General features: G+C 44.6%; 1 protein-coding gene across 2 annotated transcripts; it reads left to right on the top strand.

Moving 5' to 3' along the window:
- Positions 1-27,063: 27,063 nt before the first annotated feature.
- Positions 27,064-126,741, top strand: LOC146817831 (nephrocan-like). 2 transcript variants are annotated; one of them, XM_085609249.1, is made up of 3 exons: positions 27,064-27,278; positions 73,504-74,345; positions 125,481-126,741. In XM_085609249.1, exons 1-3 carry the CDS (start codon positions 27,093-27,095, stop codon positions 125,929-125,931), a joined length of 1,479 nt encoding a protein of 492 aa, XP_085465375.1. In that variant the 5' UTR covers positions 27,064-27,092; the 3' UTR covers positions 125,932-126,741. The 2 variants fall into 2 exon arrangements, with proteins under 2 accessions (XP_085465375.1, XP_085465374.1); XM_085609248.1 differs by having other exon boundaries at positions 73,504-74,405.
- The last annotated feature ends 17,438 nt before the right edge of the window (positions 126,742-144,179 follow it).

Genomic DNA, 144,179 nt, shown 5'->3' with positions numbered 1-144,179 from the left:
AGTCCATACTGCCCGAAGACCTCGCAAAGCTCTGCCAATATTACCCTCCACCAGGTCTTTACGGTCATGGTAAATACGTGTCCCCAAGTATGTTATACAGGTGTATTCCCACTGTACCTCCTCCATATATCGAGGACCCTCAGCTATCTTGGAGGTGGGGAAAAGACATGACTTCGACCAATTCACTTTCAGCCCCGCCAATTCTTCAATGCATTGAAGCAGTCGCTTAGCTCCTGTCAACTCCCCTTGGGTTTCGGCCAAAAACAGAAGGAGATCATCCGCGTAAAGGGCTATTTAGTGGGTATCGTCGTACACCTGGAGCCCCCTAAACCATCTTCCCATTCGGGCTTGGGCCGCCAGCGGCTCTATGGCCAACACAAACAACAGCGGGGATAAGGGGCACCCCTGGCGCGTCCCCCTACCCACCACACAGGGGGTGATATCAGACCTCCTGACTTAGTTCTAGCCGTGGAGTCTCTGTTCAGCAGAGCCGTCCAAGCCACAAAACGGTCCCCCAGCTCAAAGATACGCAAGACCTGGAACAAATAAGGCCACTCCAAACTGTCAAAGGCCTTTTCTATGTCAACCGAGAACACAGCAGCGGTGCTCGATGCATATGTATCGGCTTCCAACACCCGGAGCAGGCGCCGAACATTACCAGATGTATTGCGTTTGGGTACAACCCTGCCTGATCTACATGGACCAGTCGAGTCATATATGGCAGGAGGCGCGAGGCCAGTATCTGACTCAGGATCTTATAGTCGGTAGTGAGCATGGACAGCGGACGGTAGGAGGTCATGTCAGTGGGAGGCTTCCCTGACTTCAATAACGGAATTATAAGCGCCTCACGCATCGTGGCCGGAAGCCGGCCCACCCTCCGCGAGTCGTTGTAGAGGGTCACCAGCCTAGGAGCCAACAACTCCACGTATGATGCATAAAATTCAATCTGTAGCCCATCCACCCCGGGAGTCTTCTTTCGCGCCATATGTTTGATTGCACCCCGTACTTCCCCCAGAGTGATGTCTTGACCCAGCTCATCTGCTGCTGCTTTGGGAAGGGCCGGCAAGTCTCCCCAAGCCAAGAATCCCCCCAGTCGATCCTCATCCAAGTCCACCCTACTAGCATATAGCCCCTCGTAGTAGCTGGCAAAAAGACGATTAATACCCTCCTGGGTGCGACACGTATGCCCCTCTGGGTCGCTTATCGCCAATATGGGGGCCGCCTGTTTCAGTGGACTCGCAAGCCACGCCAATAATGCCCCCGCCTTATCGCGCTCCGCATGGGCCCTTATCAAATACTGCTTGTAATCGTAACACCGTAGCTTCCCAACCCCCACCGCGACTGTCTCCCGGGCCGCCAACTCCTCTCCCTGCCCCTCCGGACGCTCTGGGCGAGCACGCTCTAACACACGCAATCGCTGGTCTGCCGTATCTATGTCCTGAAGGAGAACTCTACGCACACCAATCTTATGAGCAATACATAGGCCCCTCACCACCACTTTAAAAGCGTCCCACTCCACAGCCAACGAGGAGGCTGAGCCTGTGTTCTCTTGAAAGTATTGGGTCACCCCCTCACTTATCACCTCCCGGAATACCGAGTCCTCCAGCAGTTCCGGGTTTAAACGCCAGAGCGGAATCTCTGAGCGCTGGGGGACCCAGCAAAGCCTCAGCAGCAGGGGGTTATGATCCGAGATTGTTCTGGTCAAATATTCGCTATGCTGAACCACCGTGTGTATATCAGGGGAGCAGAGGATGGTGTCTAATCTAACTTATAACTCATGAAGTGAAGAGAAAAAGGAATAGTCCCTCTCCCCTGGGTGCTGCTCCCTCCAGGTATCCAACAACCCCCAATTCAATTGCCATGCCCCTCGGGCCCTGGCAGCCACAGTAGATGGCGCCGTCAGGAGTGGCGGATGGGACCTGTCAAGAGTGGTGTCCGTCACTGAATTAAAGTCACCCCCAAGCATGATTTGGCCAGATAGGTAGGATGACAACTTACGGGACAGTAAAGTAAAAAAGGCCTGCTGCTCAGTATTCGGGGCATAAAAACTGCCCAGTGTGACATCTCTCCCATTCAATCTACCTTGCACTAGTACATACTGCCCTTCTGGATCCACAATCTGATGCACCAGTTGAAAGGGGACCCCCGCTCTAATCCACACCAATACTCCCCACGCAAATGCGGAGTACGAAGTATGGTAAACCTGACCCCTCCACCTACGCCGCAGCGCCAGACCCTCTGACCCCGTAATGTGAGTCTCCTGGAGGAACGCTACTTGTATCCCCCTCCGCACAAGGTAGGCGTGGACCTTATGTCGGCGGCTCATGGTGTGCAGTCCCCTGACATTCCACGTTATACACCTCAAGTCACTCAGTGCCCCCATGGTGCATGATACTTCCATCGCCTCATCAATAAATCACAATTGTCATGCCAGAGACCCCAGTGAACGTTCCCCAACTCCCAATCCCCCCTCCCAAGGACAGTTACCTTAAAACTAGTACCCATCCAAACACAGTACCAACTTAACAATAAAGCAAAGTCCTCTGACTACTTCAGAGGCAAGGGTGAACACAGCTGACCCGGGGCCGGCTCCGCAACCCAATCATGTATCACCAACCACAGATAAACAGACTACCTTCCCATTGCGTTCACATCGTGCACCCAGTCAGCTCCCTGCAGCGAAGCCCCCAATAGATTCCAACCTCCCCACCATAGGGTCAGATTACCTCATCCACACTTTGGGGTGTAACCACCGGAAGCTTCGTGCTGCTATCCGTAGAATTGTCCGTTCCACTCTCCGCAGAGTCCTCAGCAGACCCCCCCTCTCCACCCAACAGCGGTGGACTAGCAGAGCCCGACACAGACTCCACCGCCCGTAGGGCAGCCGCCCTCTCTAGCCCTGTCTGCACAGTGGAGGGCCTCGTCCGGGACCCCCGCCGCAGCCGCCGTGGTCCAATCCCACCGGTCAATCGACTCCGGGGCGCCGACCTCTCACGTCTGTCCGTGGCCGCCCGCCCGCCTGCATACCTTTCCAGCCACTCCCAGGCCTCCGCAGGAGAATCAAAGAAATGGAATGTACCCTCAAAAGTAACTCGTAGCCGCGCTGGGAACAAGAGGGAATACTGCAAGTTCACCTTCCTCAGCGCCTTTTTAACCTCCAAGTAAGAAGCCCTCCGTCGCTGGACCTCCAGGGTATAGTCCGGGAACAGCGTGACTCTACTGTTATCCACGATAAAGGGGCCCATCGTTCTCGCCCTCTGCAATAGTAGATCCCGGCCCCGGTAATGTAGGAGGCGAGCAATCACCGGTCTCGGCGGCCTGCCCGGCTCAAGCGGCCTAGCCCAGATCCTATGGGCCCGCTCCAGCGTATAGAAAACGGAGAGACCCTCCGGAGCTACCACAGTTTTAAGCCATGTCTCTAAATACGCCACCGTGTCAGCTCCCTCCACTCCTTCCGGGAGCCCCACTACTCGGACGTTGTTCCTCCAATTTCTACCTTCCGCATCGTCCGCTCTGCGTTCCAAGGTGTTTACTCTCGCCGTGAGTGCGGTCAGCTGGTGGGCCATATCCTTGCTAGCCGGGAGCAATTCCGCTATGCTGGTTTCAGCTTCTTTGACTCTCCCCGCCAACTTCTTATGTTCGTTCCGCAGTAGGCCCAGCCCAACCGCCACCGTGGTAATGTCCTGGTGGAGGGTAGCTTTAGTGTCTGTAATGGCTGCCAGGATTTCTCGGAGCTGTCCCTGTATAGGGTCTCCCGCATCCACCTGCGACAAGTCCGTCGCCGCCTCCTCGGATTCTCTGCCCGTGTCAGTGTTCCTGGGCCTAGGCTCACCCATAGCGGTGGACCAGCATTCCAAACTCTACTCTAGCAGCCACTTGTCTGCAGGCCAGGAATCCTCAGGCCGGGAAGGCTCCGCCACACCTCTCTTCGCTCACCTCTCACCGTCGACAAGGAGGTCCCAGCGGCAAGAGTTCACAGGTTCCCTCACGACCTCCCAGTCCACACTCCTCGCTTTCCGATTTCAGAGGGGGGGCCCCCGTCTCATCCGCAGACCACAGCCAGGCCGCAGCAATGTTCGACCCACAGCTAGGGCCAACTAGCGTGTGGCCACAAGGAGCTCCGGTTTAGGGTAACCGCAGTGCCAGCACCTTCATATCCCCCAGTTCCGTCGATCCAGCAAACCGCTCATCGAACCACTGAGCGCCGTCACCAAACGCAGGCCCCAGCATCAACCAGTCAGAGGCCAGGGAGGGCCACCCTGGCAGTATCCCTCGTGGACCCCTCAGTGCCACAGAGAATTGTGCTCCCTCTCTGCTCAGCGGCGGCGGGCCGCTCCAGGCCAACGATGGACTCCCCGCAGGGGCCCGCGGTGCACCCCAGCCAGCGAACCGTCCACAGCAACTAACTCCAACGATGCCAGGGGGATGCAGTAAGTGGCCAGATCACTTCGTGGGCCAGCAGGGCGAACGCCCGAGTCCGCGGCTTCAGTGCCCGGCGTGCAAAGGCACCACTCTCTTCAACTGCAGGTAAGCCTGTCCGGCAGCGCCCGCAGCGCAGCCACCATCTAGGCGCCGCACACACCACAGCCTTCCGCTCTCCACGTGTAGCTCACGATCCACCACTGTGAACTGGCGCCGCACCCCAGTGCGATAGCCCCAATCTCCGTCCTCCAAGTGCGTGCTCCCTTTGTGTCACTCACTGCCTGAGCGAACTTTACGCGCACCCCCCCGGGGGCCGGGGCCGCTACATCCGCTATCTCCGCGATGCCTCCAGAGCCGCAGTCAGATCGCCACAGCGCAGTGCCAGGCTGGCGGCCCCCCAAGCCACCGGGCACCGGCAGAAGCCCCCACACAGCAATCGAGGGCAGCCACTCGCCACGTCAGGGGGCAGTTGCGGGCAGCGCTTCCGGATGCAGCTCCCAGCAGGGGCCCGATCTCCGCAGCCTCACCTCCTCGCCAAGGATACGTCTTCCGGCACCGCCCCCCAGACATGGGCCTGCACGCCTCGTGGGCACACCAACCTCTCCCAGCGGCACACGCCCAGTCGCAGCTCCAGGGGAAATAACCGGCACCGCGGCGGCAACTCGCCAAAGGCAGAACTCTGGCGCCGCTCGCCTCACGCAGCCCAGAATCACAGCGAGGGTGGTAAAGGTTGTTAACTCCTTGTAGCGGGAGTTTGGCAGGATCAATATCGGTCAGTCAGGAGAAATTAGCGGATGGCTGAGCCGAGCTGAAGGAGCCTCACCACAACGCGGCCATCTTGTTTGTGCGCCACCTAGCGCCAACATCATGACATTCATGAGAATCAAAACACTACAACAGTCAAAACAGACAAAGATTTAAACTGAAGTTCAGTAAAAAGATAAAAGTTTAAGAAGAAATTACCATCATTATAGTAGCATAATTATACATAATTATAGCAACACATATTGCCAAACCTGCTGATTATGGCATAGGGAATTGATTTTTTAAAGAAATACTGTAGCCTGTATATTTACTGAAGTGATCCTACTGTTTTTGGGGAACCTATAGATAATTGAACATATTAACAAATTACAGCTAGCTTTCTGCACAGGAAGAGACCTACCAGACATTCTCTAGAAAAAAATAGCACCTTCAAATGCATACCGCCCACACCAGCTATTTGAGTTACTGACTGACAACACTGCACTTCTGTTATGTTTACTGGTTAAGATATGTAGTGAGGCTAAGAATGATCACAGTACTCAACGATCTCTAATTTATGTAATCCCATTCACTTCTCATGCTATCCCGTGGGTCTAAAGCCATACTACTCTTTCCTCTGATCAGGTCCCATGTCACATTAGGTGATTTCCTGTGATGTCCTTATGGGACCTAAAGTTATGAAATGTAAACGCTGGTGATCTCCTCAGTATGCTAATTGGTGTTTTTGGAACCTGAAAAATACTCCTGTTTTTGGTCACAGAATGCTGGCAAGTATGGAGTAAATCAGAGTTAACATAAAGGTCATCGTTTAAGTTCTGTACGATGGCTTGGTATGGATTGTTTTGGCAAAATGCTCTGGGGAGACCCAACTGGAGCTCTTTTGTCAAAACTAAAATTCAGGCCGCTCTCCATGTCCTGGCAGATAGTTGTTATTTTTATTTATATTTCAGAAACAAATAGCCCTGATGCACAGCACAGTGGTCTGCGGAACGAAGAACATATGTTGAAGGCTTTCCAAAGCGTAGACCCAGTTGTCCTATGGTAGATCCAAGTCTTCTATCTTTCAGAAAGGCTGTAAATACCTGGTTGTTTAAATCAGGGTAACTCTTCCGGGACTCTTTTATCTACATTCGCTGAAACAAACAGCGCTTAAATGCCTCAGGGCATTAATGCACTATATAAATAAAATTAACATAAAATAACATAGATAGGTCACCTGATCATAGGTTTCTGATGGCAAAGCAAGATGGGGGTCTGATGCCTGGAACCTAGTGCTTCTTCCACCTTTAGATTAGATGAGGGAACTCTAGGTTTAAAGGGTGCCTTGACGATTTATAGCAGTGCTTCAACTCTGCTAAATTCTAAGGGCCAGATGTACGAAAGGATTCCTTTGCCCTTGCAACACGCACGATGACGTAAGGGCAATGCAAGCCTAAGTGGCTGTGCGTGACATACTAAATTTTGAGTAATGCAACGCAGTACAAGTTGCTGCCTTGTGCTACTCTGCCCCAGTAAGACATTCCATGGAAGAAATGTGGGTGTTCCCACACATTCACCCACGGATTTTGGAGTATCCACCAGTAGTAAACCTGCAAAAGTGTCAAAAAGGTACGCAACCCCATAGAAGGCACAACGAGGAAACGGGCATTCTGCAGCACACATAGAAAGAGGAAAAAGCCTCTAAGAATTGTTTTTGTGCTGGAAGGTGTACCTTCCTAGCACAAAAACAATCCTGCCTGCAACACAGGCCACCTTGCACACCTGTGCACGGTGTGTAGTTATGGCATATTCTTGCTCTCTCCATATGAAGCTACACTACAAGTTGTTTTGCTGCATTGTACTGAGTCACATCTTCGTTAGTCTGGACCTAAATGGGGTTCTCCTAATGTCTGAAAACTGCAATCAAAAGAGTCTGTCTTCAAAATGACCACTAGATGGCAACAGTGCACCAAGAATATCTACTTAATAGTATGAGTCAATCACACAACCCGTTGGAGAGGGGTGAATCTGCCTAGGTTGAAGATTATGTTGCTCTAGTGAAGTTGCCATTTTTCAGCCCTTTCTCTCAATTTCCCAGTACATTCATGGAGCTGTTTACTTCTGGACTAATCATAGAAAACCTATTACCTTTCAGCTGCAAAGCGTTCCACACAGCTTCCATAGTTCTACACTGTCTTGCCAGCAGCTGGATGTCTCCAGCTGTTCTTGTACAGGATCTTGTCAGCTTTCAAAAGTAGAAGGCAGGCAAGCATCCTGTACTCAGCACACCTAGACCATCTGTCCGATGTGATCAATCAAGAAACCCATTTGCCCAGTTCTTGGAGCATGTCTGTGAAGTAAGGATTTAGACTACATGCTGCAACAACTCTATCTGTTTTGTTTTTACTCAGTAAAGTAAGGGTTTTCTCAGCAGCAGGTATGGATGTCATCCTTTTCTCCTTTTACAGGTCTTTATGAAAAACTACTCAGCATGGGTTTGTAAAGGATTAACATACCAATAATGTATTAAGTGCCCGCTCTAACCCAACCTTAAACTCAGTGGCGGCTCGCAGAGGGAGTGCTGCGGGGTGGCGGGTGGGGGAGGGGCAGGGTGGGGGGTTAGTGAATTCGGACATATGACGGCCAGGAGTAAAGTAAGTAAATAAATAAATACAACTATTTACCTTGTGCTCGCTGCGTCGTCAAGTTGGCGATGCAGTGAGCGCAAGGTAAATAGTTGTATTTATTTATTTACTTACTTAACTCCTGGCCGTCGTATGTATGACTCCACTACCACCCCACCCTGCCCCTCCCCCGCCCCGCAGCACTTCCTCTGCGAGCTGCCACTGCTTAAACTACTTCCTAAAGTACCTGATTGTAATTTCTAAACAGTGCACTGTATTACGTGCTCTTGGAAAGCGTCTTATTGTATGGCGATTTTTCTCAATCAAAGTTTCACCTGCCTCTTTAGATTAACCATTGCAAACGATTTGAGCCTAGTCCATTGCAAAGGCATTGTTGATCCACCAGTTGATCAGACTTAGGCCCATATGTACAAAAAAATATGAACTGCAATTGCTCAATTGCGATTTTTATCAAATCGCAATTAGGAAATTGCAATTCCTAATGTAAGAAAACTTACAACCATGAGATAGCGATTCCTAAAGTAGTGCAAGTAGGCCTACCTCAGGAATATTAATGAGGTAGGTCGCAGTAGTGGCTGCTACGAGGCAGTAGAAGTGGGGCGGTAGAGGAGGGTTAAAAAAGGAAATCAAATGAAACTTTCCTGCCGGCCGCCGCCTCTTCACCTCCGTCCTCTTCTACTTCCGTTGACGCAGGAAGCAGGAACAGGAAGCACCCAGGCTTCTTGACTCCCATAGCCAATCACGACGCTGTGGTAGCAGCGTCGTGATTGGTCTGAGTGCCATGGTTCGGCTCTCAGATGGGGACTGGTCGACTGGGAATTTTCTCCACCCAGGCTGTGCAACACATCCCGGGGGAGAACATCCCAAGTGCGCATGCCAGTTTGGCCGGCCCAAATGGCCGGCGAAACCATCATGCGCACTCAGAGAGTGCCCACCAGTCTTCTCCCTGCTCTGTGGGCAGTCCAGAGTGCCCCACCCCTACAGAAGGGTACTGAGAAATAAAATGATAATAACATGCTGTTATTATCATTTTATTTTTCCTGTGGGGCGACACTCCTCCGCCTTAACTGAGGAGCCGCCTCTGGTGACTAGGTCACAATTTGTGAACCGTTAGGAATTGCAGCCATCACAGTGATGGTGGCCTGCTTTGGTGAGCAGACCAGCATTGCGTGATTGCTTTTTAATAAAGTAATCTTTTTTTTTTTTAAATGCAGCCTGTTTTTCTTAAAGGAAAGTGGGCTGCATTTCAAAAAATAAAATGAAACGTTTAAGTTTCATTTTTTAAGAGTAGTCCGTCACTACCTGCTCTTAAAAAAATATTTGTTTCAACATTCACAAAGGTGAAGGGGTCCTGAGAGGACCTCTTTCCATTTACGAATGTTTACCACCATCCTTGACGTGTTAATTAAAAAATTACAGTTTTGCAATTGTAATTCGGTTGCAAAACATTTATGCATACCGAATGGCTAAACACAAATTGTGATTCAGTAACATGTTACCGAATCTCAATTTGTGATTTGTATGTATGAAAAAGTATTTTTGCAGTTGAAAATGACCCAGTTCTGGGAAAAATGCTTTTGTGCAGAAAGCCCCTAGAGTCATGGTGCAAACCCTCTTTTCTGAAAAGCAGGACTTAAGTCAGGTAATCTCTCCTCCTCTGTACCATACCTATTGTATCAGAATCATTTGTACCGGAGACTATGGCCAATGGTCATTCATTGATATTTAAATGTGGTAACTGGTTATCATTCCAGAGCGGGTGTAGATTTCATTAATCACCTCAAATGTAAAAGGCAAAACATATTCCTAAAAAAAATGATAAGTGAAAGACATCTGGTGGTTCTGCCAATGTCTTTTGTTTAAGCTGAGGCTGAACAGCATGTAGAAAAGGTAAAGAAAGGTTGTGATCATTGTGTAGCCCCGTACATTCCACATGACATATGCACGTGAAATAAGCACTTTTTTTTATTTACTGATTCAATATGGATCGGAAAATAGAGGAAATATGAAAATTAAGTAATGTCAAAGCCTTTTTTGGAAATTCCAGAAAGGCCAGCATTAAATTGCTACATGGCTCACTCAAAAAAAGCGAAACTTGAAAACTAAATGGTACTGGAGGGGTCAAACAGATGGATAACAGAGGAGCGGGTTTTGGTAGTGGGTGTGGGTGGGTGGGAGGGGAAAAGAAGCACAGGAGGGAGGGAGCACACACGGGAGAAAACACAGGGGTGAATGGAGACGCACATGGCCAAAAGCAACACATAGCGTGTGAGGAGAAAGAAAACACACAGGAGAGAGAGAGAGCAACTCAGTGTGCAGGGAGAGAAGCACACATAAGAACACGCAACACAGAGCACAGGGAGAGAATCACATGAGGGTGAATGCTAGGAAATACATGTACTTTCATGGAAAGCTAAAAAAGTAGTTCTCTTACAGTGAGCAGTGGAAAAACACAAGGAAAGAGGCTATGCTGCAGAACAGATACAAGTACATGATGGACAAGACAAGCCTTTGCGTAATAAGCAAACAAATGTGAGCGACAATAAAGCCAACCAATAGCAAGCTATGGATGCACTTTAAGCCCACTGTAAGTCTTGGTAAGCCGCCAATAAGTTTTATGATAGGAGACAGCTGGCGCTATCTAGGAAACATCCATTACAATGCAGTCATTACAACACACTGCCTTTACAAAGCGGTTGTTACAACGCAACTGCCTTTACATCGCATGTCATTACAACGCAGCCATTACAATGCATGTCACTACAACGCATGCCATTACAACACATGTCACTACAACGCATGCCATTACAACGCATTATAAGGTAAGTAATGGGGAATAGTAATTTTTACCCCTACACTATCCAACACTTACCCTACTGTTGCACTCACTGGAATGGGAATAGTAATTTTTACCCCTACACTATCCAACACTTACCCGACTGTTACCCTAAAACTATTATGCGCTGTAATGGCATGCATTGTAATGGAATGCGTTGTAAATGTAGTTTCTAAAAATGCATTGTGATGGCATGCGTTGTAAAATCATGCGCTGTAATGGATGTGATGTAAAAACCACGTTGTAAAAGCATGCGTTGTAAATGTTTGCGTTGTAACGTGTCCTATTCGCGCTATCTAGTAGGCTCAACCTAAAAATTGGTCTTTGGAAGGATAACTCTAAATTTAAACTAATGTCATCTTCAACTTCAAATAAAAGGCTCCATAGAAGAAGAATTCACATTCAAGTTGTCTGCAGAAAGTTAGCAGGGAGACTCTTTGAATACAAACCCAGAGTATCAACAAATTCTTCACTCTAAGAATTGTGTCAGACACTGCTTAACGAAAATAGAATTAGTTCCCAGCAATTTAGCAGGTTAAATCATCAGGTGAAGTGAAGCAATAATAAGTGCATGGAATAAATGCTTTTTTTCCCAAAAGGCTTACAATTATCCAGCTGTAGAGGGTTCTCAATAATACACACAACCCCTATCAGTGGCAGAGACATGTAGGTGTGCCATAGTCCCTACAGACAAGATCCAACCCAACTTGATTTAGAACAGATCAGACGAACACAACTATTACTTAAATCTCAAAGAGTGTAAAGTATGTGGTCTAGGGGGTGTCCAGGTCACCCCAAATGTATCCTTTTAGCTGGAGGAAGGGTTGAACTGGGTGTAAAGATCTAAAACGTAAAACATTTATGTCATGAAACATCACTGTTCTAAATAACAAAAGGGAAATAAAGATTGGACAGATTTCTATAAACATCATTATATTATAGGTTAACAGGAACATTTGATGGGTCAGGTTTGATATAAGGAATATTCAACATTTACAATAAAGGCTCGTCGAGATAAAAAAGGAAGTTTAAAATGTGGGTTGTTGAAGCAAAACTACCTTTTTCTGCATGGTCCTCCCAGATTTGTTGCCTTTTTCTAGACACAATTTTTGCTGGTTTTGTAACTCTGCGCACTTTACTCCTGCTAAATAGGAGTAAAGTTTATGCCCCCGGTTTAAAAATGGTTAAATGAGCTTAACCCTGATTGACATATTTAATTTGCCTATAAGTCCCTAGTATGTGATGTAGAAAATACACCCAGAATCTCGGTGTTAAATTATCCCTGTGGAACATGGCTTCAGGCCTGGCATTCCTTGGCATGGTTTCCCCCCACCTTTTTGTCTTCAGCCCTCCTGCTGTTGCTGACTTTGTTTCCGCTGGCATTAGGACTCTGCACACTTTACCACTGCTAACCAGTGCTAAAGGGCATGTTCTCACCCATTCAAACATGGTAATATTGGCTGATACACAATTGGCATATTTAACTTACGTGTAAATTCCTAGTAAAGTGGCACTACAAGTGCCAAGGGCCAGTAAATTAAATGCTACTAGTGGGCATGCAGCACTGCTTGTTCCACCCACTTAAGTAGCACTTTAAATATGTCTCAGGCCTGCCTTTGCAAAGCCTGTGTGTGCAGTTTTAAACTGCCATTTCGATCGGAAAAATAAACCTTTCACCAGGCCCAAACCTTCTTTTTTAATACATATAATTCACCCGTAAGGCAGGTCCTGGACAGGCCCAAAGGCAGGGTGCAGTGTATTTAAATAGTTGGACATGTACTTTTAAGTTTTGCATGTCCTGGTAGTGAAAAACGATTACATTAGTTTTTCACTACTGCAAGGCCTAGCTCTCATACGATAACAATGAAATTACATATTATAAGTGTAATTTCCAACTGAGAAGGGATGAACAAATCATGTTTGATGTCTCTGGAATCACAATTTAATATCTTAACTTATGATAAAGTCGAATTTCAAATTACAATTCTGAAAATGGCACTTTGAGAAAGTTGCCCCATTTTCCTGCCTTAGCATTTGGTGCCTGCAACCTGTCTCTAGGTCACATGACTGGGTGTGGGTGGCAGTTGGGCTTTGTTTATTTCTCCTAGGCAGCCACACACAATGGGCACTTAGGTGTTAATGAATGGGCCATCACTGGTAGGATGGGAGGGAGGAGCTGGGCACAGCCCCACTTACACTAGAAAAGGTTTTGCCCTGTGTCCACTGCCTACCCCCTGTATTTAGTATGAATCCAGGGCTAGAAAGGCAGGGCATCTGTGCACTGCAAAGTCAAGCATCTAGAAGTTTCTCCCCACTTCAAAGGCACAACTGTGTATAAAAAAGGACCTCAGACACTAGCTCTTTAGTACACTTCTGGACCTCTGGATACTTTGCCAGGAAGAAGGACTGTTGTGCTGCTGAAAGGACTGCCACTTTGCTGGACTTCTGCTTTGAAGGAACTGCTGCCCATCTGTACTGACCTGCTGCCTGCCGCCCTCTTGCCTGAGTGAGAACGACTGGACCTGCATCTCTTGACCCCAGAACACAGAGTAACTCCAAGGGCTAGTTGGCTGGCCTGCTGATCTGAAACCTCATGGACATAACAGGCTTCCAACCACCCTACAACTGCATCAGGACTCTGCTGTCTGTGAGTCTACCCTACCAAGTGGTGCCACCCTCGGAAGTGAGCTTAATGAACTTTGCCAGCCTCTGTGGATCCAATGGAACTGAAGCATTTCCTCTGCTGTGTGGTGCAACCCAGAGCAGAACCGATGCATCGCCAATACTACGTGGATCAGAATTGTCGCTTAGACCCGCATCGCAGTCCGTCAGAGCTGCCAATGTGCGATGCATCCCCGGCACAGGGCCTTGCATCGCTCGTCTACGGCAGCCTCGATGATGATGCCGAACTCCACATCGCAGCCTCACAACTTCTCAGAACTGATGCATCGACCCAGCTGCGTGACCCATCCCAGAGTCCGGACTTCGCATAGCAAGACCTTGTTGATGGGATCTTTAGCAAGCGCTACAGGACTTCACACAGCAGCCATGCTGTATTTCGGTACTGACGCATCGTTTTGGCTGCACGACTCTCCTTCACTGCCAAAACATGCAATGCTCTGCAAACCAGTATTTAAGGTACTTTGTTCAACGGGCCTAGCTAGGTCCCTGCAGCCAGCCCATGCTACATCGCGGTGGGCCTGAACTTGTGACTTTGTACCAGTCCGGCCAACCAGATATCCACAAGTTGGTGCTTTGTGCTTTTTGGTGCTATTTTGACCTAAATCTTTAACACTGAATATCTCTGGTTCTACTAGTTGGATTTTTGTTGTTTTGTTTTTGTTTTATTTATTAAAGAATGTTCTATTTTTGTAACTTGGCGCTGAATTCTTTGCATGGTGTTTTCTCTGTCTTACTGTTTGAAGTACTGCACAAATACTTTTTTACATTGCCTCTAAATTAAGCCTGACAGCTCTGTGCCAAGCTACCATAGGTTTGAGCACAGGATAATTTGATGTTTGCTTAGGCCTTACTCTGACTGGGACTGTGCTTGCTTTGTAACCCGGGCTCACGCCCCAGTCAACCAGTAACTCAATTTCGAACTCCTACCACGCAGCCTGACTGCAAGAGCCTCATTACCCTTTTTGACAAATGGAAACCCTGCTTTTAATTATTAGTAAGGTACTACTATGTTCACCTTGTTGCCCACAAGTTAGGGTGCCTGGTTTTTAAAAGTGGACCATGTGCAAAATTAAAGTTGGCATGTTCCTCCAGTAACTGTACCCAAAAAGGTATTTTCACTGGCAGGGCAGTAACAGGATCCTAGAAAATGTCAAAGCAAACTTTATAATCTTTAATCTGTAACCTTTCACAGGAAACAGCTAAAATAGTCATGCAAAGGCACTTTTTCATTTTTATCAAAAGTCTAGTTCATTGATGGTTAGATTTTTAAAAATATTTAGGAAAAGTAGCTTACAGAAAGTTATCTTATACCTGTCTGAAGCTCCCAGAGGCTAATGTACACTAGCCTGCCAGCAGCTGCCCAGCAAGTGCTTGACCTTAATAAGGTATACAAACTCCTCCCCGAGCAGACCAATGGCTTAGGCCATGTAACAGGATGGAATGGGTGTGGGACATTTGATCACTGTCAGCCCAGGACGGACTGCTGAGGTGGACCCAGGGACTTCATTTACTTGAAATGTACAAAGATGAAGCCTGCCCATTCATAGGTTAGTGTAAGGAGAGACCTGAAGAAGGGAAAGCCTTTGTCCTGAAGTCCTACACTAGCCAGTCTGGTCCAACCCAGTGGGAGGGAAGCTGCCCCCAGAACCTGTTTGGAGTGGACGCAGGGGAAATACTGCTAATTTCCCTGGCCACACCTCTGGGTGGACACAAGAGTTCTGCACAAGAGAGGAAGGGTTCCCCCATCTTGGATTCTAGATGCAAGGTGCACTGTGTGACTGTTCGCAATGAGGTAAAAAAGATGTGATGCAAAAGTGGGGAGAATTACCACCAGGAACTCTTTCCCCATTGATAAGGGAGTGTCCAGGAGTCTTAACAACAAAAAACACTAATGGAGGGTCTAAGGGGAATAATTTTTACCGACCAGGCAAACTCCAAACCCCCAACAACTACATAAACAACAAAAGAGGAGAGAGCCGGTCAAAATGAAAAGAAACTGGGAGCCAAAGAGAAGAAGATAGATTCAACCCACTATGTTGAGACAAATCCCATCAGCCCACCGTTTTGGCAGAACATATTCATCTGGGAGTAAGGTGGATCAACTCATTGCAGTGCACCCTATTTCAGGGGAACCATCACTGTGTATATGCAATGAGTTTGCAGTCTTCCAGAGAAAAAGTCTCAAAACATAGTGGTACTGAGAAAGATGTGAGATGCAGTGCAAAACACAAGAGAAGTGTATTAAAAATGGCTACCTGATAACACCACCCAACTTTATTCGGTGTCAACAAAAGTGCCAAGATTAAAAAAGCAAGTGAAAAACTGATAGTTTGAAAAAATAACTATCTTATAACAATAGAGGTCTACATGTGTCAGCCAAAAGGTTACAGTTACCTGGCTTTCGTCAGGACCATGTATGGTAAAATGCTACTGCAGAAATATGTGTTTACAAAGATACTTTGATAAGAACATCACCGTGACAATACCCTACCAAAATCAAACAGTCATTGATTTGTCCAGTAGTTTAAGGGATGTCAGGGTGTTCCCAGCATTATGTGGGAGTACGCCTCACCTCACCCGGCAACTGCTCGGTGTACTGAGGCCCCGCTCTATCCGTCGGTACCCCTCTCCTTGTCCAAGCCAGGTAACTGTAACCTTTTGGCTATAAGACAAGTTGAGTATGATCTTGTCTGTGGGGGCTGTAGCTCACCTACGTGCTTCTGCCACTGATTGAGGTTGTGTGCATTGTTCAGAACCATCTACAGCGGGATCATTTTAGGCCACTTTTAAAAACCAAAGGACCAGATGTATCAAAGGGGTTTACCCCTTCTGTGTCTATGGGAGAATGTGTTCATGCATATGGCCCCTAATAGTTTATTCCATGCACTCAATATTGCTGCACTTCACCTGATGATTTAACCATGCTCTTGGCAGTACAGCTAGTGCCCTTAAATAAAAATAAGAGCACAGGCCAAATGACTACTAACATTGTTTAACAAAATGCTATGGGCTACAGTAAATGGTTACGACAATCTACTAAATGAACTTAGGAAAACCACATACCACTGACAATTACTCTCAGTTTACGTCTGGCTTCAGCATCATAAACCACAGCCTGCCAAGATAACGCGCTATTGATAAGTGTGAGTCTAACAGGAGTGGGTGTTTCTTTGTGCGCTTTCTTGAACTGGACGAGGTCTTTGCCGCCACAGACTATGGCGAATTATGGGTGAAACTTGGGCACACTGACATTCCTGATGGCCTGCTATGACTTTTTGGATTTCGCGTAAGGGTTATGGGTCCTTCCTATTTATAAGGGATGTCAGGTTGAATGCTTTTATGCCTCTCTTGTCTTTATACTAATTTTTCTATTTAATTTACATTCTTTATGCATTGCAGCTGCTCCTAATGGCATAAGACCACTTTACAATGGCAACAACAATGCAAGGAATATATATTATCACATTTCAACAGGAGCAACATCAAGGAGATTGAGTTTGGGAGAAATGACTAGCGGTATTGCTTGTTAACATAAATGAAAGAGGATAAGCAGGGTGGTAGCGAGGTTTGAATACAAGAGAGAGACATATGCTACGTTTCTCTGGAGCATTCGGTTTAAATATCGAATGAATGGGGGGGAGTGAGTTAAACCTCCTCTGAATGATACAAAATCAAGTAATTTTCTCTTTTGGGTTGGGAAATAGTTCTACAAGCTTGTTCCTTCTCCTGTGGCGTATCCATTTTGTGCATGTTTCTTTAGGTCTCGCGTAGCGTTCCAGCGCATGTGCTGGCACCGCTTTGCGAGGCATGGTGTATATACGTTAGCGGGGAAGCTTCGAGTAAGCTCTGCCCACTCTCCGTCCATTTTTTAATTTGGCTTACAGCCTAAATGCATCTTCTTGATTGGTTTCCGTCTTCTACGTCCCTCCTCCTGACGACCATGGCGTAATTTGTACGCTTCCGAGGCTATTAGCCCCTTTACTAAACAGTATTTTTTCCTCTGTGTCCCCACTCCCTACCCCCTCACGCAGTCCGTGATTCTTCGCCAATCCTTTACCCCCCCCCTCTCTCGTTTGTGCCTTTTTTAACGGCGGCACTCCCATTTACGTCTCGCATAAATGCGAGTCGTATTGCATTGCAAATGCTTGTCTAAAATAGTGCGCATAAACATGCGCGCGCTGCCTTAAATTCTACACATGTGCCAAAAGTCCTGGCTCACCCGGAAGCTGCCTGCAGCTCTGTTGCTCGTTTTGCTTACCTGCCCCCGGGCACCGCACTAAACATTGAGAAGTGTTGGAGACGCTTGTTTTTGTTTCTGCCGCTCCTCGCCACTCGCGGGTGCACAGGGCTTGTCCCTCCTCCTCTCCCCTTCTTGGGTGCGTGATAGGAGCAGCGCGCTGTTCTCATTAGAAAACTCACAACGTCTTCGGGAAATTTGGCCCATCTACCCTCGTATACCGGCTTCCTTCCCTCCGCTCTAGTTACTGGCAGTGTCGCCTTACACAGCTGCAGATAAAAGCAGCTCTATACAGGTGATTGGTAATTTAAGTGCGCGTGAGGCAGCTCATGCGCTTGCCAAGTTTATTTTAATATATGCTGTTTCTGAGTTTTGGTTTTGTATTGCCTGGGCAACAGACATGGGAGGCGTGTGCCGTTTGCAGCCCAGACTGTCCCAAGGCAGCCCCGAAAAGGCCAACAACTGGCAGTGCAGGACGGATGCACCCCTGCTGGGTTGGCAAACTGCCAGGAGTCTCTGCGTGGCCGTAACCGCCCTCCGCACTGCCACTTCTTTTTTGGAGCCAGCCGAAGATGCGAAGTGAGCTCCTGGAGACTGCAAGCTAAGGGCTGCACGCTTCCGGCCTACAGCCGTGATCCCTTGTTTCACCGCTTTGTGGTACGGACACTGCTTGTGAGACACTGCAGCGCGGGCTGCCTCTTCCCTCTTCTGCCTGCTGCAACGTGTCACGTTAAAAGATAAGTTTAAAAAAACACGCCAGCAAAACACAGCATCCCCTGCAAACCAGCAGGCGGTGACGTGTATAATGATCAGCTGTGAAACATGCCCATAATTAAAGAGGAATCAGAAGCAGGGGTTATTTATTTGCACACAAAGGCGTAGCGCCTCCAAAACTTCTCAATATAGAGAATGGACTGTCTAACTCTGACATTGAAGCAAGTTGGGTAGCTGTGCCTCGCATGTTGATTTTCAATATTTCAGGTGCTGTTAACAAACGGGTACAATTCTGCGCGCGCTCTTCGACAGTTGGCATTTGGCTTTCCTCAGCATCAGTTTTTCATGTCTCCAGGAGTGGGGGAAAGGCAGAGCCCGAGACTGGCTTCAGACCTTTCCACATTCAGATAGAAATCCATGATTTAGGGTCATACTGCAGCCGTTAGTACTCGTCTGAAGAGCTGTTTTTATAGAACATATGAATATGGTTTTCACCGAATTATTCAAAGCCAGTGCGTATTATTTGTTGTCTGCGTGAGATTTGGGTGATTAAAACAGCAGTCATTTAGTGGATTCAGAAATGAGCAGATTTAAGGATCACTGAATCTAAGTTCATGAGACATAGCCTGCCTTTTAAAGTAAGACAATTGTATAATTTAAAAACAATGTTTAATGTCAAGTAGAAGTTCATAATATAGCCCAGGTCCTGCAAAATCTGAAAGATGTGCTGTGTTGTTTCATACAGGTGTCCTTGCTAACTGCACTTGGTAAAGTGCCACTCAAAATGTCACTCAGGTGCAGGCAAAACATAAAAATGTCACTCATACCCATGCTGATAAGTTGGCAGCTATGGGAATGAACATACCACACGGACTATGAGTAAACAATTAGCATACTACAGATCATCAAAAGCAGGTGATATTTCCACAGTATGAAACGAAGGTACCACCATTGACACAACCGTCACATCTAGTAAACATATCTTTGCCCTATGCCACGCAACCAATAAAGCAACTCAGGCTTCCACTCCCATACTTCACTGCACCTTTAAGAGATTAACATAAAGTCACAGATTCCTTTCCACTTTCTTGGATGGATTTCGTAAACTGGTCAGTAGACAGTAAACAATTGTAAAATGCCAAAGGGTTGTGTTCTACACCCAATATGTAAACGTGAATACATTAAATGAATACAAAAACAGATAGTAGGCAGAATTGTTTTATAAATAGCTCATACATTATAATTTTTTGCAGTTTTTTTAAAATATAGCACAAACTCACCCAAAGGTTTTTGGAGCGCTATATATGCGCACCAGTTGCATTACACAAGGTCACCTTTATTTTGTTTTTGTAGGCACGGGGAGCTTAAGTGATTTATCCAGAATCACAGGATGGGAGCCTGTAGTCCTGCACCCATTCCCTGCTTTCTGCACATTAGAACAGTAAATGTTGCTGTACCCACAATAATGTGCTGCATATGTAACTACATATAAGGTTCCAAAGGCGAGACCGATTGCATTGCAAATGCTTGTTTTAAATTTGGGTGGTTCCAGTAACAGTGTGTTTTTGCTTCTGGAGTTTCTACCAGAGTTTTGGAAGAGGCTGTTCAGGTAGTTACGTCTTCTCTAATTTATTACTATGTGAGACACGCATCCAATTGTAAGTTATATTCTGGCCTCCAGTTGAAGCCAATAAAGTTTGTGTAGAGTGTGGTTGAATTTTGTTTTAGTCTGTGACTAATCTTGCTGTTACTTTAGTACTGCTTTGATGGAGGCAAGGTGGCTCCTAGGGGTCCCTATATTACCAACTGAGAAAGGGCATAATACAACCCTACTAACAGCATTGACATAAGGGCATATTACAAAAACGAAAACAAGAAAATTAAGCCTGGGAAGAGTAGGGAAAAGGCAAGTGGTCCTCTTCAGTAGTTAGCGGCTTGTTTGGTTGCCAGCCTCATTATTTCAGTAGCCAGCCCTTTTAGGGGTTTTCTTTGTACAGATTAGCATTTAGGATTGGGAGTGTTTCATTATGTTTGGGAATGTCTGGATCCTGGTTAGGCATTTTGGATAGCTGGTGAACACCCCCATTTTTAGCTGGGTGTATTTCCAGAACTAAGTTGTCCGGCTTGTGCTCGAACCAGCCAAGCCATCTGTTGTCACCAACTTTGTTTGGGGACTAGGCCATACCATGCCAAAGTTCCAAATAAAATCATTTGGATTACTACCACACCTTTCCTGGTTTTTGCAAGTATTCACATTCTTGATGATGCTGCCCAATGTGATCACGGGTACTTTTCTCAATTTACTTTTTAGAGAGGCAGAAATGGAGCCATAAAATGTGACAAAAAAACAGTCCTTGGCTGGTAGTAATTTTATTTCTGCCCTGTCAAAATTCTTACTGCCAGTTTTGTAAACTAAAAGACCAAATTGATCTTCGTGGCAAAGAAGTTGGGTAGCATCTGACACAAACAACAAGAGCTCTGTTATAACTAGAATTAACAAATCACGTCATAGATCACCATACACTTTTCTCTAAGAGACTTTGAGGATCAAGTTGTAGGTAAAAACATCTGTTTGTGAGGCTGAGTCCACTTGAATGCTGCCCAGGGAGAAGCTATTGGAGATCTCCTAGGGACTTGCAGGTTTTAGTGTTTGCATTTGTACTTTAATTCTTTTCAATACCACTGTGTTTCAAACTATGGAGCATGGCAGTCAGGTGCAGTTATCAGCGGTCATGTGTTTATTGCCAAAAATGGAATTTACTGGTAGCCTTCCACTGGGGCACATTTATGGCAAATTGACCTCTTTTTGTGGCTTTGCCTTCCTATTGTTTCCTGAGTATGATGTTTCTGCTTTCAACATGATCACAACTGTCTTACTTTGATATGCTTGTTGTGTTAAATGTCCCTCATTAACAAACCCAAATATGGCTGGTGTGCAACCTTAGCACTTGACAAGGTCTTGACAGTATTATTAGAGTGGAGCTACAGCTATGCTCATGGACACTCCTAGCCAAGGGCTGGGCTCTAAATGTCTTTGTAAATTTGCAAAATTCTGAATTTAACACGTCCTCTAAGCTATGTCTTTGGAAATTCAAAGTGGTAAGAAGGTACAAATGTTAAACAAGTGGATTCCACTTCCTCTGGGCACTGCCAAGGCAAGTAGTAAAAATATCAGCTCGGAGAGCTTCAGAAGTGATATACCATATTGGATCTCATTTGATTTTATTACACAAACTTATTTCCAAACCCAATCACGAGAGAAGCCCTATCGAGCATGAGATAAGGTATTAATATTGGTTACCAGATTAGAGTCTTTTTTTTTTTACTGTTTTTGTTGCTTTGTAAGTTATACAGTAATATAGACATTGTAAAGATAAAGAGAGCGTGAGATAAAATAGAACTGTTGTACATCTAATGGGACTGAAGTAACCAGAAAACACTGCCTGCACAGGACTGCTTGATGGACTAGTGTTAGGGCTACAGTCTAACTGGTTTTCCAATTCAATGTTGGTGTGTTGAACTTAGTCCTTGCATCAGAACGCTTCAAATCCAATGCCTCTGAGGACCCCCTAGATTTTGTATCAACAGCCTACGTTTTGTCACTCCATGGGAGGGTACTGTTATAAGCCCCAATGTACCCCAATATAAGCTAAGGTAGCTACACAACCTTTTACCTACATTCGTCCTACCCTGCTCTACATAATGGTTCTGGCACTGACCTTTTACCTAGTTATGTGCTGAATAAATGTCGATCAGTTTTCTCCAAAACTATCCTCATTTATTTTGCATGAGTATTCCTAGTATCATATCTTAATCCCCTTCTTAGGACGGAAACAGCAGGATTACCATCTTCTGTATAATAACTCTGTACAAAAGTCACTGCTAATGTCATTCTTGAACGACAGGTCCACTATACATAATGGCAAGCCATTTCATATCTAGGTATAACCCCTGAGGGCATTGTGTGGGTATAAAAGAACCACATCTTCACTGGGGAACCAGAAGAGAAGTTTTCACACTGACACTAGACGCTGAGGTCCCAGCCTGCAGAAGCTCCAACACTGGTCTGACATTCCTTGCGGGGTGTCTAACTTGAGACCAAGAAAGGATCCTTCATTCTCTCCCATCAGGTAATGGGGTTGGCTCTTTCTTTGGGGATTTTTGGCTTTACACCCTCATACATGCTAGGTACACTTAGGTATATTTAGGTAGGGCTTGTATGTTAGGAGCAGTGCCAAACTGGCCTTAGCGGGCACCGGGCGTTTCCCCGGTGGGCCGCTAGGGTGGGGGCCGGTTTTGGCCCTCTGGGTGGCCGTTTTTGTTACAGGGGGCCTGCAATATCGGCCCCCTCTAACAAAATCAGCGAAACCGTCTTGAGCACACAGCTCGGCCACACCCCCCCCTCCACCCCTAGGGGGCCCGGCCGAGTAGTTTGCTAGGGCCGGTTTCGGTGCCCAGCCCGGCCCTGGTTAGGCGTATGCTTGATTACTGCCATGTATCGATATGCCTGCATATATTTACTGTTATAGCACCAAGGTAGAATTCTACCTTTTATTTACTCTGTCGGTGCTTTTAATCTTATATATCTGTTTCTGTCTAATGATTGTCGCAGCAAACATGTTTTATACCAGAAGGATGCTGGTTCCATAAATGCTTAGTGAAAACGTCCCCATCGTTTATTCTGTGTATCTCTCTGAGACTAAGTGAGCACAATTTACTGAGCGAAAGATACTGCACTGTTTCCACGATTCCTGAAGGATCAAGGGTTGTCATGTTCTATAGTTGCCAGAAACTATTCGCTCCTTGATAAGTTTAGGGGGCTTATGGTTGCAGAGTGAACAAGCTGGTATAAAGACTAACATATCCTTTGGGGGTGTCTGGAATCAGTCTGGACACCAATCCCTTTGTTTATGTTCCAGTGCAGACCCTATTTATTATTAGGATCTACACATCAGTACTGTTGCAACCTCTGCAAATGTGGGTACTAATATCTGTGCAATGTGTGATCAGCCATTTTCTAGTATCCTGAAAGGAACCACCTATACATATGTACACATATAATCAGTCACCGGTGTGTGATGAGTCTCTTATCCACTATTAGAGTTGCTGTATTTCCTTAACTGCCCTTCCCTTTCTGGTTGTGTCTGCTGCAGTCTTGTATTCCATGATATATGAACAAATGTTCTATCATGTGCTGAGAGCGGGGGTGGATCTGGAGAAAGCTGGGTGGGCGGGGCTAAAGGAGGTTTACGCTCAAATATCTTGGTGAATTACCTGTTTACGTAGGGCAATATCTTCATATGTGCCTATTGCTATTTTACTCAAGAAAGTATTCTCTGTGCCAACATGTGCAGTTTAGCAACGCACACCAGCCCACCAGTGTTTGCTACATGGTGCATGAATAGCCTTCCAGCCCATCATGATCCGGAGTTTAGCTAATAACAATGTTATGTCTGTAAACCTTACCGATGTGTGAAAATTTCCCCAGCAGACCTGCCTTGGGGGAACTGGAATGTTGGCCTCCTGTGACATCATTAATGTCAACTATTACTTTTGGCCAGCAGTCTTGTATTATTGAGCAGTTCTATAGCACATGGATGTAGTCAACGTAATCTATGGATTTAGTGGACGACGTCTATGTGGCATTTGGCACCACGTCGTAAGTTAATGCAAAAGATCTGAAGGCGTTTGGCTTGTGTATGATGGCTAGTGTAAGAGAGGTTATGTGAAGATAATTAAATTGTATTTGCTTAAAGGCTAAAGCTACAGTTACTGGAGACCTTGTAGCCAAACATCTTATCCCAGTGGCCATCATTAGTTTACGCCCCAAACTCTCCCTTCCAGCGCATTTGCAATGTAGCCAGGGGCTTGCCAGTGGTGTCCAACATGGTCCTGTACAAGTACAATACTGCGTATGTCAGCATTGTATGAATTACTGAATTGGTCTCAGTTTTCACCAGTTTGTTGTGTATTTAATGCTCCTACACCACCACCTCATTAATGTGTGTAGGGTCTCTGACTCATTCAGTGGAGAAGTGTGGCTCAATGATTAGAGCGGCAGACCCTGATGCAGAGGTCTAGCCCAGGACCAGGGTTCAATTCCCTGCCTCAGCGGGTCTTGGGCTCAAAAATTCCACGGACCTGATAATTCTCGCCTCGGTGCCATTCCAATCATGGAGTCCCACTCTGCAACTCTGGGCAATAGCTTGCTTAATCTCCACAACGGCCCCCACAACGCTAAGGATGCCTGGCCTCCACCTTGGGGGTGCCCAGGAGTGGACGCCTCACAGGGAAAGCCAGGATGGGTTCCACAGCGGTATTCGTACAAGCGCCTTGAGACCCTTGCGGGTGAGTAGTGCGCTATACAAGTATCAATTTACAATTTTACAATTTCCGCATTTGGAAAAGGAGTGTATCTCCTATGTCAATTTGCGATTTGTCAGCATCTCCTCTGCCTTCTGCAGGCATCAGAAAGGCATCTCAGGAGATTAGATCCCGCTGCTTTGTCTTGTCTCAGATATCGATTCCAACAGTAACGTGCTGTTTTATTAAGCTTGGGGATGTATTGTCTAGCAACCGTCTGTCTGAACAGTAGTGTCATAATGTTCGTCCAGTATCTTGTTGGCAAGTTAGAGTTCTTAAACCCTAAGGAAAGGCCAATATTTGGGAAAAAAAAAAAAAATATATATATATATATATATATATATATATATATATATATATATATATATATATATATTGCACAGTGTCTTGGACCTGCGCGATACTTGATCGTCAAAATTGAAAAAAAGAGTTTTCATATAAAGTGTTTAAGTGTTTTTTATGTTTTTATGTCTGCATTTTTAGAAACTCTACTTAATGAAATATAAATAAATAAAATAGCATACTATATATATATGCAGATGTGTACAGTTAATAGGCTATTTATTAGCATTAAGGGAGAGGCCTGGGCTTCTGAGAGGCGAAACCTGGAGTTGGATAATAACGCTACCCCCCTCCCCCTCACACCTCCTTCAAGAGGGGTAAAAACAGCAAATTACTCTCTACTGATCTGCATGAATTGTTTAGGCCCTGCGGTTGTTTCATGGGAAGCAATTGTAAACAAGATACTTAACTAGAACCTGGGTACAAGAGGTTAAATCCAGCACTGAGTAACAATCGCATTTCCTGGGCCTTGTAATGATTATTTGTCATTGTAACATAAATCTGTGAGGCTGTAAGGAGTGATTTTCGCGTATTGGGGTTTAGTATGGTAAAGAAAAATATAGAATTTGATATATGTAACCGTCGTGGAATATATACCATTCAAATATTTTATGTCATTTAATTGAATTCTATATTGATCGGTATACTATCTCCCAATTAAGAGAGAGATAGCTGCTGACTACAGCTTGCAAAAGTAAACAGTGCCTGGTAGGGCGGTCAGTTTCACTGGCCAGGCGTGTCACACCTAGACAATATCCGGGGTGTTTGCTGTTCACTGAAGGTGTTAATCATCAGTGTAACACACGGGCGAGGTCATGGGAGATTCACAACCTCGTAAATGAACACAAATATCTTACCCGGTATTTGAGGGCACATCTGTCATGCGCTGTAATTCTCAGCAAGGGTTGTTTCTTTGAAGCTTTTGAAATATAATAAATCAAGCATTTTAACTCAACCGAGGAAATACACTTAAATGGTGAGATTACATGTATTTAAAAATTCTTGCAAACACACAGTAAATGCTGCTTCGCACTGCTTTTACTGTCTGTGTAAGAGTGAGTGGTGCAGAGGTGACTCCAATCCATATTATATAATCAGTTTGCACCAAGAAAAAAAAGGAGAAAAAGGAATGTGAAGAAACTGCGAAAAACATAACTTTTTTAAACAAAAATGTTTGAATGCAAAAACAGGATAATATTGGTAAAAGATTTTGCACTATGCATGTTATTTTGATGGTAAGAAAGGGATGCAAAAGATTTTGCCTGAAACTTAGTTAAATCTTTCACATTTTAAAAACAGAGAAAATGCATTTATTTAATTCCATATTATGCAAATACACAAAAGAGGAGCAAGTTTAAATTAGCTCAATTTTTATCCAGGCACATAAAAATATGTAATAGGAACTCGAGTCAACCATGCATGCTCAATTTCCTACTGTGCAAATAGCTAAAATAGTGCAAAACTGCATTTCCTTCATTTTGCAGAAGTATATGCAATCTTGCCCAAAACATGAAAAACATGGAAGATTTTTGTATTTGATACTCATAAAGTCTTACTGCCTCCACTAACTTTAAAATATACCCAAAAATGTGATCAATAAAAGTAATACAATTTAAAAAGTATAATGTTTCTATGTTACATTTGGTCAAAAAAACACTTTGATATGGAATTGACAAAATGTTTTAATACAGGGTCACGGGACATGAAGAGCTTTTATTGCCCCTATAAAACCGCTCTTTTATCTGGTTTTGTTGTCCCACTGGCCCTCTGGTGTCACATTTAAGAAAGCCAGGAAGGTGCAGATAGTATAGGCCTTTGCAGATTAGATGTCAGGCAATAAATAACCCTGGTTTCTATATCTCCGAATACAAAGGCCATTACTCATTGGTCGGGACCTCTGCTCTTTGTAATAGTTCCCAACATTTAACCAGGCCAAAGCTGTGTATTGTATTTGTCACCTTCTTGTGTGGACAAAGGCTCCCCGTCATGGTAACCCTAGATCGGAGGTCGTGCTATAAAAGGGCTGACACCTTAAAATCTGTAGCATTGTGGGTGAGGGTTGCTTTTCCCGACGGGTGGAATCGTTGTGAAGCTGCAGTCCTGGAAGATGCGCTTGTTTTGTTTTCTGTACATTTTTTCCCACCTGCCTGCTGTCTTCGGAGGCTGCCCACGGAGGTGCAGCTGCGAGGCCACGCGAGCAGTGCAATGCTACAGGATCACTGAGGTGCCAAAAAGCATTCCCGCCAGCACCACCAGGCTTTACATCAGCCACAGCAAAGTCAAACACCTGCAGGTGAGGCCAGCCCCTTCTTGGGTCCTTCCTGTCGCGCAGTCTCTGCACTGTAGGGAGAAAGGAGCTGTGCGTTACGTTGCGTCTGCTGTCTCTGAAGTGAATGCGGTGTGGCTTTCTGTAGTTTTTGGATAAAAGCTAACTGGTCCTATGTCATGCATAGCAGCTATTGCCAGTTATTCAGCATGGCATTGTATTCTGGGACTTGTAGTTTTACTTTTCCCTTTGTAAGTATGAACCAACACATCTCTCTCTACACGCGAAGTGCTGTTGTCTAAAACAGAAGTGGTTTGCTGAAGATATTACACATGACATGACACAGCTCGGCATCTGTGTTGTCACATTCCGCACTGCAGAGTGGCCTCTAACATGGCTGCCAACTTTCCCAATATCAGATCAATTCTTTAGCTAAATTATAGATCCATAATGATGATGGGAAAAGCGAAACCGTTGCTCACTGAATCCTGGGTGTAGCCTAAGGAGCCATCTGGCTTGGTACCCAGTTGTTCGACAACCCAAATGCCCTCTCCATAGTGTCCATTGTCAGATTGTGGGTCATGTAGCATATGCCGAGGATGTGTAGGCTTGTGTACAGATGTTTAAAACTTTGTTTAATGGTTCTCGAGTAGCTGGGCACAGAGGCATGGACTGATAGAAAGAGGCAGCATGGTGACTGAACCTCTGTTTTAGGGGTTGTCATTCATTCTGTGCATGTGAAAACCTATACTTATTATACCCTTGTGCATATGCAGCAATGTAATTTTGTACCCTAGAAGCGGGGACACTAAGAAGTGGTTGTTGCATATCAGACTGCAGTGTTGTATTTATTTATTTTTGGTTGTCTATAAAGCGAACTTTGCGCAAGCGCATTAGCACACTTTACAAGAGAGAAAGCCGTGTTCTGGATAACAAACGTCATAAATCAACCGATTAGCAACTGGAAAAACAAACAGAATAGGTAGTTCATACTCGCATCTGAACAGTACTAGAAAAGAAGTACTTAGAAAACAATCATATTGAAAGAGCAATAAAGCATCAAGAAAATAGAGGTGGTCACCAGGTTGGATCGGTCTAGGCTGGTCAGCCAAGGTGATGTGAATACTACTGGGCAAATGCATCCTATATGACTGTGTCATGCATGTGGTGGATGGCTATTCTGGGCTTGGGCATGTGCTTATTGCATGGCGATGGTAAGGAAAGCAACAGGTTTCGGTGTTCTTAGCAGAGTATTTGAAGGCTTACGGAAGGAGCCATTTGGATCAAGGATTTTGTCTTGTCGCAAAATATGGAACTGGCTTTAGAACAGAATCCTGGCATCATCTGCAGACCCAGAAAAACAAGCAGTGTGTGCCAGTCATTTTTGTGTCATTTGGGAAACCAACTTTGGCATAATCTTTGACCGTCACAACGAGGGTGGTTGGCAGTACCTTTGACAAAGTGACATATTTACTTGCATGAATCAGTATTGCATTGTGACCTGTTGCAAGATATGTGAAATTGCTGACAGGGATATATCTCGTGAGCCATGGCAACTTTAAAATACATTGAGATAGTTGTACTTAAATGCAACTCTTCTAGCACTTCTCCATTGAGTGTAAAGCAGTATGTATGTTGCTATTTGGTTCAAGTCGCCTTGTATGTTCCTAAGGAGTTCAGTAATAGGTACACTCAAGCAATTCATGGTGACCGCCTACTGCTGGGTCGTGTCAAGTGCTCTGAATTTAGCTCTGGTCACGCTCAAAGCCCTCCTCTTCAGTGGAGGCTGCCATGTATTTAGGGCGGTGGGGGCGGGGGGGGGGGGGGGGGCAAAATATGGGCGGCATTAAAATAATTTTAAAAAAGGCCCTTATCTTGCTGACTTTCCACATGATGGCCTCCTCGCTCGGGTTTCTTCGCTTCTCGAAGCTCCAGACCCAGGAAACTGCATTAGTCAATTCTGGCACTGCTCTCATGATGTGAGAGAAGAGTCAGGATTGGAGGTAGGGGCCTCTCTCAGCGCTCTAAAGGGCACTGAAGTCCTGGGCTTGGTCTAACCCAGCTGTCTATGACAACTAGGTCAGAGAAGTTTAAAATGCACATGTCTGACTGGCAATTGCAAGACGGCTGGCCAAAGAGACATGCGCACTTTAAACATAAGTGCACAGCTTCCTGCTGCCACTCAGCAGCAATTGACTGTCCTGACACTCCGTTCAGGATGGGTTGCTAAAAAATAAAATGGTTATTTTCATGACATCTCACCACCACTCCCTGTTCTCTGTCATGTACATACTGTCAGGAATGTTCCAGCAGTGGTGGTTTTTGGGTTAGGGCCGGACAGCATGTAGTCTATTTTGACAGGACTGCATGGGAGATGCTTTATGTTGGCTGTGTACAGCTCAGGGTATGACCTTCAGGTGCATTAAGACTTTGTGCTCCTTGTGGGGGTTTACGAATGCTAGCACCTGCTCTCAATCTACCTTTGTCTGTTCGCTGCACAATTCGCACATTAGTCAGATTTCCTGCCTCCTTTCATGGCATGGCCTGTTTTGTGGTTGTTTTTTTGCACATATGGCACATCACTATTTATGCACTAATCCCCCTTTATAAAATGCCCTTTTCACTTTTGCTATTTCAGAATGACCCAGGTTTCAGATCTTCCATGATGATGTTTATCTCATTAAGAAAGGACGAAAACGTTTTATCTCGACTTAGAATTGATTGCTGATAGAAAATCTTCCATGTTGTTGAGAATGTACTAAACCTGCAGGAGGTTTCAACGTCAGAAATCTTACTTTTCCATTAGCTAGGAAATTCGTCTAGTGGATTCTCCTTCCAATTAAGAACTTCACCACAAATCAGATGAGCTCTTGCTACCACCTCCCCCAAAGCATTGACATTGTAAAATAAAGGCTGCATTGCATAGAATGGCATCTAATAAAAACTAAGGGCTATATTTATCAAGGGGTTGCGTTCATTTTGCACCACGCAACATGGTGCAAAGCACCGCAATCCCTAAAATGCAATTTTCAATCCACACAAGGCCCCCTTGCATGACCCCGAGTGGCTTCATAAAACTGGAGTAACACTGCGCAAATCGCTGCGTTGCGTTACTCTGCTCCAGGGAGGCATTCCAAGGGCATTGCGTGGGTGTTACCACGCATCACTAATGGATTTTCACACATTCCCAGATATATCATTACTGGTAGGCCTGGGAATGTGCCAAAAAGTTACGCCTTCCCAGAGCAGGCGTAACAAGGAGAAATATCATTATTTCTCCTAATTACTTCCTCTTTCTATATGTGCTGCATCCTGCAGCAAACATAGAAAGAGGAAAATGCCTCAGGGGATTGGATTTGTGCAGGAAGGTGTTGCTTCCTGCACAAAAACAATCCTGCTTGCAACGCACCAAGGTGCAAGGGTGCCCGCGTTGGCGCTAGGCAGCACATTGTGAGCCAGTGCTGGGAAAAGGCAGGAATGCAAGGTATTGTGATAAATACGGCGCAGTCCTGCGCTTTTCCTGTGACACAGCACAGCAAGGTGATTTGCTGCGCTGCACTACTTTTAGACAAATATGGCCGAAAGCCTTTTGCATTTCTTCCTCCTCAGTGATGAGATCTAGACTTGGTTTACAATGACTCTGCCCTTTCCCTGAAATGCATAATTTGTAGTAACCATCTTCTACATAGCATGTATCACCATGAAAGTATCCTATTTAGAAAAGGCTCTGATTTAGAATTTTGCGGGCAGGATATTCTGCTGCAAACGTGACGGAGTACCCTGCTCGCCAATCCCTCCATCAGCAAAACTAATTTAGAAATGGATGGGCCTCAAGTATTCTGCCAACGAAGACCACGTTGGCTCCTTTGACAGAATACTTCATATAATGGCCCAACAGAGTAGAGGCCATCAGGAGAAAGGACATCACACTGCCCGCCCAATTCAGGGTGGACGGTGTAATGTTAATATTTTCCTTATTCATCGCCACCAGGATAAACCTGACAATGCGGGACAGGAAAAAACACTATAATGACCCCCACTTCCTGGGAGAAAATCCCCAGCATATGGAGTTCATTAGTTTTTTAGTTTTTCAAAAACAATCTCCGTTTTTGAAAAACATAAAAAGTTAAAAGTTTGGTGGACGGCCATCAAAACCAACGGCGCTCATCCACCAAACCTTTAGTTCAATGTGCAGTGATTACTGCTAGGCTGGCAGCCATTTCTAAATTTGGCAGAGGGAAGTCTGTCAGGGTGATGGAGGTAATGTCCTCCGCCACCCTGACGGACTGTGCTCCACCCTCCAAACTGAATCAGGTCCAGAGTTTCCCTCTCCATGAAAGCATTTCTTCTTTTTCAATTGGACTGCACAATAAAGGCACAGGCGCTGCTTTTTTGTAAGTTTAGTAGAGTTGTATGTTAATTTGATCAAGACTTAAATTGCGGCTAAAATTGCAGTTCTACATTTTACCATGCCTCCATTCCCTGTCATGAATTCCAACATCCGCTGGTAGTTCATCTAGCTGTGCATTGCAGCCTATGCCTATTATCCAATTCAAAACTCACTTTTATGATTAGAACATCATTAAATAAAAGCTTGGGTGATGAAAATCTCAACAAAAATATAAGTTTTGAACAGTACTGCATTATGGTGCTCTTCCCTGGTATAATGCTGCCTCCAGCATAATGATAAAAAGAACAGATGATGGACGGAATGCTAAACAAATCAAACATTCGCCCCCAGTCACAGATCTGGGTTGAATCCATTGTTTTTCTGCATGTCATGCCATTCCAGTTTACACCCAGCCATATGCAAATCAGTCTTTACCCTGCTCCCCATGGGAACAATCCAGCCTGAACTGCTAGGCCAGGTCCTCCCTGGACCCAAAACAAGCATCCTGGGCCCATATTGGTTGGTAATGCAGGACAGACTGTGGAATTTTAACATGATGGTGCCCACCTGACATAATTGTGCCCAAACTAGTTGTAATGCAGGACCTGAGACAGAATGTTTAATTCTCACCATGTTGTAGACCTCCAATGCAAGAAGATTCCCATCTTGGGTATAATTCTGGCCATAGCATAGCACAGGTTAATTCCTGGCATACTGTGCAAATCTATGGAATGATGGTGTCTGCCTTCGGTGTAATTCTGGCCATTACATAACATGGTAATTTTTAGACTATTGTGGGCTTTCATGTCATGGCGATGCCAATCCTTTTGTGTAATGCTAGTCCTAACATAACAGTGCTACTTCCCTGCCTCTTATGGACCTCCATTGCATGATGACATTCATTCTTGGTATAATTCTGAATCTAGCATAATGGTGCTAACTCACAGTACATTGTGGGTATCTCTGCAAAGAGATGGTGATACTAATGAAGGCAAAGAAGAATGAAAAATGTCCTAGCTAACGTAACGGAAAGTTTCAATTCTATTAAGGACTCAGAGGCGAGGATTATGCCTTCTTTCTTCACTTTATTGGCATAGCAGCGTTAAGGTTAACAAAGGACTGCATTTCCCATGAACCAGAGGGAAAGGTAGTCAACAAAACACATGGTAACAACCAATCTTAATCCAGGAAACCATTGTCCAATCGGGGGCCAGCTAGCCCAACATAGTCCATTGTCAGTGTCCTCTCGTCCTCTTACGGAGCGCGAAGACAGCCCATTCAGTCTCTTCAGGAGTCTTGCTTGTGCGTATCAGAACCTGAAAACGATATGAATATATTACCGGAGGAACAAACTGTGAAAGCCTACAAAGAAAATATCGCAGTGTAAACTGAAAACAGTAATCATAATGCAGACATTTAAAGTCAAGTAAATTTCATACTGCAGTATGGGGAGGGGTCTCCTCCAGGAGCATAGGGTGGGATAATCCTCACCTCCGAGTCCTTAATAGAATTGAAACTTTCCGTTACGTTAACTAGGAAATTTTTCATTCTATTTCAGGACTGGATTATGCTTGTTCAAAGCTTGCCCACAATCAAATGAGCCATAATCAGAATCGGTTTAAAGTAAACGACCAATCAGCTGCGTTGAGGATATCCTCTAAGCGAGCACCTAAGCTAAAGGCTTTAGAAGCCATAGCCCCTCTTGCGGAATGCGCCCACAAATGATGAAGGCTTATGCCAGCTTCCTGCATCACCCAACGAACCCATCTGGCGATGGTGGGTGAGGAAACCGCTTTAAATGGTTTCTGGAGCGAAATGAGGAATTGTCGCTCTCCTGGGGGGGCGAAACTCCTCCGTCATTTCTTCATACGCTTTGAGGCAGCGAACCACGCAGAGTTTTGAGGAATCCGGGAACTGCGGATAGGAGGTTAACCTGGTATGGCACTTCGTGTGCCTTAGCAACGTGAAACTCACGCCGTCTGGGGTAAACACTCTGCCGGAAATATCAAGAGCTTGCACGTCTGACACTCGTCTGCAAGATACCAGACACAGGAGCATGGCCAATTTCGCCGAAAGCTCCTTCCTGGAGAGGAACCTGTTAGGCTGCCAAGGTAGGAATAGGTTAAGAACCTGATTAACATTCCAGACCCAGAGTGCGGAATAACGCGGTTCCGGAGGTAGGGAAGGGTGGATGCCCTGTAGCAAGCGACAAACCAAGGGATGTTCACCCAAAGGTGACCCGTCCACTGGGATATGACCAGAGGAGATGGCCGACCTGAAAGTGGTAATAGACCGGTAAGCCAACCCATCGGAAGCAAGTTGAACCAGGAAGTTTACTACGTGGACCACATCCGTGACCAAGGGATCGAAACCCCGTCGCAGACACCAACGAACCCATCTGCTCCACTCGGACTTGTACATTTTGACAGTACTGTCCGTCCATGCTTTTGAGATAGATGTCTCAGCCTCTCGCGAACGTCCTGGGGCTTCTCATCCACCCCGGAAACTGCCACGCCATGAGCCACAGTGAGTTCGTGGACACTAGAGGATGTGGAATCCCATCTGGACTCGTGAGGCGAGTCGGAAACTGGGGGAGTAGGATTGGAAAATCCCAAGAAAGTTCCAGAAGAATCGGACACCAGATTTGAGATTTCCACAGCGGGGTGATCATGACCAGATCCGCCGCTTGCCTGCAAACCTGTGCCGTTGACCTCGTGATCATCGCGAAGGGCGGGAACGCATAACCCTGCTCCCCACTCCAGTCCTGGAGGAATGCATCTGTGGCTTCTGCCAAGGGGTCTGGTCTACAACTGAAAAATCGCTGAGTCTGACGATCCAGCCTGGATGCAGAAAGGTCCACCGAGAAGGGGCCCCAGAGTCTCGCAAAAACCGACTGATCCAGTCGCCAGAGACTGGAATCCCGGAAGTAGCACGACTGGAAGTCCGCTTCCTAATTGTCGCGACCCGGAAGATACTTCGCTGTGACAGAGATCTGACTGTCCAAACAGTACTGCCAAAATCTCGCCGCTAGGTCCGAGAGAGCTTTCGACCTGGTACCCCCCAGGTGATTCACGTAGCGCACTGCTAAAACATTGTCCATCTTTAGGAGCACGCATGACTGCACTGAATCTCTCGTCCAGTAGCGTACTGCGAAAGACCCCGCCAGAAGTTCCAAGCAATTTATATGCAACTTCTATGCAACCCCGCCAGAAGTTCCAAGCAATTTATATGCAACTTCTGTTCGTCGGGTGACCACAACCCTCCTGTGGAGAGATATTCTCACCTGGCTCCCCAACCGAGCCTGCTGGCATCCGATTCTATATCTAGGTCAGGGGCAGAGCCGAAGATTGCTCTGCCATTCCACGCTTCCATATGGTCTAACCACCAGTGGATTTCGGACCTCGCCTCGGTGGACAAGGCAACCGTGTGAGAATACGGATACCCTTTGCGTAGAAAGAACGCCTTGAGACGTTGCAGGGCCCTGTAGTGGAGGGGACCCGGGAAGATGGCTTGTATTGACGCTGACAAAAGACCCACCACCCGGTCCAACAGGCGGAGGGACACCCGTTGTTTGACAAGGACGCGTCGCAACTCGTAACGAATCTTGGAGACCTTCCTGGCCGGAAGGCTGAGAGTGGATGCCATGGAGTCTATGACGAACCCCAAGAAAGTAACGGTTTGAGCCGGCTGTAACAGTGATTTCTTCTCGTTTATCACAAAGCCGAGATCTTGAAGCAGAGTCACTGCCATCTGAAGATGCTGCGTCAGACGACGCGGACAAGAGGCCATCAGGACAAGATCGCCGAGGTACACCATCATCCTGACTCCCCTGGCCCACAGGTATTCCACCACCGGTTTGAGAACCTTGGTGAAACACCAGGGGGCCGACGAGAGCCCGAAAGGCAGGGACGTGAACTCGTAAGTGAGGTGGCGCCAGGTAAACTGCAGAAACCGTCGGTGTGGCGGGAATATCGGAACCACCAAATAGGCGTCCTTGATGTCCAGGCAGACCATCCAATCGAGGGGCGGAGCACATCCCGAAGGAGATGGATCCCCTACATTTTGAAATGGCGGTAAACCAACCATTCGTTGAACTCGCTCATATTTATTACTGGCCTTTTGCCACCATCGGTCTTGTCGACCAGAAAAATATTGCTTAAAAATCCCCTGGGATGAGGGGTAGTAAGGCTGATAGCGCCCTTTCTGAGAAGGGAAGCGACCTCTTCATCTACCAGGAGTGCATCCTGCGTGGAAAACTGGATAGGGTGGGGGGTGGCTCTTTGCACTGGGTTCCATCGGAACGATATGTGAAAACCCTGCACAGTTTGCAGTACCCAAGCATCGTGTGTGCTGGTCAACCAAGCCTGGAAACACCCTGCCAACCGCCCCCCTATGTTTTGTGGGGAAGAAGGGAGAACTCTCACCTGGACTGGAGGCTGCAGCTCTTCCTCGGAAGCCTGTCCCCTTACCGCGACGTCCTCGTGTGGGGTAAAAATTCCCGAACTAGGACTGATCCTGGTACTGTCCGAAGCCTCTCTGATTGGTCTGGCGGTGCTGAGGACCGGCCGAGCGGCCCCTGCCTCGGCCGGTCCGCGAAAAATACTGGGGAATACTTTCTTAATCGTAGACTGGGCTTTATCCAACGATGTGAAGGTATTCACAAACTTGCCGAGCTCCTTCACGAAGGGCTCGCCGAACAGACCACCTTGAGCAATGGCGCCCGCCTCCGAGTCCGCCAGGTCCCCTAACTTTAGGTCGATTTTAATGAGGAGGGACCGGCGACATTCGGTGGAAAGGGCACAATTGGCATTGCCCAAAAATATCACTGCTCTCTGCGCCCATCGAGACAAGGTCTCAGCGGAAATGATGGAGCCAGATTCCTTTGTCTCTTCCGCCATATCTAGTATTTTGGTGATAGGGCCAAGGAGTTTATCCAGGCAGGCCCTCTAGGATCTGTCTATCCCTTTCTTGGGATCCCTGATAAACGTTTGAAGAAAAGTGGACATCCGGGAGTCAATTTCAGGGGTAAGGGCTACCTTACCCTCTAGAGTGGGGTGGGGGCACTCCGCCCGGAGGCAATTGCAAGCTTCTTTCTCAAGAGGGCACCGAATATGTCCAGCCACATAAGAGGCTACCTTATCTGCTGGAGCCCAGTCAGAGGAAGATGGGTGCACAATATTGTTGTGATCAAGCATGGCGGAGGTGCTCGGGGGGGGCTTGGGAGGTGCTAGGGGGGGTCTGTGAGGCATGGGAGGGAACTTGACCAGCAGGGGGGAGGGCCGGCGCGGGAGGGGGGAACCCCTGCAGGAACTGCCGGTTGGCTGTCAATAAAAGCCTGTCTAAGATGCTCAAAAGCATCCACATCCATCCCCAGTTCGCGGGAGTGCTTTGGCGGTGAAGGGCCTAGGGAATCTTGGAAAGGAGTAGCTTGGTCCTGGAGGGGTGGAGTAATCAGTTGCAAAAGCCGGGCAAATGCATGTTGAATCTGGCGGGAGAGCCTGTCCTCCAAAGGGGACATGGCCTGATCCACCGCCCGATAAATCGAGGTATCCACAGCCTCATAAAAGGTGTACCCCCAAGGCATTTCAGCGAGGGGGTCCTCCTCCTCTTGATAGTCATCATAGTACTCCATAGCGATGAGTACACAAGATATAATGTATGGAAACAAGAGTGGTAACCCACTAGGCCAGCAATGAGGGCCTTAATTAGGGCTGGGTGTCAGCCTATTAGTTTTGGCGCGGCAAGACTGCAATTAACTGGGTTCTAGCCCAGGGGACCAACTGCTGGGGACAGAAGGTACAGGAAAATTCACCCTGTAATCAGGGAAAAACTGATCTGGGCCGTGTCCCCTTTGCGAGTGCCGAATGGCAGTACAGGACATCATCAAGGCGTTTTTCAGAAAGACAGGGTGGTACAGAATCTGACCCTTAATGGTATTGTGCTGGGAACAGAGCGTGGAATCATGTAAACGAGCAGCGTGATGGAAAAAGTTTACCGCTGCTGCTACAACCTTCGCGGGTGTTCACCGCAGATCAGAGGCTTCGATTAGTGAGTGCGTGCGGAGTTTGAAATCTCCTGAAGAGAGATCAAACCCCGCGAAGCGCCCGTCACGACCTCCTGCGCCTCCCGGCGGCAGGAGGTCCAAGGAGCACAGGCTAGCAGGACGCCGTGTAGAGACGAAAAACCGTACCCGCGGCTCGCTCGCAACAGCGTAGCCCACACGCTGAGGGAGAGCAAAGTAAAATGAACGCGGCGCAAGCGCGCCTAATTAACCAATTGTAAAAACTGCACAGCGCAACGCACACAAAGCTATCGCATAAATACCACAAAGCAGTGGAACACAAAGCGTTCTAAACAGAATCTAAAGAATTAACAATCAACAGACACAGCGCGAACGCGCATAAGCATAAAGTAGAAAAAAAAACACAATTATTGAGCACAAAGCTCTAAACAGTTAGGAGAAAACTGAAGAGCACTTATCTTGCTGCTTAGCAGCAAATAAAGAGGAAGAGAGGACACTGACAATGGACTATGGTGGGCTAGCTGGCCCCCGAATGGACAAATGGTTTCCTGGATCAGGATTGGTTGGTAACATGTGTTTTGTTTTTTTGACTACCTTTCCCTATGGTTCATGGGAGATGCAGTCCTTTGTTAACCTTAACGCTGCTATGCCAATAAAGTGAAGAAAGAAGGCATAATCCTCCCCTCCAGTACTGACATAGAATCTATTCATGTGTAGCACTAATATATGTGAGTACTTGATGAAAATGACAATCTGCTCTTTGGCCACTAAAATGAAAAAACAGGTATTTCAAGACAAGCTGCAATGTTTTAGTTAATTAACATAGTTTTGATGAAGACAATACGGTTATTTTTCCAAAAACAAAGTTTTGTATTTGATATCAAATTGTTTGAATTTTCCTAAACTGACAAGATCATGTATGTGAGACAATGTTGAAGTTTCCAAATATTTTTAAACCTAGCAGTTAAGTGATTATAGTTACTCCTGTCTGAGAACACTGTTGTAATCCATATGCTGTCCTCTTTTGTAAGATCTCCATAACTTGAAAGTTAGCACAGGAATACAGGCTTTTAAAGCCTGTCTAGACCTCCTGTGTACTACAAGAGATTGAGAGATACATGTATGTTTACGTTTTGCAGCTTTATATAAGTGTAGATGGATGCTACAAAAATGAAAGTTTTTCTGAATTGCCTGTATTACTATGACTTTTCAGATTATTTTAGGGAAATTGAGAAAGAAAAGTTCCCTTTTTGCCACTTTTTCTAATACACCGAGAAGTGGCAATCTTCATTGGCATGTCATGTAAATACTGGAGTATTTCATCACTTCCTTTTCAGAATCTATGGCTTTTTAGCAAATGTACGTGAAGATTGTGTTGTGAAATGCTCTATGTGGCTCCTTACAAAATCATGGGAGGAGAACCACACAGAATGCACTAAAAAGATTCCATGCTTGTTGGCTTCATGTGCTGAAATACCCAGTGTGTGTTTACACCTCACTGCTTTCGAAGATCACCAGCCTCGGCCATGAGGCAATTCGGGGTAATGCCCTTGTCAAAGTGAGTGGGCCCGAAGCGGATGTACCTCAAGAGGAGGTGTCCCGTCGCTCAAAAGTCCTGCTTCGCACATAAAGGATGGAAGACCTCTAAGATGTTTTAAACATTGAGATTGAACTGGTAGGTTTTGAGATCTTTCCTAAACTGCACCGGAACAACATTGGGAGCTTAGGTGGAAAGGCATACTTTTCTATTCTTTGGGAATTATTCCAGACACCATCCTTCCGCCTGCTCTAGTTTTCTTGAATCTGGGGATGGCCAACTGAAACTGGTAGGAGGATCTCAGAGCATGGGCTGGAAGATGCCTAAGAAATTGAGAAAGAAAAGTTCCCTTTTTGCCACTTTTTCTAATACACCGAGAAGTGGCAATCTTCATTGGCATGTCATGTAAATACTGGAGTATTTCATCACTTCCTTTTCAGAATCTATGGCTTTTTAGTAAATGTACGTGAAGATTGTGTTGTGAAATGCTCTATGTGGCTCCTTACAAAATCATGGGAGGAGAACCACACAGAATGCACTAAAAAGATTTCATGCTTGTTGGCTTCATGTGCTGAAATACCCAGTGTGTGTTTACACCTCAATGCTTTCGAAGATCACCAGCCTCGGCCATGAGGCAATTCGGGGTAATGCCCTTGTCAAAGTGAGTGGGCCCAAAACGGATGTACCTCAAGAGGAGGTGTCCCGACGCTCAAAAGACCTGCTTCGCACATAAAGGATGGAAAGACCTCTAAGCTGTTTTAAACATTGAGATTGAACTGGTGGGTTTTGAGATCTTTCCTAAACTGCACCGGAAAAACATTGGGAGCTAAGGTGGAAAGGCATACTTTTCTATTCTTTGGGAATGATTCCAGACACCATCCTTCCTCCTGCTCTAGTTTTCTTGAATCTGGGGATGGCCAACTGAAACTGGTAGGAGGATCTCAGAGCATGGGCTGGAAGATGCCTAAGAAATAAGCATTTCATATAGTTATCTCTCTTTTGGCAATAGAGTGCTGTGTGACTGAGGCAGTGGCCCTAAATAAGCATATCCTTCCCATCGGCAACCAGTCAGGTTTACGTAGCGGACTAGAGACCAGGGTATTACGCCCAAGTCCCAATACAAGTCTGGCTGCTGAGTTTAATACAAATTAAAGCTTCCTGATGGCATACTTAGGGATGCATAAGAGCAGAGAGTTACCATAATCAAGCTTTGAAAAAATCAGAGCATGAATCATGGTCATTTTTGAAGCCGTGAATGACTTTCAGCAAAAGCGTGCAACTTGTTTATATGTGGAAGACATGAGTCAAAAAACAATTCACAGGTTCTTGTCTGACTCAACTGGAATGAGGGGAGGGCTCACATTTGGGGGACGCCAGTTATGAGACCACACTGACTGATTGATTGCCAAGACAATCATTTTAATTTTATCATCATTCAAGGTGAACAGATTATCCGCATCCATGTAGGTCATGCAAGGAATATATGACGTTACATCACAAGTCATTAGTACGCATGTCATTACTACGATGTTTTTACTTTGCAATGACCATTACTTCGCAAGATTAAACTGCAAATTAATTTACATTGCAACTGCATGGAAATGTACTTTAAATGCATTTTCTCCGCATTAAATTAATACGCATACCATTACAACTCTTTTATTGCACGTAGTATGTAAAAAATATTTCTAATACTATCCTATCCCCTGTGACAGAATGACAGGGAAATAGGGTTTTTGGGTAGGGGAGTATCGCAAATATAATTAAACACCCTTTAATTTTTTTTAAATGTCATGTAATCATTAATCATTTTTTTTTTTTTTTTTTTTTTTGAAACCGTTTATTACATGTTAAAAAGGGGTTACAAGTATGGGCCTACAACCATCCGGCCGGCCGCTAGAGTGGCAGAAGCATATGACATACCTACAGTAAGAGTCTCTTGGCGGTGCAGATCGGTAAATCAGGAGATATCAATAGCGCAGGCCCCATAACTCCAAGCCCACAATACGGTTTCCTTTTTTTCAAAACAGAACAACACAAAAAACCACACCCGCAAGGCAACCCGCCATCCAAAGTGACGGCACGTGCTCCTTAAGTGGGGGATCCCAACCAGCAGCCAAACTCTGAAGAGGGGAATGGGAATAGATCAGGGACAGGGGAACCACATGCCCACGGCTGGGGGAGGGGGTCGGCTAAGGGGACGGAGCTGGCGAGGCGGCCGGTAGCAGTGGCGGCTCACAAATACCCCCGCGATAGGCGTTCCAGGGGCCCCAGATTTTCACCCACGCCCCAGGCTTACCCCTCGCAACATACACCACCTTTTCACGAAACATACACCAATCCATGTGTTCTTTCCAGGCCGACACCGCCGGGGGCCTCTGGGATCCCCACAATTGAGCAATGTCACGCTTAGCTATCATGTATCCCAGAGTCACCCACCGCGTCTGCGGGACCGAATAGTCATTTGGTTCCCACACATTCAGCAAGCATCTCCTCGCTTCAGGCGACAGCGCAACACGCGTTACCACCCGCAGGACCTCATGCACACCACGCCAGAATCGCTCCACCTGTGGGCATTCCCACAGAATATGCATAAAAGTTGCCAAGGCACCACAGCCACGCTTACACAATCCGTCACCAACAAAGCCCATACGTAGAAGCCTTGGCCCCGTCACGTAGACCCGGTGGAGGATCTTAAGCTGGACGAAGCGAAGGCGAGCCGGGATGGCCACCTCCTTCGGAGAGGCCACCGCGGAAATCCAGTCCTCGTCGTCCAGTTCCAGCCCGTCGGCAACCCAGGCCTCGCGGAGACTAGTCAGCAGGCACGATCTGTCGTTGATCAGTTTTTTATATATAAGGGAGATCGTGCTGTCTGGGACATGGCCATCCAGCACTCTGTCCTCCAGGGGGGAAGACTCCGGAATGGACGCGACATCAGGGAAGACGGAGCCCAGCGCGTGGCGGACTTGTAAGTACCGAAAGTACTCACTGCCTTGCAGCTGAAATTCCGTCCGCAGCGTCTCAAAAGTTTTGAATCCACCCCTTGTCCAGAGGTCTCCCACTGTGCTGATTCCGATCGTATCCCACTTCTCGAAGCCCTTCGATGTCCACAGGGAGCCCAACCTCTCAGACGCATATAGCGGCGTCGCCCGGGTCAAACGGTCCTTCCACCCCATCGCTGCATTAGCCGCGTGCCAGACACGCACCATGACACGCGTCGGTCCCGTCAGACGGGAGTCGGGCGCGCCAGAGTAGAGCGCTCGATTGTAGTCGCCACCGGGCAGGAGCATCTTGTCCATTTCAAAGGCCGGGTTCAGGGCGGGCCCGTAAAGGCCATGATTAATCGCAGCTAGCTGGGAGGCCCAGTAATACCGTTTAATGTCCGGGAGGGCAACCCCCCCATCGTACCACGGGAGCGTCAATTTAGCCAAAGCAATACGCGGCCTCCCGTCCCAGAACAGGCGCCGCTGCAGGCTCTCCACCTCACGGAAGTAGCGCGCCGGAACCAAGTCCATAGTGTTCTGAAGCGCATACAGAAAGCGCGGCAAGGACATCATCTTAAACAAGGCCGCTCGGCCAAGCGGCGAAAGCGGAAGACGCCGCCAACGCGCAACGTCCTCCCGCAAGCGCTGGAGGGGGGGCAGCAAGTTCCGCTCGTAGCGGGCCTCCGGGTCTAGAGTAATATATATACCCAGGTACCGGAACCCCTGGGAGGCAATCTGGATCGGGCAGTCCCGTGGTAGGGCCGGAGCCTCCCCGGAGAGCACATACACGCAGGATTTCGCCCAGTTGATGACAAGGCCTGAGTTACGACCGAAGGAGCGCAAAACATCAACCAGGACAATCAGCGAGTTACGCGGGGAGGCGAGATACAAAAGGATATCATCGGCGTAGAGGGACACGCGGTCCTCATGCTCGGGGGTCCAGCGGAGACCACGGATGGAGGGGTGCCACCGCAGCCACTCCGCCAAGGGCTCCAAGGCCAATGCAAACAGGAGCGGTGAGAAGGGGCAACCCTGACGCGTGCCCCGCCCCAGCGCAAAGGGGGCCGAGACTCGCCCATTCACCACCACCTGCGCCAATGGGCCCGAATACAACAATTTGACCCAGCTGATGAATCCCGGTCCAAATCCAAATTTCGCCAGCATCGCCCAGATGTATGGCCATTCAAGCGTGTCAAACGCCATGGTGGCGTCCAAGGACGCCAAGATGGCCGGCTCCCGCACAAACGGGACACGCGCGAGCACCCCATGCAAGCGTCGCAGATTAAGAGCCGTGTTGCGATGGGGTATAAAGCCAGATTGGTCTTGGTGGACCAAATCGCCCACCACGCCAACCAGCCGGTTGGCCAGTACCTTGGCGAGGATTTTGGGTTCCGCGTTCAAGAGCGAGATTGGCCTATAGGATGTAACCCGCTCACGGGGTCTCCCCTCCTTGTGGATCACCACGATTGTGGCCAGACGCTGGTCCGGCGGGAGGGAACCCTGCGAGTGGGCCGCCAGGAACATGGCGCGCAGGTGGGGCGCCAGTACATCCGGTCGCAGCTTGTAAAGCTCGATGGGGATACCATTGGGGCCCATGGCCTTTCCGGATGCGACCGAGCGAATAGCCAGGGCAATTTCGTCCGAGGTGGGAGGAGCGTCCAACAAATCCCTGTCCTCCACCGTAAGGGAGGGCAGCGCGATGTCCCGAAGCAGGGCATGGGAATCTTCCTCCGAGCAGGGAGAAACCGGGGAGTACACCTCGCGAAAGTAATCCGCGAAGCAGGAGACAATGGCTTCCGGCTCGGTGACAGGCACACCATCCATCCCCTCAATCAAAGGAACCACACGACTCGCTCTCTCCCTCTTGTCCAACCACGCAATCAATTTACCAGCCTTATCACCCACATCATACAGTCGCCCCTGTTGCTCTCTACTGAGGCCCCTGGCCGCCTCCGTGACGAGGGCCCTATAGGCCGCCTGCTTGAGGTGCAGAACATGCAACTTGGCGTCTGTTACCCCGCTCCCCAGGTCACCCTCCAGTTCCGCAATTTCGGCCTCCACCCGGGTTACCTCCTCCCGCTCGCGCCTCCGGGCATGGGAGATAGAGGAGAGGGCCTCCCCTCTGAGAACTACCTTAAAAGCCTCCCACAGGGAGATGGCCGAAGGGACAGACCCCACATTCTCATCAAAGTATCGCTGTAAGGATTTGATCAAGTCGGCACGAATAGTGGGGTCACGCAAGTACCAAGCATTGATTGGAGCCACCCTGCCCTCCCCCCTAGGGAAGACATCGAGATGTAACAGGACTGGGGAGTGATCTGAAATGCCCCGCGCCAGGTGGCACACCTCTCCCACCCTCCCAGCATAGGCCGCCGGGACAAGGATGTAATCAAGCCGCGAGAGGCTACCATGGGCACCCGAGTGGAAGGTGTATTGCCGCTGTGCGGGATGCTTTAGTCGCCAGCAATCCACCAGGCCCAGAGTATCTAGAAGGCCGGACAGCCAGGCCTGTGCCCGGGGGAGGTCCCTAGGGGGATGGCGATCCGTAGACCCAGAAACTACCGCATTAAAGTCCCCCCCAACCACCAGCAGGCCACCCGGGAGGTCCAGGAGGAGGCGCCCCAAATCCGCAAATGTAGTAGATTGTAACCCAGGCGGGACGTACACTGATATAAAAACAAACACTCTACCCTCCATTCTACCCACCAGAACAGTGTAGCGTCCCCTCTCATCATGGCGCACCTCATCAATCTCCAACGGGAGCGAGTTCTTAATCATGATACCCACCCCCCGCGAGCCCGAGGTGAAGCCCGAGTGGGCCACCAAACGATAGCCTCGCCGATTCATGGCATGAAAGGAGTTACCTATAAGGTGTGTCTCCTGCAGGAAGATAACATCTGGTGAGATACGTTTCAGGTACTGCAGGACCACACCACGCTTAATCCTGTCCCCCAGGCCGTTAACATTCCATGACAACACAGTCAAATCCCTACCCCCCATCATACGTAGAAGCAATCAGTCGTCCCCCACAGAGCATCTCGAGAGCAACAATACAGTAAAGGGCTTGCCTTGCGGTGCAAACAAACAACAAACCCCCCCCACCCTCCCATCCCAACAGAACTCCCCCCTCCCTGCACCCCTGCATGAGCCCAGACAGCCCCCCCAAAGTGCAGTGTGCCTGTCGCCCCATAGATGAAAACTAACTAGTCCCCCAGAGGAGGAGGGAAGCCCCCAACAGACCCCACACGACCTCCATCGGAGGGGAACCTAAACGATCAGTAAATGGTAAAGGAATGTTGTCCAGAGCAAGGCCTATTCTTCACCCCTCAGTTCTGATCCGGCGGGCCCTCCCCGCCAACCGCACCCCCCCCACCCCCTCGGCCCCGATCTCCAGGCAGAGTGTCCAGCCAGTCCCCAGCCGCCTCGGGTCGGTCAAAAAAGTGCGTGCGTCCATCCACCTCCACCCTTAGCTTAGCTGGAAAAAGCATTGAGTACTTAAGGTTCAGGTCCCGTAGGCGACGTTTAACTCCGAGAAAACTCAATCTCAGTTTTTGGACCGCCGGAGTAAAGTCTGGGTAGAAATGCACATCCATGTTATCAAGCTTGACCGGTCCCTGTTGCCTGGAGGTCTGCAGGATAGCGTCTCTGTCCCGAAAATTAAAAATCCGGGCAATGAGAGGCCGCGGCGGGGCACCGGCCTTAGGTCTGCCCCCAGGGACACGGTGAGCACGTTCCACCGCAAAAAGCTTACTCAGCCCCCGGGGCTGGAGATGGGTAAGGATCAATTCTTCCACAAAAAGATCTGCCGCCTCCGCCTCTCGTCCCTCCGGCACTCCCACAATGCGAACGTTATTCCTCCGGGCCCGACCCTCGGAATCCTCCAGTCGCCGGTCCATCAGGGCGCTCGCCTGGCCAAGCCGGCGCACCTCCTTTTGGAGGGCCACCACGTCCGTCGTGAGGCTCGTTGTGGTGTGGGCCAGGGAATCGACCCGGTCGTTGGTTTTGGACAAGTCAGCCCTCACAAGGCTAACATCCACCAGGACCGAGTCTATCTTTTGCGCTAGGGTGTCGAAGCGCTGGTCCACCGAGGCCTTCATCTCTGCGATGGCGCCCATGACGTCCCGGAGGGTCAGATCCACCGGTTGAGCAGATGCCTCCGTCGGGCCCGCCGGGGATGTGCGCGATGTCTCCGGAGATCCCTTCTGGAGGGTGTAGCGGTCCATACTGTTGGATTGAGGCGCCGGGCCGCGGCGGGTCGTCTTCACCTTCGCCCGGTCGCCATCTTGTTTGGTGGACATGCCTGCTCTCCCACCGTCGTGCCAATCTCCTCGAAAGGGCCGATAAACCAGTTCACGGGTTCCGGGGGGGGGAGGGCGACCACTGGGCCGCGGGACAACTCGCGGCCGGCGGGTCAGCCGGGCACCTGGACAAGGCCACACCACCGCACCCCGCTCCGCAACCCTACCTCACTTGAGGGCAAGGAGAGCGCAAAAGCGAAAGTGAAAGCACGGGATACGCGAGTCGCCCAGCCCTGCCCGCCGCTGTTGTTCGCTTTGTCCCCGGATCGCCCCACTACTCCAATCCGGGGGGCCAGCGCGGAGAAGGCCGCAACCTTCAATCGGTGCTCCCACCGGTGTCCGGGGTCCGATTCGAAAAGGAAAAACGGATGGCGCCTCAGCTCGGGTTCACCGATGCAGTCCCCTCAACAAGGACAGGATTTAGCCAGGATTAATTCAGGAGGTCGTGGTGGTCCTCGGGAGCCTCGCACCTACGCGGCCATCTTGGTTGCGCGCTAGGCTCCTCCTCCCATTAATCATTTTTAATATGTCCGACATGCTTTAAATACATTTAATATGGCTTTTGGGTGGGTGAATCATTCCACTTTTTCAACACATTCACATTTACCAATCAAAACACTACACTGCACTACACAAAACCTCAAACACTACACTACCCTACACTACTCAAACACCTCTACACTACCCCAAACCCTAAAACACTATCCCCTAACTGTCCTTCCCCCTTCCCCCAGTCCTGTCCCTACACTCTTAGACTACACTACATGACTCCCCTGACACTACCCTAAACCCTAAAACTCTACCCTACACTACACAAACATCACACCACTACCCTGAACCCTTAAACACTTCCCACTGCACGACCTTTCCCCTTCCCCCACTCCTGTCCCTACACTCCAACACAACCCTGCACGACCCCCCCGACACTACCCTAAACCCTATTACACTACCCTACACTACACAAACACCACAGCATTACCCTAAACTCTAAATCACTACCCCCTGCAAGTCCCTCCCCCTTCCCCAAGTCCGCTCCCTGCACTCAAACACTACCCTGCACGCTCCCCCTACACTTCCATAAAACCTAAAACACTACCCTACACTACACATACACCACAACACTACCCTGAAACCCATAAAACCTTAAACACTAACCCCTGCACATCCCTCCCCCGACCCCCAGTCCTGTCTCTACTCCCAAACACTACCCTTCACGACCCCGACATTACCCTAAACCCAAATACACTACTCTACACTACACAAAAATAGACTACAACCTAAAAGACTACCCCCTGCATTACCCTAAAAACTACAAAGCCCCACTTACCTCTCTCTCCTCGTGGTCCCTCTCTTCCCCTTCATTCGCGATTCCTCTCTTCTCCTGCTTAATGCGTCGTCAGTAGTGCACGTTGTTGTTTGGAAACAGAAGCGCCTCCTTTTCCAAACAATGATGTTGATAGTCTGCAAAGTAATTCACTTGCGAAGTAACGGTAAATACGAAGTAACAGCATGCTAAGTAAAATCATACATATCGAAAAGATCCTGCGAAGTAAAAAATGCGCAATAATGGTACTTCGTAGTAGTGCCCTCAAAGTAATGGTAGTTTACCACTATAGATATATACTTCAACCAACTTTGCCAGGGAAGTGACATACAGATTAAATAATGTGGGACTGACAGTGAAGCTTTGTGGAACTCCCACATCAATTGGCCTATTGGTGGAATGGAGGTTGCCCAGACGTACAATCTGCATGTGACCCTGTAAAAAGGACACAAACCATTTTAATACAGTACCTGCTACCCAAAGACCTGACAGCCTTTCCAGCAGACTAGCAGGTAAGATGGTGTCAAAAGTGCTGACTGGAACCGACAGATCTTAACCATGCGGCTCAGGACTGGGTGACTTTGGGTATGATGCTGGCTAAACGTAACATAGCTCAACACTGGGGAGCGCAGGTCGTTCCCACACAGCGGCAGTGGTGTAGCGACATGGGTAGTGCAATGGTGGCAGAAAAGGTGGTCTTTGTCCACAGAGGGTGCACCAAGAAAGGGACACGGGTGTGGGGGAAGTGGAATGCTTTTAGAGGGAATATATGTACCCCGCCGCCTGAAGAGTCAGACCCGGACCTGAGCGACTAATGGACATAATCTGGGCTATTCTTGGGAAAGCTGTCATTACTGTGTGCATAAGAATGGGAGGCATGTGAGGGATATGAACAATGCAAACGTATAATGGAGTTGTATCTAGGTGATTGGCACAACTGTGTATTCTGTACTTATTTCAATTTCTGATTTCGGTAATCAGTACCACTTAATGTAAAAGAACAATAAAAATGTTTATTAAAAAAAGTGCTGACTGGTCAAGGAGTAGTAGGGCCACTGCCTTCGTCGAAAATTGAACGAATGGCATTTGTGGTCTTAGCCAGAGCTGTGTCAGTGCTGAGGCCCCTTCTAAAGCCTGACTGGGCAGTGTAGAGAAGCTGATTATCTTCCAGAAAATCAGTGTCCATGCTCTTTCATCTTTTTTTGCAGGCTTGTTTGACAGCCCTACATTAATATTGTACCATGGTGCAGATGGAGTTCTCCTTATATAAGAGCGGAATCTGAACAGAATCAGTGAATCGAGAGAAACAGAAATGCTCTCACTCATTACTTGTGTGTTGCTCAAAGGATGGTCTCGTGTCAGATAGAATTGTTTCCCACTGAGACTTGTACGAGTTGCTCCACGCTCTAGTCCATGTAGGTATTGGGTGGATATCCATATTGTATTTGGCATAAGGATTTATAATCAGGAAAATGATCATCTTATGGTCAGATCATGCTATCGGAATAATGTCCTTAATTTTCACAATCTCTGGAGTGGCAAAAATGTTGTCAAATGCATTCCTTCGTGCCACAGGGATGGCTATATTTTGGGAATATTGCAACATGAGCGCAACCAGAGATTCAGATACTATTTGAGCAATAATATCTATCTGATTATCAAAATGTAGATTACAATCCCCTAAAATTAATGATTGGTTACAATTTAACATACAAGTGACCATTGTATCAATTAATAAATTAACTAAGTTCTTCACTGACCTGGTGGTCTATATAATAGGATGAATTTGATAACCTAGGAGCACATGCATCAAGCTAAGCAAGTGCGATTCCTTAATAGCAATTATTAAGGAATTGCAATTGCCTATGCATGTAGGTTTCGCTAAAAAAATTGCGATTCCTACACATTTCCTAATAGCGAATAGCTATTAGGGAATGCTTTCTGATTCATTCCTATGGGTCTAGAGTTCCATAGGAATGAATGGGAAATGATTTGCAATTTGCAATAACCAAATAGGTAATCGCAAATTGCGAATGCAATTTCAAGGGTGCCAAAAGGCCACCCTGATGCACCCCAAAATTAGCATGTGTGCACATGTGGCGCAGACACATGCCCTAAGGGCAAATGTGTGCGCCACATGGCACTTAGAAAAATGCAATTTTGTGCATTTTTCTAAGGAATTGCAATTTACCATGAACCTGAAGTTTATGGTAATTTGCGATTCCTTAATGCAAAGTAGCATTCTGAGAATGCTTCTTGCATTGCATTTAGGGAATCGCAAATTGTGATTCCTTAACTCCATTCGCAAAATAGGTCATTTCAAATTTAGCGATTACCTATTTTGCGAATGGCTTTGGGCTTGATCCTTCCCAAAAGGCTAATTACCGGTCGCAACAGGGCTGATTCTGCGAATCGGTCCCTTTGTGACTGGTAATTAGCTTGATGCATGTGCCCCATAGTTCTCTGAAAGCTATAAGGTAACTGACATATGTTTCACATTTGAATATTGGAAATGGAATATTTACAGATATGAAGATGTTCCTTGAAGATGCAAGCAAAGCCCCCTCACTTTTTATTTGGGAGATCAATGTGCACTGTATGATAACTATCAGGAATAGCCTGCTCTATGTTACGCATTGAGCAATCTTGAATCCATGCTTCAGGTAAAAGAAATTGCAATCAAGTCCAGAGTCCACAAGGAAATCATGTAGTTCCGTACTGTGTTTAACCAATGAATGAAACTATAATAATGCTCATTTAATCTTGGCCTCTGAATAAGGTCATTGTTTACCTCAGGATAGATGGTATAAAGATTTAATGAGCGCCAAGACGTACTTATTTGGGGCATCAAACAGGGCAGAACTTTAACCAGATTTCCCAAAGAGTTTGGAGGGGAGCAATAAGCTAGGCTAGAGAACTGAAGCTGCTGCATGCCTGCTCTGTCGCGAACGAAGTCAGTAATGTAAGTTACTGGCCCTGGGCCAAGCCAGGCATGGACAGGTGCAGACGAACTTGCCTTTGGTACACCTTTGGAATGCCAGCTGCGCACATGCGCTGTATCTGCCATTAAATTCCCGAGGTGTGTCAATAAACAGGACCATGCACTCGGCAGAGACCCACTACCCCCAATATGGCGCTCAGCAGGAGAAATAAAAAAGGCAGAAGGGCTCAGGAAGAATGTGATGCCATGACCGGCTCCTTCCTCAATAACAGGTAAGCAAAAAGTGCAATCACATAAGAACCAAAAATTACTAAATTAATAAACCAAATGTAAAACTGGATCCGTGTGTAACTAGCAGCATATCATGAAAGAAGGAGACTCTGCGTCTACATTAAATACCTGTGGCGGGTCAATAAACAGGACTGTGTACTCGGTAAAGGCCTGCGACCCCCAATATGGCGCTCAGCAGGAGGAATCCAAAAGGCAGAAGGGCTCAGGAAAAGAGTGATGTCCGATCGACTCCTTCATCAATAAAAGGTCAGCAAAGAGTGCAAAAACAGCAATTAACTAGCATTCGATAACATCCAAAATTCATAAAAATGCATAAGGACAAACTAGGACCATATTCATCAATCAACTTTAAAACTGCATGTGTGTGACGTGCGGCATATCAATTCAATGATACAAGGAGGTGCTTGAAAAACAAATAAATCCTAGTATGGGTGATGATTCCTCCTAATGTAAGATAGTGGTTGTATCATTTATTCACTGATTCAGCAAGAGTCAAAGATTAGTTTATTATCAATCAATCAATCATTAGATCACAAATCTTACTCAGTGGTCCCCATGGTGGTATTAAGGTGGAGGTCACTTAAACAGTCGTGGCTGGTCCCGCGAATGAGAAGTGAGGCGGGGGTGGGCGGTGGTGGGGAGCGTGGAGGGGATGAGGGCGGGGTGAGGGGTGGTAAAAAAAATCACATACCTGTCAGTGAGCCGGGGCCGCCGCCTCACTTCCATCCTCTTCCTGGCTTCTGCTGGAACAGGAAGCAGGATAGGCTCCCCTGAGCCAAATACAACCATGCAATGCAGCGTTGTGATTGGTAAGCAGTCAGTCTCCCCTAAGCGGTGCGCTTATGGGGACTGGAAGCCTGGGCATGTTCTCCACCCAGACTGTAATACAGCACAGGTGCAGAACATGCTAAGTGTGCATGAATGTTTGGCCGGCACCAAAGGGCCGGCTTAACATTCATGCGCACTTAAGAGGGTGTCACTACTTCTCCCCCTTGCTCAGCCTAGCCCCACAAAACTGCCTCAGCACAGAAAAATAAAATGATAATAACATTGCGTTATTATCATTTTCTTTTTCTTTTTTTTCCATGCTGAAAGGCAGTGGGGCGATGCTGGGTCACTATATAGGCTGTTTCAGTTTATTCTTTTATTTGAAAGGCCGCTCATGATTATTTTATTCTTTGTACCTATTCAATGCAAGTTCAACAATAACAATTCGTAATTTTTCCTCACAAAGCTGCATATGGGGTCTTTGTCCCCTTGTCTGGGTCCTTGGCTACGCCATTTTGCATGAACTGCTTTCAAGTTGTAGTTCATTTGCATCTGACAGTATAGATGATGATATCCTTTGGGTGTGGCTGCTTAAAAACTTAATACAGTTGGTGAATGAGAACTCATTTGGTCCTCTACTGCACTAATTAGTGACTAATGAGTTAGATCCCTGGGTGACCTGCTGTGTTCTTCATTTTAATAAATGTGACCTACTTTGGGCCTACGTTTGTGATCCTAAACCACTCAGAGACATATGAGTATTGTGATGTGATGGTGTTCTCGAAGATGAATCGTGAATGTTGACTGCCCTTGCTCATTAGCAAGTGTTACTGTAGAACGCCTCTACCGCTTCTGCCCCTTACCCACTTATGAGACTTGAATAACCAGATATGGGTTTGCAAGATGAAGGATACAAGTGGTGGCTTCTTGGCTAGGCAGAAGTTGAAAAACTATCCTTGGAGTTGTTATCTGTATCCCGCTTCAGAGTCCCCAGTCCAGTGTGTACCTTATGACACATACAGCACTATATATGTGCTGGCTTGTATTGGCTAATACTGTGTATTCAGGCACCTCTGTCGGGATAAACAACATACCAGAGATTATAATATCCCAGAAGAAGTTTTCTATTAGGCTAAATGGATGTTCCAGAAAATAAATTCTGAATGGTGGAGTCTCTAGGTCAAAGAAGGAAACATAAGAAGTTTTAATCTCAAAGACAACTTGTGTACATGTGTATGTGTACATGTGTTCAATAAGACTGGTTTTGCCAGAAGAGAATTTAGCTGTGGAAACCTTTGCCTATGGTGTGACAAGCTTACTTCCCTTTAACCTGGTCTATTTAAGTAAGCCCTTTATAAATCTAGCTGGTTAAAACCTAGAACTTTCTTTATAATGGTGGGAAATAACAATTGACCATATCTTCAGTGCTGTATCCTGGTAATATTATATATTACTATATTATCAAGAAAGCCATGACTTATAATAATGCTGTTTATTGCCTCGAGAGTGAAGAAGTGGGGCAGAATTCTGACAGGAAAGTTAATTTTGGTTGACTTTTTAATGCTTGAATTGAGACATATTCATGATGAAGGTGGTCTCGCTAATGGTTGTATGACATAATATTGAGAACCAAAATATTGTGATATACAAATATCGTGAATTATATCGGAAACCAAAATATTGTGTTTACATACTTTGTATGTAAACTACAAAAATATCGAGACAAAAATACTATGGGCCAGAATATCATCAGATAAGAGGTACGTATACTGATTTTATAGCATTGTATTTAGCATAATTTAGAAATTTAAGTTTAAAATAATAATACAATTAAAAATAAATACATATATTATTATATAATATAAAATGAGATAAAAACATAAAAGCATATACTTCAAAAAAGTAAAACATTCACGAAACATAAAATATATTAAAATTCTAATTCATAACAACAACAACTTATATCTAGCAAATTATATTAAAAATAAATAAACGGGCGAGGAGATGTCTGCTAAATGTGTGGGAGCCGACTGACTACTCAGTGCCGCAGACGTGGTGGGTGACGCTGGGATATATGGTGGCCAAGCGTGACATTGCGCAATTGTGGGGTTCCCAGAGGTTGCCAACGGTCTCGGCGTGGAAGGACAACATGGATTGGTGTATGTTTCGGGAAAAGGTAGTGTATGTTGCGAGAGGTAAGCCTGGGAAATGGGTGAAAGTGTGGGGCCCCTGGAACACCTACCGTGGCGGAATTTGTACCCCGCCGCTGACGCCTGATCTGGCACTGGCCCCGTCTCCTTAGTCTGCTTGTCGCCTTGGTTCTGGGCTTTGAGTCCACTTTGTCTCCTATCCCCCCCCGCTATTCCTGTGGATCGGTAGGGTCCTCCCCAGGGGAGCTCATACTGTTGCTTTGACTTTTGGCTGCCTTGTGGATTTGTTTGTCGTTTCTTATATAAAAATGGAACCGCCATGTGGGGGGTCCGGACGGTGTGGCCGCCAACGCTTCTTTCAACTCCTGTGACCTCTCTCACGCTGCAGCGACTGTTTACTGACTGTATTCTATGCTCATACTGTTTACTAGCGGCCGGCCCGAAGGTTGTAGGCCCATCTTTGTATATCTTTTGAATTCTGTAATAAAGGTTTCAAAAAAACAAAAAAAAAACAAACGAAGAACCCAAAAAGTAAAGTGTAAAATAAAAAATGTTCAAATTATGTAATTTAAAAAAAAAAGAAAAAAATATTTCAAAAAAACTATTAAAGTAAATATTATTACTCCTAACTAACCAATAATATAGAAGATGTTGTATTTAGCAGTATCAGATTTCCTATTCCCACTCCAATCTTACCAACAGTAGGGAAAGTGTTGGATTTTGGAGGGGTCTGATTTACTATTGACACTCAAAGATAAGAAAAAACATGGAAACTGTTGGATTTTGGAGGGGTCAGATTTACTACTCCAACATAAGCAAAATTCGGGAAAATTTTGGTTTTAGTAGGGGTCACGTTTCCTATTCCCACTCAAATCAGAACAACAGTAGGAAACGTGTTAGACTTTGGAGGGATCAAATTATTCCCTGTCCAAAGAAAGCAACAGTGTTAAAAGTGTTGAGCATTGGAGAGGTAACGTTTACTATTCCCACTGCAATCTCATCAAAAGCAGAGAAAGCGCTAGACTTGAAGGGGTAAGATTTTATATTCCCACTCTAATCCTAGCGACAGTAGTGAAAGTGTTGGACTTTGACGTGGCAAGATTTGCTATTACAACTCCAATCTGAAGAACAACAGGGAAAATATGGACTTTGTTGAGACAGATTTTATATTCAAACTCCAACTTAAGTAAAAGTAGGGGAAGCGGTAGACTTTAAGAGGGGGTAAAATATACTATTCCAACTCCAATTTATGCAAAAGTAGGGTAAGTGTGGGACCATGAAGGGGTGATATATTTACTATTCCCATAACAATGTAAGAAAAACTTGGTAAAGTGTTGGTCTTTGGAGGGGTCCAATTTCCATTTCAACGTAAACAATATTATGGAAAGGGTTGAACTTTGTAGGGGTTAGATTTATTATTCCATCTCCAATCTGAGCAAGAGTAGCAAAAGTGTTGGACATGGAGGAGTCAAAGTTATTTTTCCCAGCACAAAATAAGCAAAAGTAAGGAAAATATTGGACTTTAGAGGGGTCATATTTACTATTCCCAATGCAGTCTCATCAACAGTAGGGAAAGTGTTGCACTTCAGAAGGATCAAATTGACTATTCCCACTCCATTGTAAGCAAGAGTAGGGAAATTGTTGAACTTTGGAGGGCTCAAATGTACTATTCCTACTCCAATCTGAGCAACTGTAGGGAAGTGTTGGACTTCCAATGGGTCAAATTTACTATTCACACACAACAGAATAGGGGGTCTGATAGTAGACAGCACAAGAATAAAGAAAGGGAATAATAGTGTGTGAAATATCAAACCCATACATAGTCAGAGCACGGAAAACCATCAAACCGACTCAACCAACGAGACCAATATTGAGAGCAAAGTCACCTCTCACGATCAGTTTATATCATATGGTCTCCACCTAGAGCCGAGGTATGCCTCTTGATCATAGAGACTTCCTCGTTAGTTCAAGGCTCTATTGCTCACTTGGGTTGATAAAGAGAAGTCCAGAAGGCACGTGACAGACTGTGACCACCAGACAAAGTAAGTGCAATGCAAAAGAAAGATGTGAATTTTAAAAAGAGATTGTGTGAAGAGTACAATATAGTTCACTCACTACGCACATCTCGATTAAAAGAGTGTGTAACAAAAAATACCAAGCAGTGCTAACTAGTCACTGTTGAGTGAGGGTCGACATGTTTCAGCCTTCACGGGATTATAGCCCACGGCTTTCTTCAGGACCTATATAAATTTATGCTACTGCATTCAATCGACGGATTTCAAATAGTGCATATGAAAAATGTGAAACTTAACATAAGAAGTAGTAATAAATACAACCTCACGTTGTCCTAATCCTCTATATCACAGGGTGCTAGCATCACCTGAGGAGAAAGGACAATTAACACACATAATAAACCAATTCAGAAAAAATGTGCCGTCTCCAAACAAGCAAATCTTTTTAAATATGCCTGGTTAATTGCTGTGAAGGAATCTACGCAATGCTTACCCAGCGTGATCAGGGATTTCACCTCACCTACCCTGGAACCTGGCTCAGGTTAAGGAGGCCCCGCTCTAAATCGTGGGTAAAAGAACATTTTTTTTTTCATTTATTTTCTGTTTTTTATTTATTTCTTATTTAGAACAACAAAGATCCAAAATCACTCCCAGTTGCTCTTGCGCGTTTAGTTCAACGTAGAAAACTCCTAGCACTTTAGTAGTATGCTCTCCCCTTCAGTGCAAATAGCCCATCTCAGTAAATCAACTCTCAGAAGTAGTATCATTAAAACTACAAAGGTGCATAGTTTTGGCCATTGTGAATATCCCTGACTAGTAAGAGACCGGATCTCTAACTTGTCATTGCCTGTATCTCTCAGTTTACAAGTGCAGGAAAATGACTGCCAATCTGCCCAATTGCACTAGTCAGGTGCCTCTATTCAAACGAGTGAGGCTCGCTTGTGAGCATGCCTCAGCCAAAATCTGCTAAAAACGAGTTAAGAAAAGAACAGAGAAAGCAGAAAAAAACGAGAGTTTAGCGCTCGGTTAGCAGCACCTCTCACCTGTCCGTCGTTGCCCCTAGCTTTCCTAAGCAGGGTGGGAGGCAACGTGCAGGATCAGGGAGTGTGTTAAAATACCTCACGCTACGTAACCGGAAACTACGGAGGGCGCCGTGTCCAGTTTAACAAAACTACAAGAAAGTGGCATGCCTCATGGGAAATGTAGTTAGCCGCTGTCAGCGCGCATCAGGAATAACTACGCGCAATGCCGGGGAACAGACAATCCACTACTGGTACGGGGTTGCCGCTTCATTGGCTCCTATGAAACCTTTCCAGATATCAGTATTACTATATGTCTAATCCATTATCAGACAGACCCAAGAGTCCCAATTAAGTGCCATATATTGTTCGAGTGTCATATGTTGTTCTGACCGAGCAGAGTCAATTGTGCCGTTGCAGTGGGAAGAGGGCTCCTATGTATTAGGTGCTTTATGGGTAATGTAGTCAATACCGAGGCCGCAGGTTCCTCTATCGATTTTGAAGTACTTGCAACTATCGCTATAAGCCATATCCAAACAGAGATTCTGGCGGAGCAGCTATAGAGAGGGAAACATCCTGTGAATGTCGAGTTTCAGCTAGTATCATAAATGTCACGATATCCACGTTCTGTTTAATGATCACTGTAAAGACTTACAGCCTCATGCATCAACCCAAAATCCAGTCGGTAAAATACCGATTCGGTAATAGCTCCCGGTATTAAGTAAAAAATACCCAATCCCAATGCATCAACCCAAAAGCAGAAATCGCTATTTAAGGAATCCTTAAATAGCGATTCTTTAAATAGGGATTCCTTAAATACCGATTCCTTAAATAGCGATTGCATTTAAGGAATCCCAAAGTGAGATTCCTTAAATGCAATGCATCAAAGTTAAAAAATTAGCGATTTCGCTAATAGGGTGAGCAAATTACCATGAAGATGAACTGCATGGTAATTTGCAAAAACTTTGAAAAATGCACTTTTGTGCATTTTTCAAAGTTTCATGTTGCGCACACACATGCCCTTAGAGCATGTGTGTGTGCAACATATGTGCACATACCATTTTCAGGGGTGCAACAGGGTGTCCTTTTGACACCCTGGCACCCTTGAAAGTGCTCCCGCTATTAGCGATTCGGTAATACCGAATCGCTAATACAGACTGGCTTTACATTCATTCCTATGGGCCTCCAAGCCCATAGGAATGAATGGGTAGGTATTCCTTATTACCGATTCGGTATTACCGATTCGGTAATAAGGAATATTAAGGAATCGCTATTTGAATAGCGATTCCTACATGCATAGCCTTTTGCTATTCCTTATTAGCGATTCCTTATTTTTCGCTAATAAGGAATCGCAAATGGCATTGTTGATGCATAGGCCCCTTAGTGTATTAAAAAATACTCATTTGCATGCTGGTGTACCGCAAAGATTAATAATTGGTACGCTCTTCTCTATTAATTTCTATTTAATTCTAGTAGTTCACAACTAGTGTTCCTGTTGTACCTTCTCGAAGTACTAAAAGTCAAAACAGTAGTGAAGCAAAGGGCCTTGGTTAGGTCATCATCCATTGCATCAATAAACAGCATATGTTATAAACTATGACCCAGAGTATCACAGTGCCTAATGGTTCTGCCCCGCACAGTTATGACAAGCCAATACTTAATACTGGATGCTAGTCCAGGGAATATCATCATTTAATCCCAACGTGTCACAACAGAGCCTGTGAACCCATTTTTGTTCTTTGGTGAACAAATACCTGGAGATATCACTGATGTGTTGTGGAATAATTGGTTTCTCCAGTATTGTCCAATGGAACTCATCTGCAGTATGATTGGCTTCAGTATAGTGCCTGGTGAGTCTTGTGTTGGATTTGCGGCACCTGAAGGTGCTCTTGTGCTCTGACATGCGTAGCCTCACCTTTCGGGTGGTCATACCCACATACCTAGTCTGGCACGGGCATGTGAGTAGATAGATGACATTACTGCTATTGCAGTTTGTAAAGTGGGTCTGCATCCAAGGTCTGTTGGTCCCAATATACACTGAAGAGCTGTGGGTAGTTTGTGGACACACCGAACATCCCCCGCAGGGGTGGTGTCCTGTCACTGCTGGCAGGTCCCATAAAGTACCCAGTGGTCTACTGGGCCCACTTGGTGGTCGTGTATGGACCAATCGGTCCTTTATGTTGCCTGATCTTTTAAAAACAAAGAGTGGCATCGCTATTCTCTCCTGGCAACTGTTTAATATCCGCCAATGTTTTTTAATGCTTTTCTTTATATCATTGGATAGTGTGCAGAAAGTACTGACCATTGTCAGACGTTCCAATGGTGGCTTTGGTACTGGCGGTTCCAACAATGCTTCCCGATTGTTATTTGAGACTCTTTTGAGAGACCGTTTGACCAGCTTGCGGGGATAGTGTCTCTCCATAAGTTGCTCTGATAGCAGATTGGCATGTTTGGCAAAGCCATCTGTTGTGGAACAGTTCCTACGCACCCTTAGAAACTGGCCATAGGGTAAATTATCCCTTAGGGCCTTTGGGTGCTGACTGTCATAACGCAAAAGCGAATTGCGTGCCATGGGCTTGCGGTATAGTTCACTTCCCAGACCTTCAGGAGTTACAAAAATCGATAGGTCCAGAAACGCCAGACGGCTCTTGTTCACTTCAATCGTGAACTTCAGATAATCATTACGTGAGTTAAGCCACTGGTGGAAGTGGCCAATGGACTGTTGATCTCCTCTCCACACCACCAGGACATCATCAATATACCGCTTCCATAAGCGGATTGATGAAAAGAAGGGGTTAGTGGGAGCCAAGACGTGTTCCTGCTCAAACACATGGACATACAGATTTGCTAAGCTAGGCGCGAAAACACTGCCCATGCTGGTCCCCGACGTTTGCAGGTAGATGGTGTTCTCAAATTTAAAAAAGTTCTCTTTCATCGCCATTCTGGCCAAGGTCATGATGAAGGGTACAGGTGTAATAGACTGTAAATCGGTCACCTCTAGAATGGAGCATATTGTATCCAGTGTCTCATCTTGGGGAATGGATGTATATAGAGATTCGACATCGAAGGAGACTAAGAAGTCTCGCTCCGGGTCGAACTCTACCGTGGGAAGCAAACGCAGGACATCCTTGGTATCCTGCAGATACGTCGGCATCTTCTGGACGATAGGTCTCAAAAAGTGGTCCACAAACATAGACAGTGGTTCCAAAAGGGAACCCTGTCCCGAGATGATTGGTCGCCCAGGTGGTGGTCTCTGGGCCTTGTGCACCTTTGGCAGTACATAAAAGTATGGGATGACAGGAAACTTGGTCTGTAGGAACTGTGCTTCGTGGTCAGTGATCCAACCTTCACAGAGAGCTTCTTCGGTGATTTCACCGATAAATTGAAGCAGTCTAGCAGTAGGATCATGACTTAGAATCCTATATGACCGCTCATCGCCCAATTGGCGGAGGCATTCTGCTCTATAGTCAACAGTATCCAGGATAACGATGGAGCCACCCTTATCTGCAGGTTTGATGGTAATTTCTTCTGCTTTCGACAAGGAAGTAAGTACCTGTCTTTCATCTCGTGGTAAGTTACTAAATCTCTCGTTCCTTGTGTTGCACAGGGCACTGATCTCACGCGTAACCGCTTTTTCGAAGGTAAGAACCTGTGGAGGAACCAGGTGTGTGGGAGGGTTAAATGTTGACTTAACTCTAAGCCCCATGTTTTGTTCCTTCTCATCAGGATCAGCTAATGTTTTATCCCTAAAAAAATGATGAAGCCTGAGTTTTCTGAAAAACTGTGCCAATTCGCATTGGATCTGAAAAGAGTCCCCTGTGGAGGTGGTGACGAAGCCAAGGCCCCTGTTAAGGACAGACTGCTCGTCTGCTGACAGGGTGCGCTTGCTCAAATTCACTACGAGGTTAGATTGGCACTGCCCGTGGGTGGAGCCGAGTTCTTACTCGTATTGCTCCGTGTCCCGGCATGAGGACCTGAGGGTGGGCCTGAGGCTAGATCCCAATGAACTTGGGCTTGTGCGTTTCTTCGTCTGCCTCGCGTTCTTGGGGGGCCATACCCTAAAAAAGACTGGTTGTCAAATTCTGTTTGGTATGCTGTCATAGGTGGTGGAAATGCTTGTGGTGGGAAGCCCCAGGGGGTAGGCGGCCACCACTGTTGAAATTGTGGTGTGCCATAACCCCTTTGGTGGTAGGGTCTAGTGTATCTGCCTCTGCCTCTGGAACGTTGTTTGGGTCCGTCAGTGTCGCTAGATGTTTCATCTGAGCTGGAGCCTGAATAGGAAGAACCATATCTTCTCACATTGCTCTTAAACTCAGGGGGTGTATAATTCTCACTGGTGTAAGGGTAGACCTTTTCATGTTTGAACTTGGCCAAATCTTTTTTAAATTTTTCAATTTTAGTGAGGAGAATAGAGTCCTTAAACTCCTTGTTGTTCTTATTCGATTCGTCCAAGTTCTTTTTAAATAAAGTGGCAGTGATGGTAATTTTGATTTGGGCTTCTAGGGCCTGTATCTCTATAAGGATGGAATCAGCCACTCTCTTCGCTGTGCTGATAATTAAAATCAGCCAATCACGCGTACAGCGCCATGCTATAAGTGACCAGTCTTTGAGAAACACTCTATCATCCAGAAAAAGCCTAGGGGCATTGGTTACTATCAACCCCGGGGGCGCGCAATTAGCTCTCAAATATTCAGCCATGATGGCACCATGAATAGAAGAGCGTGAATGGGATTTCTTAAGAACGAGGACTCTGCCCCAATCATTGCCTGTTTCTAAGAGGGGAACATTAGAACCCTCAAGTATACTAGGTGTATTGTCTAGAATGGATTGGTATACTGCATCATCACACGCCAAACCGCTAAATTCGGCCATTTTTATGGTGACCAAAGAAAAAGTTGAGATACAGCAAAGAGGCTAAATGCTAAAGGGAAAGAAACCACAGAAAGGTGTAGGCAAAGCAGTTACATAAATCTGCAGTGAATAAAAAAGGACTACCCACAAAGGCAGTATAATCCTTAAACAAGACCCGCAGCCAAAAAGCTGCTCAAAAACATCAAAACTACCACCTGGATAAAGGGTCTAAGGGAATTTTTTTTTAAAGACCTGCCCAAATTCTAATCCCCATAACAAGACTATACACACACAACAGAATAGGGGGTCTGATAGTAGACAGCACAAGAATAAAGAAAGGGAATAATAGGGTGTGAAATATCAAACCCATACATAGTCAGAGCAGAGCACGGAAAACCATCAAACCGACTCAACCAACGAGACCAATATTGAGAGCAAAGTCACCTCTCACGATCAGTTTATATCATATGGTCTCCACCTAGAGCCGAGGTATGCCTCTTGATCATAGAGACTTCCTCGTTAGTTCAAGGCTCTATTGCTCACTTGGGTTGATAAAGAGAAGTCCAGAAGGCACGTGACAGACTGTGACCACCAGACAAAGTAAGTGCAATGCAAAAGAAAGATGTGAATTTTAAAAAGAGATTGTGTGAAGAGTACAATATAGTTCACTCACTACGCACATCTCGATTAAAAGAGTGTGTAACAAAAAATACCAAGCAGTGCTAACTAGTCACTGTTGAGTGAGGGTCGACATGTTTCAGCCTTCACGGGATTATAGCCCACGGCTTTCTTCAGGACCTATATAAATTTATGCTACTGCATTCAATCGATGGATTTCAAATAGTGCATATGAAAAATGTGAAACTTAACATAAGAAGTAGTAATAAATACAACCTCACGTTGTCCTAATCCTCTATATCACAGGGTGCTAGCATCACCTGAGGAGAAAGGACAATTAACACACATAATAAACCAATTCAGAAAAAATGTGCCGTCTACAAACAAGCAAATCTTTTTAAATATGCCTGGTTAATTGCTGTGAAGGAATCTACGCAATGCTTACCCAGCGTGATCAGGGATTTCACCTCACCTACCCTGGAACCTGGCTCAGGTTAAGGAGGCCCCGCTCTAAATCGTGGGTAAAAGAACAATTTTTTTTTCATTTATTTTCTGTTTTTTATTTATTTCTTATTTAGAACAACAAAGATCCAAAATCACTCCCAGTTGCTCTTACGCGTTTAGTTCAACGTAGAAAACTCCTAGCACTTTAGTAGTATGCTCTCCCCTTCAGTGCAAATAGCCCATCTCAGTAAATCAACTCTCAGAAGTAGTATCATTAAAACTACAAAGGTGCATAGTTTTGGCCATTGTGAATATCCCTGACTAGTATGAGACCGGATCTCTAACTTGTCATTGCCTGTATCTCTCAGTTTACAAGTGCAGGAAAATGACTGCCAATCTGCCCAATTGCACTAGTCAGGTGCCTCTATTCAAACGAGTGAGGCTCGCTTGTGAGCATGCCTCAGCCAAAATCTGCTAAAAACGAGTTAAGAAAAGAACAGAGAAAGCAGAAAAAACCGAGAGTTTAGCGCTCGGTTAGCAGCACCTCTCACCTGTCCGTCGTTGCCCCTAGCTTTCCTAAGCAGGGTGGGAGGCAACGCGCAGGATCAGGGAGTGTGTTAAAATACCGTCAACTCACGGAACACGCCTCACGCTACGTAACCGGAAACTACGGAGGGCGCCGTGTCCAGTTTAACAAAACTACAAGAAAGTGGCATGCCTCATGGGAAATGTAGTTAGCCGCTGTCAGCGCGCATCAGGAATAACTACGCGCAATGCCGGGGAACAGACAATCCACTACTGGTACGGGGTTGCCGCTTCATTGGCTCCTATGAAACCTTTCCAGATATCAGTATTACTATATGTCTAATCCATTATCAGACAGACCCAAGAGTCCCAATTAAGTGCCATATATTGTTCGAGTGTCATATATTGTTCTGACCGAGCAGAGTCAATTGTGCCGTTGCAGTGGGAAGAGGGCTCCTATGTATTAGGTGCTTTATGGGTAATGTAGTCAATACCGAGGCCGCAGGTTCCTCTATCGATTTTGAAGTAATTGCAACTATCGCTATAAGCCATATCCAAACAGAGATTCTGGCGGAGCAGCTATAGAGAGGGAAACATCCTGTGAATGTCGAGTTTCAGCTAGTATCATAAATGTCACGATATCCACGTTCTGTTTAATGATCACTGTAAAGACTTAGTGTATTATAAAATACTAATTTGCATGCTGGTGTACCGCAAAGATTAATAATTGGTACGCTCTTCTCTGCTTTTGCGTTATGACAGTCAGCACCCAAAGGCCCTAAGGGATAATTGACCCTATGGCCAGTTTCTAAGGGTGCGTAGGAACTGTTCCACAACAGATGGCTTTGCCAAACATGCCAATCTGCTATCAGAGCAACTTATGGAGAGACACTATCCCCGCAAGCTGGTCAAACGGTCTCTCAAAAGAGCCTCAAATAACAATCGGGAAACATTGTTGGAACCGCCAGTACCGAAGCCACCATTGGAACGTCTGACAATGGGCAGTACTTTCTGCACACTATCCAATGATATAAAGAAAAGCATTAAAAAACATTGGCGGATATTAAACAGTTGCCAGGAGAGAATAGCGATGCCACTCTTTGCTTTTAAAAGATCAGGCAACATAAAGGACCGATTGGTCCATACACGACCACCAAGTGGGCCCAGTAGACCACTGGGTACTTTATGGGACCTGCCAGCAGTGACAGGACACCACCCCTGCGGGGGATGTTCGGTGTGTCCACAAACTACCCACAGCTCTTCAGTGGATATTGGGACCAACAGACCTTGGATGCAGACCCACTTTACAAACTGCAATAGCAGTAATGTCATCTATCTACTCACATGCCCGTGCCAGACTAGGTATGTGGGTATGACCACCCGAAAGGTGAGGCTACGCATGTCAGAGCACAAGAGCACCTTCAGGTGCCGCAAATCCAACACAAGACTCACCAGGCACTATACTGAAGCCAATCATACTGCAGATGAGTTCCATTGGACAATACTGGAGAAACCAATTATTCCACAACACATCAGTGATATCTCCAGGTATTTGTTCACCAAAGAACAAAAATGGGTTCACAGGCTCTGCTGTGACACGTTGGGATTAAATGATGATATTCCCTGGACTAGCATCCAGTATTAAGTATTGGCTTGTCATAACTGTGCGGGGCAGAACCATTAGGCACTGTGATACTCTGGGTCATAGTTTATAACATATGCTGTTTATTGATGCAATGGATGATGACCTAACCAAGGCCCTTTGCTTCACTACTGTTTTGACTTTTAGTACTTCGAGAAGGTACAACAGGAACACTAGTTGTGAACTACTAGAATTAAATAGAAATTAATAGAGAAGAGCGTACCAATTATTAATCTTTGCGGTACGCCAGCATGCAAATGAGTATTTTATAATACACTAAGTCTTTGCAGTGATCATTAAACAGAACGTGGATATCGTGACATTTATGATACTAGCTGAAACTCGACATTCACAGGATGTTTCCCTCTCTATAGCTGCTCCGCCAGAATCTCTGTTTGGATATGGCTTATAGCGATAGTTGCAAGTACTTCAAAATCGATAGAGGAACCTGCGGCCTTGGTATTGACTACATTACCCATAAAGCACCTAATACATAGGAGCCCTCTTCCAACTGCAACGGCACAATTGACTCTGCTCGGTCAGAACAATATATGACACTCGAACAATATATGGCACTTAATTGGGACTCTTGGGTCTGTCTGATAATGGATTAGACATATAGTAATACTGATATCTGGAAAGGTTTCATAGGAGCCAATGAAGCGGCAACCCCGTACCAGTAGTGGATTGTCTGTTCCCCGGCATTGCGCGTAGTTATTCCTGATGCGCGCTGACAGCGGCTAACTACATTTCCCATGAGGCATGCCACTTTCTTGTAGTTTTGTTAAACTGGACACGGCGCCCTCCGTAGTTTCCGGTTACGTAGCGTGAGGCGTGTTCCGTGAGTTGACGGTATTTTAACACACTCCCTGATCCTGCGCGTTGCCTCCCACCCTGCTTAGGAAAGCTAGGGGCAACGACGGACAGGTGAGAGGTGCTGCTAACCGAGCGCTAAACTCTCGGTTTTTTCTGCTTTCTCTGTTCTTTTCTTAACTCGTTTTTAGCAGATTTTGGCTGAGGCATGCTCACAAGCGAGCCTCACTCGTTTGAATAGAAGCACCTGACTAGTGCAATTGGGCAGATTGGCAGTCATTTTCCTGCACTTGTAAACTGAGAGATACAGGCAATGACAAGTTAGAGATCCGGTCTCTTACTAGTCAGGGATATTCACAATGGCCAAAACTATGCACCTTTGTAGTTTTAATGATACTACTTCTGAGAGTTGATCTACTGAGATGGGCTATTTGCACTGAAGGGGAGAGCATACTACTAAAGTGCTAGGAGTTTTCTACGTTGAACTAAACGCGTAAGAGCAACTGGGAGTGATTTTGGATCTTTGTTGTTCTAAATAAGAAATAAATAAAAAACTGAATTTTTTTTTTTTTTAAATTGTTCTTTTACCCACGATTTAGAGCGGGGCCTCCTTAACCTGAGCCAGGTTCCAGGGTAGGTGAGGTGAAATCCCTGATCACGCTGGGTAAGCATTGCGTAGATTCCTTCACAGCAATTAACCAGGCATATTTAAAAAGATTTGCTTGTTTGTAGACGGCACATTTTTTCTGAATTGGTTTATTATGTGTGTTAATTGTCCTTTCTCCTCAGGTGATGCTAGCACCCTGTGATATAGAGGATTAGGACAACGTGAGGTTGTATTTATTACTACTTCTTATGTTAAGTTTCACATTTTTCATATGCACTATTTGAAATCCGTCGATTGAATGCAGTAGCATAAATTTATATAGGTCCTGAAGAAAGCCGTGGGCTATAATCCCGTGAAGGCTGAAACATGTCGACCCTCACTCAACAGTGACTAGTTAGCACTGCTTGGTATTTTTTGTTACACACTCTTTTAATCGAGATGTGCGTAGTGAGTGAACTATATTGTACTCTTCACACAATCTCTTTTTAAAATTCACATCTTTCTTTTGCATTGCACTTACTTTGTCTGGTGGTCACAGTCTGTCACGTGCCTTCTGGACTTCTCTTTATCAACCCAAGTGAGCAATAGAGCCTTGAACTAACGAGGAAGTCTCTATGATCAAGAGGCATACCTCGGCTCTAGGTGGAGACCATATGATATAAACTGATCGTGAGAGGTGACTTTGCTCTCAATATTGGTCTCGTTGGTTGAGTCGGTTTGATGGTTTTCCGTGCTCTGCTCTGACTATGTATGGGTTTGATATTTCACACACTATTATTCCCTTTCTTTATTCTTGTGCTGTCTACTATCAGACCCTCTATTCTGTTGTGTGTGTATAGTCTTGTTATGGGGATTAGAATTTGGGCAGGTCTTTAAAAATTTTTTCCCTTAGACCCTTTATCCAGGTGGTAGTTTTGAAGATCAAATTTACTATTCCCATTCAAACGTAAGGAAAGTGTTTGACTCTGATGGGGTCATATTTAGTATTCCCACACCCATCTAAGCAACAGAGGTGAATGTGTTGGAATTTGGACATGTGAGATCAGTGGTTTTAAAACTTTTTATGCCGAGCCTAACTAGGGAAAAAGATATTGACCAGGCCCCTCACATGAACATATGCTAGTTCTTAACCAACCTAAGAGACCCTCTGCCACTCCTAATACACTCTCTCCAAGCAATCATTCTTTTAGATCCATTCTGCCAGTGCTCAAATGTAGTATCTCGGTGCTCAGAGTCTGCCAACCACCTTCTGATGGTCTTCTGCCATTCCACAAGCATCCTTAATTTGCCCTCAGCCCATCATGAGTTACCCTCTGTGGGCCATCAAAGGAAGGCCTGAGCGTGGTTCGCGGAGTTCCTCCATGAAGTGACAAAAAAACTCAGCAGAGTTTCGTAAGCAGCGGAGTGCAGCACAAAATGCTGTTTGCGCTGATTTTCCTGACGCTCAAGTAGAAATCCTACCCGAGCGGCATCTTGCGCTTGCCAGCTTACTGTTGGCGAACAGGAGCGAGGAAAATCTCCGCTGTACTGCGAAGAGTGGAGTTTTCTGCACTCCGCAGAGTGCAGAAAACTCCGCAAACGGAGCGGAGTTTACCACCCAGGCCTAATCAAAGGCCCAAGAGACCGTTAACTGTCTTCAAGATACCCTTTCCTAACCCTGAAAAGCCTTGAACTCACTCTCACTTTTTCTCAGCCAGTCTTCACAGGCTCTCAGCTGGACTTTACACCCTGTTAGCTACTAGGGCCCGAGACCTCTTCTCTTAACTCTTAGAGCCTTTCATCTAGTACTAAAGAGTAACTGATACGGGCCACAGACTCTTGGTTAACCCTCAAACATCAGCAAAGCACCTCTGCTAGCTGACAGATCCTCACCTCGAGCCCAACCCATCTCTAATCCTCGTCTGTGCTACATTAGAGCCCTTTAGGTACTCTCCACTAGCTCCTATGACTGTAGCTGCTGCCGCTTTCTAACCAACCTGTTCTGAGCTCTCCAACCAGATGAGTTCCAACACAATTGCATACACATTTCAGCCAGGCACTTCACTCTCTAATCTGCTGTTGCTTAAGAAATCCGATCTTTAAAGCCCTACCCATGATAATGTGACATGCCCCATTGGAGTAATCTCTGTGAAATAAACACACACTTGCATTTTGTACATGCAACTTGTTTCCACAGTTTTGCAGTTTAGATGCAGTGTAAGTACGCCGTCTGTGCAGCAAGGGTTCACATTCTAGCAAGATGGCTCAGTTGGTTCATGAATGTGCTACATTTGATGCAGTGCTCAGTTCTTTGTGTAACCTAGAGGTCACAAATTCCTATCAGGGAAACGGTCCCAGGGAGGTTATGCTCTCGTTTTTACATGCAATCTGCTTTGCCCTCACATAACAATAATTTTTATTCTTCAGACTAGATACAACGAATACAGTTGAGTTGGATCATAATATTCAGCATAACAAATCTGTTGTGTGTGTACAGACATAATAACTTGAGTTTTTATTTAGTACTTAGTGCCAACCATCTGCAGATTCTAAGCACTCTATGTATGTCAGAAGTTTTTATTTGACTAATTTAATGGTACCCCATTTACTGATCGGGTACGCCACTCCACTGTACGCCTCTGCTCTCTATGCCGCTCCACTCTATGGTATTCGACTCTGCATCATCTCACTCTACGACACTCACCTATACGCCACTCCACCTTACGCCACTCCACTGTATGCTTTTTCAGTCTACGCCACTTCACTTTGCGCTTGTCCACTGTACGCTACAACTCTCCACGCCACTCCACTGTACAGTATTTGATCCATGATACGATATTTCACTTTATGCCATTCCACTCTATGGCACTCCACTGTACACTACAACACTGTACGTTATTCCACTCTATGGCACTCCACTCTGCCACTCCACTCTACGCTATTGCATTCTATGCCACTCAACTTTAAGCCACTGTACGCCACTCTACTCTACAATATGACACTCTACGCCACTCCACCCTATGCCACTCCACTGCACATTATTCCACTCTGTCCAACTCCACTCTGTGCTACTCCACTGTATGCCACTCCACTGTACTCCACTCCACTTTATGCCACTCCACTCTATGCTACTCCACTCTACACTATTCCACTCTATGCTACTCTACTCTATGCCACTTTACTCTATGCCTCTCAACTCTAAATGATTTGACTCTATGCCACTGTACTGTACGCCACTCTACTTCATGCCACTCCACTCTATATCACTCCACTCTCGGCTACTCCACTCAACGCCACTCCACTCCACTCTATGCTATTCTACGCCACTCCAGTGTATGCTGTTCCACTCTATGCCACTCCATTCAAAGCCATTCCACACTACGGTAGTCCACTCTTAGCCATTCCACTCTAGGGTACTCCATTGTACACCACTACACTGTATGTCACTCCACTTTACGCTATTCGACAGTACGCCACTCCATTTTACACCACTCTACTGTATGTTGCTCTACTGTATGTAACTTCACTGTACACTATTGCATTCTACGCCACTCGACTTTACGCCACTGTATGCCACTCCACTCTACAGTATGACACTCTACACCACTCCACTGTACACTATTCCACTCTACCTCTCTTCACTCCACGCCACTCCATTCTCCGACACTCCACTCCACTCTGAGCTATTCCACTCTAAGCCACTCCACTCCATGCCACTCCATTCTATGCTATGGTATTCCACTGTATGCCACTCCACTGTACGCCACTCAACTGTACAGCACTCCACTGTATGCCACTCCACACTACAGTATTCCACTCCACATCATTCTGCTCTATGGCAGTCCACCGTACGTCACAACATTGTACATTATTCCACTCTACGGCACCCACTCTATGCCACTCCACTCAGCGCTATTCAACTGTGCACAACTTCATTTTAAGCCACTCTACTGTGTGCCACTCCACTGTCCACAACTCCACTTAACACCACTCCACTCTGCGCTATTGCATTCTACTCTACTCAACTTTATGCCACTGTACGCCACTCCTCTCTACAGTAAGACACTACATGCAACTGCACACTATTCCACTCTACCCCACTCCACTCTGCGCTACTCCACTCCACTGTATGCCACTCCACTCTATGCTAGTCCACTCTATGCCACTCCACTTTACACCACTGTACTGTACACCACTCCACTGCTAAACTCCACTCTATGCTATTCCACTCTATGCTACGCCATTCTACACCACTACACTGTATGCTATCCCACTCTATGCCACTCCACTCTACGCCACTCCATTCTACGCCACTCCACTCTATGCTATTCCACTCGAAGCCACTCCACTCCATGCCACTGCATTCTATGCCCCTCCATGCTATGGTATTCCACTGTATGCCACTCCACTGTACGTCACTCCACTGTACGCAACTCCATGCTACAGTATTCCACTCTATGGCACTCCATGTATGCCACAACACTGTACGTTATGCCACTCTACGGTACTTCACTCCATGCCACTCCACTCTGCGCTATTCAACTGTACGCCACTTCATTTTAAGCCACTCTACTGTCCACAACTCCACTCTACATCACTCCACTCTATGCTATTGCATTCTACTCCCCTCAACTTTATGCCACTATATGGCACTCCACTCTACAGTAAGAAACTGCATGCCACTCCACTGTATGCCACTCAACTGCACACTATTCCACTCTACCACACTCCACTCTGCGCTACTCCACTCTATGCCACTACACTGTATGCCACTCCACTCTATGCTATTCAACTCTATGCCACCCCACTCTACGCCACTTTACTGTACGCCACTCCACTTAACTCTATGCTATTTCACTCTACACCATGCCATTCTACACCACTACACTGTGTGCTATCCCACTCTATGCCACTCCACTTTACGCCAGTCCACTCTACACCACTCCATGCTACGGTATTCCACTGTTCGCCATTTACTCTATGGCGCTTCACCGTACACCACAAACCTGTATGTTATTCCACTCTATGGCACTCCACTTTATGCCACTCCACTCTATGGTATTTGACTGTACTCCACTCCATTTTACGTCACTGTAGTGTATGCCACTCCCCTGCACACAACTCCACTCTACAGCACTCTACGCCACTCAACTTTATGCAACTGTACGCCACTCCACTCTACAATGTGACACTCTACGCCACTCTACTCTATGCTACTCCACTTTACACTATTCCACTCTAACGCACTCCCCTCTGCAACACTCTATTCTAAGACTCCACTGTACGCCACTCCACTTTACGTCACTTCACTCTATGCCAATCCACTCTACGCTATTCCACTCTGTGCCATTTCACTCTATGCCACCCCGCGCTATGCTATTTCACTCTATGCCAGTCCACTCTATGTCACTGTACGGTACGCAATCTACTCCACACCACTCCACTCTACACCACTCCACTCTACACTATTCCACTCTAAATCATTCTAAGCCACTACACTGTACATTATTCCACTGTTCACCAATCCACCCTACACAACTCTACTCTAAGCCCCTCCACTCTACCTCCCTCCACTCTATTCTATTCAACTCTATGCCACTGCACCGTACCCCACTCCACTCTACACCAGTCCACTCTACGCTATTTCCACTCTATGCCACACAACTCTACACCTCTCTACGCCACTCCACTTTATGGTATTCCATTCTACGCCAGTCCGCTCTTTGCCATTCTATTCTACAGTATTTCACTCTACGCCACTGCACTCTATGCCACACTACTCTATGCTATTCGACTCTACGCCATTCCACTGTATGCCACTCAACTTTTCGTCGTCCACGCCATTCCACCCTATTGTATTCCACTCTACACCACTCCACTATATGCTGCTTCACTATATGCCGCTCCATTCTACGCCACTCCACTGTAGAACATTTCACTCTATGATTTAAAAAACTTTTTTTATTAAAAAATGAAAAACATTAAAATGCAATTAAAAAAATTAAGTTTAAAGATGTGTTATAGTTAGGAAAATGTTATTTATTTTTTCTATACAAACCAAACTTAAACTACACAACCATTTCAAATTCTAAAGGTATAATTACACCTTACATTTTTAATTCATGCACCACCATCAAATTACAACAAATTATGCACCTCCATACACACTGCTCTCAACTCACTAGCCAAAGTACATTAACTATAACATGCGCCTTCTCCATGCACTACTTGTAGCCTTTCATATTCATGGCTTATACTATGTGAAATTATAGCATTTAAAACAACTCTTATAACATCTCAAATGATATAATTTGAGATATCACTGTGCATGGTAGAGTGGTGAGTTATAGTGTTACTCAACAAGGGAGATCTGCTGCTGTTAGCTGTGTGGTTCGTATTTAGAAGGGTTCCAGGCAGGCAGCCAAAGTGACTCCTTTGAGCTCCACTTTTGGCACAGGGGACCTCCAGGCTCATGTGTAAAAACATGAAATATTAAAAAATGTAATCTATGGGATAAGGACTGAGGTTCTGCTCGTTGTCAGGATGTCATATAGTTTGTATCAGACCAAACAGTAAGAGCAACACTTTGGAAATGTTATGTATAATTTATATCAATCACAAATGTCTGTATACTTTTGGCTCCCAATGGTTGTAGGGGATATGTGCACATGTCCTTAGACTGAGGCACTTCTGTGGGTCTAAAATATTTATTTTGCTCCATGTTCATGCTGCCTGATAATTTATCCATCATATAATCAAGCCTCTATCTCATTTTATTTTCAAAAATACCTTCTTTTAGATGGATGGTCAATTTCTCAGCATAAACGTGGGTTTTCTGGTTCACTATCTGCTCACCATTTTGCAAGACTGACCTAATGTTTCCTTGCAGCGATGTGTTCCATATTTCAGATATCCACAAGTCCAAACTGAGATATGGAATAATGAATATCACCTGTACGTTAAGCCAAGCTGAACAAGCGTTTCTGTGAGGAACATTCCTTAAAGAGTAATGTGTTTAATCTTTTTTTCTGTCGTAGGCGTCAGACTTCAGTCGGCTTCCAGGTCTTGAAGAGCTCATCCTGTTTTCCAGTGGAACAGAATCCATAGCCAATCACACCTTCAAAGCTCTGCCTAAGCTGAAGACTTTGGAACTCTTGAAGAACAAATTGCGGTCCATCCCTAAGCCACTACCATCCAGCCTGGAAGTGCTAAAGCTCAATGACAACCTCATCAACGCCATCCAGCCATCTGATTTTGAAGGACTAAAAAAATTGCAAGTACTAGAAATTAAAAACAACATTCTCACAACTTTTGCTGCAAGTATGTTTTCCCCGCTTTTCAATTTGCAGATTATCATCCTGGATGGGAACAGCATTGAATCAGCCTCTGGCCCACTCAGACTCCCCCGGCTCAAAAATCTGAGCCTGGAGAACAATAAACTCCATTCAGTCCCAGGGACATTTTTTGTCCACCTTCCATATCTTCAGTATTTAAGCCTATCAGGCAACCTACTCAATAAAGTTCCACATGAGCTGCCCAGGACCTTGCAGATCCTAAAGCTGGAGAGGAACCAAGTAAAACATATAAGGCTGCGCGAGATAAAACACCTGGAAAATCTGACAGACCTTGTGGTTTCTGATAATCAGATCTCTTCTTTTGATGGTTCCTTGCTTTCTTCTAACCTCACCACCCTGGACCTGTCCAGGAACCAACTGAAAAGCGTGCCTCACAGGCTCCCCTCAAAGCTACAGAAACTCGACTTGAGCAGTAACCAGATCCAAAGGGTGACACTGCAGGACTTCCAGGGCCTGCCGGATTTGAAGCATTTGTTCCTCGATAACAATGCAGTGAGCGGCTTTGAGGACAGCGCTCTCCAAAGGTGTGCACATTTGACTAACTTGGCGTTGGAACAGAATTTGCTTACCGCAATTCCGATGAGGTAATTTAGTTAGTATTGTAAGTGTGAATGCAGCCCCCATTCCTTCCCCTTGCGTACAGAACTTTATATATTTTTTTGTGAGCTACTGCCTGACTTACTACATTAGTTACAATCACTCCGCCCAAAGAGGATCTGTTGGCACAAGTGGGTCTTCAGGGCTTTCTAAAGCTTGTCAGAAACTGAGATTGTCAGCAAGCACAAAGTTCCAGCATTTAGGGACTTCTCTTGAATTTAATCTGCAGGAATGGACCATCAAACGATCATGGTCCAAATTTCTACAGCTCCTGCTTGGAGGTGTACATCATGATGTAATTAATAAAAATGGTCTGGTGCTAGTTTAATCAGACATCTGAATGTTAGACAGTCAAGTTTGAAAAGTATAGTTTGTGCAAAGGGAGCCAATCAGGAGTTCTTCTGGCTGCAGAATCATGATCCCTTAAACGCAAGCATTTAATGATCTAAGAAGCGGCTTTCTGGGCTCTCTGGAGACTACGGTTCTAATTGATACTGCATACATGACCTGTTGTCCATGCGGGAGTTTATGGCAGTGCCTACCCACACAGCTTTTTTTCCTAGGGATGGGATTCAAAAAAGGTGCCTATGTTTGAATAGTCGATGAAAAGAGCTACTCAATTCTGCCTCAACTTGAGCATTCAGAAAGGGACCTTCAACAAAGAGAAGCCAAGTTTTTTTCTTACTTTAGGAGATGTCAAAAATATCCTCGAAGAGTTTAGGAATGATTAGAAAGGCTAAGGTAGCCAAGCCTTTTACTCCAAAGATTGTTACAGTGGCCTTTGAACTCTTCAAGTGCAGGCTATTTTCCATCATCCATCTTGGAAAGTAATCTTCAGAGATTCCATAGTGGTGGTAACAATGGCGAATTATCTAGGTTCTGCACGGCATCTCCTTACGATTGTACTGAAAGTACAGGATGCTAAAAGATGTTAAATAGTGGAGCCAAATATCTAGGGCGACCCTTGAGGGACTCCATAGGTCGGTGCCATGTTATGATAATTGTTTTTAATTATAAAGTGGTTTTCTGACCAGCAAGGGACATAGTGGATAACCTTTCAATGAGAATGCATGCTGAACTATGTCAAAGTTGGCTGAGAAATCCAACATTATTAGCAGGCAGTCCATGCCCGCCTCCATCATTCAGACAGTGGCACCCCAGAGGGCTGTGAGAGTTACTTCCAGGGTCCTAAGGCTGGATCTGAAATGTGACTGAATGAGTGATTGAAATGTGACTGAATGAGTGATAAACTGTATTGTTTATCCAGATTGTCTATTGATTACTTAATCCCATAACTGGGTCAGAAGCTGCATTAGATATTTGGAGCCGAAGAACGTCTTTTTTTTAATAATGGAGTTATAAGCGCTTACTTTAAAGTTTTTGGGACACAGCTCGCTCTCTAAAAATCTTAAATTAATTGATTTGCAGATGGTGAGAGCAACTGGGTATAGAATCTGCCGAGACGTCTGATGAGTTGAGGCTCAAGAGACGTTGTATGACAGAAACACGCATGGCTAAACCACGTGTGCCTCTGCAACGCAGCCCCAACAACGAATGCATCTTAACTATGCATTTCTTTACCACGCATGCCTTAATCAACGAATTTCACAGTAAAGGCATGATTGGTAATAGGATATTTGTGGTACAATTCACACCGCATCCCCCCTGCCCTGAGCCCTAAAATCCGGCCCCATGTACTTAAACCTACCTCTTTCCCACACCTGCCCTTGAGCCCTAAAACTACTCCCAGTCCTGAAAATTGTCCCTTACATCCGCCCTGAGCCCTAAACATTCCCCAGAGTACTAAAAACTTCCCTGAACCAGCCCCCCGAACCCTAAAACTGCCCGATCCCTGAAAACTGTCCCTTCACCCCCACCCCGCCCTGAGCACTAAATCTCGGCCCTAACGTCCCAAAAAGCCCCCAACCCCAGCCCCTCCACCCTGAGCCCTAAAAAATGACTGCCACCCCTGAAAACTACCGTAACATCCCCGCCCTGAGCTCTAAAACCCAGCCCCCAGCCCTAAAAATACCCCCAACCGCCCTGAGCCCTACAAACTACCCCCGCTCTTAAAAATGACCGTCACGCCCCCCCCCCACCCCCCAAAAACCCAGGTCTGGCACTACTTACCAGACCGCTTCCTCTCCCCATCCTTCCTCTTATTGGCCCCACCCATCCACACATCTAGACCATGCACTGCCTTGACCATGCTAATGCGTGGCTAAGGCTAGCATGGTTCCGCTTGCAGGGAAACGGCAACAGTGACTCAGCCCACGTTCTGAAGAGAGAATATCTGCATAGTGAACTTGGAGGATTCAAAGGAGATCCCAGTGGAAGGTGTTCATGAAAAGAGGTTGCTTAGCAGTCATGACCATTTCAGTTTGATGTTTTCTACTTTTTCAATAAAAAAGGAATTCAGTGTGTGTGACAGGAAGTCATGAGTCACATTTTCTGTGACTGAGTGCACTGGAAACTAACTTAAAGAGGGACAAAGCTTAATTCTTGTTCTCAATAGTGGTCCTCCAGTAAGCTTTCTTGATCCTTGCAATTGGCTATTTGGTATGTTTTTATAAGCTTAACAGGGAGGGCCTTATCTTATGCGCTTTTATGCTTCCTCCAGTTAGTCTGTGCTCTACGATTGGCTTGTTTCATTTTCTTTTGTTCTAGGCTAAATCAGGGAGCAGAGTGACTTTGTATCACAGAAAGTCGAAAAATGAAGGTCTTTTGCAGGTCATTTTTACAGATATTAAATATACAGGTAAACCAATCATAAGGAACATGCCTACTTAGTAGTTTTTCAAGCAGTAGGTTTGTCAGGTTAACGTGCACTTCTAAGAGTGTTGGGCAACTTTCATTTCTACATAGGGTCAAATAATTAACTTTGGGAGTGCTATCGATGAGGGTAGGAATTTGGAGTCAATCAATACATTTTTGGATTGTTGGTAAGATGTGCCTATGAATAAATACCACCCTTGCCTCGCTTCCTCATGTAGGATGTTGTGAACACAGAGTACCTGATTAGATATAGTAAATTCACAGTCAGGATCAGACATGTTTTAAGTAGGCACCGAAAATATATGTATTCTTGTTCTATAGATCTGCCAGTTGTTGACAGGGTTGGACTGCGGATCTATTAATGTGCCAGGAAACATGCATCCGGAAACTACTGATGCATGTTAATTCCCCTTCATGGTTTAACATGGATGTGGGCTTAGTGACTTTGTTTATTTATTTATTTATTGCACAATTTTATTCTGCAGATATTCATTAAAAGGTATAGATGCGCTTTACATAGTAGCCAAACACCCGCACTCGTCATACAATGCATTTCAACTATGAGAAGTACAAGTATGAGTGAATGTGGGAAAGGTGGAGAGAACACAGAGGCAAGTGGAGAATGTTAAGAAAAAAAGGAACAATATGCAGGCAAGAGAGGGGACAAGTGCAGGGGAAGGCAAAGCAAATACTGGGGCAGAGAAGCAGGAGGGAAGAGAATGAGAGTCTGAGAGATGTGGGAGAAGTTAAAAGGGGTTAGCGAGAAGGAAGTGAAGAATGTAGGAGTAAATCAAGGAACCAGTGTTGAATGAAAAAAGTAAAGATGAGTCAGCAAGGAGCGAGAATAGTTAATATAGACAGCAGCGTACCGTGTGTAAGACAGTATGAGAGGAAAGATCTTGCGGGAAGGAGAGTGTTACGAGATCAGAGAGAAGGGAAATTAACTATAGAGGAGTATATATCATTCTAATTGTTAAGAGATAGAGTGACAGCAACACACAGTTCTTGTGCGGAGATGATGACGAACTGGACCCAGTGCCATTGTTTTACTCTCTTTATATCGAGTAAATAAGCACACAGTAAAGAGTAGTGGGGAGATAAAGGCTGGAAACTGCAGCAAGCAGCACTAGCTTTGCTACATGTGTCCACAAAAGAGAAGTCCACAATACCTGCGTTCCTAGAAGAAGAATTCTGGGTATCCATGCATGTCGGAGCACCTACGGCGTAACATCTATGAACGACAGCCGGGACGGTCATCTCTGCATCTTTCCTGCACACTCATCAAGGTCACCAGGCCTTATAGAACTCTCACTTCCCCTTAATTCTTACACACCCATACTGTCAAGATACATTATACAAGCTAATATACTTTACGTATGCTTTACCAGTGCCAGACCCATTTGTGATGAACCATACCAAGGGCAGAAGTGCGCTGTAAACATGGAAACGCAATACAGCACAAGAATCATTATTTTTGGCCAAGGTAAGGGAAATCCTGGTGTGAGACAGCATCCTTCTGCTGATTAGTGTTAAACAGGCATTCATCTAGGAGTGGATCCTTTCTAGGGCTTTGTCACGGACACAGGTGTTGTGGAATCTTGCACAGAGGTTGTAGTGGGAGATTGTGTTGAAGGTGGCCGAGAGGTCCAAGAGAATGAGGGTAGCAGTTTTGCCTCATTCAAGCAGGGTGCGGATGTCGTCTATAGAGGTGAGGAGAGCGGTCTCAGTGCTGTGGTTGTTTCTGAGGCCCAGGATGTGGTTCGTTTTGATGAACTCGGAGAGTTGGGCGTTGATGGCTTTCTCAATGACTTCGGCTGGGAAGGAGAGCAGAAAGATGGGTCTGTAGTTTTTTGAGGTCCGTCAGGTCAGCAGTAGGTTTCATCAGCAGGCGGTTGATCTTTGTGTGCTTCCAGTCTTCCAGAAATATGACGGACTCGATGGAGCAGCCGATGGTGCGGCAGAATTCAGGTGTGATGGAGGTGCTGTCTTTGTTGAAGATGTGGTGAGGGCAGGGATCCGAGGGAGCTCAGGAGTGGCTGCTCTTCATGATCCTGAGGGTGTCGTCAGAGGTGAGGGGGTTCCATTTGGGCAGTGTCTGCTGGGGCCTGGAGCCATTGGGTGCGGTGGTTGCGGGTGGGATGGGTGGGTCTTGGTACATATGTATGAGCAATAGATTTGGTAAACAGTACTGCAAATAGGCTGGAGATGGTTTGGATGGAAAGCTATATGATAGCTGGGTTTCAGTTATTAAGCAAACAGATGACAAGGGAGCAGAAGAGGAATTTAATAATATGAGGTACTGGAAATGGATGTGGCCTGCCAACCTTGTGAAAAAAGAATTAGCCTGTGTGATTAAAGGTCTGAATGAGAGGGATGCACTTCAAGCCATTTCTAGGTTGCAGGTGTAAATATCGTTGTCTAAATCTTGAGAGAAAGAAGTATTATTTTAGCCGGATAGGGACATGGAACCTGTTACTCACAGGTCAATGTTTTGATGGCAGCTGATCATGCAGGAGGAATCATTAGGGGTGCCAGGGCCAGTCTGTCGTTCAGTTTGTAGTGAGGTGGAGAACTTAAAGATGATGTGGGGATGATATCTGTAAAGATATTGGAACTAAGCCTGATAAGCAGATATCTTCGTACAACCAATAATCAGGTTAATGCTGTTCAACACATCACTCCAGAAATTACTAACATTAATACAGGACCACATCATATGAGACAAGGACTCTTGTTCAATACCACACACGCCACAAGGTTTGGACGAGGTCATTTTCTCCATTTTTGCCATGAACCAGTATAATCGAAAACCTCTTTTTTGTTAAACAAATATACGACTGCGGTGCTTCAGGAAATATCTGAAAACGCACCTCTGCACTGTCTACATATTACCCTAAATATATTTTCTCCCACCCGACCCGAAATATTGTGTTCTTTTCTGCATTTTTCATTTATAATTGTCTTGACATCTAATTGTAAATGTACCTACATGCTTCTCTGACATGCACAATATGTATCCTATTGCCATCTACAACGCTTCGCTATTTATAAACTTCATAAATTCCGACAAATAATTTAAACAAGCATTGGCATGGCCAATAGGTCTCACCTTTGGGACCTTATAAGTATTTAGTTATGCAGCAGGTCCCAAAGGCGAGACCTATTGCCTATGCCAATGCTTGTTTTCCTTCTGTTGAAGAAACGTGAAGTTGCCTGAAAGCCAGCGATTCATTAATTGCTGAGGTATATAAACATGTTCAGCAGTTAGTATGCATTAGTCAAAAGGGAAGGTGAGTATTTTTTTATGCAAAGTAGCATTGTCAGTTTGCGAAATGTTTCACAATTTTATGCGATTTCGTGAAAGAGTGGTTTTAATATAAAAGTGGTTATAAAGTATCTCAGTAGACGTAGTTTTCACGTGGGGGCACACCAGTGGACAACTGGTAGATGCAAAAAAATATTTATCAAGCGAGACATTTTCTGCTCGAACCAACCTCACTGAAGTAAAAATGACTCAAACCCGAAAAATACGAAATTCTTAAAAAAAAGTCCCCAAAAGCCTGGTAACTTGAATTTCAGATTTCTTTGTACAATTTCCGCATATAAGTTATATTTCAACCAGGCCTACGATTTCTTTCTACCCGGTGTTTTCCTATCTCTTCGTATCTTTTCTTGGTATTCCTTCCTCGCTTCTCCGTTCTGTTCCTACTTCTCCTTGGTTTTCCTTTCCCGCTTCGCCCTGTCTCTTCCTGTTTGCACCAGTGACCCGTTCCGCTCCGTGAGCACCTTTCTATCACCAGCCTTTCGTGTCTCTGGGAACCCTGTGCCGTGCAACCCCCAGCCTCCATCCCTCCTCATTGACTAGCCCCTTTATACTTCCGGGCTGAAATGATTGCGTTGCAGAAACACACACACACAATACATTGATTTGCACTTTGTTTGTGGGTGTGTTTGTTTACACCAAGAAGTTTGTCATATGCACAAAACATGCCCACTTACGAACACACGTAGAATAATCTCGGATTTATTGTTTACAGACCTATGGATGCTTAAAATCTTGCAGTACAAAGCTGGTGACGTGTATATACCAACAACGGCATCAGGGTGTTTGTATACAGATATGGAGATGTGCACCGACTCACACGTATATATGTCTATGTGGCTGTGTCCAAATGTATGAGCATGTGATAACACATATGCAAACACACACGTATACACGCATGTAGGGGACACAGGCATGGTTCACAGAGTCGACGATAGACTCTGTCGTCGCCCTTACGTTTCAGTTTCCATAGGAATAGTTTTATACATGTAAAAAAGTATCTATGTATTTGCATTTATAAAACTAATTCTTGTGTAAAGTAAATCATAAGGTAGGCATTTATATAAGCGTAACTTTATATCAACTACCCGAAAAAACTCTCACACATGTACTCTCACATAGCTAAACCACCTCACACGCCCGATGACTCTCTCACCACCTCCAAGCACACTCACTCTTTCATAAATGGACACACACCAGCCCCCGACACATGCCCCTCTCTCACATACACACACAATCGCACATTCCCTCTCAGGCACGCACATGCTCTTACACACACATGTGTTTTTAATCTCTCTCACACACATGTAGCACCTTACACATACACTGTTTCTCAAGCACATAGGTATGCACACACACAACACATTCTTCCACACGCATGTGCAGGCACATACTCTCACAAACCTAATCACTCTCTCACCACCTCCATGCACACTTACTCTTTTATAAATGAACACACACCAGCCCCCAAACACACACATATTCCCTGTCAGGCACGCACACATACTCTCACGCACACTTATTGATATTCTCTCCCACACAGCCCCTTACACAGAGACTTTCTCACGCACATTTGTAGGCACACACACTACACATTCATCCACGCACACACACGTACAAAACACAAACATTTTTTCTCGGGGACGCACATTTAGTCACTCACACGTCCTCTTATTCACATATATAGTCTTGCACAGACACTGGGTCACATGCACACAAACTGAGCACAAGGACACACTCATCCAACCACACACGCACTCCCTCACAAACATGTGAGCTCCCTCTCTCCACGTGCGGCAGTAAATCACCACGGTTCCCAGATCCCGGTGTGAAAGTTGGAATATTTTGGTGGGGGTGAAAAGCAATCTGCAGCCTCGGTCGAACGCAGCTTTGATCAATAGCGGGCCCTAATAAGTGTAATAGGTTTTAATCGAGTAATATCTGAATAATTATCTATAATAATTATAATTATCTGAATTGTGACCTTATAATTTAGATGTTAGCAGAGACTTTACAAGCTGCCTGAAAGAGATATGCACAATTCGATAATAGGATATCGATCGGCCTGGGGGAAATTCCCCTCCGGGCCCGGCCCCCAGCGCCTGGCCTCTTTACGGTGCTAAGCACATTTGGCTTTAAATGTAATCAATGGGATTTAATTGTTTTTCCAGAGATAACCAGCGTTTTGTCACAATTAGTTCGATTTCTCCCAAAAAAAAAGAAGCCAAGGGGAGAGAGAAAGTTGAAACTGTCGCCCTGAGCGACTAGCAGCAGGCCAGGCGGGGAGATGCCTTTGAGAAGGGCCGGTGTCTTTGGGAAGGAGAGGGGAAAGTCAAGGGGGGGACGCTGAAGAGAGGAGACCTCAGTGTGCAGGGTAGTGCCTGCAGACTTTCTCATCTTTAGGGGGGGACATCTGTTTCTAATTAGCGTGGCTGCACTAAGGCTATGCTAATTAGAAACAGATGGCCCCCCTTAAAGATAAGAAAGTGCTTCACGACAGCCGTGAAGCAGACAACCCAGTCCGGATGGGCCGGACGAAAGGGACAAAGGGCAGTGGCCAAAATGCATTCTTTTCAATGGGACGCCAGCGTTTAGCATAAACGCTGATGTGACCCAATGAAAATGATGGGCGGGGCTTCAAGTCCCCTTCTGAAAGCTCCTCTCTCACTTTAGGTCTCGCCGAGCGTGCAGCGCATGCGCTGCAACGCTGCAACGCTAGGCGAGACCTAAAATATGAATCAATAGTACCTAGACTCCACTTATATTTAAGGGGAAATTATGGAAACCAAAAAATTCAAGATTTGCTTGCATTTGGGAGACCACAGATTATGAATTATTTTAAAATAGACATCTTATGTGCCTCCTGCCCTAGTCCTTTTTTCGGGTGGATAGACACCCTACTCACTGAAGTAATTTGAGATGGCGTGCGCCCTCTGGTTAAACTCAGTACGCTTAAGCTCCCATATGAGGAGGGCGGTTGTCACTCCCAGATCTTCATTATTATTATATGGTCGGTGGGCTGCCACTCCCGGGACACTTGGGTGTGGTGCACTTAACTTTGAGATGCGAGTCCCTGACAGTACCATACTTGATAGTGCTGATGTCTCGGGTCTGGCAACATGTCTACAAATGTACTGAGTGGCACCCCTGTCGCGCCAGTCATGGAGCTATGAACACACACGAGTTTCCACAATCTGAAAAGAGTAGCGCAGATGGCAGGATGGATCGAGAGAGGATGTCAGGAACTAAGGGACCTGTATGAGGTGGAGATGTTTATTACATTTGAGGTGATCAGGAACACATTTAACATCTGTCTGGGTCAATTTCTGACATTGCCAAACTGACTGCATTAGCACACAGATGTTGGACTGGCTTTCAGGGACGCCCCCAAAATCACAATATGTTCAATACCATTATGGCACTACAAGGCAGAGGCAGATGCATCTCCATTATTTATAAGGTGTTATTGCATGACCCCCTGATAATATGAGCTGAATAGAAACACACCATTGGCGGCCCAGTTACAGACCTGGAATGGGACAGGATGCTGGGGCACCACAAGGAGGTATCCAGCAATTTAAAATTCTGCACCGTGCCTACCCAACCCCACACACCTTTAGCAAGCTTTATCCGACGCAAACGTGGGACTGCCCTAGATACAGACAGGCTGTGGTGTACTTCCTCCATATGATATAATCATGTCTAGTAATGAGCAAATATTGGAGAATGATGACAGACGCGCTGACTGCGATACTGTTACTGAGGATCGACTGATCTTTGAAACACTGCAACCCTGGCCTACATCCTAAGCCAAGAAAGGGAAAGACCTGATATAGGCTCACACCCCTGGTGTTGTTAGCAAAACATAGAATAATGATAGATTGGATCTAACCTAGTGGTCCATCAACAAAGCTGTGGTGCAAAGATGTCCGAGAGAGTTGATGGCCGAAAAAATAGAGCTTAAAATGGTACTAAAAGTCGAAAAAGCCCTTGACAATATCGAAGACTTGTGTGTTATGCCTAACTCCTGGTAGGCGAACCAGAGCCGCCCCTGGCACATGTACTTGGGTGCTGTTTCCTCTTAATGCTAATTAATCAGGTGAATTGTTTTACATGTGAGGTACACATTTCTTGTTTGCTGCTATGTGTATCACTGGTTTTGAAGCAGTATAGAGATTCTTTACTATCATGGTCAATGCAGAAAACACTATGTGACACTTTGTCGCATGCAGGGTGAGTTCGATAGAATCTACTTTGAGTTAAGGTCTTGCCGGTACAGAGACCAAGCCTCGACAGTCAGAACAATGTTACCTTGCCCAGGGAGTCCGGGTGCAGAGGTGACTTGGCTGTCTTTGGTGCTGAACAGGGAGCTGCCAGAGTTGGCAAAAACACACTTGTGAAACTCAGTCACTTGCAGGTTGGGTTCAGAGGAGCTCCTTGGAGGTCAAGTTTGAAGGGCCCCAGGGCCAGGAACCACCAAGCAGAACAGCTCTAATTGTCTTGGGCGTCTCTGGTGCAGAGGTGTACCTGGCTATCTGTGATGCTGAACGGGAGCTGCAGGGCCTTTCTTTACCAGGCATGCCAACGCAGACAGGTTTGGGATGCAAGCACTCAACTACTGTGAATTGAAGTTGAGGGTCGACGATGCTGGATGTTTCCCTCTTCTTGAAGCGTCAAGTAAAGCAGTCAGTAGTCAGCCAGACGACCAACAATCTTTGGCCATGGCAATGCAGCGATGTAGCAAATAGATTTCCAGAAGTCCTTGCAACGCCGTAGAGGGCTGAGACTCACTGAGGTTCAGGACTACGCTTACCAGAACACACCTGGCCAGTTACTTTCGGACTGGTCCTTGACGGAGCCTGGCAGACAGTCCTTCTTGGTCTTTTGGAAGTGCGGTTTGTGCCTGCTGACTGCAGGGGACTAGTACCTCTAGCCTTAGGGAGTTCTGAGGAAGTCTTTTGTTGCAGAGGGGTTCAACCTCCTTGTGAAACCGATCTCTGGTCTGGGACAAGTTGCAGTCCAGTGGGTGTAGGGGACTACCACAGGCCTCCGCTTTGTAGAGTCCTGCTTTGTGCAGACACAAGTCTCTTCTTTGTCCTTCTTCTTCAGAGCAGATCTGGATTTCTGGTGCCAGGGGTGCCCCTTATATCCTGGATTAAGGGGGTGCTTAGGGATGTAAGGGACAGTAGCCAATGGGTTACTGATCCCGCGGCTAATTCGCCCCTGAAGTAATCACATTTGAGGGGTGTATGTCACTAAACTACCCAGAACCCACTATTCCTGTGACTATTCTAGATGGCATGAGCCATCCTTGGCTGTATGGACCAGTTAACCCACCCTAGAGGTGTGGCTAGCCTTTAGGGGTTGTACGCCTCCTGAATACCTAATTTCCAGCTTGCTCACACACACGAGTGCCTAGGGGCAGGGGGCATCTTTGTCTCTATGGGAGACAAGTCACTTGCATATCAGAGGCAGTGTGGTCTTTGAGGCTTATTGCCCTGATGTGTCATTCACTAGCCATCCTGGGAGGGCGGAGGTGTGACCGACTTCCTTCCTAGGCCTTTTGTCTCCATCCTCTGGGAGTGATAGGCCTTACCAGCAGGAGGGCAGTGTTGGTGGCAACCAGCTTGGAAAGCCCGCCAAAGCACCGGGAGACTGAAGCATCTTGGGAGCAACCTCTAAAGATGCCACCTGGGTACATGCTAGCTCACCCGCGACAAGAGGATCGTGTCAGGGGTGAAAAAGCACGGTGATTGATACCAAAGACAACTGAATTTTGTGGTACCATAATAGAGCTGGCTAACTCGGAATTGCCCGGTAGCCAGTCCATGTTAACCTATAGACTGCTGTTCACTTACAGTGATCTTTAATGGAAAGATCACTTTAGGGACATGTATGCTAGGATATACATGTCCACACCATTAATATAATACACCCTACCTCCTGGGCTATAAGAGGTATACCTTAGGGGTGGCATACTTACATTAAGTCAGTGAGGGGACTCTGTCACACATGGTGTGTGCAGAGTCATACACGAGCAGGGAAGCTGCTCGTGCAGACTCCAATATCAGACCTGCAAACCTCTTTTACTCAGGTCACTTATGGTGGCACAAATAGTACTGCAGTCCTGGTGACTCCTTTAACACCCTTGCCCAGGGTACCACTGGTACCATCTACTAGGCACTTATAAGGGGGGGTTAAAGCATCTTGCCAATTGGGAGTACCAATTCACATTACCTTTGAGGTAAGGAGCACTGGCACCGGGGTATGGTTAGAAGGTCCCAGTGCAATTTCAGATCTATTACCACAGCATCCAGAGCAAAAAGTGGAGGGTGACCATCCAAAAGGGGCACTTTCTTCAAGCAACATTAGGGTGATTAGAGACTATGGAAAAAAAACATGATGCTCTATCCTATACCATGCAGTTTGCTTTAAGCTCTTTGATGACAGTTCATAGGTCACTGTGCTATATTATTATTGTAACTTGTGAACTGCAAGTATCAAAAGGATGTCTGTGACAAAAACAGTACACCACTGTGCTATCCACATAAAATACAGATTTGTGATCTGCATGGTACGTATTCTTTGCAGGAGGCACATTAACCCTCCCTGCTACCTTATGATGAGTTAAAACTGCCACAAGACAAAACTCTGATCCTCTCCAGCAGGAACATTAATCACCAGACTTTTCTTGAAATTTTTACTATTGTCTGCAAACTGCTGGACACACAAGAACTCTGCAGCAGGTGCTTTTAAATCCATAAGTTATTTCTACACGCAGCGCCCCCTGACCTCAGTGCCAGGAGCTGTTGCATCCGTTGCACTGCTCTAAAGATGGCTCTATGATACTGGACCATCACTTGTGTGGGAAATGGGGGTGTTGGTTGACTTGGATGTGAACCCTGGTAAAGCAACTGCCACAATCACCTTGCAACATGAACAGCTAAAAGGTACTACATTAACCTGGGTAGTTTGGCACACAAGCAGCCAAGCTTAATTTAGAGCTAATATGTAAAGTATATATGCAGCACACGAACAGTAATAAAGTGGAAAGACAACACAAGCCAAACCAATTTAGAAAAATAGATTATATTTTAATACATTATTTGACACCAAAATGACCACAATTCTATGAGTAAAACTGGAGATATTGATTTTTATGGTTCAAATCTCTTTTTTGTTTTTAGTACATAGAAAATACATCATAACTGGGAGCTCAGAGCACTCCCTATCTGTAGTATAGATATGAATAAACAGAACATTCCCCAAACTCCCTCCTCCCCCCTGGGCACCACAGCGCTAGAAAGCATTTTTAAAAAGTGGTCTCTCGTGTCTGGGTGTGTCCCTTCAACTAGAACTCTCCTGATTGGAATCAACAAAAAGCTCCATTGATCAGAGCAGGTGAAGATATATGGGGCATTCTCGAAATTCGGAGGATAGCAAGTTGATAATGGGACGCCAGAGCTCAAAGTATGAAGTGCCTTGTGCTGTGAGGATCAGCCTCTCCATTCCCAGAGGCGATGAAGCCAGCCCTGATAAGTAGGAACCTGTCTCATCTCTCAATTTGTCAAGATGTTACGCAAGGCTGCCCCCAGTGCCAACCCAATTTGTAGGCCTCTACGGGACTTGAGTGGAAAGGTGAGAGCGTTGGGCAGCACCAAATTGTGTAGGCAGGGAATCGAGGAAGCTGAGTGTGTAGGTGGGTGTCTACATCGTCCAACAGGGGCGGCTCCTCAGTTAAGGCACAGGAGCATCACCCCACTAACCAAATTGCCCACAAATATGGAGAAAAAAAATGGCAATAAACTTAATTTATTACCATTTTAGTATTCCAAACCCTGTCCTGAGCCGAGCGTCAGGATGGGGGCGGGGGCTTTCTGGTTTCTGCTGCTGGCAGTCAGGCAGCAGCAGAAAGCAGTGATGGGCAGGCAAGGCACTTAGGCTTAAACTATGCATGTCTTTTTGGCCAGCCATCTTGCGATGGCTAGCTAGACATGTGTAGTTTAAACCTCTCTAACCCAGCTGTCTTAAGACAGCTAGGTTAGTAACCAAATAGGGATTGAGTGCCCTTGGGAGTGGCAAGAGAGGCCAGTCCCTCCAATCCTGGCACTGCTGTCATGCTGCATGAAAGCAGCACCAGGATTGGTTACTGCAGCTTCCTGGTCCCGCCGCATTGGAGCATGCTTGCCTGCCTGGACCCAAGCGAGGAGGGTGTCGCACCAGGATCGAAGCAAGGTAAGTGTATTTTTTTAATTTTATTTGGTAGCTTATTTGGTTTCCCTCCCACCCCTCTATCCTCCTTAAATGCCAGCCGCAACTGTCGTTCAACAGTTGTGTCCAGTAAGCGGTGAGTTTTGGACAATCCCATAGCAGGTGTAGTAAGATGCCGGGGGAACTGCAGCTGTGCCAGCACTTGGGTGTAAGTGCGGGGTTACCCCGGTGTAGGTGGACTGGTGTGAGGTACCGATAGTACCAATACGTGGCGATCTTGGTGGCCATTTTTAAATTCGGGGTGTGTTAGTAGCTGTGTGCCACGCACTGTAATATTTTTCCTCCCATTCCTTCTGGGTCAGTGAGCGGCCAAGTTCCAGTTTCCATCTTTGGTGGCTTGTCGACTTGACCAATAAGGTGGGTGGGCACAAAAGGCTGTAGAGCTCAGTAATGAGGTGTCTATCTGAGAATTTATTTACTAACCATTTTTCAAAAGTGGTGAGGGGAGGTTGTGCTCCCGGGAGAACTGTAGGGTGTTTCACCCAGTGCCAAATCTGGAGGTAGCATAACCGTTCGGATTCAAGTAGTGCATAGTCCGATCTGAGTTATTCAAAAGGTATGGGACCCTCCTCATCGAACAGGTGGCCTATGGATTGGCATCCGGCCCACTATCAGCAATGAAATGCTGTGAAATTTAGCCCCGGGGGTGAAATCCTCATTGCTCACTATTGGTGTCTGCAGTGAAGGAAATGTAGTTAGATCCCCCTGTTCACTCACTCGGTACCAGACCTCTAGAGAGGTTTTGGTGATAGGGGAGCGATAAAGGCTTCTTGGTCGGATAGTCTCATTTAGAAAGGGAATTTTCCACAGGTGCTGCCCTGCCACTGCTCTGACCATCATAAGCCAGTGCTTTTCAGATTCCTCTCAGGACCATACCAGGAGACTGGGATCACCAGCCCCCCTGGCAGCATGGCAGTGAGGGCCTAGTTGTCTCACTCCAGTCTGTGTGCTGCTGCGCGGTGAGGAAGGATGGCAAGGCAGACCACTCTGTAGGCTGTCTTTTAGGGTCTTTGGGGCCTTGTGACATGTGGCAAGGCCAGGTGTGAGTGCAGGTCCTCAGATCTGAGTCGGCTGCTTACTACCTCGATAGGGCTTGGGCCCAGTTCTCACCGCCTGGCAAACCTGCAGCACTGAGAGGGCCCGGGCCCGAGTTAGTCTTGCAGATGCCTCGGCCATGAGGGGGCCGATGAAATCCCTATGGCTGCACTGCTTTCTAATGGTGGGGGGGAGAAGTCAGGTACCAGGTCAAGGCGGCAGTTCACTAGGATTCAGGGCAGCACTCTACGGGCTGCTGCTCGTCCTCTCTCGCCCCCGGTGGGGGGCTGATGGTGAGTAACATGGACCACCGCCCATTCCACTGAGATCAATGACCCAAGCCGGGCCCCCAGTGGTAGCCTCCCCAGGACCCAGAACATTGGTGGCAGAGCAGGGTCCACAGCACGTCAGCGGAGGGTTGTTCAGTCCACTCGCTCCTGGCTCTTGGGACAGGGAAGGCCTCAGAGGAACAAGTTCTTGTGGGGAGCTCGGGCAGAGGGGCACACTCAGGACTCACCATCTTCTCAAAGTCCCACAGCGATCGGCCTGGTGCCGGCTCCAAGAGCAGAGGCCACGGTCTTGGGTGCTACCTGTGGATGACCAAAGGCCGCCAGTGCCATCTTTTTGTGGCCCGCTCTCCTCGTCACTGTCGGCCCGGAACGTCAGTGCTCTGCCCCTTCCCCCGAACATAGTTCGCCGATCAGGGCGGATTACCCCGATGGTCAGCTATAGATGTGGGATGGATTGGTGCTGGGGACGGAGAGACTCAGAAATCCTTCTCACCCGTTTGTCATCTTGGCCACGCCGAGACATTGATTTTCACAGCGTAAGGTGAAAATAGCAGCAAAAAGTGCAAAGCACCAACAAGGGATAGCTGGTCACACTGGACCAGGACAAAGTCAAATGTTCAGGCTGACCACCATGGAGTGTGGGCTAGCTACATAAATTGGTGCTTGTACCGTCATTTTCTTGTGCCGCATGATCATCACAAAGGTATACACCTTGATTCTTGACTCTGTGAGATGTGGTATCGGAGACAGTTCTTTGTACTTTTCTGCCGTCATGATGTTTATCGATGCACCACTGTCTATAGTGAAAGTTGTAGGACACCCATTCACCTTGAGCTGGATTTTAGGACAATGTCCAAAGGAAATTTGTTGCTCCATGTGGTAATTCTTTTTAGACAAGTGTTTTTTCATGCAAGCAACTAATCCTACATGAGCACGTCGATCTGTGACTGACATCACCATCGCACACCCATTTTCCTCATTGTCACTTGATGATGACGTCAATGAACCGTTGGATAATGAAATTGATAACGATCAATTACATTTCCTTTCCAATTGCCTTGGTCGATATGCTCTTCAACCTTGTGTGAGGGGCTAGAATGCTTCTGAAACTTGCTGGCATCCATCTTCATGTCTCTTCGTGACACACTTAGTTTCTTTTTCGCTTTGCAAACCTTTATAAAATGGTTTTCCTTCCTGCAGCCTTTGCATGTTTGTCTAATAGTGGGACTTTTACCTTTGTATGGAAAGGAAAATCCTCATCGGAAAAATTTGTTTTAGGAAAGAGTCAGAGAGGCAACCATCAACAACTCTAAGACGGATTGCTTCTTCATCATTGAATTCACTGAACTTGCAGTGTTTTACAAGCGTATCAAGTCTCTCAACAAACTCATCCATCACCTCACCAGGTTGCTGTCTTACTTGTTTGGAAATGTACCTTTCATAGTCGACGTTTGGCATCAGATTGAACTTGATGCCTAATGTCAACTAAATCTGACGATAAGATGTTTCACCCGCTTGTGGTATTTTCATTATCGCTTCTTTCACTCCGTTATCTGCAAGATTTGTTACGTTTTTGATTATCTTTTTGTCATCTGTTTCCTCTAGAGCGTAGATGAAATCATTGAATGTTTCAATCCATGCAGTCCATCTGGCACCAATATTGTGGTTTTTGGTGCTATCAGATGGAAGCAGCAGTTTCAGGAAAACAGCAAAGTCATAGCCAGTTGTGGACCTCACTGATGTTGAGAGTATGGCCCTCTCCTGCGTTGTCTGTTGTCAACTTGAACCAGTTCCATTTATATAATTTCTAAGCCCCAGCCGCTCACTTGCATCAGTGTTTGTCGTGGTCGATCTGATGTTGTATGGCCTCTTTTTCATCTTTGGCGGTGAGTAGCTATTTTTTGTCTCTTGTACATGGTCATCACCATTCACAACCTTCTGCATCACACCTGGTTTTCACTGCCTTAAGCATTTTTGGTGCCTGGATGCTGCTGCTTTTGATGCACTTGTGCAGCCCGGCTGTCGTGGCCTTCTATGCTTCTCTGTACCTGGTTGTCCCTACCTTTAGCGCTATCGCACTGTATGTATGCTGGCTCTGTATTATGTTGCGACACATTCCCTCTTCTTTCGGCCTTACCAGCAGGTTCTGGTCTAACTGTGACTGAGCTTCCTGTGGGGCCTTCTTCTTTTTTGAAAGCCTTGTACTGACTGGGGTGGTGCTTAGACTCCACATATGTCAACCGTTGACTGCTTCACTTTGAGTGAGGCGCACGTGGCATGCACAAGCAGTTTGCTGGTCAGCAAACTTTCAGTTCTTTCGGTTACAGATCCCACCCTTGTCACCAGTCGTAGCATCCTCCCCACCCCGGTAGCATGCAAATGACCACGCCACACTCGGAGCTCTGTAGTGCACGTCTTTATTCTTTAGAGTGCAACTGTTAACTGCATGCACTGCATCACAAACGTTATTAACCCCACCTAGCCACACCCATCTAATTATGTAATACTTGTAAGGAGTCTGTCGAAGGTCACTAGAACCTTCATGCACATGGACACGACACAAGGGACTTATAAGTACACTAAATATGGCAATTAGGTATATGCAATCAAACCATGTTTAAGGGAGTGAGCACAAGCATTTTAGCACTGGTTAGCAGTGGTAAAGTGCACAGAGTCCTAAGGCCAACAAAACAAATTAAGCAGAACAGGGAGGAGGAAGACAAAAAGTTTGGCGGTGACCCTGCAAAAGGGCCATTATCCAACACCTTGTCTTTAGGAAATACAATGGAGGAGCAATAAGAGGGCAGGTGCAACACTTGTGGACAATATATTTTTTTAAAGTACATTTTGCTGCAGGGTTTGCAGATGTTGAAGCAGGGTTTGCGGCATGGTGGCAAGGCTAACATTTGTGAGCCCTGCGGTCTCATTTAAACCTTTGTTGGGTCCCATTTTGAGTTTACCGACCAAGAACTGGGCTTGCAAACCCAGTGGGAGGTCCAACAAGGGCCTACCAGTCTCTAAGGGTTCGCAAACCTATATCAGGGGCCATGGCCCCTCTTGAGCTATAAAAATAATAATTAAAACAATAAAGAAATGAAGTAAAATAAAAGCGATCAGCACCCAATTGGTCACCTGAAGATCATGCACCGTGAGGTTATTAAGCACAGTATTCACCAAAACTGAGACTCGCACCTATCCCGCTATCCCTAAGGTTCTTATAGTAAAGTCAATAGCCCTATATACGTCTGTGTGCACACAGTTGAAGCACCCACTGTCAAGGTGCGGTCCTAACAGGACTATACAATTCTAAACAACGATCAACCGGTGCACCAATAAGTACTTAATTATTAAACAGTAGTCCAAAGGAATCAAATTCAGTTTCAGAGATGTATTTCCAAATCTTCTTTTTTATTCACAATTGATTCAGACGTGACATGCGTGTGCAGTGAAGAACAGCCAACACGCTTCGTCCAATACATTGGACTTCTTCAGGGTGTACTCATAGTATTCATACACATGGTAACAAGGCCACCAATATTCCCATCAAAATGCTGGGTATCCAGAGAGGGAGTACCTTGACGAAGTAAGTAGGACACGCAGTGTGCGCCTACCCTAAACCGCTCAGCGTTTTCTTTGAAGACGCCTAAATAAATGACCATCTACACGACTGTCATTAATATACCGGTTTAGGGAGTGACTACAGGACTCCCTCCCCCGCCCCTCCATGAGGTATCATACTTAAACATTAAGGGTAAGAATCGGTATTGAGAACTATCGATATTGATGCACAGACATGGGCCTTGTGCATGGGTAATAACATAACGATTTTTTGAAATTTTGGAAGGTGAACGTGTGTATACACAGGTGTTTTTAATGCATAAAATTGATATGACAAAAGTAAGCGTGCAATTACTGATTGTTATGGAAGGACCATCGCATGCTAAGTATTTGCATACGTTGTCTCTGGCTACTCACAAAGACCATTCTGCCGTGATTGCTTGTACATGTTTATGTGTTCATTGTATTATATATACTCTTTTTGATTTGTAAATAAGGTTCCTACAGATTCTGAAAAAACCTGGTTTGATCCAGGTGTCAATCGGGTATTGTATGCGTGATATTTGTACGCTGTGTGTGAGGAAGTGCCATAGGAACATATTGGGTTCAGTACGGTCCAACATAGTGGACAATTAGCACCATAACAGAGCTACTATTGTCCTATACTTTGTGTTTTTAATCATCCTTCCACCACCAACGAATACAAATTAAATAAGTAAGTGGCAGGTGGTCGTTATTTTTTTTACCTGAACCCCCCCTCTTTTCCTTTTCTTTTTCACCGTAGTTTCCGACTAATATTGAAACTACAGCCCTGATACGGGCTCATTCCCCATTAGAGGATTCCTTGGGGAACGTGGGATGGTCAATGAGGAAGCCTGAGACCTGGAAGGTGTGTGAGGCCATCCTTTATATTTTTAGCACACTACGGTGCTGGTCCAAAATATTGGAATGTGTTAGTAGCCAGAACTATCCCTCGGCGAAGGTACACTTACATAGTAATGTGGGATGAAGCCACAATAAGTGGACTTGATAATTGAAGGGCCTGTTCGTTTTTCGGTGCAAACGTAAATGGAACATAACCCAACCATAAACTGGCACCATAGGACAGTTGCCTTTTATCTGAATATTGCAAAACGTTCTGCAAAACAACAAAGGTCTTCAAAGAAGACTCAGGAGTTAGTGAGTCCGACAGGATGTCAGGACTGGGTGTAGCCATTTTGGCCACTTCCCCACTCCCCGCAGAGAGACCATAGAGAATTTGGCTGTCAAATAGACTTAGAACCTGGTTCGAAAGTTTCCTGTAGTCAAATATAAGCACTGGATAAAGGATATAATCACCTAAAGGAACACTTGAACAAATATCCAGCCAGAAGGACTATCAAGCCCTCTCAGGGACATAGTTACAAGCCCCTTGCCTGTCGCAATTGACAAGCCCCTTGCTCAGTCGGAATTTGCAAGCCCCTTGATCTGTCGCAAATTACAAAATTATACCTATGAGGCCACTCAAAGCCTTTATGCTTGACTTTGAATGGCGTCATAGATATGGTGTAAGACAAAGCAGCGCAAATCACGGTGTTGCCTCCTCTGCTCAGATAATGTGCTCATAAGAGAAAAATACAGTACAAAACCAAAAAGTGGTCAACAGTGAAATTCAACAGTGGATCCATTGCAATTCACTCCGCAATCTTCGGGTGTTGTGCCTCAACTCGAGGGACCCTAGCAATGGGGCTCAGGGTACACTCTATCCTAAACCAGAGGCTCCTGTTCAAAGTCCAGCCACCGCCAGGTTTCCCAATTGTAGGATGAATTGCAGTGGATCCGCTGTTAAATTTTTCCTGTTTTGAATTTTTCCTTTATGAGCACATGATCTGACCAGAAGCAAACTAGAAATCCTGACGAATGCCAACACACCTCTTCTGAGGGTCTAGTTGAAAACATGTTGGCCTATAATTAGTGACACCTAAACAGGCTCAGTTAACCTGCAGTTTTCCTTCTCTCTTTCTTATTGCTGACCCAGGCAAGCACAAATAAAGTTGTACACGAGCCCTGGAGCCAGTTTTAAATCATTTTCTTCACTTATTGCACGCTCTGCGAGCCTCACCACACCTAGGCTCACTATAGGGTTTGTTCCAACACTCTCAAATTATCCGAAGAGCTCCTCCTCAGAGAGGGAGTTGTAGTTCACACTGTGATCAGTTGTCACGGTGTTAGGAGATTCCCAAAGATGAAGCATGCAACCTCCGGTGGGTGAAGAAATTCGATCCTAATGAAGGAACATTCCTGGACAGCTAGGTTTTTCTGGCTTTTCTCAGGACCCAGGTGTTTTTGAGCATGTTAGATATATGAATTTGGATAAACGCCTCCCATTCTCTAAACCTCCCCTGGTCCTCTCTCTTTGTGTCTTAATTGCCTTTCAGCAGTAGCCTACAGGATGACCCTCCCATGGCTGGGGCTGCGTTTTGCAGAACCAGGGATGGTCCTTTGGGGCTAGGGCTGTGCTGGCTGGAGTACTGCCAGTCGTTTGCAGCTGGGGCAGAGTTTGAGGTCCTAGAAATTTCCTAAAGTCTCAGTGGTCATCTTGGATTTGAAGAGCGTATTTAAGCCACACCTAGGAAAGTCACAATTCTTCACATTGAGATTTCTTGGTGGGCAGAGGCACCTGAAGAGATTAGGGGCTTCAGGAATTTCTCCCCAGAGACCTGAATTTCCAGGGCAGTGTACTGGGTAGTTCAATCTCCACAAGACAGATAAGTGATTGCCTTTGAAACGTTTGATTTAGATGCGGCCAGGGCCAATTGCAGAACTGTTCTGAATTTCCCTTCATAAAGAAGGTGGGGAGGGGCGCTCCTTTTTCTCCAAGCCTAAAAACAGTGGGCCGTTGTGGAAGAAGTTTAATATTTATTGCACTCTGAGGATATACTGCTTTTGTAAAAGTTCATTGTGCTTGTCTATAAAGCAAGCGAAAGTTGGAAGAATGCTCTTGCCCATAATTCGTTACTTTGTGCAACTTTATGTGTGAAGAGAAATTGAAAACATAACCTAGAGTGTGTGGCCAAAGATTACATGTGGCTAATTTATGGTACTGTCAGTATCACTTGCGGTGGATCTCTGTGTGTGAACTGTCTTATGCTCTTGTGATGCAATAGTAGTGAGAGAACTGACCTTCTAGGGATCAGCATGCTTTATTCAGGTGGTTGCAATAGATAATTACAAATTAAAATAAGAGTAAAGAGTTAAATGGAATGTTACTTCGGAAGGGGTACATATCTATTCCGATTTATCTGCAGCAGGCAATACCTGACATGCTATTCTAAATAGAACCTAGATCCCTCAAAACCTGACGGTCAGTATTGTGTGGATACTTGCACATCACAGTGAGTAGTAGGCCACGTTAAAAGTGTATGTTTAGTTAAAAGGTTCAAAGACAAGACTGTTAATTTTACTGCTTGTTTTCTCCACAGGCAGGAGCAGGTGTGCAACTGTCTGTCTTTATTTTAATTTGTTTATCAGTTGTCTGTTTGTTTCCAAAGTTTTTTCCGTCACTAGCGGGCATTGGTTGGGCACGGGTTATGCTAAATCCAGCTGGCCATCAGATGTCCTCAGGGGACTGATGGGTCCCTGTTAAACCTGTCATGCTTAAGGTGGTCTTCCCCCAAAAGTTTTGCCTGTTTACCTTCTTCTTTTTGCTGATTCTTTTTGTTGGCGTTAGGACTACGAGCATGTCACCACTGTAGACCAGTGCTAAAGTACATGTGCTTCTCCCCTAAACATGGTAACCATGGTGTATACACAACTGGCATTTTTAAGTTACCTATAAGTCTCTTATAAAGTGGTATACCATATACACAGGGTCTGTAAATTAAATACTACAAGTGGGCCTGCAGCACTGATTGTGCCACCCACACAGGTAGCTTTTCAAACCTGTCTCAGGCCTGCCACTGTGTGTGAAGCTTACTGCCACTTCAACTTGGCATTTAAAACCCTTTGCCAAGCCCTAAACTGCCATTTTTTATACATACATCACCCCTAAGGTAGGCACTAGGTAGCACACAGGGCAAGGTGCTCTGTAAGTAAAAAGTAGGACATGTAACTTTTCTTTTTTCACTACTGTGAGTCCTACTCCTCTCATAGGTTAACATTGAGAATTCCTTAATGCACTTTTAATTTGTAATTCCTGATTCGAAAGGAGTAGCATTTTCATGTTTTATATCTTTGGAATGGTAATGATAAATCCTCGTTACTGGGAAAGCTGAATTTACTTTTTTAGACATGCCACTTTTAGAAAGTGGAAAGTTCTCTGCTATTACTGCTCTGTGTGCCTGCAGCCTGACTCCAATATACGTCTGGGGTGGGTGACAGCTTCACTTTGTGCATTCCCTCTAGACAGCCCTACTTCAAAAGCACAACTTGTGTAAGGGTATTTGGACAAAATATTGAGTCAGAAAGATAGAGCTACAAAAATATTGAGCTTTTAATAATGTGACACATAAATATCGTGATGCAGCTATATTGTTGGAAAAAATATAAATTTTTTAAGGTAAGCAATTTTGTTTTGAAAAATATCTGTGCTGTTAATATCAATATGATAAATATAGTTGTACAAAATATTGTTTTTAACTACCTTTGTGTTTTAACTTATATTTTAATTGTATATGTTATATATTGTTTGTATAATTGTTGTTAATGTTTTTAAATATAGTTTGGTAATTTTAAGTTAGTTATAATTTTAATTAAATTGTTAATAGTGATTTATAGTGTCGTAGCAGGTTGTGAGGGTTGTAGGAGTACAGGGTGGGAAGTTAATTATAAACAATTAATAAGGAATGTTTAATTAAAATTAATAAGTTGATAATTAATTATGTAAATTGTGTGATTTTATTTTTTTAGTTCCATTTTAGGTACGGGTTGTAGGGGTAAAGAGTGGGAAGTTAAATAATCATTGATTGATAATCAATTATTAATTTATTATAATTTATGTAATTAATTATGTAAATTGTGCAAGTAAAATATTTTTTAAGTTATATTTTAGGGGGCTGTTGGGTGGGTATCGGTATAGGTTGGGAAGTTAAATAAGCAACAATGTATGAATGTATTATTATTTATTTAATTGATAGTTAATTATGTAAATTACGTAAATATATTTTTTAAGTTATATTTCGGTGTGGGTTGTTGAGTTTGTAGGGGTATAGGGCCAGAAGGTAATTTAAGTAATAATGTAAAAATAAATATTTTCTAATTTATTGTTAATTATTTGACCATTAATTATGTAAATTGTGTAAATATTACATTTTTGAAGTTATATTTCAGGTGTGAGTTGTTTTTGTAGGTGTATAGGGTGGGAAGTTAACTAAGTAAATATTAAATACCAATTAATTATTAATTTTAATTAACATATGTAATTGATTTATAAATATATATTGTTTAATAAATATATTTTCTATGTTAGATATTAGGTGTGGGTTGCTGTGTTTTAGGGGAATAGGGTGGGAAGTTATTTGTCATAATTTTTTTTTATACTTATTTTTATTATAGTACTGCATTATTTATCACAATAATTAGCACATTTTACAATTCTCATAATCTGCCCATAGGACCATTAGCAAGGTTTACATTGTTGCATGTGTGGTGTACCAAGGTTTACTCACCCAGGCACCATTTGTGTGCAGCAGAAGAAAGAACGATATAAAAGTAGAAAAACAAACCACCAACATCTCGCAGCAGTGACTGGTGATGGTAATTCTCTAAAATCAGGATTACCAGATATTTTGTTCATTTGAGGGGCTGGGTATCTGCCTGCCACTTGAGGACTATTTGGTCAGTAGAAGGGGGGATTCTCACTACTCATCAATGTCTGGCTTCCCTACGTGTGGTTGATAGGGCTGTCCACAGTCTCCGTACATGGAAATGGGGGGTTGGGTTGTGTTATTTGTGTTTCATCTGAGTCAGGTTCTAATTGGGTGTCTGGTCTTTGGAGCCCTTCCAGCATGTGTCCCCAGTCCTCAAGGTCTCGTTCTGCATTCTCGTCCGTGTGTACTATTTAAGTCATAATTAACAATAAATTATTCATTTATTATTAATTATTTTATTTAATACTTAATATCTTCATTGTGCTATACTTTTTCATTTTAATTACATTTTAATTTTGCCCTGCTCGGTATATGAGAGTATAGTGTGGGTATTTAATGAAATATAAATGAACAACATTTTTTATATTCACTAATTAAAAATATATACAATTATATACATTGTTTTTCAAATGTATATATATATATATAATTTTATATTTGAGTTTTATATTTTTGGTCAATTAACATAGTTTTCAAAATATGGTATGCGTTTGAAGTGAAATACATTTTCTACTCCTGTACAGACTGGAGTGGGAATAGTAAATTTTACCCCTCCTGAGTCTAACACTTTCCCTACTGTTGCACAAACTCGGGTGGGAATAGTAATTTTTACCCCTCCTGAGTCCAACGCTTTCCCTACTGTTGCATAGACTGGAGTGTGAATAGTAAATTTTACCCCTCCTGAGTCCATTGCTTTCCCTACTGTTGCACAGACTGCGGTGGGAATAGTAAATTGTAAACCTCCGCCGTTTGACACTCTACTGTTGCACAGCCTGGAGTGGAAACAGTAAATGTTACCCCTCCCGAGTCTAATGCTTTCCCTACTGTTGCACAGACTGGAGTGGGAATAGTAATATGTATCCATCCTTAGTCCAATGCTTTCCCTACTGTTGCATGGACTAGAGTGGGAACAATAATTTGTACCCCTCCTTAGTCCAACTCTTACCCTACTTTTGCATCGACTAGAGTGCAATAGCAAATTGTACCCCTCCTTAGTCTAACACTTTCCCTTCTGTTGCACAGACTCGGTTGGGAGTAGTAATTTTTACCCCTCCTGAGTCCAACACTTTCCCTACTGTTGCACCGACTAGAGTGGGAATAGTAAATTTCCCCCCTCTGCAGTCCTGCACTTTCTCTACTGTTGCGCAGACTGGAGTGTAAACAGTAAATTTTACCCCTCATGAGTCTAACGTTTTCCCTACTGTTGCACAGACAGGAGTCAGAATAGTAACACTTATCACTCTTTTGTCCAACACTTTTCCTACTTTTGCATAGACTGGAGTGGGAATAGTACATTTTACCCCTCCTCAGTCCAATGCTAGAGTGGGAATAATAAATGTTACCCCTCTGGCGTCCAACGCCTACTGTTGCACAGACTGGAGTGGGAATAGTATATTTATTATTACTAGAATTTAATAGTTTTGTTAATATTGCTAAAATACATAATTTTGTAATTTGTGTATTTAATTTTTGTTATATAGACATTTTTGTAATTTTTAAGATATGTTTAATAAACCATATTTTCTTTATTATTTAATTCATTTATGTATAATTAATTTGGCATTTTTTAAAATTGCAGTTTATTTGTTAATGTTTTTATATGTTATATTATCTACTGGCGGTCGCCAGTAGATAGTTATAGTTAGGACCGTGTTTCCATAGTAAATCTGAAAATTCTATTTTGAATAACTTTGGCGCCAGTTGACGAATCTTCGCGAATTTTTCAAAACTAATGGGGCGCTCCGCTCAGCTCCTACCCAGAAAGTCTCGGGGTGATTCGTCAAGCGGGGGCCGAGAAAAAAGGGGGGTCCCAAAACGCGTTTTCCCCATGCAATTTTCCATAGGACCTTTAGTCGAAGGTACAGCCCGAACGGCTGAAAAGAATTACTTGAAATTTGGCAGAGAGGTAGTCCTCAGGTCAAGGAAGTGCCTTTTGCAGGTCTGGTGTCAATCTGTTCAGTATTTCCTGAGAAAATAGCATTTAAAAGCATATAAATATCTATACGCGCGCACCGTGAGCGCACGGTGCCGTGCGCGAGCGAAATTCTGATTGGTTGTTACATGTCAGTCAACATTCGAATCGGTCGAAATCAGGAAGTGTCGGCCGCCATTTTATCTCTCGCACTGAAAAGGAAAGGGGGAAAAAAGGTGGAAAACGTGAAAAGGGGGCAGGGTAGAGAGTTCCTGACCCCCTAGCCTTTGTCAAGGGGTCCCAGAAGGACCCCCAAGGGTGAAATAAACATTTTATATTTTTGTATAAAAATCACGGGGTGCGCGCACGGTGCACGCACATTGCACGGTGCGCGAAGCGCACCGTGCGCCCTATGTGCGCGCACGGTGAAATACCTTGAAAAAAATATATATATTAATAAATACATAACTTAGCATTTAAAAAACCGTACAAATTCACTGAAAAAACCATAGGTTTCACACACGTTATAGTTAGGAATTAGCATTTAAAAAACCTTGCAAATTCACTTAAAGAACCATAGGTTTCACACAGGTTATAGTTAGGTGGACATTTCACTCGTAAAAAACCAATGAAATTCCCCCGTTATAGTTAGTTCAGATAACTATAACTCGCGCGACCGCCACTCTATCACAAGGATGATGTCATCAGTGATGTCATGAGTGATGCCACTGACCATGTCATGAGTGATGTAATATGTGACGTCATGAGCAGTGGATTGCGGGCGCACGAGTTATAGTTATCTGAACGAACTATAACGGGGGAATTTCATTGGTTTTTTACGAGTGAAATGTCCACCTAACTATAACCTGTGTGAAACCTATGGTTTTTTAAGTGAATATATATATATATATATAAACATATACTTGTTATATGAGTAAATTAAAAACTTTTAAAATATTAACATAAATGTAAATGAATATTTTTAATATTAGTTTTACATTATATATGCAAACATAAATTGTGGAGAAGTGTGGCTCAATGGTTAGAGCGGCAGCCCTCGATACAGAGCACCGGTCCGGGACCAGGGTTCGATTCCCGCCGCGGCAGGGTCTCAGGCTATAAATTTCTCGGACCGGATATTCTCGCCTCAGTGCCTATTCTAATCATGGGTCCCACGCTGCAACTCTGGGCAATAGCTTGCTTAATCTCCACAAAGGCCCCCAACAGCGCTGGGATGCCTGGCTTCACCATGGGGGTGCCCAGGAGTGGACACTCCACACGGAAAACCAGGAAGGGTTCCTTCAGCGGGATGAGTACAGCGCTGAGATACCCGTAGTGGTGATCGGCGCTATATAAATACCTATACATTTACATAAATATACAAAGAAAGTCCACACTTCATTCATAGAAAAAGCTATCCTTCCAGAATTTGTTCTAAAGTGAGTTTTAGAAGACAATCGGTTTTCCTAAAGGTGAATAGGAAAACAATGTTTTGTTAAAATAACCCTCACCCACCAAAAGGTCCCTTGGTGGCATGCGTCATCATCGGGTTCTTCCGGCCCCGCTGCGGGACTGGGCGTGCTGCGACCGACGGAGATGTGGGAGCACTTGTTCGTGAGGTGATTCTATGTGTTGGTGTGAGAGTGGAAGGGTCAGAGGCAATAAAGTGAATCAAAAAATACGTGGCTACGTGAAAACTAAACTTTAATACTCCCTGTAGCTGGTATGAGAGTAGGAATGTATGCTATAATGGGCTGTTTCCTCACTGGTCTACAGGTTTCAAAGGCTTCCCCTCGGCTTTTCTTCAGGACCAAAGCGGTTGATCCCTAAAACCACTCTACGAGTAACCTATGTGGTCTGCCTGATCAGTGTCAGAGTCTGATGTGCATATGGTAAACATGCATTCATACAATACCTAATCGGTATGTTACTAAAAAACAATCTGGAAGGGTAGAATAAAACATGATTATCATAGAGATATATGCTCCTGAAAAAAACACATCACCAAACTTGTGGATGGTCAATTTTAGTGATATATTTTCACTCGTGCGCCACTACTCCTTGCTTAATCACGTGAGTGCTGTGCTGCCCTTTGACGTGGCGAACAAGACAGTACAAGACAAATAACAAAAAACACACAATCTATATGAGTTGTCATCTATGGAAATAGATTACATATTTGATGATCTTGTAATCTTACAGATGTTTTCACACCAGAGAGAGACATCATGTGACTATCTGCCATAAAACATTATGTGAGTTATATAAGAAAAACACAATCAGGTAATGTACACTTTTGGTGCTTAACTAATGCCCCATGAGATTAAACACGGGAGGGGAGGAGCACTTGTAGTCAAACACTGTGGGAAGAAAAAGGGTTTAATGATGAGAGTCAAAATGTAAAAACTCTTACTTCGTTTTTTTAAAAACTTTGGGGCATATTATCAAGGACGGCGTTAAAAATTATCGCCGGTTTAGCGGCAGAAAACTGCAGCTAAAGCGGCGATAATGGACTTGATAATATCCCCTTGAGAATTCCAATAGAAGTCCATGTTTTGGTGTGAACATGGGCTTCTATTGGAATTCTCCAGGGCATATTATCAAGCCCATTATCGCCGCTTTAGCGGCAGTTTTCTGCCGCTAAACCGGCGATAATGTTAACGCCGTCCTTGATAATATGCCCCGAACTTTATTAATTTTCCATTATACAGTCGGTATGACTAGCCATGCAGTTAAATCATGTATTAATGATACATGTCATAATATACGGTAGTGGGATACATGCCATGTTCTTCAATACTGTCAACATTTTGGACATCGTTCATCAGGCATCTGCCCAGTACTATTCCTCTAATATAGCATTCTGCAGATGTTTAACCAACAAACTCCACCGCCCCTCCTCCCTCTTCCCACTCTCGTTCTGGCAACCTCTACTGTTTGTGCGTGTATTATTGCATCCTATTCAATCAATCAACGATCTATAACTTTAGTGATTGTGGCATTTAACGTAACCTGTCATAAACTGTATGTCTGTGTATTACAATTATGCTATGGACTGCTGTGCTTTCGGGGTGCTAGCTATGGGATCCAAGTCTACACCTTTGAGGGCTTCTAGCATAATATCCCATTCCATGGATATCTGGTTTTTCCGTAATCCCCTGGCTTCCTGTCGTCGTATCGTGGTGCTCTCAGCCCCGCCCCAATGGAGCATTTTACTTTGCCAGGTGTATCCAGTAGGGGGTTTTACTGACTTCCATCGCATAGTTATGGACCGCTTGGCTATAATTAGGGTGAGGTCCATGAATCTGAGCTGCACCTTCTGTTTGGTCAAACGTTTTCGAAGGCCTAGGAGACACTCCTCTACTGAGTCCCCCACGTGTAACTGTGTGACTGTCAGTATGTGGAGCCAAATTGACTCCAAAAAGCTTCTCAAGCGGGGCCATGCCCATAACATGTGGGTTAAGTCTGCTTCGTCCAACTGGCACCGAGGGCAGAGATGTTGATGGGAAAATCTACTGCAATCACCGTGGTGTGAGATAGGCTCTATGGAGGACCATACTTTGTATGAATTTAAACTTTGCGTTTCGAGCCACTTTTTGGGGGTACTCCAGAATTCCATCCAATACCCTGTCCGAGAGCACCCATCCAATATATTCTACACCTATGTGGCTCGTAAGTCTGTAAGTGCTACCGCAGCATGCGTCCATATATTGTAGCATTGCCTTTCAGCACAATAGTGCCGTGCGCAACAGGGGTGGCACGTTCGGGGGGATTTTACATTGCGGTAGTAGTAATGTATGTAGAGTACCTTGGTCAACATCACGCATCGTGTAGCCTATCTCCTGTAGGTTGCGAGCAGCTGTCCAGTAGGACAGCCATTGCAGCTGACTAGCATAATAATATGCTCTAAGGTCCGGTACTCCCAGCCCCCCTCTATTGGTCTCCAGCTGTAGTTTTTTAAGGCTTACTTTACGCCTTCCGGCCCCCCATATAAGTTCTGAGAGTATAGTGTCTAGGGTTCTGAAAATAGCAAGAGGTGCTATGATCGGTAGGTTGGTAAAGTAACATAAAAGCTGTGGGATTACCACCATTTTCGACACTGCCACGTGGCTCATTGCAGAAACGGGTAGCGTAGTCCAGAAGGCGACTCTCGAGCGTATTGACCTGATCGCCCTGGAAGGTTACCCTCTGGCATGTCCCGGTGGGACCGGTATATGTGTATGCCGAGATATTTGAAAGTGTCCTGTGCCACCAGGAGAGAGTATGGCCCAAAATTAACCTCCTCTGGGCGGGCACATTCTCGGAAAAAGAAGGCATTTGATTTTGTTGCATTAATGGCGAGACCAGATATTTGTTCAAACTTATAGAAAATGTCAGGGATGGGGTCCAACGATCCCATGAGGTCTTGTACGTATATTATTATGTCATCCGCATAAGCAGATATCAGATGTGTGGAATTGCCTATCGGGACTCCAAGGTGATGAGCCTCTGAATGTAGCCTAAGTGCCAGTGGCTCCTGCGCAAGAATAAATAACAGTGGCGACCCCTGTCGCGTGCCCCTGAATACCGAATATTAGTGTGAGATGTGTCCTCCTGTGCGGACTCTTGCAGTGGTGGCCTCATACAGTAGACGCAGCCATCGAAGGTACGCCGGGGGAAATCCAAATATTCCTATAGCTTTGAACATGTAGTCCCACGTGAGTGTGTCGAACGCTTGCCTTAGGTCTAGTGCGACCCAGCCCGCATTTGCGTAATGTTCAGGGGTTGTTGCCATGATGTAGTGTAGTCTCCTGATGTTTAAGGATGTGCTACGTGCTGGTAGGAACCCACTTCGATCTATATGGATGAGCTTATTTAAATATGGAAGGAGCCTGTTTGCAAGTATTTTGCTTAGTATTTTGTATTCTGTTGCCAGTAGAGATAATGGGCGGGACCTGGACATGTCTGACCTATCCATCCCTGGTTTGGGAAGTGAGACGACTAACGCCTGCGTTGTGGTGGGGAGAAGGTGGCCTAGTTCTAATGACCTATTGTAGCCTCAGCATAAGTATCGAAATATTCATCCAGGAGGCCATCCAGTCCCGCCCGGCCCCTTGTTCCGTGGGAGCCCGTTGGTAGCTGCTTTTATTTCGGCTTTAGTGATAGGGCCTACCAGTGCCCCCGAGACTCTGCAGAGAGCTGCGGGTAGGGCAGGCCGTCTAAGAATACGTCTATGTGAGTGTCATCTATGGGATCTGGTTTGTCATAGAGTGTAGCATAATACAGACTAAAGGCTTTGTTTGTATCTTGCCGAGTAATAACTGTGGCTCCCCTAGGTGTTGTAATTTCGCTAACTATAATGGTCGGGGGGGGTCATCTCTCAATATTCTGGCCAGCAGTGTCCCAAATTTGTCTGCGTCTGTATGTTTTAGTTGAGTAAATGCCCTATAGTCTATGATCCTAAGGGACTCTAGTAGTTCAGCATGCTGGATACGCCCCTCTTGCAGGGGGGGGCTATTTTTTGGGATCACTCGCTGCCTCCTGTTCCAGTCCATTCATCTTGTTCTCTAGTGCCATTACATTTTTGCGTACTTCTTGTCTAGCGCCCACCGTAGCGCTGATCACGGTGCCCTGGATAACTGCCTTAAACGCGTCCCATTCGACTGAAATGGAGGATGCAGTGTTACTATTCTCTGCAAAGTAATGCGTGATAGCGTGAGCCAGGGTAGTGCGGAACACAGCATCTTTTAACATTTGGGGCCGTAGCTTTCACATGAGTACCGGGGTGGGGATTCTGCCCCAAGTGATGGTAATTTCTAGAGGGATGTGGTCTAAAAAAGTCTTAGCGAAGTATGTGGAATGGGTTACTTGTGTAGCGAGTAGAGAATTCTATCAATTCTCGTGTGTAGTTGATGGACTGGAGAATAAAAGGAATACTCTTTGTTTGACAAATACCGCAGTCTCCACACATCACTCAGTGCCCACCCATCAATCCATCTACAGTGGCTTCTGCTTGTTTGACGGTTCCCGCTCCGTGTAGGGGAGGGTGTGAGCGATCAAGCCCAACATCCATGACCGAATTACAATCCCTCCCTATGATCCACGGGTATACTTCCCATCCTGTTAACACCTTATTGAGCCCTGAGAAATTATCCTGGTCAAAGTTTGGGGCGTATATGTTAACCAACACAATGTGTGTACCATCGAGTGTCCTGTGCAGGAATATGTATCTTCTCTGCGCATCCATATGCATTTCTAGTTCTATGAACGGGATCCCATGCCTGATCCATGTTGTTGTTCCCCTGGCAAAGGCAGAGTAATTAATAGAGAAGATTTGCCCCTTCCATTTCTTATGCATTTTCGCCGCTTCTGGTTCTGTAAGGTGTGATTCCTGCATAAACACTATCTGCGCCTTACGCCTGAGTAATTGCACGTGTACCCTTTGACGCTTTTGTACGGATCCTATCCCCGAACATTCCAAGTGATTAAGTTGTAGGAGCTAAGCATGTGTGGCGTGCAGTGAAGGTGGAGTTAGCATCACAGGTGTGAAAGAAAGGCCACACTCCAGAACAGGACATCAGCTTTGTGCCAGAACCCCAAACCTCTCGCTGAACTACTAATACAAGGCCCGGTTGGTGAACTATACCAGACCAAACAAAAAACACAGCATGTGTAACTGTGCTGCATTTACATGGTGCGTTCGCAAATTGCATATCCTTGCTCCGTTGTACTTGTTCCTGTGCCGGTCTGTCTGACTGTGATTTGTGGGCTGACTTCATGTTGCAGCGCGATCTCCTGCCCTGCGTACGTCTAGGGCTGTTAGGTATACTCTGGGATGCGGTTCCAGGCAGCGAGGTCGGGTCCATAACTTCAATCTATTCTTCTACATCTTCGGGGCTCTCAAAAAAGTATGTCTTTTGGTCATGTATGATTTTCAGGTCTGCAGGGAATAAGAGCGCGTTTTTAAGGTTCATGGCTCTTAGTTTCTTTTTTACAGCCATGAAAGAGGATCTTTGTGGCTGGACCATGAGGGTATAATCCGGATAAAAAGATGTTCGGCAATTTTCAAAACGTATCTGGGTCCGTTCTTGCGCTTTCCTGAGCAGCACGTCACGATCCCTATAGTTTAGGATCATGGCTATCAGTGGTCACGGCGGAGCACCCGCTTTGGGTCTCCCCATAGGTATCCTGTGGGCCCTTTCCCCACAAAAGTAGTCTGATAGTCCGTCAGGGGGCACATGATCTCGAAACCACTGCTCCATATAGTTTGTGGTGTTAGGGCCCTCGCTGCATTCTGGAAACCCAATGACGCGCATGTTGTTTCGTCTGGCCCTTCCTTCTGCATCCTCTACTCAGTCGTGCAGGCCTGTGACTTGTTTCCACAGTTGTTGAATTTGCAACGTGTGTTCCTTGTGCTGAGGCAGGACCTCGTCCAGAACCAGACTGTGGGCCTTCACTGTGTCAGCTAGTTTAGTTTGATTCACTTTGAGCAGCGTGAAGTCGGTTGTGAGAGTTCCGATCTGATGCTCAATGGCCATTCTGGACTCCCTGACCTCTTGCAGTATTAGATCAAATTTGTCCGAGGGGGTCTCCTCGTTTGTGGATGGTATACAAGTGAGCGAGGGTGGGATCACAGTGTGTTCTGGCTCTTCCGTTTGTTGAGTATTACTGGTGGACGCCTCTGGAAGCTTCCCTTTGGGCGCCTCATGTTTCCCAATGCACTCCTTTCCAACGACCGCTATTCTCAAGGGAGTGGTGACCCGGCTGTTGACCGTTTCCATATCTCAATGGTAGTCGACTAGGCCTGCTGTGTCAGGGCAGGTGTCTTGGCTGCTCGCGCAAGGCAACATGCGGTATTCCTCTGTGTATCCCTTCCGCACCCCCAGACAATGCGTGCACCAACTTGCAAATGTACGGAGATCTGACTCACCGTCGGACACAGTGCTCCTATATTCAGGCGTTCAATGCCCATGCCCCGGCAGAGGCAACCTCAGAGATCAGGCGGTTGTTATGATCGACGTACCCTGCCCGATGGACTGGGGGCAGTAGTGGGGCCTTATTGAACCCCCGACACTGCGTTCCCCTTTGGACCCCTGCGTTAAGTCAGTTGTGGCGCCCCAGTCCCTGGTTCCTAATAGGGTAACCCTGCTGCCTGCACTTCTAGAGGCCGGTAAGATGTTGCATTAATATTACAGTGTTACATGTGGTAAGACAGGTCTCAATAGCCTCTCAGTTGTCATGCCGTCTTTTCCTGAACTTCTCCCCCCCACAGTGATCCTGGGCAGGGAGGCGCTCTACTCCCATAGAGCTCATGCTCCCGGGGATGTGGCCGTTGTAAGACTAGCTCGTCAGAGGCAGCCGCTTCCTCGCTCATTCCAGCCATCTGCCTCCCGATCCATGCCCAGGCCTATGAGCCGTGTTGCATCCGAGAGAGCTGGGGGTCAACAATAGATGCCGGAGGTAATTAGGGTCAAGTGCCCTCCAGGCGCTCTCACCTGAAGTGTTGCGCAACGTCCCTAGAAGCCGAGCTCCCGCACCGCAGTCGTAAGTCCAGGCCCCGGTGGACCACGCACTGGGCTACCCGTCTCCACGGAAGGGGCCGGGTCATTCGTGCCGACCATCACCGGAGTCCCACTCTGCTCTTTACGCGCCTCCCAAAAGCTGCCACAATCCTGGTAGAGGGCGCTGCCCGCGTGCCACAATGCTCCAGATTCGGGGGCCTTTCTCGGAAAGAGCCTCAAGGATCCAGTGGCCGGACGCTATTCCCGGAGTATATCACCTCCCACCGGCAGCTATCACAAGTCGTGGGTAGGCAGCAGGGGTGCCACTTCCCTCAGTGTTCTCTGCAGGGTCCCGGCATACACGCTTTAGGACCCACTCAGCCATGCGGAGTTTCCGGCCGCACCCGACTGGCGTGATGCAGCCGCCGATTAGGCCTCACGTCATGGATCTCGCTCCGCGCCGGTGGTGGTGGCCATTCGATCAAATTGCATGCCTGGCTGTGTCTTGCCGCTGCTCCACTTCCCCAGGCAGACCCTGATGGGCCCCTTTGATTGGCAATGCAGCAGGATATTTCTGCCCGGACTCGGAGCTCCTCTAAACGACGTCTGCCATGTTTGGCGGTTAGCCACGCCCCCTTAAACCCACACCTCGTTATTGGGAAATGCTCGTTGCCCAGGGGTTGTGCCGTACTTACATAGTCAAAGCTGCTTCTCTCTCCCAAGCAATGCCTACCCGTGGCTCCGATGAACAAAGGTTGTTTGTGGAGAATCTGTTTAAGAATCCGGTAACTTCCGCAGTGTGTGCGTGTGTGTGTCTGAGTGATAGAATGCAACCCCACAAGATGGCTACCCCTTAGTGGCATGACTGGCTCTAGGTGATTGTGGTGCCTTCCACGTATGATGCGCATGAGGCAACTAGAACATTAACATACACAAAATGGCCGCCTCCCTGTAGAGTTACTTCCTGATTGTGTTTTTTTATAGCAGGCGTGAGTTTGTGGTTAAGCTCTGCTAGCTTATCTAAGATCGAAAGGATAAAAATTAGTTATAAGAAGGCCAGTGTCCAACAGATAATATTTTTGGGAGCTCTCTCATAAATGTGTACTAGATTATCAAGGAATTTGGAAATATTATTAGAGGTCGCTCCTATAAGTGTAGTAGATTATAGGAGAACCGAAGGATCCCATGATGTTTAAAAACGGTAACAAAGAGTACTATCTTATGACGGTGGTCAACAAGGGGGTTCCGTTGGTTCTCGTTCTAGGTTCCCAAAGGATACAGAGGTGCCAATATCTAGAGTCTGTGCAACCCATCATGGGGAATATCGAGAGTCTGTGCTACCCATCATGGGGGGTACTGCTGCTCACACGGGTGGATAAGGGTTACAGCTTGTTGGGTATTGCTCATAAGATATCTACTTTCGTAGCCCCCATGGTATGTCATCATTGAGTCCCCTTGTATGTGTGCTGAGGCGGAACACCCAGCGCTGTTCCTTTTCAAACATTGTCACCTCATTGTTCGCTTGCTCAATGACTGTCCATTGTAAGTCCAGTATTGTGTGATTTGTTTCTAAGTAGTGTGATGACATTTTGGTTGTCGCTCTTTTGCACTTGACCTTACTTCTGTGTTCGCCAATGCGTGTTTTGACAGGGCTTGTGGGCACCCCAATGTAGTGCAGACTGCATGGGCAGGTGATCATATAGATCAAGTTTTTGCTGTTACAGTTCGTAAAACAACATTGTTCCCAAACCGTGTCATTCTTAAAGGTGATGTTCTTACTTCTTGTGGTCAGATGATATACACTACAGTGGCTGCAGGGATGATGGCCCATCAAGAGCAGAAGTAAAGTGTTTGGTGCCCCCTCTTCTGTTGTTTTTCATGGCACCACCATGTCTCGCAAACTCCTTCCTCTTCTGTGCGAGAACATTGGTTTAGGAAAATTCAAGTGCCCACAGTTGAGTATGGGCCAATGTTTATTTATTATCTTGGTTACCTGGTTGGAGCCAGTGTTGAATGTTGTTATACAGATTGGTCTCCCTTCCTTGGGTTCCTTGGGTTTCTGTGGTGCAGGTTCCAAAACAACGTCCCTGTGGTTATTCCTGGCTCGTTTGAGCACTTTGTCCACTACCCTGCTCGGGTAATTCCTTCTTTCTAATTTTGTCCGCAAATCCTCTGCCTGTTCCTTAAAATCTTTCAAATTTGAACAGTTTATCCTAAGTCGCAAGAACTGACTGTAAGGGAGATTATCCTGTAGGTGCCGTGGATGGAACCTGTCATAGAGGAGGAGAGTTTTTTGCGGTAGCTTTGAAATGTGTTTTGGTTATTAAGCCACCATCCTGTGGGAAGATATTAAGGTCACGAAATACTCATTCTTTGTTGGAGATGATGCTCGTGAACTTCAGAAACTAATTTTTGAAATTCAACCAGGTTGTTGCAGGGATTCTGCACATACACAGAACTATGCGCAGGAAAACAGGACCTCAGTGTATGGAGGCTGAGCCTTCCTACCACCTTAGTACCCAAAATCCCAAAACCGACTAGCTATAGTGTCTCATTCGTTCTCCTACATAATCACTAGGCTACAAATGATTAGACAACCCAGAACACAACACTCCCGACTCTCTCAGGAATCGCGGTAGCAAGACATACCCTTTCGCTCACTCACTCGTACTTGACCACAATAAGAATTGCTAGAGTCACTGTTATAGTTCAAAATGTTTATTTTAACTATCGTGCTCTATAATGCAGTATACGAGCCACTACCAGCAGCAAAATGCATAATCCTAAAACAATTGGCATTGTTACAATTCCATAGAATATAAAGGGGGATGTCATCATATACAGACAGTGGAATAACGACTATAAGGCATAACCACCCTCCCCTTGGTAAGGTGAAGTTTATTATATAAGATATCTGGGATATCTGGGTTTTGTCAGCAGACCCCATACCTTAGTGTCTAGATGGAAGTTTTACATCATAGGATCAGCATAGCTCTTCTCCCTGGAAAGGTACCCCTCCAAGTGTGTGTTGAACAACATGCATCCCCGTAATATTAAAGCACGAGTCTCCAGCAGCGCAGCTATCTTAGCATCTTTTGTCTATGTGCTAGGGACTGACCAGAACAGAATAACAAGGGGCATTGGTTATTGACCTTGCACATCGTGTTCAGACTAAACTCCAGGAACAGGCAGAGAACGCAGAAAGTAGACAGTTCTCATGTGAAAAGGCACAGACAAAGTCTTGCAAAATAAAGCCATGTAGTAACATGCGCAAAAGCAGCATCATGGCAGCAGAGCTCACGCTAATTTAGCAATGTCGTCAATGACCCTAACGGTCATATAACACTCTCACCTTGGTAAGGTCGTAATATATAGACAAAAGACCAAAACAGAGTTTAAAGGTAAGAAGAGTTCATATGCGCTTGAGGAAAAGAAAATTGGAAAAATTGAAAGAAAAAAAAGAAATTGTATGCCATTTAAAATGTCGTTTCACAGGAAACATGATTTAAGAAGGTGGTGGCAAATCCATCGAAGTACGTGAACTTAAGAATGCAATTCGTTCCAAAAGGCCATTCCTATCATTAGTAGAAAAAAGGGAAGCCATCCAGTAAAGTAGGCCGAAGGAACAGACGTGCTCCTCGTAATCCCATGCTTCCAAGAACATTTCTGGGCAACTTGTGTGATATTCGCTGAAACTCCGTCGCATGACGGTCTGCGCAGCTGCACAACAGATATTCCACTCAGCCAAGACTCCAAGTGCAGCCGCACGCGCCATACAGCCATTCCCAGAACAGGCCTGCTTATGGGCCACAAAGGGACCCATTAACTGGTCATAATCCGGGTCTGAACGTGACGTATTGGAGAGGCATAAATCCAAAGCCCAATGACACATAACATAACATATTTATTTGTAAAGCGCACGTTCACCACTACGGGTATCTTGGCGATGATTAACAGATGTTTGTTGTTACCCAACTCAATGGTACTCATTTTATCGACCTCAGATGGATGAAAGGCTGAGTGGACCCACCGAGATTTGAACCTGTGACCATGAGTTTGAACACAGGCCCCTGCAGTAGACACATTAGTCCACTGAGCCACCAGACCCAATAGAAGGGGCACCGCTGACAGTAGAACACAGGTTGCACACAAGTGAAGTAGGCAAAGCAAAAAGCTAGTCCATAACTCGCGCTAAGCGTTGCTAATGGCAAGCATCCAAAATGTTGTTGCATTCAGTCACGGAACAGTTGCAATTGGCCTGTGCATTACCACAAGATAAGCAGCCATTGTGTAACAGGAGCAGAAGAATCAGGATTCCCCCAGCTAGCGCCAGTAACAAAGAGAACCCTACGAAGATGCTAGAAAAAATAGAATGAATAAAAGCCGGTATAACTCCAAATATCGTCTGAAAAGAAGTCACAAGATCGGATCCCACAATTTTAAAAAAATGAGCAAGACCTTTGGTGTCAGACGCATTAAATATCTGATGTATAAGCTCCCCATAGTGAAGTGGGAGGTTTGTGTTCAGAAGTGAGTGTATCTCGCTAGATGTTCTAGCCACCTGCAATTCGAAGGTCTCTCGAGCCGAGTGAAACAATGGCACTTTGAGTCTGCTTAATTTGTTGAAATCTGTTTTCAAAGTCGGAATGGAAGGCCAAATGGAACTATCTACTTTCCCATGCGGGGGCGGAAAAAGCACATTGCTAAAACAAGTAATCCGCTGTGAAACTGTTACTATATACAGGTTTCCTGCCCGTAATCCACAGCATTGAGGGTATTCAAAATAAGATAACTGCTGTTAGTAAGCAATGTAAAAGCAGGAATAATTGCCAGAACGGGAGTTCTTTTAAAAAACACAAGCAAGATTAGGCGCGGATACATTATACAAGCGTCGTGCAATTTAACCTGTTTCCATACTAGGGAATGTCCTACTGTGGAATCGCAGTCCTCCCCGTTAGGAAAACATCCTTATCCTCCCATCTGTAAGTGAAAGTTATGGACCATAATTTATGGAGAAATGCACTACCTAGGGGTTCAAAGTGGCCATTTGGGAAATGTTTCATACATAATTTAAAAAGAAACAGTGAAAATTGGAGACAGATAACCCCATGAATTAACCATACAGCTGAATCTGTCTCCCCCACAAAGAATGGCAAGTGTTCTAATCAATCAAAGTGTAATAGCATGTATGTAGCATCTTTCATGGACATAAATCTCTGTTTATCAGTCAGATTTAATGGTAAAAAAAGCAGAAGCCTTCAAATAATCCCAAGAGACTTTTCCCATTTTGAGAGTCTGTAACATCCATGCAAACTGCATCACTGATCGTAACTGATTTTGACTATGATAGAACACAGATACATAATTTTGAACAATATCAATAACAGATGAAACAATATTATCCAAGGTATGAATGCATGAAGACAGTGTATTGATACTATTGTCAACTACTGCAAGGACTTTTTCTAAATTTGCTTTGACAATTTGTCTCAGACGAAGCGCCGCCTCAATCTGCGAAAGTTTCCATACTTCATTGTAAGCTGCATAGATAGACCTCTTTGTTCTAGGAATCATAGGACCTAAGATAAAATCAGCCAAATTGGTGTTGCTCGACAGGAGCGACAAGTGTTGTTTTACTGAAGACAAAGTGGAGTGTTTACCCACCGAGTATGTGGTGACCGAATGTGAATGTGGAAAACGAGGATCCCGTCTAGTCTGTGTGAAACCAGGCATTATATTATAAAAACGCTGTTGGCATGCATTTGAATTGGTTTGCCACACCAACCATGCGGACGGGTCAACATCAGAGACATTGAAAGTGTCATTTCGAAACAAAGCTTGTATTGCATCAATCTTATCATTTGTATGTGTATGCCAATTGTCATACTCCGCTAAAGACGGAATGGATGGGATATTCAAACTTTTGGCAGTTGCCAAGCCAAAGCAAGTAGTTTGGTGCACTGTATCATTTAAAAATAATATTTGAGTTGGGATTAGGCAGGCACGATGCAAAGCTTCGGTTCTCTGAAACTGCCAAGCCTTAGTGCCTCAAATTGATTTCAAATCAATGGTATCTCTGCAGTGATCATAACCCTGTGTGGCCAATCCAGTTCTAAAGGAATTGGAATAGATTAATTTAGTGTGGGTTTGAAAAAATGTGGGCAGAGATGACAACTGCAATTTAAAGAAATAGGATTCCGAATTGGACGTGTTGCAATCTGTGAAACAAGTGAACTTATCCGTAAGGGTTTTAGATCTCCTCTGTATGAGATCTTGAGGACTTCCGTCGGGCCATAAATTTCAAATGCTACTTTATCCCAAACGATGCCATCTGCAACCAGGAAAGCTGAAATGTTCACAAGAGTTTGATCACGTTTCATGATATGGGACGATGTATGAGGGGCCAGAATTCCATCAACCAAGTTCACAACAGAGTGTTCTGGCAAATACTGACCATTGATGAGCAAGAAAAATACTGTCACAAACCCAATCGACATGAAGAGGAAAATCAGGATAAGTACCAACCAGATGTAGGTCAATGGCGGGACCAGGTAAATCTTTTTGAACCAAGAGATGAAAATACTTATTTTTGTCGGTGGAAGTGCCAAAGTGGAAGATGAGGATGAAGAGTCATGAGAGAAGCTTGCACGGTCCCCAAAATAACCGCTTGCACCCATGTTCATTAAAGGTGGTAGTGCAGCATCAGCTTGATGTTGTCAAGGGCTGTTTGGCACTTCACTGTGGGACTCATCCGCAGGGTAAGTATACTTGACGTCATCGTTGGATGAGGATCGAGGCAAAACAGGCAAAAGGTCAATAGTAGTTTCCATCTCACCCTCAGCGATACGTGGATTGGTCGAAGAGGATGAATTCACCGGATTCAAAGAGATAGCAGTGCATGAAACTGCAGGTGTTACACTATTCAGAATGACAGGTCTACAAGAATGATCAAATGAGGAACAGGTGGACACTGCGACAAGAGTCCTTCATCCCTACACATAGCATGGCCTTGATGGCAACATAAACCCTAATTAAAGTCGAAACAATATACCCATGATAGCAGCATGTCATGTTTTCAGTAATTCACCACTCCACAATGTGATAGCATCAGAGCATCTAGTTTAAAATATACATAGTTAACAAAACATAACGGCTTTCTAAGATTATTTCTGCCTTAATTTCTATGATGTAACACATGCATTGTGCACATGAATGCAGCCTGCGTCTTATACTGACATTTACAATTTCAATGGCATTTTGCGTTTTCCTCAGTGAGATTAGTGCATGAGTGCGTGCAGGAAGGTGAGGCCATGAAGGACATCACAGTGCAACTTGTAGTAATCAATACACAAGTCTCAGGTCAAAGCCCAGTCGAGTCAGGATGTTGTGCAACCTAGACCATTACCCAGAGTGACCCACCAAGGTGTAACCTGCCATGCCACCACCCAGGTTTTAAGACTACAGTAGCAACGTTTCAGTATTAAACACACATAGGTGCATTTGAAAAGAAAACACTTCATGTACAGAAGCAGCAGATGTGTGTATTCAACTACACTGGTAGTCCCACCTGCTGATGCTATAGCTTCCTTCCTTCAAGCAGATATTAAGACATCAATGCAAGATGAGCGCGCTTATGAGAGGCATAGAGCAAGTGTTGGCCGAGACAGCAGAGAGGTTTCTCCACATTCCCAAATGCTACCACAGAAAGTTCACACAGGCAGTCTGTTCATGAGTTAAACAGGTCCACTACCTGTTACATATACAGGTTCAGGCAAGATGATTAGGCAAAGATGGAGATTGAAGAATGTAACTAACTTTAGTCTTGCTTCCAAAGGTGGCATTCTTCAATGTGGTCTTTTGCCATCTAGAAAGGTGTTCTGCTTTGCAACTCGGTTTGGGACTGTGCGGACTCCTCTGTTCAGCGGTTTTGGTGCAACACAATTCAACTCCCATGTTGCAGAATAAGCTGTGACCGGCTGAGACATTTCTCTGCAGGCATTCCTGTTTTGTCCCTTGACTCTTGCAGGAGATTCCAGTGTAGATCATTAGGCCAGAATCAAGAGGGCATTTTCTCTGTCCCAGTATTAAATGTACTTAACCCAGTTGTTGCAGTTTAGGTATATCACAACTGGCATTGGTCAATCCTAATCCTCTCCTTTTAGTTTAGTCATTATCCATGCTAGATATTACCTTGCGTAAACTTACCTTATGTTATACATCTAAAAGAACATTCCCAATCCATAATGTAGGAAAATAACTTCCTGTTCTTTTCCTATTTCCTGTTCTGGGTCATCCCGCATCTAACAATACATAAGAAGACTTGTCTGTTGGGTACATTGCAATTTAAGTGTTGGCTCATTGCTCACTCCAAAAGACATCCAGTTTGCTTCCTTTGTCAATTACACGGATCCTGGAGTGTGCAATGGATCTTCCTGTATTCTTAATGGTTTCTTACTGTCAGCTTTCCTTCCTTCAAGAACCAAAATGTTCTTTATTCTGTCACCATTTCCACTCTTCCTTCAGTCTCCATTCTGGATTCAGCAGTGTAACTTGGAGGTAGCAAGCCTGATCTACACACAAGAAGGTGTCCATTGGAATGTTTCAGAAGACCTGCTCACAACACTACCACGCTCAGCTAGATAACTGTCAGAATTCATTAAGCCTTCATAAATGGCAGGAGTGACCTTGTGAGAGGATTGTTGTAGGTTACTACTGCCATAGGCCAGTTTGCATCCTTTGCTGGCAGGCCACATAACCCTCCACACTCCTACTGAGTATAGTCAGCATGCCACCCTTCCCCTTCTAGCCACCAGCCACTACATTAGGAGCTGCATTGAAAGCCATGAGAAGAATGTGGGGCCCACTGAACATTGACATAGGGAGCAGTGATGGCACTAGGAGTTCAGATACCACTGTTGGTAGTCTTTAATTTGCAGCTGGGATGTCCTTTATTATTCTGACCTTGATCTAATTTCTTTTCACAACAACTGGTGTTGTTTTTATTTCTAAAATAGCAGTTGAAGTTAAAACATATGTCTGCATCAATCCGCTGTAGTTGACTTACCTCAAAAATAATTGTATGTTACTTCATTCCTATCGCAACTTTCTTCCATGGCCTCATTACCATCATGTACATCTACTCTCTAAGGATTGTCATCTTCCTCCACTTCCACCTCCATCTCAAGTTTAATGTCCGATGCACATGTGGCAATTATCATGCAGTAGATGACTGGCTGTATTTCAGCGTCACACCAGAATTGCGGAAGAACCTGAATCTTCCTTTCAGAAGGCCAAATGTTCATTCTATCAAATCTGTTGTTCTGCAGTGAGCAATGTTGTTCAAGTCCTGCCTTGCAACGCTGGGGTGTAGATAGGATATAAGGATTCACCTAAATATCTCATAGGCACTCTTCCTGTGAATAGAATCAATTGTGTTGCCGTACATAGTGATATTGTGCTTATATTTTTTTCAATCTAAACATCCATAGCTGCTGGCGAATGTCAGTGTGTCTGAAAATAAATGCGTTTTGTATGCAGGCTGGTTACTTGACCATATGTAATGATGAATCATACATCACAATTCATCTGCATGTTCAATAAGTGTAGTCCCTATCTCTTTGGGATGTGTTCAGTGTTTCTGCTGCTGGTCATGTTGTCCATCTGTGACTCAAATCAAACTGGGGAAGTTTGTTGTACTGTAGAAGTGTTCTTTTACATCCTGTAATGCATGTGTACTGTCATGGTAGTGAATGTATTTGTTAATGTTCATGGGCATGGCTATCAGAAATTGATGGATTGAACATAAGACTGAACTCTGTGCAATATCACCTGTTATTACAACAATAGACATATAAGAGAAAATGTTGTTTTGTCCGTGTCCTATGTAATGTTTCCTAGGGTTGCACTCCATTCAGTGGCGTTAGGGTTCCTCATTGGGCAAGTACAATCTTCCAGCTTCTCTAACCATGCTCTTCTGGCTCCAGCTTTGATTCTCCTTGCTGCCCGTACATTATCACATACAGGGAGTAATTACAGTTTTTTCAGAGATAGTGTGACAATCCGTAATATTTGTTTTCAATGAGCTGTCTCCTTTTCCTACCCTCTTCACTATAATCTTTGAAATTGGCTTTAAAGTAGACCAAGAAAGGTTGATGGACTTCCTTTCATCAGTTGACCTCCTTTCTAAGACTTGCGATGCTGCAGAAGTTGCGTATATGATGGAGTAACTGCGGTTCACCATGACAGTGTCCCTCAAGTTGTTTTTTTCTGTCATACAAGCGCAAAAGTTTAAAGCAATATCTGCTTGCTTATTAATGGAATCCTATATCAATATGGGTGAGTTATTTAAAGATGCTAAAGCCCTATGTTATTTTCTCTCTCTCCATGCATCTGGCAGTACCTGTCTCTCTTCGGCTCAAGAGTGCAGGCGGAGGGGAACAGCTAGTTCTGGCAGAGCTCACCTTAAACAAGGTTGAACTTGGCAGGACCCCAGAGGTGCTGAGAGACACAGGGTGCAGGGTACTGCAGTTTACAGCGGCGTATTGTGCGCCAGCGAGAAAAGCTTTTGATTTTCTGTGATAGCACTACCACCAGCCCTTCTTCAAATCCTCTCAACATTTCTTGTTCTCAGCCTCAACCTCCCATTGACTACACTCAGACTGAGCAGTCACAAGGGGAGGGCTGGACCATGCTTAAAAGTTGTTTCTTCCTGTTTTGACAAGGGCAGTTAGCAATCCTGGAGAATTGTGGGCTGTAAGCAGCAGTTGACAATCCCTCAAGAAGAAATGTATCAATAAAACGTTTATGTGATCAGTTCCATTATTAAATCATAAATCTCCACATCCCTCTCTCCATCAACATGGTACACCACCTGGTGTCATTTCCTCACTTTAATGAATGGTCACAAAAGTTGGGCACATGCCCATGTGATAAACTGTCAACTGATGGTGTACTCTTTGTAATGTTTTCTTTTTTTCTTTTTTATGACTGGCCTAGAACTCGTTTTATGAAGTATTTACTGAGGAGATACTTGTTCAGAAATTGTGTTCCTGCATTAACTTTTCTTCAGCAACTAGTATCAGTCAAAGTATGTTCTGCCATTTACAGTTATTTATGCCATGTCTAGCGTATTAGGAAATACTTTGATCATTGAGCAGTCTGCCACCGAGTGGGCGTTGAAATACTGTCTTTTAAATATTTAGGCTTTTATTACGCCAATCATTTTAATTGTGTATTGTGTGTAGATCAATTGAGTATTTTTATATGCTGTACTTTTATGGTTTTCAATATATGAAAACAGAATAAAGCTTTTAAATGAATGAATTCAGGCAGAGACTTAAATTAAAATCCCATAGGAAATAATGTTAAAATTTATGTACATATTTATGCATATATTATTAAGAAATATATATACATTTTATTTTATGTTAATATATATATATATAACTTCTTTCCGGCGAAAATCCAAAATTGCAGGAAACTAGTGACGGACACAGACCCAGATTAGGTGCTTATGATATATTTATTCCTCCATTGTCGTCAAATATAAATATATATTAATTTGTAATACACATTTGAGATAATAGTGCTGTAACATTTTTAATTTGTTGAAGGTGTAGAAACAATATATGAAATTATTTTCCATTAATATTTACCATTAAAAAAAATTTCCTACATTTTTATAAATTTCAATAAACTTTTTCACTTTTCCCTGTGTCAGAGGCACTACCTAGGTCTAATAAGTTACTAGTAGTACCTTTACACTCATAGGGTCCGATTCCGATCGGAAGGGCTCAGCCCTATATCAGCCACCATCCAGCTCCACTCTCATTATTCCCGTAAAAAACATTAGTAAAATCACCTTCAAACTTGAAACATTGAATATAGTAAGAGCTCATGTCTATACTCAACAGCCTAACTCTTATAATTTCCAGCGGGCCAGGCTTTAGCACCAGCACCAAGGTTCCAAGCAGAGTGTAATAGTAGTTTAAGGTTAAGGAGGTCCATGTTACCACATCTAAGCTTTGACCTTTTGCACTAGGAAGACTGGCTCTAAAAGCTTGATCTGGGCTTGAGCCTGAAGCCTGGTTCAGCTTTAGGTCCTATTGGAACTTCAAGCCTTAAATGAGCCAAGCTTTCATGTACCTTCTGCCTACCACCCTCAATCCACCCTGGATGTGGCATTACAGTGAGAGCTTCCAACTTTGGAACTGAACACGCTAGGTTCAAGTCTCGGCGTTGGCTCAACATCCTGTGAATCTGGGCAGATTTCCAATGCCTAAAATAAAGGAATGTGACCTTGTATAATGTAACCGGTGTTCATGTAAAGTGTTTCAGTATCTCCAGGTCGAGTTCACACTATATAAAAACAGCAGAAAACTGCACAATGTGGTCAAAACAAAGCATTAACATAAAAAGGATAGCCAAACAGCCATTTAGAGGCTGATTTGTACAAAGTGAATAAATAAAACCTGGATAAATTGAGCCTCCCCACTTAAATTGTGTGAGCTTGGACAAATATTTTATTTCACCAAAACTAATTTTTCTTCATATTTGCGCATGAAAGCACATTCAAATACATGAATCAGGAAAACAACTATACAAAAACCTATGTTTTAGTAGACTATTGTTGCTCTACAATAATCTGGGCCACATTCAAGGTCCACGAGACAAATGTCTTGCCTCTTCCTTCACTAATGACATTGTTACCAGTGTAAGAACGGGGTAGGAATGACTGTAAGCTCATGTTTAAAAACTATCACTTTTAATAAGTACTTCTCAGTGCAGCACTATATTACGAAATTAATGTCAAAGCTTCCATGTGTTAAAAAATACAAAAATGAGAATTTTGAAGAGACTGTATCATATTTTACATGATGTTTGTTGTATGTTTCATATAGCACACATTTTCAGGGCTCAGCTTGTGCATGGGCTCTCAGAGCCAAGCCATAGCCTTAACTCGGCTCTCCCTGTTAATTTATTTTCTCACCCACCTCTACCCCCAAAACACACCACTCAATTTCAGTTTTAAAGACAGTGGAAAAAACATTTCGACATTGAAATTGAGGAAGCAATTAAGAGTTGCCTTCTTTGTTGCCTCTTCTGCCGTGATTGGGTGGGCCAAAGGTCATGTTTGGGTGGGCCTGGCCCACCCGGCCCCCCTGCTAGAACCGGGCCTGTACATACCACAATCCATTCACAAGATCCCTTTATCATATGGGCATGAGTTGGTGGAAGTTCACAAGAGCGGACTCCTCCTGTAGTGAGCTGCATAATTAACTCACAAACTGTAGACCTCTTTGAATGGGACAGAGAGTGCATCGTTAGGGAGACTAAAGGCCCTATTAGGAGTGCTAAGTATGCTGTAACAGAAGTAACTCATATCTCATGAGTTGCGGAGATGTTATTGCACCCAGTTAATACTGGGCCTGAGACATAAAGGATACTTTTAAATAATTTGCACTTTTGATTAAATTTACTACTTTTGGCATTTCATAAAATCTTTGTCCCATAGAAGATAATGGAGTTAAGGATCTAAAATAAAACCCCACGGGAAATAATGATAAATACAATTAAATTATTTAACATAGTTAAAAGTATAAAGTATAATAATGTAATAATAAATAAATATATAATAGTACATATTTATTATTTTGAGTTTAAAAATGTATGTAACAATAATTTTAATTAAATTAATTTAACTTAACTCCATACATATCTTTTAATAATGATTAATGTATATTATTTATTTCACTTAAGTGGGAATGCATTTGTTTAATTTAAATTTGGAAAAATAATTTGAATTTAATGTAATATATTTTCATTAATGAAAAATATTTTTTTAAATAAGTTAATAGTGCTGTAACATTTTTTTGTTCTTCATATAAAACAAATATATGAAATGAGTTTATACTGATATTCAATATAAAAAATATATATGTTTTGGTTGGGACTTGTGGCTAACTGGGACACAGCACGACAATGGGAACTTGACACTCCACCGTCATGGAAAAGGGGATTGGATTGGTGCATCACTAGGGAACAACCGATTTACAAAAACTCAAAGATGCCCCTAAAACACATGAAAATATGGGGTTCATGGGCATCCTACAGAGGCATCATAATCAAAAGGCCTAATCTATCTGGGTCACTATTCGACAACAAAATACAGACCTACAATAGACCAGGACTGCAAACACCCACTAATACGCATATTTAAATATTTTGTTGGGGGTAGGGCGAAAGGGTGCAGGATCTAAGGAATATACTGCCCTTGCTGTACAGTTAATAAGTCACAGTTAATTATTTCTGCTGCAAAAAACAAGAAATTATGTTATGAAAAATATATTTTAATATTTATGTTGGAGTTAAATATTCATTTTTTTAATTTTATTTTCGCTATACTTCACCATTGGAAGGCTCCACAGTCGGGGTAGATAGCTCCACATGGCGGCATAAAAGGGACATTTTAAAAGTGTATTTAACTATAAAATAAATATTACAAGTACTTTTATGTTAAATAGTAATGTAAATTGATTTTGGGCTCCTATTTTTATCATTAATTTGCCAATCAATTTAGACTTTTTTTAACATCTGAGGTAAATTTCAGATTTCATTGTTCATTTTATTTACCCTTAAAAAATTAGTTCTTACCTGATCCATTCCAAACCTTTTATTAGTTATGACAGCACACATCTCAAACAGACCTGTTCCTAACAATATACATTGAATGGGCTTTGGGTCCACCCTTTTAAACAATTGGCTTTCTTCAATCAGCCTCTTTCAGCCATTGGCTTGAGGCTTCGTCAGTCTTGTCTTGGCTTAGTCCAGTGGAGCAGTCCTCTCTCACCTAACGCTACTGGTTTTCTGGGCACATCCTTCTTCCTTCATGTAAGTGTTTGCTTTGAGCTACAAGAGGGACTAATTGACAACTATAGCCCCGATAGCCCTCTCTGTCTCCTCCTGTGATTCCTTTCTCTGTGTGCTGATGTTGCCTCCGTAAGGACATTCAACCAAGAACTACTGGTTTTGTTAATGCTTAATTTCTGGGGGGGCACTGGTTGTACTCATCTTCCCATATCTTTGTCTTTTAATCTTAAAGTAAATAAATAATTACATTTTTTGACATTCAGATTTTTGTATCTCGAGGTAACTGACAAGATAAAAAGTGACATGTCATCATTAGAAGTTAACTAGATGATGTAATTACAGGCAACTTCGGATATTAAAACTGGCATGGTGTAAAAAAAAAAGGCATGTATAGAAATAGTTGACATGAACAAAATGTTCTTCTTCACTATAGATATCGAATTGCTTGGCCCATTGTTTTCTAAGATGTAGCAAGGCTTCAGTCAGGGCAATCGAAAATAGTACGTATTTTCTCTGGCCTATGGATTTTGACCCGCCTTGCACTTGGGGTTGCACATGGGGAGCGCAGAATTTCACCTATTGTCAGGAAACGTCATCATGACTTGAGCCCCCGAAAAGATTCAACCAATGATAGCCTCCTTCCTTTTCTACTGTTAGCGACTGATTTGCTTTCAATATTAATGTTATTCGTATTTTATTTTTCAGACTTCCTGATACACTAGCGAGGCTGGATTTGAAAGGCAACTATATCGAGGAAATCGAGGAACAGGAGCTGAAGCACCTGAAGCAATTACAGGTCTTAAACCTACGAAACAACAAGATCTCCGCTTTGGACCGCAAGGCGCTCGAGTGTTTGCCTCGCCTCCGGCACCTGTACCTGGATGGAAACCCCTGGAACTGCACGTGCGACTTGTTGAAAGTGAAAAAACTCCTGACAGAGAAAGGAATGGACGTGAAGAGCGGGCAGTGCGCCCACCCGGAGGAATGCCAAGGGGAGACATGGATGTCTTCTCGAAGGATCCTGCAGCACTGCGAGCAGCTGTACTACTACGTCAGCAAGAAAGGGAAAGAGGACAGGAAGCCAGCGAAGGGCCACGTGCAGGAAACGGTCAGAGCCCACGTGGAGGACGACGAAGAGGATTATGAAATAGACTGAGCGGGCGCAATTTAGGTGCTCAGTTCATATGAACTTTCATTTATGTTGCCCGTTATAATAATTTATGTTTGTAGGTGAAAAGAAGAATATAAATTCATGACTCAATAGATTTTACTCGCTTTTGGGAGAGGGCAAGCCGACACAAAACCAATTTTCTGTGTGTGTAAAAGGCCGCGACAAAAACCTGACTTCCACAGCGCTCCCAGCCACCAGGTCACCAAACCGAAAATGGTGGCTGGGAATGCGCGAAAACTAACTAAATACCCTTTGGGCTAAACTGCCGAAATTGGGCTAATTGGGCTAGACCCAATGTAGCCCAAAGCTTCAAAATGGCCGCTCGCCGGCCAGCCCCTCCCCCTCCCAATCTGCCCAGGGGGCAGACCTCGCCATGCTTGGCTGCACCCCAAACCCCCATTGGACAGTAAAACAAAGCAATGTGTTGGCCACAGCACTTCTAAAGATGTTTCTGTTTAAAAGTGTGTCACCTCTATTTAACCCTATTGTCCAACTACTAATTTTTCTGTGTCTTCCTTCTCCCATTTCTTTGCTCTTTTCTTAATGTGAGCTCGCTGGAAAAAAAAACATACATTTTATTTTTGAATTAAAGACAACATTGTATTTTTTGCAAAGATCTTTCACATTTATACAGTGGAATAAAGCTGAACAATTCCATTTGCAGCTCAAAATAGAGGTACAAACGTGTGCCCTCTAAACGGCAATACCGCAAAATAAAATATAAAATGTTAGTGCTCCTGCTGCTACTGTGTGTTTCAGATACATTTAAGTTAACATAATGCCACCCAGTGTACACCAGAGCTGTCACTGCTATTCTGTTTCTTTAGAGCAGGTTGGGGATTGGTGTTGGTGGTGCTATTTTTTACTTACAGCACTAAGCAGGTTGTATGTCAAACTTACAGGGTACAAAATATCTATCTGCAACAATACTGACTGTAGAATATCTATCATTCTATTGTCACAGTAAGTACATATAGGCAAGTGTAGATTTACTATTCTTAATTCCACATCTACTTACATTGAAGGTTAATATTGTCAGGTTCGACAGTTGTAGTGATGAAAATAAAATCTACAAATCAATCAATCAATCAACCATTTGTAGAGCGCACAACATACCCGTGAATGTCTCAAGGCGCTGTAAGGGAGGGGGGGCGCTACTGATCGAACAGCCAGGTCTTGAGCAGCCTCCTGAAGGTCAGCAGGTCTTGGGTCTATCGTAGGCTCAGTGGGAGGGTGTTCCAGGTCTTGGCGGAGAGGTGGGAGAAGGATCTCCCGCCGGTGGTTGTTCTTCGGATGCGCGGGACGGTGGCAAGTGCGAGGTCGGCGGAGCGGAACTGGCGGTTGGGGATGTAGAAGGAAAGTCGTCTGTTGAGGTAGGCTGGGCCGGTCTTGTGGAGTGCCTTGTATGTGTTGATGAGTAGCTTGAAGGATATCCTCTTGTTGACGGGCAGCCAGTGCAGGTTTCTCAGGTGGGGGGTGATGTGGCCGTGGCGTGGTGATGCAGATTAGGGTGTACAAAATCTCCCTACTTCCACGGATAGAGTAATTTCACAGTTACACGCACATACACTCACCATACACTAGGGCCCATTTCACTAACATACATTCGAATACTCCACCAGCATTGAACCTGTGGAAAGGAAACTCCTAAACACCCCACATCTACACTGAGGTCGATAAGACCTAGTTATTGTAATTGTCATAATCTAAACAATCTATACAACAATAATCAAATAGAGTACTCAATAATTGACAAGAAATAATCACCAACACAGTATTTAAGATTATGATTCTTTATCTAAAATTAGTCAAAAGAAATTAATCAGAATAAATCATTTTCTCATAATTACCTATTCTAGCTAAATGTCAGAATGGGTCATCAGGACAAGTCTCTCAGTAGAAATCTCCCAAGTCACCGTCCTCACAGCATCGATCCTCACCAACGCAGGTTTGGGAAGAAAATGGCAAAGTGGCAAAAACCCTCTCTAGGCTAACAATTTTTATAGTATTTTAAACAAAAGAAAGCAACAAAAAGTATTCATCGCGTCCGCTGAACCTCTGAGCAAAGCGAGAAGGAAAGGATGTAGCATCGCTACATTTGGAAAATCTCCGCTCAGGAAAATCACAAAAATTAAAAGACAGGACAGGAACCAAAAATAAAAAAGTATCTTTTAGCATCCACATTTCCTCGGCGATGACACAATGAGCTCAGAGTTCTTTCTGTATGGCTCCTTTGTCCTCCAAGGCTGTTCCGAGACATCTGGAAACTCGCCCAGAACTGCTGCTGTCCTCACGGAAAGTTTTAACCAGGCAAGGACTGTGGTCAGATGTCTCGTGACCATATTCAGCAAGGCCCTCTCATCACAAATCACTCACTCGAGGCCAGGCTGCAAACGGCGGCCATGTTTTTCTAGGCCAAAATAGACCATCTTAATTAAAAGAGACAAAAACAACGTTACCACAGCATAGTGATTAAACAGTGTTAACCCCACTAATACCCTTATGTGTATGTAATTATCTGGCTTTTGCAACACAGAAAGGCATTAATTCAAAAGCGTTTCGTGCTTTAAAATAAACAGCACTCAGCAACATTTAAACGTGCGCATTATTATTAATAGGCATCACATACGCGTTCCCACGTGTAGTTCTCTCTTGTTAATACGTACATGTTGATAAGTATAAAACACTTACACAAAACAAATAATTAATAATTAATGATTATTAATGTTAATCATGACAAATAGACAAACCAGAGCTTAAAAACCCAATAGATTTTCAACAGAAAATCCTGCTGCAGCAATCCCCCCTTTGGTGATTTTATCACCAAATAACCCAAAAAAAAATTTAGTGAAATTTAGTCCCATTTTAGGAGAAATTGGAAATGTCTTTTTCCTCCTTACACAACACTACACACCAGACACTCTTTCATCATCCCTCTTTGTTTCTAAATAGACACTCTCCCTTAATTCTTCTAATTCAATTTCTTGTGGTTCTCTTTTCAACCTTTTATTTCTCTTTTCATTGTTTCTTTTAATTAATTTCTTTTTCCCTCCCCTGTTTTTACAACACAAACACACCAATCTCAATATCAATAAAGCAACAATTATACAAGTTAAAGGAAACAATATCTTACCTATAATAGTACTACCTATTTTTGCAATAAAACTCTTAACAGCTATCACCTTATTAGCTAATTTAGTCCAGATACTTTCAGCTTCAAGTGGTACTAATTCTTCATGCAAATCAGTAATATTTTTGATATAGACCTTCAGGTCTTTGCTTTCGTCTGGAATGTAAGTGCAACAATGTTGAACTTTCAACATTCCACAAACTCCACCCTCCTTAGCCAATAGAATATCAAGAGCAAGTCTATTTTGCATAGACATGGCACGTATGGCAATTAATTCCGTATTCACCAAAAGAAACCCTCCAGCGGTATTTGTCGATAAGCGATCCACCACTGTTGACAGTTTCCGAATCCCATAAGCATTTAAAGAAATTCCCACTGCTGGAATAAAAGCTCCAAAAATGTCACCCACTATTTCAGACCAAGTTTCCCTCTTGAAGCGCTTTAGTAAATTAATATGTTCTACATCTTCTATTCTATCTATATGAAAAATCTTTGGAAAAACCAGGCCCACATAACACGTGCCATACCAATGGTCAGGCAACTTGTAATAAGCCTTGTTCCCACAAACATAATACACTCCTGGAAAAATTGTATCTTCTCCACCTCTGAAACCCCATCCTGTTGCAATGAAGTATGTATCATGACATTCACTAGTCCCAACAAAATATGTATCATATTGGGATTTCCCTCTTGTAATGCACAGCTTACCCTTCTGTGGTGCATCTAAAGCTAAAGTTGGACTAGCTCCATTTCTCAATTCTTTTCCCATCTCAATGTCCCAAATTGTCTCACTCACTTTATATTTCCCTGCCTTTTCATGCATACTCAATCTCCTTTCCTCCACCATGTTCAGGAAAGCTTTCTCTTCTTCTTCCAAACTACAAGTTAAATTATTCTTAAAAATGTAATCTGATGTTAATTCTTCTTTCTCAATAAAAATCTCACCAAAAATGTTAGCTTCTTTAGCTGGATTCAACTCTTTGTTCATTGGCAAGTGCCCAAAAATACTATCTTTGTTAGACATCTCATAATCTATTTTCCCTAACAAATAAAAAACACTACTTAATACACTACAAGAAATTCCATACGTAGCTGGTAAATGGTGATAAGTAACACCCTCTGAAACGGATGCAGGTAATTGCATACAAACGTAGCAATCCCTTACTTCCATTGTTTTCACATATTCGTATAACAACTTTGAAAAAACATTACTATAAAAATCATTAATTGACCTATCTTTATGCATGTAAGTATTACTAATTCTAGTTGGAACTACTTTTTTCAAATTCTTCTCTACATTTGTCTCATTCTCAGTATGTATTTCAAATGTACCTATTGAAACTCTAAATGTAACTAATAAAGCTAAAATACCCCATAGTAGCATTAATAATCCAGTACAGCAGCAGCACATTCTACACCATCTTCTTAAGAAGGCACATCTACTTTGATTATTCTCTATGTTAGCCATTTTACTACTTTGACCTTGTCTTTTGACTTAGCCTCTACTACTCCACTACTGTAATTTCTCAAACTTTGGATTACTTCAGACAGCTGAATTTCAGACTTTCTCCTTTTCACTTTTTCCAAGTGATTTCTTCAGTTCACTCAATTTGGATATTCATCACTTTTCACTCCTCCTTCTTCAGAAACATCAAATTGTATCAGATCATCAACAACATCCTGTGCATCTGACTCTTCTCCAATGTCAGTCAGAATAACTTTTAAGATTCCAACAGATTCTTCCTTTTCCTCAACCACTTTTCTCAAGATCCCCTCCGGATTATCTCGAGTCACTGTTTCTTCTTCTCCTTCTTCAGACAGTGCCACATAAGACCATTCCGGTGATCTGTACTTTTGGTTGGGTCGTCTAATTCTTTTTATTTCCTCAGGTTCTCTTGATTCCTTTTGCTCCTTCCTTTTTACTTCGTTTTGACTCGACACTTCATTCACTTGTTCAGCTTTCGATGTATTCCCTCTTATCAGTCTGTATCTCAGCCTCTTTACTCTGTTGTTAGGCCAAAAATCTCCTCTTACAACCTTTTTTGGTCTTGTTTCTGTATTATTTCTTTCTCCAATCCAAGTTCTCTTTCTCAGAACTCGACCCTCTGATTTTCCATTCTCACTTTCATCCGATTCTGTTTCAAATGCCTCTTGTTCTTCAGCAGTTTTCTTTCGCTCCACAGTCTTTTTCACCACTGTTTGAGACTTCCCTACTTCTTTCCCTCCTCGGGTCTCCGACACGCAATCTTCTTGCTGTCTACTTGTCCCTTCACCTAGCTTATTAGAAGTGTTCCCTACTCCTCCTCGGGGGTCTTCCGCAATCTGTCCCTCTCTATCTTCTTCTGACCCTACTTCTTCAGATATAATCTCAAGTGGTTCTTCAATCTCCTCCTCTTCTGATTCAGGAGTAATTATTTCTGTGGAACTGCTCTTTTCTTTTCTTTTTCCTCCACTGCTTTTTGGAACTTCAGGCTCTCTCTCAGAATCTGATCTCCTTTCTGAGATTCTCAATGGTTCTCTTGAAGCCTTTTCTGCTTCTTTTCCTGAACTTTGATTTTTTCTCACTGGTTCTGGGTCTTCATCATCACTGGAATCTGACTCTTCAAAATACTCTCTACCAGTCCCATCCTTTGGGTTTGGAACTCTCAGAGTATGACTCGCATGCACCCAGTTTTTCACACCAGCACACTTCACTGCAGTCGTCGTAGTTAGAATGACTTGTCTTGGTCTTCCCCACCTTGGAACCAAGCAATTTCTTCTTCTGTGAACTTTAATCCTCACCCAGTCTCCTGGACTCAGATCATGAGCTTGCTTCTTCTCAAGTGTAGTAGCTTCTTCTCCAATCTGGTGAAACACAGAATGAACTGCGTCAGCCAGGCCTTTACAGTAATCCAAAATCATGTCATCAGTTATTGTCATCAACTTATTGACAGGTACATATGCATGTCGCATTGCACGTCCCATTATTATTTCGTGCGGACTTAAACCAGTAGTTCTATCTGGAGTAGATCTAATAGTCATTAGTACTAGAGGCAAGACATCCGGCCATTTCATACCAGTGGCTAAACACATCTTACCAATCCTGTTCTTGATTGTGCCATTTATCTGCTCAACAACACCAGAAGCCTCTGGTCTGTATGCACAATGTAGCTTCTGCTGTATGCTTAATGCTTCACAAATCAAACTCATGAGTTCATTATCGAAGTGTCCACCTCTATCAGACTCAATCGTTACCGGAAATCCGTACCTAGGAATTAACTCTCTAAACAGTAACTTTGCCACTGTTACTCCATCATTTCTCCTAGTCGGATAGGCCTCAACCCATCTTGAAAACAAACAGACTACCACTAGTACATACCTCAGTCTGTTCACTTGGGGCATTTCAATGAAATCAATCTGCATTCTTGTAAAAGGACCTCCTTCTCTGCCTATTGTTCCCAGACTCACCACTGTCTTTTTCCCAGTGTTAAATTGCTGGCAAATCAAACATCTTTGACAGATACTTTCTGCAATTGTCCTGAACTTTGCATTGTACCAGGTTTGCTTAAAAGACCTAATCATTGAATCCCTTCCCAAATGTCCCTGGCCATGATACATCCTTGCCATTGCTGACAGCATGGAGTTCGGCATTACTGGTCTGCCATCTCTATAGACCCAAACATGGTCTGTCTCTCTTGGGGCACAACCTGCCTTAATCCAATCTTTCTTTTCTTCCTCCTCTGCCTCATCCTGCAACTGTTTCACTTCATCCCACGTCTCTAAGACATTAGTAAACATCACAGAACAAAAAGACATTTCACCTTCTCGTTCCCGATTAATGGACTGGTTATTCTTGGCGCAATATTGAGCAATGTCATTTGCATAACGGTTGCCCACTGTCACAAAATCATCTCCTTGTCCATGAGCAGCACATTTTACAACTGCTAATTCTTTAGGCAGCTGTATCGCCTCAAGTAATTTCCCAATCACTTCAGCATTCTTTATTGGAGTCCCACTCGACGTCAAGAAACCTCTTTGTAGCCAAAGTTGGCCAAAGTCATGCACAACTCCAAATCCATACTGACTATCAATCATCACAGTCGTTCTCAAATCTTTCCCAATTTCACAAGCTTTTGTCAATGCCACTAATTCAGCAACTTGCGCAGATTTCACTCCTTTCAATGATGATGCTTCCATTACTTCTGAAACCTTACACACTGCATATGCTGCACATAGCACACCCTCATCATTCCTCAGGCATGATCCATCCACAAACAACACATGATCACTCTCATGCAAGGGAAGATCCCTTATGTCTGGTCTCGGTTTTGTACAGTAATCAAGCACATCCAAACAATTGTGATCATCTTCTGTTTTCACACCCACATTTTCAATATCCGGCAACAATGTCGCTGGATTCACATTCACACATCTCTCGAGTGTCACATTTGATGCTCCCAGAATGACTTTCTCATATTTAGTCAACCGACTATGTGACATGTACTGAGTTCTGCTTCTTGTCAAAAGAATTGGCACATTATGAGGTACGAATACCCTTACAGGATATCCCATCATGATTCCCTCACTCTGTTCTAGGCTTCTGCATGTTGCAGCCACAGATTTCAGACAACCTGGTAAACCCACAGCTACAGGGTCAAGTGTCGATGAGAAGTACGCAATAGGCCTTCTCAGTAATGCATGCTTCTGAATTAACACTGAAAGTGCACATCCATTTCTCTCACTGCAGTACAATTCAAATTCTTTTTCATAATCTGGCATACCCAAAGCAGGGGCTTCATACATTCTGCTTTTTAACTCTTCAAATGCTGCCATTTGTTCTCCATCTAGTTCCAATGGGTCTGTCATCTCACTTTTTGTCAGCTTAATCAGTGGCTTTGCTATCAGCGAAAAATTAATTATCCACTGACGACAATAACCCACCATTCCCAGGAACATTCTCACCTCTCTCTGGGTCTTTGGGGCCTTCATTTCCCTGATAATTTTGATCCTGTCATCAGTCACTTTTCTCAGACCTTTCTCAATATTGTGTCCAAGATAATGTACTTCTTTCTTGCAGAATTGCAATTTGGCTGGAGATACTTTTAACCCTCCATCTGCCAGATGATTCAGTAAAGCTATAGTATGTACTTCACAAGCTTCACGTGTCTTTGATGCCACAAGTAGGTCATCAATATACTGCACTAATACTGAGTTTTCAGGCATGATCAAACTCTCCAATGACTTTTTCAATAACTGATTGAATATTGAAGGACTCTCTGTATACCCCTGTGGGATACGACACCATGCTAAAATACGCTGGCCAAATCTAAATGCAAAAATCGGCTGGCTGTCATGATGCAATGGAATTGAAAAGAAAGCATGACACAAATCAATCACTGTATACCACTCAGCATCATGTGGAATCTGATAAAAAATCACTGATGGATTTGGCACAATAGGGCAACATGCCACCACAATTTGATTAACTTTTCTCAAATCCTGTACAATCCTGAACTTCCCATTAGGCTACTTTAGCCCCATTATCGGTGAATTACACGGACTACTCAGTAGTTCTCTCAAAACTCCCTGCTGAATCATTTTCTCAATTATAGGAGTTATTCCCTCAATTATTTCTGGTGTCATTTTGTACTGAGGAATGTTAGGATGAGTAATTCCCTCTTTCACTGAAATTTTCACAGGATCTACATTATTCATCAATCCCACATCCTCTCCAGTAAAATCCCAAACTGTCCTTTTCACTGTGTCTCTCAACTCTTGAGGCAAATCCTCCGGATCAAACACAGCATATGCACCAATTAACTCACTCTCTCTATTTTCTAGAGTCATTCAGTACAAAACATCCTCATCTGGTGTTTCAAAAGCTATTCCATCTGGTGTACAAAAAATTGTACAATTCATTTTACAGAGTAGATCCCTACCTAACAGGTTCACTGGACTTGTGTCACAGACGATAAATCTGTGCATGTCTGAAAATTTCCCTATTTGTACTCTTACTGGTTCAGTAAGACGTGTTCTGATTTGTGTATTAGCTACACCAACTACTTGGATTGCTTCATCCGAGAGAGGAAGATTTCTAATATCTGTTGACCTGACAGTTGATCTTGTCGCACCTGTGTCTACTAAAAAAGTAACACCTTCTTCATTTATTTTTCCATCCACAAATGGTCCTGCCTGGTCTATTTCTAGAGTTGCACCAAGTATGCACTCTTCCTCCTCTCTTCGGCACCGTCAATAATCACCCTCAGACTCACTCCCTTCATTCTTTAACAAGTACTGTTGTACCTGGTTAGAACGCCTTGGTTTGTTTACCTGCTCATCATTGTAGAATCCCGAATCCGGATTATACTTTTGTGATCCTCTATTCTGCGGCAAGGGCGGTTTTGGCTCTTGACTCTGCTGTCTCACAACTTTCTGCTGTTGCTGCTGTTGATTATTCCCCTCGTTCTGCACCTGTTGATTTAAGGATTTTCCCTCATTATTCACTAATGGTGGATTGGTACACTCAGATCTCCAATGTCCCAGTTGGCCACAGTTGTGACATGGGAACTTTTTTTTAGCTTCCTCAAGATTCCCCTTTCCTTTCCCTGCATACCTAGGTCTATTCCCTGCATTATTTCCTGCATTATTCGCCTGTTCCACCAACTGTGCTTCCTGTCTTTCCGCAACTTTCACTTGTGCCCACATTGCTTTTTCTTTCAGCTTTCTCTGTTTTGCTTCAATCTCATCACTGAAGTATTTTGCATGTCTCAGAATCTCATCTATTTTCTTACTCTGCCAATCCACAGTATGCTCACGAATTCCTTCACTAATCTCAGGTCTCAGGCCATATACAAATCTGTATACAAAATGACTCAAATCCTTGTCACCCAGGTGTTCATCTCCACTGAATTGTTTAAATGCCAGTATCAGCCTCTCGTAAAAAGCATGAACTGATTCTTTTGCTTCCTGATGTGTTCGATCTATTTTAACCCAGTCTGTTTCTTTTGGAGGTACTTTATTTTTCAGGTATACAATCACCTGCTCATATTTTCTCATTACTTCTGGATCTGGTGCTCCTGTTCTCTGATCTCTTGGATATTCCTCAGTAGGCCAACTCACAACTATTTTACACTCAGCCCACAAGTCTGCTGGAACAATTATATCAAACAGACTATTCAGGTCAATCCACAGCACTTTTGACAATTTCACAAACCTGTCTACCTGCCTATACCACTCGACGGGCTTTTCTCTCAATCGAGGGAAATCATTCGTAAATGATAAAATATCCTGTCTGGTCCATGGAACATGTACATATCCTCCTCCAGGTATTTCTCTCATAGGATAAGTATCCACTGGTTTTTCCTTTTCTCTCACAGGAAATGCTGAATAAGTCCTATCCCCTGATTCTTCTCTCTTTTTGTACCACCTATCCTTCCACTTCTCAACATCACCCCATTTTCGCAATAAAGCGATCATCTCTTTAATCTGTCCTGTTCTACCAGTACCATTCAAATTTTCAATATCTTTATCTGTGAAATCCTTCCTGTAAGACTTCTGCAAAACTTTCACTTTATCAATGTCAACTCCATATTCATTTGCTATTGCTCTTAATCTGTCATGTGTATTTCTCGCTCTCCAGGTGATATTTTTACACATAAACAATAATTCACCATCATGATGATTTTTTAGAATTTCTGTTGGAACTGTCCCTGCAACAAGCTCTTCTAATTCTACACGTAACCTAGCAACATCAATTGCTTGTGAATCTTTATCCCTCTTTTGAAGAACTTTCATCCATTCATTCAAATCTTCAGATGTTATTTCAGTAGATTTTCTCACTGGAACCACTTTCTTCTGCGGTTCTAAAATTGGCATCCCTGAACAACTAGCTTCACCAGCATCCAGTCCTGAATTAGACTGTACCTCTAATCCTTCACTACATGTGTCATGTCTGAATTTTCCTGCCCTTTTTCCTGAATCTCCTGAAGGACCAGCCAAACTTGTCAATCTATTCCCAACATATGGAATAACCAAACCATTCTCACCCGTCCTCTGCTTATCAAAAACAGGCATAACCGGACCTATGGTTACGGGTACCGTAACAGCGTCTAGATTCTTTGTCAGTTCTTTGATCTTTTCAGTCAATTCCGATGTAGTTCTGGCTAATTCTCTCGTTTTTTCGCCACTGCTTCTATTCTCTCTTTCCCTGAAAGGATTACCACTTCTTAACTCAGGTGTCACATTTTCTGTCTCAATGATACGTACAGTATCTCTTATCGGAGAAACAACTGGTGTACTCTCTTCTGGTTCCGGTCTATATGGAGGTGGTCTTTTGTAAATCATGTCATTAAAAACCTCATCCTCATATTCATTTACTCCATATCTTCTCACTTCTGCTTCAGGAACCCTTTCTGTTCCCTCTTCAACTGTTCTCATAAGATATAATCCCTCTGACATACTAGCATCTCGCCATCTCGTCATTCGATCATGATGAGTTTCACGACCATGTCTCCTCCCGAACATATACCTATAGTTGCCTCCAGACCTCTGTTTCTCTCGCTCATGCACTTCCTCTTCCCATTCCACTAAAGCCTCGAACTGTGTCGGCCTTGGTCTTGGGTCAAGACATAACATCTTTTCCCGTAAATTTTTCAACACGGCCAGATTAAATGAACCATGTTCTGGAAATGCTAAAACTCCATCTTCTTTGGTATACCTAACCCAATTTTCCAACCATATACAGGTATGATACCCATATCTCGCAGCCATGAAGGATGCAGGCGTTTTCGATGGAGGTAACAATTCACCCTCTCTCGTTTTAACATCTTTATCCTTGTCGAACCAATTTTTAATCTTTCTGAACAAAGATTTTTTCTTTTTCTCTTCTTGGTAATACATTTTAACGCTTACCAAAACTCTCTAATCCCTCTCGTAATACAACTGCACAATATGATTTTTCAACCAATAACAGCGCGACTCACACTAACGCACCAATCCTGGAACGTTTACGTCACTAGAATAGCTCTTCCAATCCTTGCGCGGCTCACACCAACGCACCAATCTCAGCGCGAGCACTATTCTGATCTAATATCCAATCAGAGCGCGGTCTGTTTGACGTCAGCAGTCGCTGCAGTCGCCTCGGTCTCCTGTCTCTTGTCACTCGTCTACCCCACCTTTACAAAATTTCTCAGTAGACTCCGTGTCAAATTTCTACAAAATCTATTAGTTACAACATATAAACATCTCCATTGTCTGCTTCGCTAACCACAGAATAGTAAAGAAAATCTATTTCACAAGAATCCCGTTGACACAGTAGCACATCCCTCTACTCTGCCCTTCTAACATTCATTCATTAATTGTTTCCTCTAGGACTTGTCCAAAGAGTCTTACAATCAACTAAATATATGAACATTCACGCACATTCATACAAGATATATATATAGTACATACACACAGAATCCTGCTTTTCCCGAGAACAGCGAACAATCTGCTCTACTACAGAATTATAACACACATTAACCAAGCAGCTTACTTCTACCCAGTTTCTCAAACAAGCTCAGAGAATACCTATTACTTCTCCCGCGATAAGCTTTAACGGCGAACCTTACGGATCCCTGGGACTTAAAACCAGAGTTTCACAGATAACCTTCACTACCATACGCACTCCTTATATACCAGAAATATCTCTAATAGTAACATACAACAATGTCACTGATTCCGAATCCAGACAATGTGACGCGCAACTTCAATTGTCACACGTTTTCTTTTTCCTGCATACATACAGGACCAACAATCCCGTCTTTCCCGAGAGCAGCATATACTTCCCTCTGCCCTACTACGGAACTGCTACTAGCTCCCAAGTTCCAGAAGCACTACATATAACTCAACATGACGACTCCAACATATAGTATTAGTACATATACCAACATCAATCAATAATCAATAATCAATAAGCTAATGTACAAGCAATCTAATCAGATCAAGACAATCATCAATAACCATCCTCACTCTGCTACCAGGAACTTGATGCAGATTAGGGTGTACAAAATCTCCCTACTTCCACGGATAGAGTAATTTCACAGTTACACGCACATACACTCACCATACACTAGGGCCCATTTCACTAACATACATTCGAATACTCCACCAGCATTGAACCTGTGGAAAGGAAACTCCTAAACACCCCACATCTACACTGAGGTCGATAAGACCTAGTTATTGTAATTGTCATAATCTAAACAATCTATACAACAATAATCAAATAGAGTACTCAATAATTGACAAGAAATAATCACCAACACCGTATTTAAGATTATGATTCTTTATCTAAAATTAGTCAAAAGAAATTAATCAGAATAAATCATTTTCTCATAATTACCTATTCTAGCTAAATGTCAGAATGGGTCATCAGGACAAGTCTCTCAGTAGAAATCTCCCAAGTCACCGTCCTCACAGCATCGATCCTCACCAACGCAGGTTTGGGAAGAAAATGGCAAAGTGGCAAAAACCCTCTCTAGGCTAACAATTTTTATAGTATTTTAAACAAAAGAAAGCAACAAAAAGTATTCATCGCGTCCGCTGAACCTCTGAGCAAAGCGAGAAGGAAAGGATGTAGCATCGCTACATTTGGAAAATCTCCGCTCAGGAAAATCACAAAAATAAAAAGACAGGACAGGAACCAAAAATAAAAAAGTATCTTTTAGCATCCACATTTCCTCGGCGATGACACAATGAGCTCAGAGTTCTTTCTTTATGGCTCCTTTGTCCTCCAAGGCTGTTCCGATACATCTGGAAACTCGCCCAGAACTGCTGCTGTCCTCACGGAAAGTTTTAACCAGGCAAGGACTGTGGTCAGATGTCTCGTGACCATATTCAGCAAGGCCCTCTCATCACAAATCACTCACTCGAGGCCAGGCTGCAAACGGCGGCCATGTTTTTCTAGGCCAAAATAGACCATCTTAATTAAAAGAGACAAAAACAACGTTACCACAGCATAGTGATTAAACAGTGTTAACCCCACTAATACTCTTATGTGTATGTAATTATCTGGCTTTTGCAACACAGAAAAGCATTAATTCAAAAGCGTTTTGTGCTTTAAAATAAACAGCACTCAGCAACATTTAAACGTGCGCATTATTATTAATAGGCATCACATACGCGTTCCCACGTGTAGTTCTCTCTTGTTAATACGTACATGTTGATAAGTATAAAACACTTACACAAAACAAATAATTAATAATTAATGATTATTAATGTTAATCATGACAAATAGACAAACCAGAGCTTAAAAACCCAATAGATTTTCAACAGAAAATCCTGCTCCAGCAGTGGTACGTCGCGGATCAGTCGTGCTGAGGTGTTTTGGATGCATTGCAGTCGTTTGGTGAGCTTGGTCGGGGCTCCCGCGTAGAGGGCGTTTCTGGAGTCGAGTCTGCTGCTGACGAGGGCCTGGGTGACTGTTCTTGTATCTGTCAGGATCCACCTGTAGATCTTGCGGAGCATGCGGAGGGTGTTAAAGCAGGAGGAGGAGACGGCGTTGACTTACTTGGTCATGGAGAGCGTTGAGTCAAAGATGATTCCTAGGTTGCGTGCGTGGTCGGTTGGTGTCGGGGCTGCCCCCAGTGCCGTTGGCCACCAGGAGTAGTCCCAGGCTGAAGGGTTGGAGCCGGGGATGAGGACCTCAGTTTTGTCCGTGTTCAGCTTCAGTCGGCTGATCTTCATCCAGTCGGCCACGCCCTTCATTCCTTCATGGAGGTTGGCTTTGGCGGTGTTGGGGTCCTTGGTGAGGGAGAGGATCAGTTGAATGTCGTCGGCGTAGGAGATTATTTTGAGGTCGTGCTGTCGGGCTACGTGTGCGAGCGTGGCCATGTAAATGTTGAACAGTGTCGTGCTGAGGGAGAATGGGGGAGGTGGACGCTCTGGGTTCTGCCGGAGAGGAAGGAGGTGGTCCATTCTAGGGCTTTGTCTCGGATCCCTACGGCGTGGAGGTGTGTGCGTAGTGTGCGGTGAACTGATGTGTCGAAGGCGGCGGAGAGGTCCAGGAGGATGAGGGCTGCGGTCTCACCGTTGTCCAGCAAGGTCCTGATGTCGTCGGTGGCGGCGATGAGGGCGGTCTCGGTGCTGTGGTTGCTGCGGAACCCTGACTGGGAAGGGTCCAGGATTCTGTTTTCTTCGAGGTTTCGGGTTAGCTGTCTGTTGCCGATCTTCTCGATGACCTTGTCCAGGAACAGGAGCAGAGAGATGGGCCGGAAGTTCTTGAGGTCTCTAGGGTTTTTTGAGTAGGGCGTTGATCTCGGCGTGTTTCCAGCTCTCTGGGAAGGTCGCGGTCTCGAGGGAGAGATTGATGACGTTGCACAGGTGGGGTGCGATGGAGCTGCTGGCTTTGTTGAAGATGTGCTGCGGGAGTGGATCTGACAGGGAGCCGGAGTGGATTGTGCTCATGGTCTTGATGGTGTCATCGATGCTCACGCTGGTACAGGCTAGCAGGGGGTCGTGGTCGATGGTGTGCGGAGAGTCTTTTGTGTTGCTGTGTGCTGGGGCTGTCTGGGTGTGGAAGCTGTCGTGGATGTCTGCTATCTTGCGGTGGAAAAAGTGTCGAGGGAGTCGCACAGGGCATGCGACGGCGGGATGTCGTTGGTGTTGGAGCTGGGGATGGAGAGTTCCTTCACGATGGAGGTCCTCTTGGCAGTCATGATGAGGTGATGGTGTTTGCGGGTGGTGTCCTTGTGGGCTGCGTGGCTGTCCGAAGTCTGTTCGCTGTGCCATTTCTTCTCTAGTTTCCGGCAGGCTCGCTTGGAGGCTAGGAGTTCTGGGGTGAACCAGCTGGCTCTCTTGCTGGTGTCTCTGTGGGGGGGTTTCTTCAGTGGGGCGAGGGTGTTGGCGCAGCCGTTGATCCAGCGTCTGAGGCTGTGGGCAGCGTCGTCGGTGTTGGAGGGTTCGGTGGGTGGGCTGAGAGCGAGGTTTGCGTGTAGTTGGTCTTCGGTGATTTGTCACCAGCAGCGGCGAGGGATCTGTTTGGTGCGGTGGTGTGTGGTGGGTTTCTGGAAGGAGAAGTGGATGCAGCGGTGGTCGGTCCAGAGTAGTTTGGTGGTGTGGCTGAAGGAGACGTGGGGGCTTGCGGAGAAGATGGGGTCAAGCGTGTGGCCGGTGGAGTGGGTAGGGTACAATTACATATATATACTTACTATGACTATGTAGAGATAGTCATTATGGTGGAGTCTTTATGTTTGCAGCTTGATTTAAAAAAGTCAGTATTGTGTTTCAATACCCATGAACCACTTAGGCCCTGATTCTGTGTATCGAGGTGAATTCCGAAACAGGAGTATTGAAATTTTGAGTTTTGTGGAAAATACGAGTCTACAATTTATTGTTGGCAAACAAACTAAATTTATTGAGGGATAATATGCAGGAAAACTCTCGTACATGTATTATTCGGTGTGGTATACATTCATTTTGCATGCAATTCTCCATTTTCTGAGTGCAAACTGAGAATATGAGGTGTTCACAGCACCCAGTAAATACCGCAACCAGAGGCATTGGTATTTACCAGGTGAAGTTAATACCTCACCATTTACTGGCCCACTCAGAATCTGGGCGTTCATCTTGGGAAAGCACTTACTGTTCAAGGAGCTAACATGCTTGATAACCAATGTGGAATTAAAGATATTTCTTGAAAGGTTAGAATATATTTAGGAACATGCGATACAGAGAACTGAAATGCATGACTTCTGAAAATTGGAATAGTTCAAAATTTCCACGCAGCAAAATTAATTCAACCATAAGTAATCAAAATGACCCATAACCTTTTGCATGATTTAGTAAGTATTGCAGAAGCAGATATTGCTACAGAATTATCGTAAAAACGTGTTTAGAAATTAGGGCATAGGTTGTTGTAAAAACAGAAAAGAATGCATGTGCATTAAAAAATGTGATTAGTCTAAGGCACCCACATTTTTCAACTCAGAAGAAAATGGTGTTCAAGCATTAAGTCACACACACGACTCGTTTCGCCAGTTTGTTTAACATGATTGTTTTTAAACAAGTAAATCGTTTCCAGTTTCAACCTGGAGAGTGTGTAATTACTAGAAGATTAAAAGGCGTGTGTGAAGAGTAGGCGCTGGAACAAGGAGTGCAGGAGGTGCAGCAGCGCCTCCATAAAACTTGAAATAATTTAACCCCACAGAATGAGCAATAAAGGGGCCCTTCGAATGTTTCCCTTAGACTGCCACATATCCCATAAGCTTTTATTGAAGTGATGTTATTGGCATGCAGGCCAGATTGTAAAAGGTAAGTTGAATGACCTAGGTCCAGAGGCTGGTTTAATGCTCGCCATGTCTCTTTATGTGAGCCCCAGAATTACTGATACTGATGGTACCAGTGACTCTGGGGGCAGAGCCACCCATGGATTAGAATTGGGGCCACGAGGGCCCACCCAAATGAGGAATTACCAGAAGACCTGGTCATTCCAGTTCCGGTTACCTTTGTAATTCATCATCCCCGCCCCTAGCATTTCACTGAGAGATTTCATCTGCTTTTTGCAGCCGAATTCTGTGGTTGAAACAAAACAAATTTGATGTCTTCCTACGGATCTCATAATTCCGATGGGGCTGCTCACTGCTGTCACCAGGATTCATCAGAGTTAAAAGGGACCTTGTGATGAGGCCCATTGAGAAGGGGATCCAGCTGTGAGTATTATATAGAAAGTGCAAAATCTACAGAGTATGGGAAACCTAACAGTGTGCCCACACAGAAGTGATACAACTTGATGATAAACTACTTTGTAAAAATGTGCGGAGCTCTTCTGTGTGTATTTCATGCCTGTACTATCAATTCAATTAAAATATTTTTCCTTTGAATTTGTTATGACAAACCGATCAATAAAGAGAAAAGAGAAAAGAACATGATATCTCACCTAGTGCCTCCACTAAAATGTATGGAATAATGTTTCTGTACCAAATTATACACTATTATGCATATTTTGTTTTTGTGGTATGGATGGTTGGTGGTGTAGGTTTCTTTTAAATTAAATATAAATATATTGAGAATCAGGTTAAGTGGATATAACCACAACTAATTTCTCAACAAATGGGAGGGAGCAGGCGTTGTGTAGAGATAATTAGGTCAT

Source organism: Triturus cristatus, chromosome 6 (genome assembly GCF_964204655.1).
Source record: "Triturus cristatus chromosome 6, aTriCri1.1, whole genome shotgun sequence".
In the NCBI taxonomy this organism is placed as follows: domain Eukaryota; kingdom Metazoa; phylum Chordata; class Amphibia; order Caudata; family Salamandridae; genus Triturus; species Triturus cristatus.
Note: the sequence above shows the minus strand (reverse complement) of the source record. Positions and strands in the feature narration are given on the sequence as shown.

Bases quoted from the DNA above. Each gene is read 5' to 3' on its own strand.
- LOC146817831 (XM_085609248.1), top strand. From the start codon at position 27,093: ATGCGCTTGTTTTGTTTTCTGTACATTTTTTCCCACCTGCCTGCTGTC. The intron at 27,279-73,503 runs GTGAGGCCAGCC...TTTCTGTCGTAG, and splicing joins GCAAAGTCAAACACCTGCAG to GCGTCAGACTTCAGTCGGCT. The intron at 74,406-125,480 runs GTAATTTAGTTA...TTTATTTTTCAG, and splicing joins CTTACCGCAATTCCGATGAG to ACTTCCTGATACACTAGCGA.